We start from the raw sequence: 113270 nt of genomic DNA on the forward strand, positions 1-113270 counted from the left end.
TGTTCTTCTCAATGCCGTTGGAAGAATCCAATGTGCCAGTGGCCATCGAAGTTGAGCATTTACCCACTGAGGTCAGTTACGGCACCAAACTGCAGTTTGATCAAGACCCTGGTGAGGATGACGAGCACGCAGATGAGCTTCCCTGATATGGTTTTTGACAGTTTGTGCAGAAATTATTTGGTTGTGCAAACCCACAGTTTCATCAGCTGTCCTGGTGGCTGGTCTCAGACGACACCTCAGGTGAAGAAGACAGATGTTGAGGTTCTGGGCTGACGTGGTTACACGTGGTCTACGGTTGTGAGGCCGGTTGGACATGTGCTAAATTCTCTAAGATGACATTGGAGGCGGCTTATGGTAGAGAAATTAACATTAAATTATCTGTCTACAACTGGTGGATATTCCTGCAAGTCACCATGTCAATTGCCATGCCACCATGCACGCTCCCTCAACCTAACACCGTACCCAAACCGGTCATGCGCAAATTTATTTTGTCCCCCCACATCAAACGCGATCACAACACGCAGGTTGAAATATCAAAACAAACTCTAAACCAATTATATTACTTTGGGGACAAGTCAAAAATCATTAAACATTTATGGCAATTTAGCTAGCTAGCTTGCAGTTACTAGCTAATTTGTCCTATTTAGCTAGCTTGCTGTTGCTAGCTAATTTGTCCTGGGATGTAAACGTTGAGTTGTTGTTTTACCTGAAATGCACAAGGTACTCTACTCCGACAATTAATCCACACATAAAACGGTGGAATTAATCGTTTCTAGTCATCTCTCCTCCTTCCAGGCTTTTTCCTCTTTGGTCTTTATATGGCGATTGGCATATAAAATAGTATTACCATGACGACGCCCGACCTCAGTTTGTCTTTCAATCACCCACTTGGGTATAACCAATGAGGAGATGGCACGTGGGTATCTGCTTCTATAAACCAATGAGGAGATGGGAGAGGCAGGACTTGCAGCGTGTTCTGTGCCACAATTAGAAGCAACTTATATTTTAGCGCCTGGCAACGCAGACGCTCGTTGGCTCGCGCGAGCTGTGTGGGTGCAATGATTGAATAGCGATGTGGTCAGCATGTAAGGCATCTGTGGCATTGTGTTGTGTGACAAAACTGCACATTTTAGAGTGGCCTTTTATTGTCCCCAGCACAAGGTGAATCTGTGTAATGATCATGCTGTTTAATCAGCTTTTTTATATGCCACACCTGTCAGGTGGATGGATTATCATGGCAAATGAGAAATTCTCAGTAACAGGGATGTAAATAAATGTGTGTACAAAATATGAGAGAAATAAGCTTTTTGTGCATATGGAAAATGTTGGGGTCTTTTATTTCAGTTCATGAAATATGGGACCAACACTTTACATATGCACATATATTTGTGTATAATGTGTGAAATTATGTTCTATTATACAGGGCAGATTTGAAAAATAGACCTAGGTCTCAATGTCTTCTCTATTAAAATTAAGGCAAAATAAAACGTAGCAAATAAGCCATTCATTTTCTTGTTGACCAAATTCCATACTCATTGAACACCATACAAAAATGCCTTGCTATAGGGGGCGAAACCACCCAGAAAAAGCGACCTGCTGGAGGGAGACAGATTTTCTACTGAGTTGGGCCTCTCTTCCTCTCAGACTAGGCATACAGCACTACATAGAGCCTTGACTACATTGAACTCTATTCCACATCAACTAACACATGCAAGCATAAAAATTAGATAATAAAAACAGATAAAAAATGTATATTAAGGAACAGCGGGGACTGAAGCAACACAAACATATGCACTAAACACACACGTACACATGGATTTTGTGTTGTAGATATGTGGTAGAGTAGAGCCTTGAGTGCACACACTTAATATGTTGTGAAATCTGTTGTGAATGTATTGTAATGTTTTAAAAAATGTATAACTGTAACGGCTGATTTCCTCCTCTTTGTCTGAAGAGGAGGTGTAGCTGGGATCGGACCAAAACGCAGCGTGGTAAGTGTCCATATCGTTTATTATAAAACATAAACTGAACACTAAGAAATACAAAACAATAAATGTGACCATGAACGAAAACCAAACCGAAACAGTCCCGTGTGGTGACAGACACGGAAACAAACACCCACCACCCACAGTGAAACCCAGGCTACCTAAGTATGATTCTCAATCAGAGACAACTAAGAACACCTGCCTCTGATTGAGAACCATACTAGGCCAAAACAGAAACCTAAACATAGAAACACAAAACATAGACTGCCCACCCCAACTCACGCCCTGACCATACTAAATAAAGACAAAACAAAGGAAAATAAAGGTCAGAACGTGACAATAACTGCCTTAATTTTGCTGGACCCAAAGAAAGAGCAGTTGCTGCCTCGGCAGCAGCTAATGGGGATCCATAATGAATACAAATATAAAACCTGTTGTAGAAAAGGCCCATGGAGTTGGTGGAATAATCCTTTAATTAATTGCCATTTACTCAGCTGGGCCAGGGGAGCTTTAATTAGGTCAGGTGGAAATGTCCGACAGATCTCAACTCCATAAAAGGAGGAAATTGCCATCGCCTGATCTCGCTGCTTTCTCTTCCTTAACTCCATCTGATCCAGAAGATCTGTGCGTCCATGAATCCACACTACTCAGTAAATATACCACTTTATGGTTAAAGGAATTCCTGCCTCAGTCTCATCCATTCCTCTGTCACCTGACACGTGACCACCTGTTCACCTTCACTGTCAGTCATCCTACCTGTCCAGCTACCCACACAGATTCCACTAATCTTTCACCTGTAGTGTGCTAGGGGAGTGATTCGTGCCAAAATTAAGCCTAGGCAATAGCACCACCATGTGGCTGTCTCTACCTTTGAACATCTGACTGACATGAAGTGATATCAACGCCTTACTAACATCTGTGGGACGTCTGCATGTTAATAAAAGTCATAAGGTGCATTGTTTATATTTCTATGAATTAAATATCAACCACAAAAGTTAGAAATGTTGTCACGTTCTGACCTTAATTTCCTTTGTTTTGTCATTATTTAGTATGGTCAGGGCGTGAGTTGGGGTGGCCAGTCTGTTTGTTTTTCTATGATTTGGGTATTTCTACGTTTCGGCCTAGTATGGTTCTCAATCAGAGGCAGGTGTCATTAGTTGTCTCTGATTGAGAATCATACTTAGGTAGCCTGGGTTTCACTGTGTCTTTGTGGGTGATTGTTCCTGTCTCTGTGTTTTCACCAGATAGGACTGTTTAGGTTTTCACACAGTTATTGTTTTGTTAGTTATTTCATGTCTAGTTCCTTAAAGAACATGAATAACCACCACGCTGCATTTTGGTCTGCTTTTTCACCACAGGAAAACCCTTACAAATGTACAGTTTTTCCTGACATTCCAATATAGCTTGCCACATTGAGCTAACGTAAACTCATGTAAAAAAAAGTACATCGACTTGGTCCGTACAATTGCCCTTATTTTAGCGCACCGAAAACATAATACTTCCAGATCAACTGTAATGTCAATACCATTGTAAAGCACAATTTATCCCCTTTCCAACATAAAACGCTGCCCGTTTCTGCATAATTCAAGCAATGAGCCCCGTCGGGTCTTTTTTTAAATGGCGGGTGGGGAAGCAAAACTAATTCGTGATAGTGAGAAGGAGAGATGTTGTGTGGGAAAATTGCTTTTTTTCACTCGATCTGTCCAACTTATCACCTTAAAAATGTAAATAAAACACTATAAAGTGTTTATATAATGTGTTATTACATACCTATTTGAAGGTTTGTGTCAAATTTGAATCAGGTTTTTAGGACGGTGCTAAAGTGATCTTAGAAGTAAACAGCGGCTTTGAGAATGATGATCGCATGCAATGATGACGCAAAAAAATGACTAGATATCCCCCCCTTACCCCCGTCACTGTCCATTTCTTGTTTTTGAAAGGATGAGAGTAGTGCTACACCTGGTTGAGAGAGATTGTAAGACAGAAATAGTTGCTTTATGCGTGCTGTACGTTACGACATGACACGTCAAAGTGTAACGGTTGCCCTTAGGTGGAGATGTAATCCGGAGACAGGGGTTTTCTCCATCTCTTTCGCTATCATACTCTATTTCCACTGATTTCAAAACTTGATCCTCCAGAAAGTGCAAGAAGAATATTACGTTCAAAGTCGTGTCTTGCGGCATACACCTAGTTTCCTGAATCGGGTCACATTTCTGGTTATTATGGCCTAGAAAAGATGACGTCCAATCTATAGGTAATCTTGCTTTCCCTCAACACCTCATGGGATGATACGTTATCCTATCTCGCTGTATATAGATCTAAACATTGTTAGCCAATCACAGACTGTGTTGTTACAAGTTCCCAGTATGTCAATAGGAGTTGTGTCCATGACTTTCAGCAGAGTAGAGGAGTTTAGGATAGGATTTCCCAGAGGGTGCATGCTATCTGGGATCCTTATATGTCCCTACCTCAATCAAGTAGAAATGTAAAATGGTTAAGGTAAGGGTTAAGTTTAGTGTTTGTCGCGGTTCTTATGTCACCCGTTTAACAGGTGACTTTTGGCCTATTAGATCCTGCCCTTTTATTCAGAGATTAGCCTTTGTGGTGCCTTTAGGCGTTTTCGATCTTAGATGATGTTTCGGGATCTTAGATAATATCATACAAGACTTAGAGTACCTCTGTTTTACTTTCACTTTCCCCTTGTATGCTCTTATATCTAGACTCACCAAGCTATACCTTAGTTTAATTGACAGTATATGTCCCGTCGACTAATAGGGCCCTACACCCAAACAAGGGCACTGGTTCATCCATCCCTGCCCGCCTCCCTTGAGGAAGTTCCCGCTCAGCCCAGTCAAAACTGTTGTGCCCTGGCCCCCCAATGGTGGAACAAACTCCCTCACGGCCAGGACAGCGGGAATCTTAGATAAACCCCACCTCTTTAATACCTAGGATATTAAGTAATCCTCTGGGTTTTAGATGCACTATTGTTAAGTGACTGTCCCACTGGATGTCATAAGGTGATTGCTCACACAAGCTATACCTTAGTTACGATTGACAAATATTAAATGTAAATGTAAACTAATACTACTTGATTATTAATATAGAGGATACATGTTGCAATAAAATGATTATTCTGTCCAAACCATCATATTGTCTTTAGTGTAGAAACTGGACTTGTTCCCCTAGAACTGGAGTGTCAGAGGCGTTCTCTCCCCTAGGGTTTTGGGTCTAGTTTCTACTTTTTATTCAATGTTTGCAAGTCACACAGTTGTACACATTATTACAGTTTCCTCTTTGTCCTTAATCTATAACATCAACAATCATCAAAACACTTACTAGTATTAATGCCTTATATATGTATTACAACAAGCGGTTAATTATCTTAGGTTGACCTGGTTGGTCACCAAGGAGTATGTTCTTCCACTCACAATTTCTCCAGATGCTTATCCAATCACTTAGTATCTGTTTCTCCTACTAGAAGTTTGTACTATGATTTACTGATTAGTGAAGAGAACGGTTTGAGACAAAAACAAAACGTATAACACCACCTTTGCTACTCACCCACCTCGGTTAGGAGGTGGATTTATTCAGCACGAGGAGTGTGGAGGGTAGTTGTCTCAGTATGCCTCGTTCAGAAATCAGAAGTCAAGAGATACACTTGTTCTCGAGTATGAAAGTCAGATATGTATCCGTTTCTCCTACTAGAAGTTGTACTATGATTTACTGATTAGTGAAGAGAACGGTTCGAGATCAAGCCCCTTAGTAACACCACTGATGCTATTTATCCACTCCGGTTAGGAAGTGGATGTATTCAGCACAAGGAGCGTAGAGGGTATTTGTCTCAGCATGTCTCGTTCAGAAATCAGAAGTCAAGAGATACAATTGTTCTAGAGTATGAAAGGCAGATATGACCTTTTAGGTTTATTATAGTTGAAGTATCATGCTCTGTCTGTCGGTGATAAGTCAAGTAGCACTATTATGCCCTCTTAAGGAAGTGTTGATAAAAGGATATGTAGAAGGATGAGCCGGTTAAGGATCGATTCAGACAAGGTGGTAGATTGTACGACAAGCGACAGGTTTATTCAGAGTAAAGATATCTGGTACAGCGTATATACGGGCCCCTCTGTTAGCTCATCAGAGACTAGCAGAAAAAAGCACCTTGCTAACAGTGAGTACAAGCTTCATATACACAACAGAAAGTAGGTTGATTTCTAGGAGATCGGATCTTCGGATTGGATCAGGCTGGGATGTAGTCGTCCGGCATTGGCTCTGTTGTCTGTCCTTCATCGTAGAATCCTGCCATGCCTGTTCTTGGTCGTCACACCATGTTCAGCTGAAAAGGGGATCTGGTGTGTGCGCTATCTTCAGTCACACAATGTTCGGCTGGGAGGGAGATTATGTGTGTGTGCTAGTTTGTCTGCAAGTCAAGGCTGTGTCTCTTCCTCCCAATGTGTGGGTGTATGTCTTATCTGTGTGTCCTCGGCAGTTAGTGTGTATTGTATGTGCGTCGTCCCTGTCTTCAGAGGAGTCAGTGTGTAATGTGTGTGCGTCGTCCCTGTCTTCAGAGGAGTCATGGCCGAACTCCCGGCCAGCACCTGTAGCTAGGAGTATCCTGTATGGGGCCCAACCTGTTTTACTATGAAAATACGTTGTCCCAGCTATAGTAGTGTAATGTCACCTACATAAGGAATTAGCAGTCCTCTACAGAAGGCACTCTCCTTATATACTATTTTCTGGACCAGGTCAGCTTTAGCGCTGAGTCATATTCTAACCTTGTGGCAAGCTATTTCTGTAAAGGGTTAGTTTGACATGTTACTGTGAAACATTTCTAATGACAGATGCATCCTCTATCCCCAACTCTTGCATCAGTTTAACCCATTCAATTTCTACTGCTAGTCTAGCTCTTCGACAATAATATTATATTATTATTTATCTAATTGATTAAAATGTGGATGGATACCCTACTTCAATGATTACAGTATTGTACAAGGTAGATGCAGGAGTAGCCTATAGTCTACAATAATAATCATGAGTCATTGAATGTCTTGCTGTCTTTGGGAGCATGTTAATGAAGGCTTTAAGCTGTTGCCCCTTGGCAATGCTGAACTAATTCCTAAATCTGTGCCGCTCTCCCGCCACAAGAAATCACATCCTCTTCTCCCTTTCAACTAATTTTCCACCACACAGAAAATAACTGTACATACATCTGAGCCCATGTCAGTGGATGCCTAATTTTGAGAAATGTAACAAGATGCTACGTGTGTGCGCGCATGAGTGTGATGTTCCCAAAGGAGATAGTGATGTGAGTGAGAGCATATGGCAGTGCTTATTTTGTAAATTGGGAGGTGCTGGAACAAAAAGTGAGCCAGATAGGGGGGTGACCCGTGGTACACTGAGGTACCAGAACAGGAGAAAAAAAACGTTATAATAAAACACTGCATGCATTATAATTTATTTTGCAAACCGACATAGCTCAGTAAGAAGTTGCTTACAGAAGTTGCACACATGGGGAGTTTTTTGTAGCCTAGGGTTCTGGAAAAAAATGTGACCTTCATAAATGCATTTCATGCAATTTTATATAATTTTAGATGACTGGAGACTTTTACTACCTCACAAATGATCGAAATGACAAAGCTACTTTGACACTGACAAACAGAATCTGAGATCAATAAAAACGACCTTGTCCTCAATCCATCAATAGCCTAGCCCTAGACCTACTGTAGGTGTGTGGACACACACATATTGTACAGTATGAGGAGGAAATTATACCCATTGATGCTCAGTTTACTTACCGGCGATGGCCAATGTGCTCGTGCCAAAAGCTTATCTCTCTTGTTTTACTTGGTAAAAGCCTGTTTTAGCTGCATGCTGTTCACTGACAGACTTGCCGCGCGTGTTCCCGACTATAGGCATGCCTCATGGAGTGAGCTACCCACAATCCACAGCTAGGCAATAAAAAAAATAAAAAAGATAATCTGTGGCTAAATTATATGCCTAATCCTGGTGCACTATTCTAATGCATTTAATTTGTTTCTGAACAGACAGCAGTAATTATATAACTTGTATGTATTATTTTTTTTATGGTAGGGTCTACACCTGTTGTATTCGGCGCATATGACAAATAACATGTGATTTGATTTAAATTTATCAAGAGTGCTGCTGGATCCTGTGTTTTACATTATAGCCATTACCATATATATGATTAAATATTATCTGATGTTGGTTGTGTGAGGTGTCTGCATTTGTGCACTGGAGCATCATTATGAGATTAAACAACTGCTTGCTCCTTGCCTGTTTGTGTGTGACAAGAACTGAGTAACATGCATGTTGCAAAACTGTAGATAACAGCCCAGCAGATGCTTTGTCCTTGTGTTTGTATGTAACAATATTGAGCACATGGTGTGACTTGCTGTATCTTACAAAGTTGTGATAGGGAGGGGTGGTCATCACGAGGTTTAACTGAGATGGAAAAATACAGAAGACGCAATGAGTTGGGGGGGCACATTCAGAGCAGGGTGTTGCGAGAACAAGCGGTCTTTTGTTAGATAACAGGAGCCAGGTGCGATATATCGGTATGGCGCATGAGAGCCTGGATGTTCTTCACAAGCAACAGTTACATCTATCAACAGAAGCGCCAAGAGGCAGGGACCCGCCTGAGCACCTGCAATAGGCTGAGCAAGTTTAAACCACGCCCAGTCTCTACTGTGATAGGCCAACAGACGGGTTGGAACTGTCTATCACAGTATAAAGAATACTGTTTTACATACGTCTTGTCAATTCCCTGTTCTGCCCTGCGTGGTATTACAGTGAGCCCGTATATACGAAAGTTGCATTTGCCATTTATTACTTAGCTAATAAAAAATACATAGTATAAAATCGGTGGCTCATTGTTATATTTATCCTGATACCAGATTCGAATTTACGCAACTCTAACAAACCCTTTGCGCGGCTATGATCATATTAGGAAATAAATGATGAGAGTTGCAGGCTCATGTCTATCAGAGTAGAGAGGGAGAAATATAGAAAGTGAATCTCATTCTAGTTCTGTGCGAGATACAGGCGCGCTTCTTTCTCAACACAGCAATGGCCATGCGTTGGTCTATACAGGCAACAATGTTGGGCAAAACATTAAACGGTCCAGCCCAACACGAATCAATTATTCACATTATGTTTTTTTAGGGGGCAACCATGAGAATTACAAAGCAGTCAACTTGAATTAGCCTAACGCTGATTGCTTTTATTTTTTACATTGCAAACAGTAAAACGTATTTTTCATGCCGCGAGAGGTACCGGATCTTGGCAAATGGGTTCCGCAACGAAACAAGTCCAAAACTGAGAGGTGCCGGACGGATCCTGTTCCGGCAGGATCTGGCTGAAATCAAGCACTGCTCCTTGGTATCTAAAGTTCGTGTCGGGCTGACTCCCGTGTCTCCTTTTTGTTTGTTTGAGGATGCTAGTCTCCCCTAGTGGAGGTTCTTGGAACTGCTATTTAAGCAGAGGTTGACGAAAACCTTCAAAGGTGGTGGCGCTATGTTGTGTCCCAGGCAGAGAGAGTATTCATCCACCTGAGTCAATACATGTTAGAATCAACTTTGGCAGCGAGTACAGCAGTGAGTCTTTGTGGTGAACCTCCCTGGCAGTGAACCTCCCTGGTCTTTGTGGTGAATCTGTGTTTGAAATGCACTGCTCGACTCAGGGACCTTACAGATGTGTGTGTGTGTGTAGTCATTCAAAAATCACGTTAAACACTATTATATCACACAGAGGGAGTCCATGCAACATGTGATTTGTTAAGCACATGTTTACTCCTGAACTTATTTTGGCTTGCAATAACAAAGGGGTTGAATACTTATTGACTCAAGACATGACAGTTTATTTTATTTTATTTGAATTAATTTGTAAAAATATCTAAAAACCTAATTCCACTTTGAAATTATGGGGTATTGTATGTAGACCAGTGACACAAAATCTAAATAGAATCCATTTTAAATTCAAGCTGTAACACAACATGTGGAAAAAGTCAAGAGGTATGAATATTTTCTGAAGGCACTATACTTATCAAAGTAGGTCTACTTTTATGGCCACTGATCATACCCACTCACCCTCTTCACAGACACTTAAAAGCACACACTGATACAAAATCGCTTTGCGGCTTTCTGTCGCAGGCAGCTGTACTGTAGGTGATAGGAGTGATGTTGCTGCTTTGATTAAATATTTATTGAATGAATGAATGACAACGCACATCTTCTCTGCTACAGTTACTTACACAAGATGACATTGGGATTAAATTGCAAGGTGCAAGATTCACAGCGAGTTAACCTAAAGATTGAACTCACACTGCAAGAAGAATCCTTGTACTGTAGGTTCTTTAGTATTATATCTGCTGCTGCTCTCTGTATGTACTGGATGGTCATAGATGTAGGATGCAATTGTGCTCTCTCTGAAACTTAGCAATAACCCCTGACAAAGAGAGAAAGGCGAACATAGGACACATTTCTCTAATCTCATGAATGAATTGGGATTTATTTTGTTTTAACCTGAAGGCACACATTCACAGTTCGGTCAGTGTAGTTATTTAATTCATTTGAGCAATTTTAAAATATGTCGTCTGTAACATAACACCTCTTGGTTTTTGAAGAATATGTCTTAAAATGCATGAGGCTGTGTACTGCTTTCTTACCTCATCATAATCCAAAAACACTCTTCAACTTCCAAGGAGAACCAACAGTGAAGAAGGAAGGCGCTGCAGTTTGTAAACACTGAATGTGGTTGGACAGCCAGCTTCAAATAAATTTGGATGAATTTGCATTTATTTTATTTTTTTCTCAATGAATTTCATTCCTTTATTTTTACAGGTATATCATAGGCATTAAGGGTGGTTGTATGTGTGATAGACTTTGTACTGTACTCAATGCACCTTTAACCAGGATATAAAATGTAACGTAATGTCCGCTGTGCAACATGAACGTCTATAGTACCTAAAGTTGACAGGGTATGATCCAAATCAAATTGAGCTGACTCTTCCGAATCTGAACCACTGTCCCTGTTACTTAAAGTGGGTTTGGTTTTACAGGATGCCATTTCATACATTCTTTATATACCTTCAATTCAATCCGTATTGTGGAAGTTCCGCACTACAGCAGGATTTAAATTTAAAGGCAATGTTCCCGCATTAGTGGAGATTGCATTCACAGTAAACGCTGCATACTGTATGTTGGCTCAATCGGAAATTACCTTTAAATTTCAATCACACAATCTATGATACAGATTAAATCGAGTCCTTAATCCGATCACATTTTGTCGGCTATGCATCTTTTAAAGGTAATGTTTGCGGAGACCGGATTCACGGCAAACGCCAATCGGAAATTACCTTTAAATGGGGCATATGTTGGCCTTGAAATCAGATTGAATCCTGGTCCTAATTCAAAAAATGAAAAAGTAAATAAATAAATAAAAACACTAAAAAAGGTTGAAAATAAGTCAACCAACAGAGAAGAGAACGACAGACAACATGGCCTCTGGTTTTCAGCGCACACTAGGTTTAATAATTAATCCACAAAGATAAAGAGATATGAGTTACATACTGAACAAGAGGGGGAGGGGCCTTGGGCATGGCTCGAGAGTTACAGAATCCTTAATGACAGCTGTCACTCAAAACAGGCGACCAAGCAAACCTCACTGTCCAACTGTCATTCTGGGAACAGCGAATTAGAGCAGTGGGTGGTTGGTGAATCAGTTATGAACCAATCAGCTCACAGCTCGAGGATATGCCTGGCTCTCTCTCTCTCTCTCCTTCCACTATTTGGCACACTTACATTTCGGCACGGTTACTTTCCCATACGTCCTTACCCATTTGGTGTTCACAGACCTGAGAGGATTTAGGTTTTTACAAAGGCCGAAATAGAACTGAGACTCTTTATCTATCCATTTTCTCTACAGGAGAGTTTGGGTTTGATCGACAGTGCAGCCGACTGACTGATCTACAAATCACCTTGCATCATAAATAAATACTCATTATTATTTGTAGATCAATAAGTCAGTCCCAACTTACCCACAATGCATCACATATTTGATGTGCGTAAACACAGACAATCTATGTCCATAAGGCTGTCTGGAAACTTGCTTCTAACATGGAACAATTACAATCCCTGTTCATCCTCTGATGCCAAATCAAGAGATTCTCTTTACTCCACTACACCTGTTTTTCTGGATCAGTCATCCCCCATGAATTTTACTACATCTGTATCCCAAATGGCACCCTATTCCCTATATAGTACACTACTTTTGACAAAGAACTAGTCAAAAATAGTGCATTATAAAGGGAGGGTGTAGGGTGCCATCCTGAGTCTGCACACCTCCTGATCAAATTTCACTGTATTTACAGGCCAATGCATTCAAGACTGATCTGTTTTTTTCCACGTACATTTAACAACGTCTCCTCACCTTCTAACAGCTGGCTGAGGTAAAATCACCCTGAACCAACCAATCAACTGTCAGTCTCTCTCTCTCTACATTCAACTCAGCAATGAGTGACTAGTGATTGTGTTACTCACTCCGACCAATAGCTGCCTGTCCCTGAATCCCTCTTGACCAATCAGCTGTCTCTATTTCGATCGTGGTTCAGTGAGCTGAGAGCTGATTGGAGGTGGGGGTTTTAGTAAGTCATACCATAAATAGTTTTTGGATTACTGGTTGGCTGTTGCTGCAAATCTTGGGTAATTCCTGGAGAGGCGTTATATACGCAGTAGTCTTTAATGTTCCTGTACTTGTGATGTTGGTAAGAGGTGGGCAAAGCGAGAAAGGGAGGAGTTAGGGGTGATTGTAGGTATCAGGGAGTAGCTTGGGGGCAGATGCAGGCCATTACAAGTCAAAGGTCAATACAGGAGAGATACAGATGTCCTTCCAGGGGAAATAAATACAAGTATGTCTGAAACGGCACCCTATTCCCTATATAGTGCATTAGTTTTGTCCAGCACCATATGTTCCCTAATCAAAAGTAATGCACCATATATGGACTAGGGTGCCATTTAAGACACACTCCAGGCTTTAGGGAGTAGATACAGGGTAGCGGAGGTAGTTAGGAGGCAGGGTTAATTACAAGGCTCATGGTGGGGGGAAATAATTACATTGGTAGAAGCAGCAAAAAAACAGGGCGAGGGAGGGGAAGGGGGTAGTCATAGTCAAGCTATTTGGAAAGTTACTGGACTGGGGGAGTGATACTTACAAGGCAATGGGTAGTTACAAGGTTTTTGGGGGGATATCAATAGTTAAAATGGGTGTAATAGTACATACAGGGGCTGAGGGGTCATTTTCAAGCCTAGGGATAGTTACATCATGACCAGGGGTAGATACAGGGGCAGGGAGGAGTGGGTTAGTTTTAGGATGGGGGAAGGGGGTGATAATCTTGGCGCAAGAAGGGGGACAGGGGGATGCAAGGTAACCCTTGAGGGTGGGAGTGTCACACAGGGATGTAGGACACCTGCCATACGATGATATGGCTCCGCTCGGCTTTGCACACAGCAGGCTTCATCTGCGGGGCACCCCCCGGCACCTCCCCTTCCTCTGTCTCGTCGTCCTCGCCATCACCTGACACACAGATGAAGTGAGAGAGCCAGTTAGCATGAACAGACACGCCCGGTGTCAGTCACCTTTGTACTGAAGTGTTTCTGCACATCCACACATATAAAAGCATTGGATTGGTATTTTAAATCCATAAAGTGAAATGAACAAGTGCACAACTAGAGCAGAAGGGTAGAGAATCTGGAGACAAATTCGATTAGGAATTCAAAAGAGCACCACATGAACTTGGATGTATGGCAGTGTGTGTGTGCATGCGTGAGTGAGTGTGTGATTTTCCTCACCGATGCGGAAGTCGATGTAGCCCTCCCCTCCACTCAGCACCAGAACGTTCTGTATGCTCTGAGCCTCTGCCTCCGGCTGTGCCGAGGACCCCTGACCCTCTGATGGGCTGTCCAGCACACTACCATTTAGGGTGGCCAACACGTTGCCTGACAGAAAAACAGAAGAATGTAATATTATATATATACACATATATATATATATACACACACATATATATGTATATATACACACACACATATATATGTATATATACACACACACACATATATGTATACACACACACACACACACACACACACACACACACACACACACACACACACACACACACACACACACACACACACACACACACACACACACACACACACACACACACACACACACACACACACACACACACACACACACACACACACACACACACACACACACACACACACACACACACACACACACATATATATATATACACATATATATATACACATATATATACATATATATATACACACATACATATACACACATACACATACACACATATATACACATATATATATACATATACACATATATATACACATACACATATGTATAAACATACACATATATATACACATACACACACGTATACATATACACATACATACATTGTTGTGGCCAAAAGTTTTGAGAACGACACAAATATTAATTTTCGCAATGTCTGCTGCCTCAGTTTGTATGATGGTAATTTGCATATACTCCAGAATGTTATGAAGAGTGATCAGATGAATTGCAATTAATTACAAAGTCCCTCTTTACCATGCAAATGGATTGAATCCCCCAAAAACACTTCCACTGCATTTCAGCCCTGCCACAAAAGGACCAGCTGACATCATGTCAGTGATTCTCTTGTTAACACAGGTGTGAGTGTTGACGAGGACAAGGCTGGAGATCACTCTGTCATGCTGATTGAGTTCGAACAACAGACTGGAGGTTTCAAAAGGAGGGTGGTGCTTGGAATCATTGTTTTTCCTGATCATGATTACCTGCAAGGAAACACGTGCCACCATCATTGCTTTGCACAAAAAAGGTTTCACAGGCAAGGATATTGCTGCCAGTAAGATTGCACCTAAATCAACCATTTATCAGATCATCAAGAACTTCAAGGAGAGCGGTTCAAATGTTGTGAAGAAGGTTTCAGGGTGCCCAAAAGTCCAGCAAGCTCCAGGACCATCTCCTAAACTTGATTCAGCTGCGGGATCGGGGCATCACCAGTACAGAGCTTGGTCAGGAATGGTAGCAGGCAGGTGAGTGCATCTGCACGCACAGTGAGGCAAAGACTTTTGGAGGATGGCCTGGTGTCAAGAAGGGCAGCAAAGAAGCCACTTCTCTCCAGGAAAAACATCAGGGACAGACTGATATTCTGCAAAAGGTACAGGGATTGGACTGCTGAGGACTGGGGTAAAGTCATTTTCTCTGATGAATCCCCTTTCCGATTGTTTGGAGAATCGGGAAAAAAGGTTGTCTGGAAAAGACAAGGTGAGTGCTACCCTCAGTCCTGTGCCATGCCAACAGTAAAGCATCCTGAGACCATTCATGAGTGGGGTTGCTTCTCAGCCAAGGGAGTGGGCTCACTCACAATTTTGCCTAAGAACACAGACATGAATAAAGAATGGTACCAACACATCCTCAGAGAGCATCTTCTCCCAACCATCCAGGAACAGTTTGGTGACGAACAATGCCGTTTCCAGCATGATGGAGCACCTTGCCATAAGGCAAAAGTGAAAACTAAGTGGCTCTGGGAACAAAACATCAATATTTTGGGTCCATGGCCAGGAAACTCCCCAGACCTTAATCCCATTGAGAACTTGTGGTCAATCCTCAAAAGGCGGGTGGACAAACAAAACCCCACAAATTCTGACAATCTCCAAGCGTTGATTATGCAAGAATGGGCTGCCATCAGTCAGGATGTGGCCCAGAAATTAATTGACAGCATGCCAGGGAGGATTGCAGAGGTCTTGAAAAAAAAAGGGTCAACACTGCAAATATTGACTCTTTGCATCAACTTCATGTCATTTTCAATAAAAGCCTTTGACACTTATGATATGCTTGTAATTATACTTCAGTGTCCCATAGTAACATCTGACAAAAATATCTAAAGACACTAAAGCAGCTAACTTTGTGAAAATTAATATTTGTGTCATTCTCAAAACTTTTGGCCACTACCGTACACAGTACCAGTCAAACATTTGGACACACCTACTCATTCAAGGATTTGTTTTTACAATTTTCTACACGTACAATAATAGTGAAGACATCAAATATATGAAATAGCACATATGGAATCATGCAGTAACCGAAAAAGTGTTAAACAAATTATAAAAATATTTAGAAGATAAATGCACAATGCACAATAGAGTACTGATGGTCAATAGGGAAGTGTTAATGTAAATAGGAGTTGTTTTTCAGTTCAGCAGCTGTTTAGAATCTGTGGAATGTCAGTTCTTAACTCAGAGCTACATGTGCTTTGTGTGCTACGTTCTGTATATTGAGTCTGGAGCAGGATACTTGTTATTTGGCCATTGTCCCAGTTGTACTGCAAGGACTTCTAATTGGTCAACCCCAGGCTACGGTGGGGGGTGATAAATTACATCATGTTTCTTTATTATGTGAAGAAAAGCTGAGGACAGGGGAGTCTGAACATCTACCTCCCAGCATAAAATCAATGATTTGTCCTTTGCTTTGGGGTTTGTGTTATTGAAGAATAACATCAACTGCTAACAAAATCAAAATATTTTTTTATATTTGAGATTCTTCAAAGTAGCCACCATTTGCCTTGATGACAGCTTTGCACACTCTTGGCATTCTCCCAACCAGCTTCATGAGCTAGTCACTTGGAAAGCATTTCAATTAGCAGGTGTGCCTTGTTAAAAGTTCATTTGTGGAATTTCTTTCCTTTCCTTCTTAATGCGTTTGAGACAATCAGTTGCGCTGTGACAAGGTAGGGGTGGTAAAAAAAGAAAGAAGATAACCCTATTGAATAAAAGACCAAGTCTATATTATGGTAAGAACAGCTCAAATAAGCAAAAAGAAATGACAGTCCATCATTACATTAAGACATGAAGGTCAGTCAATCCGGAATATTTCAAGAACTTTGAAAGTTTCTAGAAGTGCAGTCGCAAAAAAACATCAAGTGCTATGATGAAACTGGCTCTCATGAGGACCGCCACAGGAAAGGAAGACCCAGAGGATAAGTTCATTAGAGTTAACTGCACCTCAGATTGCAGCCCAAATAAATGCTTCACAGATTTAAAGTAACAGACACATCACAACAGCAACTGTTCAAAGGAGACTGCGGGAATCAAGCCTTCATGGTCGAATTGCTGCAAAGAAACCACTACTAAAGGACACCAATAAGAATAAGATACTTGCTTGGGCCAAGAAACATGAGCAATGGATATTAAATTGATGGAAATCTGTCCTTTGGTTTGATGAGTCCAAATGTTATATTTTTGGTTCCAACCGCTGTGTCTTTCTGAGACGCAGAGTAGATGAACGGATGATCTCCGCATGTGTGGTTCCCACCGTGAAGCATGGAGGAGGAGGTGTGATGGTGCTTTGCTGGTGACACTGTCAGTGATTTATTTAGAATTCAAGGCACATTTAACCAGCATGGCTACCACAGCATTCTGCAGCGATATACCATCCCATCTGGTTTGCGCTTAGTGGAACTATCATTTGTTTTCAAAAGGACAATGACCCAAAACACACCTCCAGGCTGTGTAAGGGCTATTTGACCAAGGAGAGTGATGGAGTGATGCATCAGATGACCTGGCCTCCACAATCCCTCAACCTCAAGCCAATTAAGATGGTTTGGGATGAGTTGGACCGCAGAGTGAAGGAAAAGCAGCCAACAATTGCTCAACATATGTGGGAACTCTTTCAAGACTGTTGGAAAAGCATTCCTCTTACACTTTTTTGGTTACTACATTAATCCATGTGTTATTTCATAGTTTTGCTGTCTTCACTATTATTCTACAATGTAGAAAATAGTAATAAATAAAGAAAAACACTTGAATGTGTAGGTGTATCCAAACTTTTGACTGGTACTGTATATATATATTGTATATATATATATATTTGTTAAACAGGCAACGAGAAACAGATCAGTCAAACAATTGCATTTACAATTCCCTTTTTACAGCTGTTGTCACATAGTACTAAAGAACCTTACCAATAGATACCCACAAATTAAACACTGTGAACCACTTTTGCATTTTAGTGCCCAGTTGAAAATCTGGTCCATCCTCACAGAGTATTGACAGTAGGTATAATACTTTTTTAGTTAGTCAAGAATTACACATTTGATTTAATGCATTTAAGGGGATAATTAACTTTATCAAATCAAATTATGATTACTAACTGACCTGGAACAGAGACAAAGAACTTGACGGCATCTCGGTGTCCATGGAAACAGAGCTGAGCCTGGGCCATGGAGCAGTATGGAATGAAGCTGCCGCTGCTTTTCTCTGGGTTGTCGTCCGCATACACATGAATCACACCCCCGGCCACGCCGCCGGACGATGTTGGAGACACCTTATTGGCTATCGGGATGGGAGTGGAATCAATAGCCAATCAGAACAGCTGACATCTGACAGACCAGCGTATAGGACAAGGGACATTGATGCATGAGACCATCCAATCACAATAGTACACACAGAGCAGGCTTGCCAATAAGACTCATCAATTGGGCAGGCTACATCGTTACAGAGCATTTAAAATAGAAATGTGCAAAATAGTACAGACATCCCTCTCAGTCATGCAGAATAGGAAACTGTGGCTCTATACATAACATTTCTACCTGCAATTCTCTGTACTTGGCAATCCATTGAATAAGCCTGTGGTCATTCACTTGTGAATTTGCAGATGGTGAAAAAAAAAAAATCTGAATACTGAAATAGGAGCAATACTAAAACATGCCATCAACATGCAATAATGAAGAGACAAGGCATCTCCAAAACCCCATACCTAATATATTGACTATGTCACTGAAATGATCAATATTCATCACAACAATAGCATACAGATATGACTCATACATATTAGAGGTCGACCGATTATGATTTTTCAACGCCGATACTGATACCGATTATTGGAGGACCAAAAAAGAGCCGATACTGATTAACCGGCCAATTTAAAAAAATGAATATGTAATATTGACAATTACAACAATACTGAATGAACACTTATTTTAACTTAATATAATACATAAATAAAATAAATTTAGCCTCAAATAAAATGAAACATGTAAAATTTGGTTTAAATAATGCAAAAACAAAGTGTTGGAGAAGAAAGTAAAAGTGCAATATGTGCCATGTAAAAAAAGCTAACGTTTAAGTTCAAATCAAATGAAATTTATTTGTCACATACACATGGTTAGCAGATGTTAATGCGAGTGTAGCGAAATGCTTGTGCTTCTAGTTCCGACAATGCAGTAATAACCAACGAGTAATCTAACTAACAATTCCAAAACTACTACCTTATACACACAAGTGTAAAGGGATAAAGAATATGTACATAAATATATATGAATGAGTGATGGTACAGAGCGGCATAGGCAAGATGCAGTAGATGGTATCGAGTACAGTATATACATATGAGATGAGTAATGTAGGGTATGTAAACAAAGTGGCATAGTTTAAAGTGGCTAGTGATACATGTATTACATAAAGATGCAGTAGATGACATAGAGTACAGTATATACGTATACATATGAGATGAATAATGTAGGGTATGTAAACATTATATTAAGTAGCATTGTTTAAAGTGGCTAGTGATATATTTTACAGGTAGTTTGCCCCCGGTGATGCGTTGTGCAGACCTCACTACCCTCTGGAGAGCCTTACGGTTGTGGGCGGAGCAGTTGCCGTACCAGGCGGTGATACAGCCCGATAGGATGCTCTCGATTGTGCATCTGTAGAAGTTTGTGAGTGCTTTTGGTGACAAGCCGAATTTCTTCAGCCTCCTGAGGTTGAAGAGGCGCTGCTGTGCCTTCTTCACGATGCTGTCTGTGTGGGTTGACCAATTCAGTTTGTCTGTGATGTGTACGCCGAGGAACTTAAAACGTACTACCCTCTCCACTACTGTCCCATCGATGTGGATAGGGGGGTGTTCCCTCTGCTGTTTCCTGAAGTCCACAATCATCTCCTTAGTTTTGTTGACGTTGAGTGTGAGGTTATTTTCCCGACACCACACTCCGAGGGCCCTCACCTCCTCCCTGTAGGCCGTTTCGTCGTTGTTGGTAATCAAGCCTACCACTGTAGTGTCATCCGCAAACTTGATGATTGAGTTGGAGTCGTGGGTCAACAGGGAGTACAGGAGAGGGCTCAGAACGCACCCTTGTGGGGCCCCAGTGTTGAGGATCAGCGGGGTGGAGATGTTGTTACCTACCCTCACCACCTGGGGGCGGCCCGTCAGGAAGTCCAGTACCCAGTTGCACAGGGCGGGTCGAGACCCAGGGTCTCAAGCTTGATGACGAGTTTGGAGGGTACTATGGTGTAAGTTCCTTGCTCAGAACATATGAAAGCTGGTGGTTCCTTTTAAATTGAGTCTTCAATATTCCCAGGTAAGAAGTTTTAGGTTGTAGTTATTATAGGAATTATAGGACAATTTCTCTCTATACGATTTGTATTTCATATACCTTTGACTATTGGATGTTCTTATAGGTACTTTAGTATTGCCAGTGTAACAGTATAGCTTTCGTCCCTCTCCTCACCCCTACCTGGGCTCGAACCAGGAACAGTCACCCTCGAAGCAGCGTTACCCATCGCTCCACAAAAGCTGCGGCCCTTGCAGAGCAAGGAGAACAACCACTCCAAGTCTTAGAGCGAGTGACGTTTGAAACGCTATTAGTGCGCACTCCGCTAACTAGCTAATCTCGGGAGTTGATAGGCTTGAAGTCATAAAAAGCTCAATGCTTTAGCACAGCAATGAACTGCTGGAAAAACGCACTAAAGTGCTGTTTGAATGAATGCTTACGAGCCTGCTGGTGCCTACCATCACTCAGTCAGACTTACAGGCTGATCCAACTTTGATGTAATGTCCTTAAAACAAGTCAAAATAAGGCTCAGTAGTATGTGTGGCCTCCACGTGCCTGTATGACCTCCCTACAACGCCTGGGCATCCTCCTGATGAGGTGGCGGATGAGGGATCTTCTCCCAGACCTGGACTAAAGTATCCGCCAACTCGTGGCGTTGGTGGATGGAGCAAGACATGATGTCCCAGATGTGCTCAATTGGATTCAGGTCTGGGGAACGGGCCAGCCAGTCCATAGCATCCATGCCTTCCTGCTGATACACTACAGCCACATGAGGTCTAGCATTGTCTTGCATTAGGAGGAACCCAGGGCCAACCACACCAGCATATGGTCTCACAAGGGGTCTGAGGATCTCATCTCGGTACCTAATGGCAGTCAGGCTACCTCTGGTGAGCACATGGTGGGCTGTGCAGCCCCCCAAAGAAATGCCACACCACACCATGACTGACCCACCGCCAAACCGGTCATGCTGGAGGATGTTACAGGCAGCAGAACGTTCTCCACGGCGTCTCCAGACTCTGTCACGTCTGTCACATGTGCTCAGTGTGAACCTGCTTTCATCAGTGAAGAGCACAGAGCGCCAGTGGCAAATTTGCCAATCTTGGTGGTCTCTGGCAAATGCCAAACGTCCTGCACGGTGTTGGGCTGTAAGCACAACCCCCACCTGTGGACGTCGGGCCCTCATACCACCCTCATGGAGTCTGTTTCTGACCGTTTGAGCAGACACATGCACATTTGTGGCCTGCTGGAGGTCATTTTGCAGGGCTCTGACAGTGCTCCTCCTGCTCCTCGTTGCACAAAGGCGGAGGTAGCGGTCCTGCTGCAGGGTTGTTGCCCTCCTACAGCCTCCTCCATGTCTCCTGATGTACTGGCCTGTCTCCTGGTAGCGCCTCCATGCTCTGGACACTACGCTGACAGACACAGCAAACCTTCTTGCCACAGCTCGCATTGATGTGCCATCCTGGATGAGCTGCACTACCTGAGCCACTTGTGTGGGTTGTAGACTCCGTCTCATGCTACCACTAGAGTGAAAGCACCGCCAGCATTCAAAAGTGACCAAAACATCAGCCAAGAAGCATAGGAACTGAGAAGTGGTCTGTGGTCACCACCTGCAGAACCACTCCTTTATTGGGGTTGTCTTGCTAATTGCCTATAATTTGCCTATAATTTCCACCTGTATTCCATTTGCACAACATCATGTGAAATTTATTGTCAATCAGTGTTGCTTCCTAAGTGGACAGTTTGATTTTACTGAAGTGTGATTGACTTGGAGTTACATTGTGTTGTTTAAGTGGTCCCTTTATTTTTTTGAGCAGTGTACTTGTGTATTGATTTTAAGAAAGGCATTGATGTTTATGGTTAGGTACACATTGGACCAAGACAGTCCTTTTTTGCGAATACGCACAGCATCGATTATATGCAACGCAGGACACGCTAGATAAACTAGTAATATTATCAACCATGTGCAGTTAACTAGTGATTAGGATTGATTGATTTTTATAAGATAAGTTTAATGCTAGCTAGCAACTTACCTTGGCTTCTTACTGCATTCGCTTAACAGGCAGTCTCCTTGAGGAGTGCAATGTAATCAGGTGGTTAGAGCGTTGGACTAGTTAACGGTAAGGTTGCAAGATTGAATCCCCGAGCTGACAAGGTAAAAATCTGTCATTCTTCCCTGAACAAGGCAGTCAACCCACCGTACCTAGGCCGTCATTAAAAATATGATTGTGTTCTTAACTGACTTGCCTAGTTAAATAAAGGATATATAAAGGTGTAAACAAAAAAAATAATAATAATAATTGGCCAAATTGGTGTCCAAAAATACAGATTTCCGATTCTTATGAAAACTTGAAATCGGCCCTAATTAATCCGCCATTCTGATTAATCGGTCGACCTCTAATACATATACAGTACATACATTAACACCATACTCTACATATATGTGTGCCAATGGATTATGTACAGTACTTTACAACACCTGAAGATAGCATGCAGTTACACATGAACAAAAGTGATTTCCCTGAATCAAATCCAGACCACCGGACCACTGTTTCTGTCTCTGTTCCATTTCGATCCCTAGCCCCTCGTCCCCTTTGTGGTTGACACATCTGAAAAGACTGGATAGGTCTCAGGGACCTTTCTGAACTTGTCCTGTTGCTTATCCTGTTGGTGGGCTATCTAATCCTCTCAGATCTCCACAAGTACTATATACTGTAACTTACTCCAGTCCAATCACTACATTGCTCACACCTATCCAGTCTATCAAATATGTGAACATCAGGGGAATAAGGGTGCTTAAGACTGAAACTGAACCAGGCTTATGTTGGAGACCGATAAAGGGGAGATGGAGGTAAGACAGGCAGAGAGCGGTATGTGACATCATCCCTGTGGGACAGAGGGAGTCCTAACTTACCCCTCAGACCTAGGAGCTGTCCCCGATGAAGGACTACCGCTAAGGAAGGGAAGGAGGGAGGAGAAGGAGGAGTGGAGAGAGTGATGGGAGAGGGAGGGAGGAGAGGAGAGAGTGGACAAGAGTGATATCAGGACAGGGAGGACAAGTACAGGGATGCCAGCCATAAAATAGAGAGACAGCAAGAGAGAAAGAGAAAAAACAAAAGAGAAACCATTAAGGAATAAGAGAAGACAGAAAAATAGACTGATATACACTGAACAAAAATATTAACGCAACATGTAAAGTGTTGGTCCCATGTTTCATGAGCTGAAAAAAAGATCCCAGAAATGTCCATATGCACAAAAAGTTTATTTCTCTCAAATGTTATATCCCTGTTAGTGAGCAGGGTAGCCTAGTGGTTAGAGCGTTAGGCTAGTAACCGAAAGGTTGCAAGTTCGAATCCCCGAGCTGACAAGGTACAAATCTGTCGTTCTGCCCCTGAACAGGCAGTTAACCCACTGTTCCTAGGCCGTCATTGAAAATAAGAATTTGTTCTTAACTGACTTGCCTAGTAAAATAAAGGTAAAAAATATATATATATATATCCTTTGCCAAGATAATCCATCCACCTGACAGGTGTGTCATATCAAGAAACGAATTAAACAGCATAATCATTACACAAGTGCATCTTGTGCTCGGGACAATAAAAGCCCACTCTAAAATGAGCAGTTTTGTCACAGAACATAATGCCACAGATGTCACAAGTTTTGAGGGAGCGTGCAATTGGCATGCCACAATCAACAGCCTGATCAACTCTATGAGAAGGAGATGTGTCGCGCTGCATGAGGCAAATGTTGGTCACACCAGATAGTGACTGGTTTTCTGACCCACAGCCCCAACTTATTTTTTAAGGTATCTGTGACCAACAGATGCATATCTGTATTACCAGTCATGTGAAATCCATAGATTAGGGCCTAACGAATTCATTTAAATTGACTGATTTCCTAATTTGAACTGTAACTCAGTAAAAACATTGAAATTGTTGCATGTTGCGAAATATTTTTGTTCAGTATAGAAAGGGAAAGTAAAAGACAGAAGCACAGAATAGTGAAATCAAAGAGGTAGGGTTAAAGCGTGTGTGCGCGCCACTCAAACTCACTCTCTGTCAGTGGTATGGAGATGACCACACCATTCCCAGTCCCCACCCACAGGCGGTTTCCACCAATAAGAAGGGCTGTTATTCGCACAAAGGAGAAGCCCAGCTTGCCAGTACCTGTCAATCAGAGCGAGAGAGAAGAGAGAGAACACAGGTCAATCCATACATTGGATGCATCTCAATAGACTAAAGAGGGGTCAAATAATATGGTCCTATCAATGAGTCGGCCGAAGCTTAGCTTGCTGGTCCCCAGATCTGTCTTGCCAACTCCTACAGTCATGGTCTTGATATGACAAGAAACATACAAATTGTCTATAAAACAAACAGATCTTGGACAATCAGCCTCGCCAGAGCTGGATAGCATGATTGGGGTCAATTCCATTTCAATTCAGTCAATTCAGGAAGTAAACTGCAATTCCATTTCCACATCTTTCTCTTCGAGGATAACGCTAAGAATGTTTCATTTCTAAATTGACTGAATTTAAATGGAAATAGACTCCATTCCTGCTGTTTAGCTTAGGTTTTTCCTACCCAGCATCTTGCTGACGTATGGTTCGATGTCGACGTCCTGTAGGTGCTGGTGTGTGAGGGCGTGGTAGAGACGCAGCGTGGAGTCCAGACGGATTGACACCCACACCCCATCCCCGATCCACGCCAGCTGCCTCACCTGGCTCTCCCTGCGAGGGTGGGCGTCAAAGGACTTCTGATGTGGGAGAAGGGGTAGGGGGGGGGGTGAAGGGTGGAAAAGGGAGGATTGGTTGATTGATAATATTCTGAAATAAATTAAAGTAAATCAATGTGGCGCGACATTACATGACCTCTCCCCAACCCATCTCAATCAATCGACATAACTGGGGATAGACTCAAGACTGCTAGTCCACTGAGCTAATGTCTTGACATTATGTCTGGAAGCTAACGTGAGTCTCCAGGTCTGAGAAAAGGTTACTTTGCAACTTCCTCTAGTATACAAACAGTCCCTTCCCTCCTGTGACCAACCTCTATCTGCATGCTCTTGGGCTGGATGACATGGATCTTGTTCTTGTAGCCACACCAAACTTTGTCATGGACCATGGCCATGCAGCGGATAGAGTGGTGCGGTCTACCCAGGTCCATCAGGTGGTAGTTTGACAGGTCCCACTGCCCATCTGGAGATAAAGAGAGACCCACACACACACGCACGCACGCACACGCACGCACAAACAATTTATGTAAAGCTTTAAATCATGATTAGAAAAAGTAATGTTGCTCATGAAATGTCATTTTTTGAGCACAACAGACAGTTAATGGTTAAGGCTCATAGGTGAGAGCTCAGAATAATTAGGTAGGTTAGGGAAGTTTACGTTACCGTCAGATCTGTGGAAGATAGCCAATGTCCCGTCTGCCAGAGCCACCAGCACACGACCCTTCACATGCCTGAAACAGAAACAGTCAAGCCAACAATTTGATCATATTACTCCAGTGCTAGCCTCCCTACACTGGCTTCCTGTAAAAGCAAGGGCTGATTTAAAGGTTTTACAGCTAACCTACAAAGCATTACATGGGCTTGCTCCTACCTATCTCTCTGATTTGGTCCTGCCGTACATACCTACACGTACGCTACGGTCACAAGACGCAGGCCTCCAAATTGTCCCTAGAATTTCTAAGCAAACAGCTGGAGGCATGGCTTTCTCCTATAGAGCTCCATTTTTATGGAACGGTCTGCCTACCCATGTCAGAGACGCAAACTCGGTCTCAACCTTTAAGTCTTTACTGAAGACTCATCTCTTCAGTGGGTCATATGATTGAGTGTAGTCTGGCCCAGGAGTGGGAAGGTGAACGGAAAGGGTCTGGAGCAACGAACCGCCCTTGCTGTCTCAGCCTGGCCGGTTCCCCTCTTTCCACTGGGATTCTCTGCCTGAGTCACTGGCTTACTGGGGCTCTCTCATGCCGTCCCTGGAAGGGGTGTGTCACCTGAGTGGGTTGATTCACTGATGTGGTCATCCTGTCTGGGTTGGCGCCCCCCCTTGGGTTGTGCCATGGCGGAGCTCTTTGTGGGCTATACTCAGCCTTGTCTCAGGATGGTAAGTTGGTGGTTGAAAATATCCCTCTAGTGGTGTGGGGGCTGTGCTTTGGCAAAGTGGGTGGGGTTATATCCTTCCTGTTTGGCCCTGTCCGGGGGTGTCCTCGGATGGGGCCACAGTGTCTCCTGACCCCTCCTGTCTCAGCCTCCAGTATTTATGCTGCAGTAGTTTATGTGTCGGTGGGTTGGAGTCAGTTTGTTATATCTGGAGTACTTCTCCTGTCCTATTCGGTGTCCTGTGTGAATCTAAGTGTGCTCTCTCTAATTCTCTCTTTCTTTCTCTCTCCCGGAGGACCTGAGCCCTAGAACCATGCCCCAGGACTACCTGACATGATGACTCCTTGCTGTCCCCAGTCCACCTGGCCGTGCTGCTGCTCCAGTTTCAACTGTTCTGCCTTGTTATTATTCAACCATGCTGGTCATTTATGAACATTTGAACATCTTGGCCATGTTCTGTTATAATCTCCACCCGGCACAGCCAGAAGAGGACTGGCCACCCCACATAGCCTGGTTCCTCTCTAGGTTTCTTCCTAGGTTTTGGTCTTTCTAGGGAGTTTTTCCTAGCCACCGTGCTTCTAGACCTGCATTGCTTGCTGTTTGGGGTTTTAGGCTGGGTTTCTGTACAGCACTTTGAGATATCAGCTGATGTTCTAAGGTCTATATAAATAAATTTGATTTGAACATACACCCATTTACTACAACATAAATCAAGGACTGGTAAAAATGGCCATTCTAAAAGCAGACAGTGGTCAGTAGTGGGGGACTTACACTAGACTGAGCACAGAGTCCTTCAGTTTGATGGAGTGGAGACACTTCTTCCAGTTGGCCACTGCAGAATGGACGTAAAGCCTCAAGAAAGGATGTAAAGCTTATTTAGGACATAGACATATATAGGGTTTTATGGGTTAGGGTTATGGGTTGGGAGACATATGCAGGCAAAACTGGTTGGCAAAAAAATTATGACGTTTTTTGTGACATCATGGTCAATTAAATGCTTTGCACCTTTTTAGAAAACCAGAAAACAACCAGAAAACAACATCACTATGATACATTCCTGCCACTAGCTAGGCATATAGTGATTAGTTACCCACCAGCCATTTTGTGCTCCCAGCCACATGGTGGGGACAACGCTGGTGCCAGCTTTGGGGTCGTCGTTTCCATCCTCCGTCTCCTGGGGTGGGGAGTTAGACTCCTCTTTTAACTGACCTGCACACCTGACAGGGGACACAGAGAGTAGTCTTGAAGTCCACTATAGACTACAACAGTCCACACGGTGGCAAATCCAACTACTGTAGCATGTTAGTAGTATTGTCTCTGCAGAAATTTTTAGACTAAAACTAACTTAAATCAAACTAAAGTGTATGTAAATACACTTTCAGTAACATTTTGAAAACTGAACATTTTTTAACATTTCAATGACGACTTTTCAAACATGTCCTGGCAATACTTCCTCTCTTTACAACTACTAGCAATTCAAATCTGGGCAAATCGTGTGTCTTTACCGGTCGTATTTGCCAGCATCAACCACCGGAGGCTGGGGGTCTGTGAAGACGTGCTCCATGAAGGGCCCTGGAGGTCCCAAGGTGCCTTCTGTCTCGCTGGCGGCCGGCTCAGCTACCTCTGTAGCCTCTGTGGCCTCCTCTGCTGACTGGGCCAGGTGCAGCTTCCCACTGAGTGGTGGAGCCATGGGGGCTGAGGTGACAGGGACACAAGGAGAGACATTATACACTATTTACTACTATAACTATACCAACTATACCTATTAACTTGAGATGGGCACTAATATAAAAAGTCCCTATCAATATCAGTTGAAATGTATTTGATTTGCTATTTGATTTGTATTTATTTGCTGTCGTTCTCAACTAACATCAAGGCGGTGGCCCGTTCCTGTAGGTTCATGCTCTACAACATCCGCAGAGTACGACCTTGCCTCACACAGGAAGCGGCGCAGGTCCTAATCCAGGCACTTGTCATCTCCCGTCTGGATTACTGCAACTCGCTGTTGGCTGGGCTCCCTGCCTGTGCCATTAAACCCCTACAACTCATCCAGAACGCCGCAGCCCGTCTAGTGTTCAACCTTCCCAAGTTCTCTCACGTCACCCCGCTCCTCCGCTCTCTCCACTGGCTTCCAGTTGAAGCTCGCATCCGCTACAAGACCATGGTGCTTGCCTACGGAGCTGTGAGGGGAACGGCACCTCAGTACCTCCAGGCTCTGATCAGGCCCTACACCCAAATAAGGGCACTGCGTTCATCCACCTCTGGCCTGCTCGTCTCCCTACCACTGAGGAAGTCCCAACTAGAGCTCAGCCTCCCACAGAGAGAACCAGGTTCTGGATTCGCTAGCCATAGCTATCAGTTCCCGCTCAGCCCAGTCAAAACTGTTCGCTGCTCTGGCTCCCCAATGGTGGAACAAACTTCCTCACGACGCCAGGACAGCGGAGTCAATCACCACCTTCCGGAGACACCTGAAACCCCACCTCTTTAAGGAATACTTAGGATAGGATAAAGAAATCCTTCTCACCCCCCCCCCCCTTAAAATATTTAGATGCACTATTGTAAAGTGGCTGTTCCACTGGATGTCATAAGGTGAATGCACCAATTTGTAAGTCGCTCTGGATAAGAGCGTCTGCTAAATGACTTAAATGTAAATGTAAATGATATCATATCGTTATTTTAAAAACATGTGATGGCCTATTAACTATACTTATAACTCTTCAACTGACTGGGCTGGGTGCAGCTTCCCAATGAGAAGGGTAGCTTCCAGGGCTGGGGGGGACAGGGACACAGGGAGAGACATATCAGCACTTTGTGTCATCTTCGAAACAACGCTTAGTAGTGGTAATATGTTTGCTGGGATATATACACCAACATATATAGCAGAGGTCCCCAACTAGATTCAGCTGAAATCAGCCTCCCACAGAGAGGGGGAGCCAGGTCAGCGACAAAGGGATGAGGGACAAGAAGAAGAATTGTGCCGTAGTTAAAGCCTATTATTTTTACGAGTCCGATGATACATATACAGTTTAATGTACAGTGCCAGAAAGTATTCACACCCCTTTGTTAAGGCAAGCCTAAATAAGTTCATAAGTAATTTGCTTAACAAGTCACACAATGAGTCGCATGGACTCACTCTATGTGCAATAATAGTTTAACATGATTTTTGAATGACTACCTCATCTCTGTACCCCACACATATAATTACAATATGTGAGGTCCCTCAGGTGAGCATTGAATTTCAAACACAGATTCAACCACAAAGACCAGGGAGGTTTTCCCATGCCTCACAAAGAAGGGCACGTATTGGTAGATAAAACATTTTTTTAAAGCAGACATTGAATATCCCTTTGAGCATGGTGAAGCTATTAGTTACAACACACCCAGTCACTACAAAGGACTTCCTAACTCAGTTGCTGGAGACAAAGGAAATCGCTCAGGGATTTCACAATGAAGCCAATGTTGACCTTAAAACAGTTAAATGGCTATGATAGGAGAAAACTGAGGATGGATCAACAACATTGTGAAAAAGATGTAAGCCTGTACAGCAGGGATCATCAACTAGATTTAGCCGCGAGCCAATTTATTCTTGAGTGGATGGTCAAGGGGCCAGAACATAATTATGAATAATTTGTAGACTACAAATTGACTGCAAAAAGACCAAACAGATATAATATTTGATTCTTGCTTACATTTTTACAGTGACAATAAAAAGTATGTGAACTTTTTGGAATTACCTGTATTTCTGCATGAATTGGTCATCAAATTTAATCTGCTCTTCATCTAAGTTACAACAATAGACAAAAATAACATGCTTCAACTAACAACACACAAATTATTGTATTTTTCGTGTCTATACTGAATACATAATTTAAACATGGAAATGCATGTGAACCCCTAGGCTATTGACTTCTCCAAACACTAATTGGAGTCAGGAGTCAGCTAACCTGGAGTCCAATCAATGAGACGAGATTGGAGATGTTGGTTAGAGGTGCCTTGCCCTATTAAAAAAACACTGACAAAATTTGAGTTTGCTATTCACAAGAAGCATTGCCTGATGTGAACCATGCCTTGAACAAAATATATCTCATAAAATAAATTAAGAACTGTAGACTTGCATAAAACTGGAAAGAGTTACAAAAGTATCTCTAAAAGCCTTGATGTTCATCAGTCCACGGTAAGACAAATTGTCTATAAATGAAGAAAGTTCAGCACTGTTTCTACTCTCCCTAGGAGTGGCTGTCCTGCAAAAATGACTGCAAGAGCACAGCGCAGAATGCTCAATGAGGTTAAGAAGAATCCTAGAGTGTCAGCTAAAGACTTACAGAAATCTCTGGAACATGCTAACATCTCTGTTGACGAGTCTACAATACGTAAAACACTAAACAAGAGTGGTGTTCATAGGAGGACACCACGGAATAAGTCACTGCTGTCCAAAAAAAAAACATTGCTGCATGTCTGAAGTTTGCAAAAGCGCACCTGGATGTTCCACAGCGCAACTGGCAAAATATTCTGTGGACAGATGAAACTACAGTTGAGTTGTTTGGAAGGAATACACAACACTACGTGTGGAGAGAAAAAAAGGCACAGTACACCGACATAAAATCCTCATCCCAACTGTAAAGTATGGTGGAGGGAGCATTATGGTTTAGGGCTGATTTGCTACCTCAGGGCCTGGACAGCTTGCTATCATCGACGGAAAAATGAATTCCCAAGTTTATCAAAACATTTTGCAGGAGAATGTTAGGCTCTCTGTCCGCCATTTGAAGCTCAACAGAAGTTGGGTGATGCAACAGGACAACGATCCAAAACACAGTAGTAAATCACCAACAGAATGGCTTCAACAGAAGAAAATCCACCTTCTGGAGTGGCCCAGTCAGAGTCCTGACCTAAACCCAATTTGAGATGCTGTGGCATGACCTTAAGAGCGTTTCACACCAGACAGCCCTAGAATATTGCTGAACAGAAAAAGTTTTAAAAAGAGGAATTGTCCAAAATTCCTCCTGAACGTAGTGCAGCTCTGATCCGCAACTACAGAAAACATTTGGTTGAGGTTATTGCTGCCAAAGGAGGGTCAACCAGTTATTACATTTACATTTACATTTAAGTCATTTAGCAGACGCTCTTATCCAGAGCGACTTACAAATTGGTGCATTCACCTTATGACATCCAGTGGAACAACCACTTTACAATAGTGCATCTAAATATTTTAAGGGGGGGGGGTGAGAAGGATTACTTTATCCTATCCTAGGTATTCCTTAAAGAGGTGGGGTTTCAGGTGTCTCCGGAAGGTGGTGATTGACTCCGCTGTCCTGGCGTCGTGAGGGAGTTTGTTCCACCATTGGGGAGTCAGAGCAGCGAACAGTTTTGACTGGGCTGAGCGGGAACTGTACTTCCTCAGTGGTAGGGAGGCGAGCAGGCCAGAGGTGGATGAACGCAGTGCGCTTATTTGGGTGTAGGGCCTGATCAGAGCCTGGAGGTACTGAGGTGCCGTTCCCCTCACAGCTCCGTAGGCAAGCACCATGGTCTTGTAGCGGATGCGAGCTTCAACTGGAAGCCAGTGGAGAGAGCGGAGGAGCGGGATGACGTGAGAGAACTTGGGAAGGTTGAACACTAGACGGGCTGCGGCGTTCTGGATGAGTTGTAGGGGTTTAAAGGCACAGGCAGGGAGCCCAGCCAACAGCGAGTTGCAGTAATCCAGACGGGAGATGACAAGTGCCTGGATTAGGACCTGCGCCGCTTCCTGTGTGAGGCAGGGTCGTACTCTGCGGATGTTGTAGAGCATGAACCTACAGGAACGGGCCACCGCCTTGATGTTAGTTGAGAACGACAGGGTGTTGTCCAGGATCACACCAAGGTTCTTAGCGCTCTGGGAGGAGGACACAATGGAGTTGTCAACCGTGATGGCGAGATCATGGAACGGGCAGTCCTTCCCCGGGAGGAAGAGCAGCTCCGTCTTGCCGAGGTTCAGCTTGAGGTGGTGATCCGTCATCCACACTGATATGTCTGCCAGACATGCAGAGATGCGATTCGCCACCTGGTCATCAGAAGGGGAAAGGAGAAGATTAATTGTGTGTCGTCTGCATAGCAATGATAGGAGAGACCATGTGAGGTTATGACAGAGCCAAGTGACTTGGTGTATAGCGAGAATAGGAGAGGGCCTAGAACAGAGCCCTGGGGGACACCAGTGGTGAGAGCGCGTGGTGAGGAGACAGATTCTCGCCACGCCACCTGGTAGGAGCGACCTGTCAGGTAGGACGCAATCCAAGCATGGGCCGCGCCGGAGATGCCCAACTCGGAGAGGGTGGAGAGGAGGATCTGATGGTTCACAGTATCGAAGGCAGCCGATAGGTCTAGAAGGATGAGAGCAGAGGAGAGTTAGCTTTAGCAGTGCGGAGCGCCTCCGTGATACAGAGAAGAGCAGTCTCAGTTGAATGACTAGTCTTGAAACCTGACTGATTTGGATCAAGAAGGTCATTCTGAGAGAGATAGCGGGAGAGCTGACCAAGGACGGCACGTTCAAGAGTTTTGGAGAGAAAAGAAAGAAGGGATACTGGTCTGTAGTTGTTGACATCGGAGGGATCGAGTGTAGGTTTTTTCAGAAGGGGTGCAACTCTCGCTCTCTTGAAGACGGAAGGGACGTAGCCAGCGGTCAGGGATAAGTTGATGCGCTAGGTGAGGTAAGGGAGAAGGTCTCCGGAAATGGTCTGGATAAGAGAGGAGGGGATAGGGTCGAGCGGGCAGGTTGTTGGGCGGCCGGCCGTCACAAGACGCGAGATTTCATCTGGAGAGAGAGGGGAGAAAGAGGTCAGAGCACAGGGTAGGGCAGTGTGAGCAGAACCAGCGGTGTCGTTTGACTTAGCAAACGAGGATCGGATGTCGTCGACCTTCTTTTCAAAATGGTTGACGAAGTCATCTGCAGAGAGGGGGGGTAGGATTCAGGAGGGAGGAGAAGGTGGCAAAGAGCTTCCTAGGGTTAGAGGCAGATGCTTGGAATTTAGAGTGGTAGAAAGTGGCTTTAGCAGCAGAGACAGAGGAGGAAAATGTAGAGAGGAGGGAGTGAAAGGATGCCAGGTCCGCAGGGAGGCGAGTTTTCCTCCATTTCCGCTCGGCAGCCCGGAGCCCTGTTCTGTGAGCTCGGAATGAGTCATCAAGCCACGGAGCGGGAGGGGAGGACCGAGCCGGCCTGGAAGATAGGGGACATAGAGAGTCAAAGGATGCAGAAAGGGAGGAGAGGAGGGTTGAGGAGGCAGAATCAGGAGATAGGTTGGAGAAGGTTTGAGCGGAGGGAAGAGATGATAGGATGGAAGAGGAGAGAGTAGCGGGGGAGAGAGAGCGAAGGTTGGGACGGCGTGATACCATCCGAGTAGGGGCAGTGTGGGAAGTGTTGGATGAGAGCGAGAGGGAAAAGGATACAAGGTAGTGGTCGGAGACTTGGAGGGGAGTTGCAATGAGGTTAGTGGAAGAACAGCATCTAGTAAAGATGAGGTCGAGCGTATTGCCTGCCTTGTGAGTAGGGGGGGAAGGTGAGAGGGTGAGGTCAAAAGAGGAGAGGAGTGGAAAGAAGGAGGCAGAGAGGAATGAGTCAAAGGTAGATGTGGGGAGGTTAAAGTCGAACTGTGAGCCCAGAACTGTGAGAGGTGAGCCGTCCTCAGGAAAGGAGCTTATCAAGGCATCAAGCTCATTGATGAACTCTCCGAGGGGACCTGGAGGGCGATAAATGATAAGGATGTTAAGCTTGAAAGGGCTGGTAACTGTGACAGCATGAAATTCAAAGGAGGCGATAGACAGATGGGTAAGGGGAGAAAGAGAGAATGACCACTTGGGAGAGATAAGGATCCCGATGCCACCACCCCGCTGACCAGAAGCACTCGGGGTGTGCGAGAACACGTGGGCGGACGAAGAGAGAGCAGTAGGAGTAGCAGTGTTATCTGTGGTGATCCATGTTTCTGTCAGTGCCAAGAAGTCGAGGGACTGGAGGGAGGCATAGGCTGAGATGAACTCTGCCTTGTTGGCTGCAGATCGGCAGTTCCAGAGGCTACCGGAGACCTGGAACTCCACGTGGGTCGTGCGCGCTGGGACCACCAGATTAGGGTGGCAGCGGCCACGCGGTGTGGAGCGTTTGTATGGTCTGTGCAGAGAGGAGAGAACAGGGATAGACAGACACATAGTTGACAGGCTACAGAAGAGGCTACGCTAATGCAAGGAGATTGGAATGACAAGTGGACTACACGTCTCGAATGTTCAGAAAGTTAAGCTTACGTAGCAAGAATCTTATTGACTAAAATGATTAAAATGATACAGTACTGCTGAAGTAGGCTAGCTGGCAGTGGCTGCGTTGTTGACTTTGTAGGCTAGCTGGCAGTGGCTGCGTTGTTGACACTACACTAATCAAGTCGTTCCGTTGAGTGTAATAGTTTCTACAGTGCTGCTATTCGGGGCTAGCTGGCTAGCTAGCAGTGTTGATTACGTTACGTTGCGTTAAAAGAACGACAATAGCTGGCTAGCTAACCTAGAAAATCACTCTAGACTACACAATTATCTTTGATACACAGACGGCTATGTAGCTAGCTATGTAGCTAGCTACGAACAAACAAATCAAACCGTTGTGCTGTAATGAAATTAAATGAAAAATGTGATACTACCTGTGGAGCGAAGCGGAATGCGACCGGGTTGTTGAGTGCGGAAGTTCTATTCAGTAGACGTTGGCTAGCTGTTGGCTAGCTAGCAGTGTCTCCTACGTTAAGGACGACAAATAGCTGGCTAGCTAACCTCGGTAAATTAAGATAATCACTCTAAGACTACACGCTCTAAACTACACAATTATCTTGGATACGAAGACAGCAAAGACAACTATGTAGCTAGCTAACACTACACTAATCAAGTCGTTCAGTTGAGTGTAATAGTTTCTACAGTGCTGCTATTCGGTAGACGGTGGACGTTTGCTAGCTGGCTAGCTGCTGGGCAGATAGCAGTGTAGACTACGTTAGGACGACGAAATACGAAGTTGCAATAGAAGTGCTGACTGTTTCACTTTGTTGTCCTCTTTCTTTTCCTTTTTCTTCTGTCCTTCTTTTGTCCTTATTTTGTCTTCCTTTCTTCTGTTAACTAGATATTTTTTGTTGTTATTCTTTGTAAGCTAGCTAGCTTCTTCCAGGAGAGTCCCTAGCAACTGCTTAGCAACAAGTAAACAATTCTGCTAGCAATTCAGCTAGCTAAGATAACTGTACAATTTTATGAAATTTTCGAGTGGCCTGACTGCCAAATTTTCACTCAAAAAAAACATTTAAATCTCAATATATACAGGAGCTCATTTTTCAGCAGCTGCTCAATTTAGAACTCCGGAACAGTTATGAATCCAAGGGGTCACATACTTTTCCCACCCTGCACTGTGAATGTTTACGTGGTGATTTCAATAAAGAAATGAAAATGTATTTTGTATGTTATTAGTTTAAGCAGACTGTGTTTGTCTATTGTTGTGACCTATATGAAGATCAGACACAATTTTATGACCAATTTTTGCAGAAATCCAGATATTTCCAAAGGGTTCACACATACTTGTTCTTGCCACTGTATACGATCACATATACTGATTTGATTGATTTGATTTGACAAAGTCACGAAAACAATGTGAACGCTTCCATGGAGCAGAAGTCAGCGTGTTGTTGTGATTCTGGATGGCCAGATTGCTAGCAAGAATGACAAGAAACTGCCATGTGGGAAATCATAAGTGGCTCGTTTAATCTTGTTCTTGATATACCAGGTCTTGTTGAGGTGTTTTAACTGATTTTATGTCAATGCTTATATGGCAAAAAAAATGCTAGCTAGCTAACCAACAACTGTAACTATGTATTTGAGAGACAACAAGTGCTCATTCTACAAATGTTTTTATGTTTTCAATAAACATTGGAGATGAAATATAGTTTACATGTTATCAACAATCTAAGCCAACCCCATCTGTTTTGCCCCAAAGATGCGCATGCGTCGGGTTTTGCTGCCGTTTTAACAGTCTTACGTCCAACAAAAAAAAGACAAAATTAAATGCTCAGAAAACTTGGGGGGCCAAATAAAATCACCCGTGGGTCAAAATCAGCCCATGGGCCACCAGTTGGGGAACCCTGCTGTACAGAATAAAAATACTTAAAAACTTGCATCCTGTTTGCAACAAGGCACTAAAGTAATACTGCAAAAAATGTGGCAATGTAATTAACTTTTTGTCCAGAAAACAAAGTGTTACATGTTTGGGGCAAATCCAATACAACCCATTCTGAATACCACTCTCCATAAGCATAGTGGTGGCTGCATCATGTTATGGATATGCTTGTAATAGTTCATAAGGACTGGGAAGTTTTTCAGGTTAAAAAGAAACAGAATGGAGCTAAGCACAGGCAAAATCCTACTTGAAAATCTGGTTCAGTCTGCTTTCCACCAGACACTGGGAGATAAATGAATCTTTCAGCAGGAAAATAACCTAAAACACAAGGACAATCTACACTGGAGTTCCTAACCAAGAAGACAGTGAATTGTCCTGAGAGGCCAAGTTACAGTTTTGACTTAAATGCTAATGAAAATCTATGGCAAGACCTGAAAAAAGTTGTCTAGCAACAATCAACAACTAATTTGACAGAGCTTTAAGAATTTTGAATGGGCAAATGTTGCACAAACCAGATGTGGAAAGCTCATAGAGACTTACCCAGAAAGACTCACAGCTGTTATAGCTGCCAAAGGATCTTCTACCAAGTATTGACCCAGGGGTGTGAATACTTATGTAAAGGAGACATTTCTGTAAAACTGCTAACATTTCTAAAAACATGTTTTCACTTTCTCATTTTGGGTTATTGTGTGGGTGAGAAAAAATATATATATTTAATCAATTTTGAAATTAGGATGTAACAACAAAATCACGGGGTATGAATACTTTTTGAAGGCACTGTAGATAAATCTCTGGGGTTCTCACCTTGTCCCCGGTCCAGTACGGGTGTGTCGGTGCGCGAGGAGCAGTTGCTGCGGGCCACGCTACAGTTGGTGGCACAGCCCACCAGGGTGATGCCTGCTAGCATGCCCTCCATCCCGCCTGTCTCCTCACCACCACCCTCCCCAGGGTCCAGCATGATCTCACCCGCCGGGTAGTCACTCTCACTGGCCGCTGCAGACAGACACACAGAAACGCACACACAGACAAGCACATATGTAAACACAGAAACAAGCACGTACACACAGAAATACACACCCATACACACAGAGACACATGTACACGCACACACAGAAAAATCACAAACAGAGGTGATTCTAGTTCAGTAGACGTGGAATAACAGTGCATCAGGAAAGTATTCAGACCCTTTCCCTTTTCCCACATTTTGTTACGCTACAGCCTTATTCTAAAATGTATGGAATTACCCCCCCCCCCCCCCATTGATCTATACACAAAATTCTCCATAATGACAAAGCAAAAAAAGTCTTTTAGAAATGATTGCAAATTTCTATTTAAAAAAACAACAGAAATACCTTATTTATGTAAGTATTCAGACCCTTTGCTATGAGATACGAAATTGAGCTCAGATGCATCCTTTTTCAATTGATCATCCTTGAGATGTTTTTACAACTTGATTGGAGTCCACTTGTGGAAAATTCAGTTGATTGGACATGATTTGGAAAGGCACACACCTGCCTATATAAGGTCCCACAGTTGACAGTGCATGTCAGAGCAAAAACCAAGCCATGAGGTCAAAGGAATTGTCCGTAGAGCTCCGAGACAGGATTGTGTAGAGGCACAGATCTGGGGAAGGGCACTAAAACATTTCTGCAGCATTGAAGGTCCCAAGAGCACAGTGAACTCCATCAGTCTTAACTGGAAGAAGTTTGGAACCACCAAGAAAGACTTTTCCTAGAGCTGGCCGCCCTGCCAAACTGAGCAATCAAAGGAGAAGGGCCTTGGTCAGGAAGGTGCCCAAGAACCGGATGGTCACTCTGACAGAGCTCCAGAGTTCCTCTGTGGAGATGGGAGAACCTTCCAGGAGGAAGGACTTTATGGTAGAGTAGCCAGATGGAAGACACTCCTATTGCCAACTACTTTAATTACTTTTTCATTGGCAAGATTAGCAAACTTAGGGATGACATGCAAGCAACAAATGCTGACACAACACATCCAAGCTTATCGGCCCAAATTATGAAAGACAAGAATTATACTTTTGAATTATGTAATGTCCGTGTGGGAGAGGTGAAAAAAATATTGTTGTCGATCAACAACGACAAACCACTGGGGTCTGACAATCTGGATGGAAAATTACTGAGGATAATAGCGGATGATATTGCCACATCTTCAATTTAAGCTCAATAGAAATTGTGCCCTCAAGCCTGGAGGGAATTTAAAGTCCCAAGAATAGTAAAGCCCCCTTTGCTGGCTCAAATAGCTGACCAATCAGCCTGTTACCAACCCTTAGTAAACTTCTGGAAAAAGTTGTGTTCGACCAGATACAATGCTATTTCACAATAAACAAATTGACAACAGACTTTCAGCACGCACATAGAGAAGGACACTCAACAACCACAGCACTTACACAAATGACTGATAATTGGCTGAGAGAAATGTATGATAAAATGATTGCAGGGGCTGTCTTGTTTGACATCAGTGCAGCTTTTGACATTATCGATCATATTCTGCTGCTGGAAAAACTGATGTGTTATGTATGGCTTTACACCCCCTGCTATAATGTGGATAAAGAGTTACTTGTCTAACAGAACACAGAGGTTGTACTTTAATGGAAGCCTCTCAAACATAATCCAGGTAGATGCAGAAATTCCCCAGGGTAGCTATTTTGGCCCCTTGCTTTTTTCAATCTTTACTAACGACATGCCACTGGCTTTGAGTAAGGCCAGTGTGTCTATGCATGCGGATGACTAAAAAACTAAACACATCAGCTACTACAGCGACTGAAATGACTGCAACACTTTAACAAATAGCTGCAGTTAGTTTTGGAATGGATAGCAATGAATAAGTTTGTCCTAAATATATCCAAAACTAAAAGCATTGTATTTGGGACAAATCATTCACTAAACCCTAAACCTCAACTACATCTCGTAATTATTAATGTGGAAATTGAGCAAGTTGAGGTGACTAAACTGATTGGAGTAATCCTGGATTGTAAACTGCCATGGTCAAAACATATTTATACAACAGTAGCTAAGATGGGGAGAAGTCTGTCCATAATAAAGCGCTGCTCTGCATTCTTAACAACACTATCAACAAGGCAGGTCCTTCAGGCCCTGGTTTTGTCGCACCTGGACTACTGTTCAGTAGTGTGGTCAGGTGCCACAAAGAGGGACTTGGGAAAATGCAGTTGGCTCAGAACAGATCAGCACCGCTGGCCCTTGAAAATACACGGAGAGCTCACATTAATGACATGCATGTCAATCTCTCATGGCTCAAAATTGGAAGAGAGGTGTTGACAAGCTGACGGTACATGCATACACACACATGATAACATACGCACTATACACATCACACGTACACATGGATTTTGTGTTGTAGATATGTGGTAGTGGAGAATGGGCCCGAGGGTACACACTTACTGTGTTGTGAATTCTGTAATAAATGTGTTATAACGTTTTTTAAATTGTGTAACTGCCTTAATTTTGCTGAACCCCAGCAAGAGTAGTTGCTGCCTTACTCCTCGGTAAAAGGCACATGACAGCCCCCTTTGAGTTTGCCAAAAGGCACTTAAAGAACTCTCAGGCCATGAGGAACAAGATTCTCTGGTCTGATGAAACCAAGATTGAGCTCTTTGGCCTGACTGCCAAGCGTCACATCTGGAGGAAACCAGGCACTGCTCATCACCTGGCCAATACCATCTCTAAGGTGAAGCATGGTGGTGGCAGCATCATGCTGTGGGGATTTTTCAGCAGTAGGGACTGGGAGACTAGTCAGGCTCGAAGGAAAGAGGAACGGAGCATAGTACAAAGGAATCCTTGACGAAAACCTGCTTCAGAGCGCTCAGGACTTCAGAGTGGAGCGAAGGTTCACCTTCCAACAGGACAACGACCCCAAGCACACAGCCAAGACAACGCAGGAGTGTCTTAGGAACAAGTCTCTTAATGTCCTTGAGTGGCCCAGCCCAAGCCCGGACTTGACCCCGATCGAACACCTCTGGAGAGACTTGCAAATAGCTGTGCAGCGACACCCCCCATCTAACATGACAAAGCTTGAAAGAATCTGCAGAGAAGAATGGGAGAAACTCCCCAAATACAGGTGTGCCAAGCTTGTAGAATCATACCAAAGAAGACTCGAAGCTGTAATTGCTGCCAAAGGTGCTTCAACAAAGTACCAAGAAAAGGGTCTGAATACTTATGTAAATGTCATATAGATTGATGAGGGAAAAAAACTATTGAATCAATTTTAGAATAAGGCTGTAACATACTTTCCAAATGTTGCTTTGATCTGAATACTATGGTCATGTTATGGTAGTCGATTTGGTTCAGGTGGAGGGTGCTATATGGTCGTGTTGCATTAATAGATAGGGTGTAGGATAGGTGGTCGGTAGTCATGTTATTATGGCAGTAGATTCCTTAGTGGTGAAGTTGCAGTATATTTGGTCCAGATGGTGAGTGCTACTGTATGTGGTCATGTTGTGGTAGTAGATCTGGTTGTGTTAATTTAGTAGTAGGGTGCTAAGTCGTCAAGTTACGGTAGAGTTGGTCTAGTAGGTGAGTACTATGTGTTTGTGATATGGTTTGACCCCTAACCTGGCACACTGGAGATGCAGAGCACGTGAGCATTGCAAACGTTGAACTGGTCGACCAACGAGCCGGGCTGGTTGGCATCAATGATGACCACCTTGATGATGATAAAGATAATGGTTTTTCATTATTTGACAAATTGTACAAATGGCAGCAACAAACTGAATTACAAGTACAACTTACAATGAAATGACTTGATACAAAAAACTACTATTTAACACCTTGCTGGCCGAGTGGGTACTGGTCAGGATCCAGACTCTGCTACTCATAGTGTCTGTTTCATGGAGCTCCTTAGACTAGGGGAGGGAAAGGGGGGGGGCGTGGAAATGGAGGGAGAGGTGGGGGTGAGAAAAGGAAGAAGGGACAAAATAAGTATGTTTTCAAATTAAAACAAATAGCTTAATTAACTAACAAATTAACCCAGATCAAGAGACAGTACCTTTCTCTTCTCTGGTGAGCTGTGGTTGCTCTTGCAGTCTCCTCCCTCTCCCTCCTCTATGGCTAGAGGATTCGTAACGCTGTTGCCGGGGCCAGCCTTAACTGTCATCACTTCCTGAGTGCACGTCTTCCATCCCGTCAGGTCCACGCCCGCCGCACACCACAACTACACAGAGTTCGTTTACACACATCGTTCACACCACTCTCGAGCGACTAGATGTTCTTTCCCATTCGGCCATTAGATTTGAAACCAGTGTTCCTTATAGGACACATCACTGCAGTCTATACTACTCTGTAAACTGGTCATCTCTGAATACCTGCTGCAAAACCCACTGGTTGATACTTATTTCTAAAACCCTCTTTAGCCTCACTCCCCCCTATCTGAGATACCTACTGCAGCCCTCATCCTCCACATACAACACCCGGTCTGCCAGTCACATTCTGTTAAAGGTCCCCAAAGCGACTGAAACGAGCTAAAAAAAAACACTCAAACTGGACTGTTTTATCTCAATCTCTTCATTCAAAGACCCAAATCATGGACACTCTTACTGACAGTTGTGGCTGCTTCGTGTGATGTATTGTTGTCTACCTTCTTGCCCTTGTGCTGTTGTCTGTGCCCAATAATGTTTGTACCATGTTTTGTGCTGTTGTGCTGCTGCCATGTTGTGTTGCTGTCTTGGGTCACTCTTTATATAGTGTTGTGGTGTCTTTCTTGTCGTGATGTGTGTTTTGTCCTATATTTGTATTTAATTTTTTAAATCCCAGCCCCCGTCCCCACAGGAGGCCTTTTGCCTTTTGGTAGGCCGTCATTGTAAATACAAATGTGTTCTTAACTGACTTGCCTAGTTAAATAAAGGTTAAAAAAATAATTTTAAAAACATTGGAGTAAAACAACGTTTTGGTTATGATGGGCTAAGTTCTTGAAGCAGTTATAAGTAATATTCTTCAATAATCAATGGGTATATATAATTAATTAACATGACGATTGATTGAACAGCGGTACAAATAGCAGATTGTGGCTTTAACCAAGTACATATTTGTTTGTTTACCTTCCTGTTGGGGTCCTTCTCTACTAGGGGGCGACAGTAGACAGGAACAGGGACATTCTTCATGCGGTTGTCCTCCTTCTCAGTGGCCTGGGAGAAGACGGACAGACAAACCCTCCCATCACAAAACTGCTCTAAGACCTCCAACAGAAGATACTACAACTAAATTCAATCAAACCACCATTGCTATATGCATATAGCCGTATAACCACACTTTAATAATAATAATAATATATGCCATTTAGCAGACGCTTTTATCCAAAGCGACTTACAGTCATGTGTGCATACATTCTACGTATGGGTGGTCCCTTTCAACATATCTGATGTGTCAAGGGGAAGAGCTTTGAGATTGGAGGAAAGTTGATATAGCAGTGAAAGTGTCAGCAGGTTGTGGGGTGTCTGTTAACATGACTGAGGGACAGGGGCATTGTGTCAATAGATATGTCAGATTGTGTGGCATCTAGTGATGTGTGTTGGGTTAGAGGTAAGTGTTGTGTGTATTGTGGGGGCAGAGCGTTTGGGTTTTAGGTAGATGTTGTATCAGTAGGTTGAGTGGCGTCATTGACAGGATCATTGAGTCAGTTAGCTGTGTCAGACCGTGTGGTGTCTGTTGATGTGTGTCTTGGGGACAAGGCTTAGGGGCTGAAAGACGCACTCAAGCTAGACCATTTAAGAAGTTGGCCTGATGGTGCCCTCAGATGTCATTGGCCTCCCCCTTTCTTGCGGGAACAATGAAATTCCACCATACCCAACGTCATTATTTAACTTTCAATGTAGGAATGACCAAACCCTGTCTCAGGGATGGCTAACTCTGGAGATCCCTTCGGTCTCCACAGAGTTGGGTTAAATCTGCTTTTAGTTTCTTTGCACCTCATGTATGGAACAAATCTAAAGAGCTCCCTGCAACTAGATGTACTGGTGCCTCTCAGGCAGTTGAAATTGTTGATTAGGGACCTCTATGCTGAGGAATGTGAACGTTCCTCTTGAGTATGTTTTGTAATTTTGTATTATGTTGTATTTATAAATTGTGTATATACAAGTGTCGTGGAATTATTCTAATCAAAGGAGTGACTTAGATTTCCTCAAAACAATCCCACTATATTAGTAATTACTGCATTAGTAATGGAAGATGTATTAGTAATGGAACATTTAACAATCACCCAATGGTGTAGAGTTAAAAGCCCAAATAAACAGGATTCGGACTCTTTATATTCTTCCTGAGACCTTGTGATGAAGAATAGATATGTTGAAATTATACAAAAATTGTGCTCTCATGCAACAGACATCAAGATTTACATGGCGGCAGGATAACCTAGTGGTTAGAGCGTTGGACTAGTAACCGGCAGGTTGCAAGTTCAAACTCCCAAGCTGACATGGTACAAATCTGTCGTTCTGCCCCTGAACAGCCAGTTAACCCACTGTTCCTAGGCCGTCATTGAAAATAAGAATTTGTTCTTAACTGACTTGCCTAGTTAAATAAAGGTTAAAAAAAAAATATATATATATATGTCTCTAGTTCATTTACTGCTTGCTTATAAAAAAAATACTAATGTAATTTAGAATACTAAATCCTTTCCTTACATAAACTGGTGGTTGGTTCTCCCTGTTGCCGTCAGACACTAATCATGGATTGGAATGCAATGCAGTCTTTAGGTTATCACCAGGCCATCATAAATCTACTCGTCAGCGTTGAATCTCAGGCTTCTCTCTCTTCACACAGACACATGAAAGTTCTAACAATCCTATTCTGTTGCCTCTAAGAAAAACAGACAGTGTGAGTACTAATATAGGATTACATTCTAATTTAAAGAGTCATGTGATTAACATAATGTTGTGATTCTACGACACAAGGCTCCCTTGTAAGAGAGATCTAAATCTCAATGGGACTCTGGCTACAAAATAAAGGTGAAATAAAAATAGAGAACAAAAGAGGAAAGCCCCCTGTGCCTCGACACAATCTTGTCTTGGGAGCTCTATGGACAATTCCTTCGACCTCATGGCTTAGTTTTTAATTTTTTTTCTAAATTTGCTAAAATGGGGTATTGTGTGTAGATTGATGAGGAAGGATATTTTCTTTAATCCATTTTAGAATAAGGCTGTAATGTAACAACATGTGGAAAAAGTGAAGGGGTCTGAATACTTTCCGAATGCACTGTAGGTGTTGTGTCAGACTGTGGTTGGCTAATGCTAGGTTAGGGAAGGACTCTGTGGGTGTCATTTACCTGTTGTTTCTTCAGTGGGCCTTCCAGTGCACTGTCCAGCTGAGCACCAGTCTATGGGAGAAATAGAGAGACACCACCCTATATGCTGTATTTTCACTGCTAAATGGATGGCATTTTTATTTATATATCTTTTTATTTATTTGGGGGTAGATCCTCTTTAATATTGCAGATAGATTGTAGATTCCATCAATGTAATTGCATTATTTCCAATCTACTCCCGCTCCTCCTCTCTGGCGCTCATTGTCGCGAGTTTATTCATTATAACGCACATGCGCACACCTGCGCCTCATGAGACTCACCTGGACTACATCACCTTCCTGATTACCTCCACTATATATGTCACTCCCTTTGGTTCTTCCCCCAGGCGCTATTGTTTCTGTTTATACATTTCATGTCTGTGCGCTACTCGTGTTTCTTGTTTTGTTCCATGTAAGTTTATTTATTGAATTCACTCCCTTGTACATGCTTCCTGACTATTCGAGTACATGTTACAATCCCACATATATTTTTTGTAAATATGATATTTAAAAAATAAATAATCCTTTATTATTTCCCCTAAACCTACCACCCCTCCCCTAACTGGAGAAAACTAATAGACAACAAGATTTAGGCTTCTACTTCCAGCGCATTCGGAAAGTATTCAGACCCCTTCACTTTTTCCACATTTTGTTATGTTACAGCTAAAATGGTTTTTTGATTTTTGGGGGGCAAATATATAAAAAAACACAGAAACATCACATTTACATAAGTGTTCAGACACTTTACTCAGTACTTTACTGAAGCACCGTTGGCAGCGATTACAGCCTTGAGTCTTCTCGGTTGTGACGCAACAAGATAGGCACACCTGTATTTGGGCACACCTGTATTTGGGGAGTTTTTCCCATTCTATGCGGATCAGGTTGGATGCACAGCTATTATCAGGTCTTTCCAGAGGTGTTCGATCGGGTTCAATTCCGGGCTCTGGCTTGGCTACTCAAGGACATTCAGAGACTTGTTCCGAAGCCACTCCTGCTTCTCTTGGCTGTATGCTTAGAGTTTTTGTCCTTTTGCAAGGTGAACCTTCACCCCAGTCTGAGGTCCTGAGCGCTCTGGAGCAGGTTTTCATCAAGGATCTCTCTGTACTTTGCTCCGTTCATCTTTGCCTCGATCCTGACTAATCTCTCAGTCCCTGCTGCTGAAAAACATCCCCAGAGCATGATGCTGCCACCACCATATATCACCGTAGGGATGGTATTGGCCAGGTGATGATCGGTGCATAGTTTCCTCCAGTTCAATCAGTTCAACAGACCAGATAATCTTGTTTCCCATATTCTGAGAGTCCTTTAGGTGCCTTTTGGAAAACCAAGCTGGCTGTCATGTGCCTTTTACTGAGGAGTGGCTTCCGTCTGGCCACTTTACCATTTAAGGCCTGATTGGTGGAGTGCTGCAGAGATAGTTGTCCTTCTGAAAGGTTCTCCCATTTCCACAGAAGAACTCTGGAGCTCTGTCAGAGTGACCATCAGGTTCTTGGTCACCTCGTTGACCAAGGCCCTTCCTCTCCCGATTGCTCAGTTTGGCTGGGAAGCCAGCTCTAGGAAGAGTCTTGGTTGTTCCAAACATCTTCCATTTATGAATGATGGAGGCCACTGTGTTTTTGGGGACCTTCAATGCTACAGAAACGTTTTGGTACCCTTCCACAGATCTGTGCCTCAACACAATCCTGATCAATGGAAACAGGATGCATCTGAGCTCAATTTAGAGTCTCATAGCAAAGGGCCTGCATACTTATGTACAGTTGAAGTCAGAAGGTTACATACACTTAGGTTGTAGTCATTAAAACTCATTTTTCAACCACTCCACACATTCCTTGTTAATTAACAAACCATCGTTTTGGCAAGTGGTTTAGGACATCTACTTTGTGCATGACACAAGTAATTTTTCCACAAATTGTTTACAGACAGATTATTTCACTTACTTCACTGTATCACAATTCCAGTGGGTCAGAAGTTTACATACACTAAGTTGACTGTGCCTTTAAACAGCTTGGAAAATTCCAGAAAATGATGTCATGGCTTTAGAAGCTTCTGATAGGCTAATTGACATCATTTGAGTCAATTGGAGTTGTACCTGTGGATGTATTTCAAAACATACCTTCAAACTCAGTGTATCTTTGTTTGACATCATGGGAAAATCAAAAGAAATCAGCCAAGACCTTGGAAAAATAATTGTAGACCTCCACAAGTCTGGTTCATCCTTGGCAGCAATTTCCAAACGCCTGAAGGTACCATGTTCATCTGTACAAACACCATGGGACCACGCAGCCGTCTCGCTCAGGAAGGAGACACGTTCTGTCTCCTAGAGATTAGTGTACTTTGGAGCGAAAAGTGCAAATCAATCCCAGAACAACAGCAAAGGACCTTGTGAAGATGCTGGAGAAAACAGGTACAAAAGTAACTATATTCACAGTAAAAGCGAGTCCTATATCGACAAACTGAAAGGCCGCTCAGCAAGGAAGAAGCCACTGCTCCAAAACCGCCATAAAAAAGCCAGACTACGGTTTGCAACTGCACATGGGGACAAAGATCATACTTTTTGGAGAAATGTCCTCTGGTCTGATGAAACAAAAATATAACTGTTTGGCCATAATGACAATCGTTATGTTTGGAGGAAAAAGGCGGAGGCTTGCATACCGAAGAACACCATCACAACTGTGAAGCACGGGGGTGGCAGCATCATGTTGTGGGGTTGCATTGCTGCAGGAGGAACTGGTGCTTCACAAAATAGATGGCTATATGAGGAAGGAAAATTATGTGGATATATTGAAGCAACATCTCAAGACATCAGTCAGGAAGTTAAAGCTTGGTCGCAAATGGGTCTTCCAAATGGACAATGACCCCAAGCATACTTCCAAAGTTGTGGCAAAATGGCTTAAGGACAACAAAGTCAAGGTATTGGAGGGGCCATCACAAAGCCCTGACCTCAATCCTACAGAAAATTTGTGAGCAGAACTGAAAAAGCGTGTGTGAGCAAGGAGGCATACAAACCTGACTCGGTTACACCAGCTCTGTCAGGGGGAATGGGCCACAATTCACCCAATTTATTGTGGGAAGCTTGCGGAAGGCTACCCAAAAGGTTTGACCCAAGTTAAACAATTTAAAGGCAATGCTACCAAATACTAATTGAGTGTATGTAAACTTCTGACCCACTGGGAATGTGATGAAAGAAATAAAAGCTGAAATAAATCATTCTCTCTACTATTATTCTGACATTTCACATTCTTAAAATAAAGTGGTGATCCTAACTGACCTAAGACAGGGATTTTTTGTCAGGAATTGGGAAAAACTGAGTTTAAATGTATTTGGCTAAGGTGTATGTAAACTTCCATCTTCAACTGTAGATTGAGGGGAAAAAAATATTTTATCCATTTTAGAATAAGGCTGTAACATAAAATGTGGAAAAAGTGAAGGGGTCTGAATACTTTCCGAATGCACTGTATACATACTATATACATTTTACAGACCAAATGTATTTTACAAATAGTTATTTATTTGTTTTTAATCCCATCCTTCAGCTATGAGAGACGGTACCTGTTTGAAGCGCGGTGGTACGCTCCAGCCGCAGGCCTGCATAATGCCGTCATCGCGGCGCATGTGCTCTCGGACTTGCCGGTACTGTTCCCGGCGCTGCTCACGGCGAGCTGACAGTGCAGAGTCGCTAATGAGAGACGCAACACCATTACTGGCCAGTCTAGAACAGAGGGTGGAGAGAAAGAAAGAAATGCGCAGAGAGAGAGGCAGAGAGAGAAGCGAAGCGTTAGCAAGCACAGCCAGGCTGCTGCAAAGAAAGAGAGAAGCTACAGCAGCATTGTGTGTTTTTAAGCAGTTAAGCTATAGCCAGCTCAACAGCCATGAGAAAATGAATGGAAAACAAAAGAACAGGAGCGCAAAATAAGAAGCAATCACAATATGTGATCTGCACTTAACACTAATCATTAAGAACAATGCACAAAGCAGTAATATGAACGAGCAACCATACATCCTTTTGCACTTTAACATGAAAGCACATGCAAAAATGTTTGTTTTTCTGCTTATTATCATTTCACTCAAAAATATGAGGAAAAAAATGACATCACACGTACACATACTGTAGGATTACGCTTACGACAGTGCAACCCCAACCTCTCCCCTACACGTGCATAAACAACTAACTCTACAATGTTAGAGGGTGGACAAGGGAGGGATGGAGGGAGGAAGGGAAAGAGGGATGGAGAGATAAGATGGATGGATGGAGGGAGAGGGATGGGAAGGAGGGAGGGACCGAGATGGAGGACGATCAGAGAGATAGAGGGATGAAGGTATGGACGGAGACAGAGTGCGGGAAGAATGTAAATAAAAAGGTTGGTGTGTGTTTTTCTCTCACTCTTCTGGGAAAAACTCCAGGGTTCGGTTTGAGGTGGAGATCTGACACATGGTGTGGTTGCGTCTCTGGGGGAAGCCCGCAGGGGACGGGGACTTGTAGTGGATGTTGACGCTGTAGTACGGACGCTTGACTGGCGGAGGACTGGCCGAGGAACTGAACAGACGGGCGAAACTGGAAGGAGAGAAGAGAGAGGGACGTACAGTCAAAGTTTAGTAACAATTTCAATAACTGAACATTACAAAGCATACTGTACACAGCCTTAAGGTGTCCGCATGCTTCCCAGCCGAAACAGTTCGGAAGAGTTTGTGCATATATTTTGACAACATTTTGTGACGTTTTTGTTTGTTTTGGACTTCGGGAAACGGTTTTTCTAAGATCTCCTCTGCAAAAACGTCAAAATAAATGACAGATTTCTTGAGTTATCTTAGATGAATTTGGACTATTTTGAGTAGTCTCAAAATTTACAAACAGTATTATTGCTGCTTTTTTCTCGTTTTTCAAGCGAACATCTTTTAAGGGAGTAAGCGAGCACACTCATTCGGTTCCACCGAAATAGGTACTAGCAGAACTGAAGCATAATAACACCTTTATGCTACATGGCGCTGATAACAACTCACAACTGCCAGATGGTGGATTTCTTCTTCTCCTGCATCTGAGGACTCTCCCTGGATGCCCTGAGGAGACAGAGATTTAGATTTAAATTGATTTGGATCTCTTTTAGTCCTCATTTGGTCTAATCTTCCAAAAGTCCTTAAATAGAGAGAGGCATGTTTGAGCCTGGTCGCAAATCTGTCTGTCTTGCCAATTTCTATGGTCATTGTCATGCTTAACATAGGAGATAAGGCCTGACTCTCCTGATCATCTCTGTCCACCAGACGGCCTACAGCATCTCCATCAGCCTCTCCTTGTACTGGTTCCTCTCCCCTTCACCCCTTCCTCCCCCAAATCCTCTTGTCACCTGATCATCTCTGTCCACCGGACGGCCTCCTGTAGTTCCATTAGTCTCTCCTTGTACTGGTTCCTCTCCATCAGGACCCTGGCCATCTCCACCCGTGTGAAACGCCGACGCTGCGTCATGGTCACATCCCCATCCACCATCGGAGACGAGTACTGAGAAAGAAAAGGAGGAGGCGAGAAGGGAGGGGAGGAGGAGAGAAGAAGAAGAGAAAGGGAAGGATGAGAAAGGAAGAAGAGAGAAGGGGGGTAAGAGAGAGGGCACAAGTTGTATTCATACCCTTTTACACTGTCGTGCCTGCTGACCCCAAACTGTTCTTTGCTGGCTATCAGATATTTTATTTTTCACAACATTTACAAATGTCTTTTCAACTATTTAAATGACAAAATATTTTGACCCCATCACTTAAAGATAAGACTAAGGAACACATACAGTGCATTCGGAAAGTATTCAGACCCTTATTCTAAATTTGATGAAGTTATATTTTTTGTGGTCACTGACAGAGCTCCAGAGTTCCTCTGTGGAGATGAGGGAACCTTCCAGAAGGGCAACTATCTCTGCAGCACTCCGCCAATCAGGCCTTTATGGTATTGTGGCCAGATGGAAGCCAATCCTCAGTAAAAGGCAAAATGACAGCCAGCTTGGAGTTTGCCAAAATGTACTTAAAGGACTCTCAGATCATGACAAACAAGATTCCCTGGTCTGATGAAACCAAGATTGAAATCTTTGTCCTGAAGGCCAAGAGTCACGTCTGGAGGAAACCATGCACAGCTCATCACCTGGCCAATACCTTCCCTACGGTGAAGCATGGTTGTGGAAAGCATCATGCTGTGGGGATATTTTTCAACGGCAGGGACTGGGAGATTAGTCAGGATCGAGGGAAAGATGAACAGAGAAAAGTACAGTGAGATCCTTGATGAAAACCTGCTCCAGAGCGTTCAGGTAGGTAGCCTAGTGGTTAGAGCGTTGGGACAGTAACCGAAAGATTGCTAGATTGAATCCCCGAGCTGACAAGGTAAAAATCTGTCCTACTGCCCCTGAACAAGGCAGTTAACCCACCGTTTCCTGGCTGTCATTGTAAATAAGAATTTGATCTTAACTGACTAATAAAAAAATATAAAATAACAGGAAAACGGGACAATGACCCTAAACACACAGCCAAGTCAACACAGGAGTGGCTTCGGGACAAGTCTCTGAATGTCCTTGAGTGGCCCAGCCAGAGCCCGGACCTAACTCGATTGAACATTTCTGGAGAGACCTAAAAATAGCTGTGCAGTGACGCTCCCCATCCAACATGACAGAACTTGAGAAGTTCTGCAATAAGAACTCCCCAAATACAGGTCTGCTAAGCTTATAGCATCATATCCAAGAAGGCTTTAATTGCTGCCAAATATGCTTCAACAAAGTACTGAGTAAAGGATCTGAATACTTGTGTAAATGTGATATAATTATTTTCATTTTTTTTATATATTTGCAAAATATTCTGAAATCCTGTTTTTACTTTGTCATTATAGAAATAAAAACATGCCCTGTTAAGAACTCTTTTTTTTAAATGAAATGTTTTATATATATTGACTTTGACTGATCTATCCCTCTCAGCACTGCCTGGACTGCGCAAAAATGCAAATGCTTTCCGTTTGAGTTATATTAGGTTTTATTTTCATCGTTGATGAGGGGGAAAAAAACTGTTGAATCCATTTTAGAATAAGGCTGTAACATAAGTAGGGCTGTTACAGTGACCGTATTACCGCCACACTGGCGGTCACGAGTTGTGATGGCAGTCAAATTCCATGTGACAGTTTAGTCATGGTAGAATGTATGCACACATGACTGCAGTCAAATTCCATGTGACAGTTTAGTCATGGTTATTAGGCTTCTCCAAGCTCTGTTGCTGCTGATGGTAGCCTACCAAACGTACTAACTGAGCTCAGGCCTTTCCTGCAACTTTTTTCAAATCATCATCCGAGTTGCATCATGCAGCCTTAGGATGTATTAAAAATCAAAACCTATAGTCCAACATTTCTATCACAACTAAAGTTACATAAATAACTCTAAATTAAGCATACCTTTTTCTTTGTTAACCGCTCAACACAGAATAGCAGCATGTGCGTACTCCCTCAAATCGTTTGGAGAAATTATTCTGTCTATTTTATTCAGCTATGTTCAATTGTAATTCATCATACTATAAAATAATATAAATAATGCTTTGGAATTCTAAGCAAAACTTGTCTGTTAAAAATGAACTAGTGTAGCCCACAGCCATACGGCATAGCCAGATCAGGGCCTAACATAAGGAAAATGCAGAGTATGCTAGCTACTCTGTTCTTCTGAAACAGACTACATTTTCTTAATATCATGTTTCTTTAGACCTGTCTAAAATAAATAATGGATTTATTGTGATGGTGTATATTACATGTTCCAAAGGTCTGCATCAGTGACTTGTAGGCTCTGCGTGGAAAAAGGAGATGCTAAATGTGTTTATGTCAATTAACGTGAAACCGGCAGTAATTTGCCTGACAATCACTGGCTGACAAAGTGTCATGACCACCACACCCCTAAACGTAACAAAATGTGGAAAAAGTGAAGGGGTCTGAATACTTTCCGAATGCACTGTATGTGTCTTCTGTTTCCTTCTACAATGGTCAGAAACCACATAGGACCCATCAGAACAGAGTGGATAAGACCAGGCACTAAATCAGACTGGGGGAAAAAGAACAATCAAGATCATACAAAATTATAGCCTGATGATCGTCTGAACTTCCCAATACCTTTCTGATGCATTTCAGTCACTTCAAACCATACTTTCTTCAGATTTAAATACTGTCAAATGTATAATCAGACTGAGTTGTAATAGACTGTCATAACCCCAATTAAAAAAGTAAACTGACTGTTAATTACATGACTTTGTTTACATGGTGGGGTCGCAAAACATTTTTTATATCAAAATGAGGTCGTGGGCCAAAAAAGTTTGGGAACCCCTGACCTAGCCAATTTTAATTGATTAGGTATGTGAAATGCAGTTGTGAATTGCACATGATCTCAATTAGGATTGAGGGCTCCTGCAAAGGCATTTCTGTCAAACTAGCAAGAAAGCTGGAGAAAGCTGGCACAAGAATCTCAATAGTAATTTGGCAGGTGGCATTCTCCCAGGATTAACCCATATACAACAAATCTACCAATTACAACAAATTACAACAAATCTAATTCGACATTTGAAAAAAAAAACTTTTGTACTTGCCTTTATTGCACTACCAGTTGCACTTTTTCCGTCTGTAAAATTAATTATGCAATAAAAGGTGCCTTTAAGCGCAAATATTGATATATAGTGAACAAAAATATACAGTGGGGAGAACAAGTATTTGATACACTGCTGATTTTACAGGTTTTCCTACTTACAAAGCATGTAGAGGTCTGTCATTTTTTTAAATCATAGGTACACTTCAACTGTGAGACAGAATCAAAAACAAAGATCCAGAAAATCAAATTGTATGATTTTTAAGTAATTAATTAGCATGACATAAGTATTTGATACATCAGAAAAGCAGAACTTAATATTTGGTACAGAAACCTTTGTTTGCAATTAGAGATCATACGTTTCCTGTAGTTCTTGACCAGGTTTGCACACACTGCAGCAGGGATTTTGGCCCACTCCTCCATACAGACCTTCTCCAGATGCTTCAGGTTTCGGGGTTGTCGCTGGGCAATATGGACTTTCAGTTCCCTCCAAAGATTTTCTATTGGGTTCAGGTCCTGAGACTGGCTAGGCCACTCCAGGACCTTGAGATGCTTCTTACTGGAGCCACTCCTTAGTTGCCCTGGCTGTGTGTTTTGGCTCGTTGTCATGCTGGAAGACCCAGCCACGACCCATCTTCAATGCTCTTACTGAGGGAAGGAAGTTGTTGGCCAAGATCTCGCGATACATGGCCCCATCCATCCTCCCCTCAATATGGTGTAGTCGTCCTGTCCCCTTTGCAGAAAAGCATCCCCAAAGAATGATGTTTCCACCTCCACGCTTCACGGTCAGAATGGTGTTCTTGGGGTTGTACTCATCCATCTTCTTCCTCCAAACACAGCGAGTGGAGTTTAGACCAAAAAGCTCTATTTTTGTCTCATCAGACCACCTGACCTTCTCCCATTCCTCCTCTGGATCATCCAGATGGTCATTGGCAAACTTCAGACGGGCCTGGACATGCGCTGGCTTGAGCAGGGGGACCTTGCGTGCGCTGCAGGATTTTAATCCATGACGGCCAAGTGTGTTACTAATGGTTTTCTTTGAGACTGTGGTCCCAGCTCTCTTCAGGTCATTCAGGTGTGGTCCTGTCGTGTAGTTCTGGGCTGATCCCTCACCTTCCTCATGATCATTGATGCCCCACGAGGTGAGATCTTGCATGGAGCCCCAGACCGAGGGTGATTGACCGTCATCTTGAACTTCTTCCATTTTCTAATAATTGCTCCAACAGTTGTTGCCTTCTCACCAAGCTGTTTGCCTATTGTCCTGTAGCCCATCCCAACCTTGTGCAGGTCTACAATTTCATCCCTGATGTCCTCACACAGCTCTCTGGTATTGGCCATTGTGGAGAGGTTGGAGTCTGTTTGATTGAGTGTGTGGACAGGTGTCTTTTGTACAGGTAACAAGTTCAAACAGGTGCAGTTAATACAGGTAATGAGTGGAGAACAGGAGGGATTCTTAAAGAAAAACTAACAGGTCTGTGAGAGCTGGAATTCTTACTGGTTGGTAGGTGATCAAATACTTATGTCATGCAATAAAATGCTAATTAATTACTTAAAAATCATACAATGTGATTTTCTGGATTTTTGTTTCAGATTCCGTCTCTCACAGTTGAAGTGTACCTATGATAAAAATGGCAGACCTCTACATGCTTTGTAAGTAGGAAAACCTGCAAAATCAGCAGTGTATCAAATACTTGTTCTCCCCAACTGCAACATGTAAAGCTTATTTCTCTCAAGTTCTATGCAAAAAATGTGGTTATATCCCTGTTAGTTAGCATTTCTCCTTTGCCAAAATAATCCATCCAACTGACAGGTGTGGAATATCAAAAAGCTGATAAAACAGCATGATCATTACACAGGTGCACCTTGTACTGAGGACAATAAAAGGCCAATCTAAAATGTGCAGTTTTGTCACACAACACAATGCCACAGATGTCTCAAGTTTTGAGGGAGCGTGCAATTGGCATGCTGACTGCAGGAATGTCCACTAGAGCTGTTGCCAGAGGATTGAATGTTCATTTCTCTATCATAAGCTGCCTCCAAAGTTGTTTGCTGATGTCAATGCTGTGAACAGAGTGCCCCATGGTGTCAGTGGGGTTATGGTATGGGCAGGCATAAACTAAGGACAATGAACACAATTGCATTTTATCGTTTGCAATTTGAATGCAGAGATACCGTTCCGAGATCCTGAGGCCCATTGTCATGCCATTCATCCGCCGACATCACCTCGTGTTTCAGCATGACAATGCATGTCGCAAGGATCTGTACACAATTTCTGGAAGCTAAAAAGGTCCCAGTTCTTCCATGGCCTGCATACTCACCAGACGTGTCACTCATTTAGCATGTTTGGGACAGCGTGTTCCAGCTCCCGTCAATATCCAGCCACTTTGCACAGACATTAAAGAGGAGGCGAAGAACATTCCACAAGCCACAATCAACAGCCTGATCAACTCTATGCGAAGAAGATGTGTCACGCTGCATGAGGCAAATGGTGGTCACACCAGATTCTGACTGGTTTTCTGATCCACACCCCTACTTTTTTTTAAGGTATCTGTGACCAACATATGCATATCTGTATTCCCAGTCATGTGAAATCCATAGATTAGGGCCTAATGAATTTATTTCAATCGACTGATTTCCTTATATGAACTGTAACTCAGTAAAATCTTTGAAATTGTTGCATTTTGCATTTATATTTGTTCAGTATATTAACCATCATATCAAAGTAAACTTGGAGTCCCACGGTGACTCCAAGTTTGGCCCTCCCACTACGACTTGGTTAAGCATGCAGTTTGTTAGAATACAAATGAAATAAATTATGAACTTCAGAGTGGTGAAAGTCCACAGTGATGAGCTTAATGCTCCGTTCCAATAAATATCTCATCTTATTCTGGTGACATGATGATCAATGCTTGGCTGCTGTTTGACAAGTAAAAATAATCTCACTATTTTGTCCATAATGATCTCATCATGTAGTAGGCTATTCCCGAACTGTGTCTGTGAGGTATTGGCCAGACTGCATATGCCAAGACCAGAGTGGGCACATTAGCTATATAACAGAAAATGTTTCGTGACAAAACCATCAGTCGAGTTGAAAATGCGATGGAAACCCATTTATATTGTATTTTTATTCATTACATAGAAATTTAACCGCAAACATTTTTTTAAATGTGCACTAAGTCACCAAGCGCAGCCTTTTATCAGAAACAAGTCAATTTGATGGAAACAAATCTCCGATGGAAATACATTTTAGAATATTTGCATGAAAATCTGTTGTCAATTGGATGGAAACCTAGATTATGACTCTATGACTGTGATATGTGGTTGTTGTATCTAGTTACTAATGCACTAACTGTAAGTCGTTCTGGATAAGAGTGTCTGCTATATATGACTCAATGTAAATGTAAAATGTTTGTTTGTTTGACTCACATCTTCCCCTCCTTCATCCTTGGAGTCCTGAGATGCTCCCAGAGTCAGAGCCTCTGCTCTCAACCTGAGGAGGCAAAGAGTCATAAGAGTCACAAGTCACAGACACTATGCACGCACGCATACCCTCCCACAACCCCTCACCTCTTCAGCTCTTCTTCCAGTTCTTTAACCTTTATGTGCACTTTGTTCTTGGCGGTCCTAAGGGCCTCCAGTTCCTCTCTCAGCACCTCATGCTCCCCAGAGAGCTCGTCCACTTTGGCTATCAGGTCGTTCTTCACAATGTTCAGAGCATTTCTGCATGGGGAGAAATGGGAATCAATAATTGTACTGCTTTACTCAATAATCCTTAAACAGGCCTTTGGGTGCCAACCAAAAGGCATTTACACTGGAAAAGGAAAACCTGTTGTGGGGGAGAGGACTGATGGGGGTAATGGGTTGGGGTTATCTTGGATTCATTTCTTTGATTGTTTTTTTTTGTACCTGTCACCTGGCCTCAAAAGAAAACTGACAAAACTAAATTAAAAACACAATAAAAAAAACACTTTCTCTCTGTCTTATACCATCACTCTCAACACACACACTCACACAAACGCATGTTTGTGTGCTCTCTCTATTAAGAAAAACATTTTTTTTTTACTCAACCCTTGCAAAAGAACAGCCCCCGCTAGTAAATCTATCTTGTACCAAAACCATCTTTAATGTGGAGCAGCACAACAAACAAGTGTAAGTTTACAACACACACACTTACTTGGTCTCCAGAAGATGTTTGTTCTCTGTCAGCAGATTCTCCACCTCCTTGCCCATCCCTGTGACATATTAACATTAGTGTTAGCATTGATTAGCACTAACAACACTCCTTCTAGCCTGGTCCCAGATCTGTCTGAGAGCACAAACAGACCTGGGACCAGGTTCCATTCCCGCTTCTTCCGAAGTTCACTCCCACTATCTATAGCTCTATAAACACTTCATGAACTCTACAACTGTTCATTAACTATACATTTAGTTTACATTTTTTCATGAACAGATTAATCGTCTTTGAATGTGAATTCTGGGGCTATTCATGGGTTAATTCTATGCATGAACATTTGGAGGTTTTGGGGAGAATCATGGTGTTTAAGCCAACTCCCGCAAGCTGAAATGAAACCAAGAAAAGACCAAAAGATTTCCGAAAATAAATACATATACAATAATGATGTGTTTGCTGTGACATGCTCAAATAAAAGGGGAATGGATCTCTGAAATTAAGTCATTCAACTGAAGGTTTTTTTCATCCGCTTTGTGACGGAGGTGAATTTGTCTGAAGTGTATCCGTGATTCTCCTGCTAATAGGGCGTTTTCCCTTTAATTCTCTATTAAATAGCCAGGATTAGCTGCCCAAAAAGTAGGTTGTGACAGTGAGAGAGGAAGTGTTCTACCCTCAGTTTGGAAGCTCGTTGAGACCCAGTTTGTTTTGTTCAGGATCAATCAGTATTGGCTCTACTTAGGTCTATTGTTCGACTACCGATCTATGTTGGTCTCCGCTGTTTCTTCGTGGCCTTTCCATGCCGGAGATCTGTTGGCGGATTGGATTGTCTGACTGACCGATTGACTACAACTTTTTGCATTCGGTATTTCATTTGTTTTGGTGTGATGTGATGATTTATGTGTTCAGTTCAGGGCCGGCCCTCCCATTAGGCACGATTAGGCCGCCGCCTATGGCGGCATTTTGACAATTGGCTGGCACCCTCCATCACCCCTAATCGGCTACTACACCGCCCGCGGCACCCCAGCCATCAGCTCATAGTTTTGTTGCAATCCATTCCCGCTTCTTCCGAAGTTCACTCCCACTATCATTGGTAGCTATGGTGATGCGTGTGTTTATATGCGATTTTCCAATTGTGAAACATTAATAAAAATGTATCTGCCAATTAAATTATTGTATTTTTTTATGTTGGTGTGTGACGAAGACGATTAGTGACTAAAGTAATTAGTGAAAAACTATTAGGATGAGATTTTTTTTTTAAACAATGAGAAAATAGGCACAATCTTTGAACCAAAGTAATTATCTGGTGAAATGTATCAGCATGCAGCACTGTCCATCAGCTGGTGTGGAGAATGACAAGCCTACTTGGACAGGTCACTCATTCGCCGACAACGACGAGCCCCCGTTCGCTGAGCGAAGAAGGCAAACCAGAGGAGCCCAAACCATGCAATTCCACCGATGATAAAAGCTCTCTGGCTGGACAAGAACAGGTGTTCGCACCAGGCCTAGCCACACCTCCAAACAATGCCAGAGAAGACCCTACTATCTTGGACCCAGACTCAGAATCGTAGCTCCCCGTCCCGGATGACAGTGGTGCTGCTGATTAAATCCGACTCCCACACAAAAAACATAAAATATCCTGGTGAGTGGCCAAAATATAGGAATGGGATCTTTACGAGTTATGTTAAGTGCAGCCTGGGCCACATCATGATAAGGATGGGAATTTCCCAAGAGATGAGGGGCAACGAAACAGTTCGGTGACCCACGGGGAAAGAGTAAAGAGACCAATTTTTTTGCTGCAAATATTTATCACACAAGTGCAAATCTGTGCTGGTCAGGGATGGAACCAGGGACTGGAAGAATCTGTGCCACCTCATTAGCTCACACGAGAAGTCGCATGACCACCAAGATAGTTCCCAAAGGTGGAAGGAGCTGGAGATCAGACTGGTGTCCAAGCAAACTCAGATTATTTGATTTCAGGACCATGGACAGCTTCGAGAGAAGACATCGCTGACTGCAATGCAGCACCACAGCAGAGGAAAGAGGCCACTCTAGGTGGAGACAAAAATCAATAAATTGTTTAAACTGATGTTAGACAATCAAATTATTTTACCCTGCTCCAAGCGAAACAGGGCCCACCATGTATTTATGACAGCAGTTGTTTCCAAAGCTCAAATGATCTTACTCTGTTTTACAGTTCTACAGAAATATTAAAATATATGTTAAATATGTTATCAGTGTTATTTTTATTGTAATTATAACAATTATGGGGTCGTGCCATGTGTGATAACAGGTGGGATATTATTAATAAGTAACTTGTTTTCCTACTATAGGTAGCTGGTTGCATAGTGATAGCAACATTGTAACTCTCCAAAGCAGGGGTAAAATATAATTGGAGCTTATTTCTTCATCCTACAAAAACTAAGTGGTAAGCCTACCTGTTTGACAGACACAATTATCCTATTCATTGATGACGGTATAGTCAAATACTCCAACACTGTCGCATGCACTGATTAAATACCTCCATGTCTGAGAAGGGCTTGATATGTTTGATTAAAACAAAGGCTTGAATTGAGTGATGGTATCACATGCCATTTGTTAAAATGAGGGCGCAAATTAGATCTATTGTTTGCTTTATATTTTGAAATAAATACAATACATAAAACGTATCCAGATTATATCAAGATTATAACAATGCTTAACTCAGTGACGCCTTATGGTAGAAACAAGCTCTAAAATGTTCGCGAAAGACGTGACTCCGATGCATATGGGGATATATTAATTCCTGTATATGACAATCTGAAGCTAAACTTCAGCCTATAATATTTGAGGAGATAAAAAAAATACTGCTATTCTGTCCCTATTAATTGAGCTTTTATCTTTCTGAAAAGAGAAGATGTTTGTTTAAACCCAGGCAGCTTTTAGGGAAGCACGTCTGTTGTTGGGTTATACCACGGACTAGTAGCCAGCAGTTGAAGCTTACAGTTTTCTGTGTCAGTAGAGCCTCTGTCTGGGTGGAAAGGTAACTTTTGAAAGTGCCATGCTTAGATTCATGACTAAGATGTAATTATTTTTATCTCACCTAGGGCAGCAAAATGTCCCGGGCATTGGTGATTTTATCAATGTAATCAGATTGAAAATATTAGGCTATGTTATTGACATTTAACTGATTATATAGCCTACTAACCAGATGTGTTAAAAATGGTGTTTAATTTGCAGCATAGGCCTTTTAATTGGGCTGCTATTATGTTCTGTTCCTCTGATTTTTGTCTTGCCTAGGGCAGCAGAACGTCCAGGACCGGCCCTGATTCAGTTGTAGTGAAGACTACAGAGATGTGACACTTTATAGTTGTGTGGTAAAACTGTTTCTTGCAATCTGAGTGTATTAATGAGACAGCATTTATGCATCACTTTATGAAAAGACAATTGCGTGACTGAGGTCACTTGGGTTAACTGAACACATTTACTGGGCTGGACCCTTTTAGGCCCGAGGTACAGGACTTTTCTTGAGGAACCAGAGCTCATTGTTTGTTATATTTATAACGTGTGTAATATGTGTGTAATCATTTATTTTGGTAATACAACCAACACAAAAGAACACCATTGTTTTGAAGTTATTTCCAATGTTTTAAAGGTTTATGAAAAGTGTATGTCTTGACGGACAGGACGGGACTCATTCACTCTCAACCAAAAAGGAGAAATCAATATTTTCTCTGGTAGGCACAACCTACCTGGCAACCCTACAAACAATAACCTCATGTCAAAACCGTTAGAGCTTTCGCAGTGTCAAACATGAGGACGAAGCAATGAATTAAAAATCTAAATAAAAGGTGAAAAACAAATACAAAAAGAAATGGCTTGCCAGACTCAAATAACAGCCAACAGGAAACGGGTGGAAGTGACATCACAGCAGGGGAACAGGTAGGAAATGGCATCACAACATGGAACGCAGAAAAGACAAGACATCACAGACAGACACAATGACATGGAGGATGAGCAACAGCTAGAGATGCTGAATAAGGCTAAAGGAAGCCTTACCGAAAAAATAATCACGGACTGGGGGAGAGGAAGAGAAACGGGGAGAGAGAAAGGAGAGGGAGGGGGGCACACACCAGAGAGAAAGAGAGAAGGAGGGATGGGGTGAGACAAAAAAGAGAGAGAATGCTGATAAGCACTTGTTATATACAAAAGCTTCAGAGAGTAAAAAGAGAGCTTGGATCTGTCCAAGACCAGACCAGAGAACACTGTCAGTTTAGACTCAGAGAGATTCACCTTCATTGACCACAGGGTTCAGTTGAGCTTTGTAACGTTATGACCAACCAATCAAAGAAAGCATTATCTGGACAATATCTGGACTAGATCAACATTTAAAACAACTGTTGTAGCATGTAATGCCAGCATCATGTCATTGGGAGGTGTGTGTGTGTGTGTGTGTGTGTGTGTGTGTGTGTGTGTGTGTGTGTGTGTGTGTGTGTGTGTGTGTGTGTGTGTGTGTGTGTGTGTGTGTGTGTGTGTGTGTGTGTGTGTGTGTGTGTGTGTGTGTGTGTGTGTGTGTGTGTGTGTGTGTGTGTGTGAGGAGAGAAAGAGGGTTCAGATACACACCTGAGAACTCCCCTAGAGGTGTATCCAGCATACACAGGAAGGGAGAGAGGAAGCACAGAGAAGGGTCATGGGTCAATAAACTAATATGATCGCAATTAAATAAACCACTCATAAAGCTCTGTCAACTATACCTGGTAAAAGGAAGTAAACCAAGACTAAATCAAGAATAATTTAGCTTGCCCTGTAAAATCAACCACTCAAATATATCAAATAAATGGGGACTGCAGCCATGGCGCGAGTGATATCCTCGGGTGCTTTGCGGTGCAGTGGAGGATGGGGGAGCTGCCGGGAATGTGAGGTGGTGATGAACATTTCGCTGTGTGCATGGCCAAAGTTCAGAGCTAGCCAGTGCTATGGCAATGATGACACAGCAGGTGACACAGCTGGTGCACTAAGCACCGCAGCTTATATTCCCAATGACTCTTTGCTTAGTGCAGACAGAGGTCGCGTTCCAGGGTGACCACATTTCAGACGCATGCCAGAACTCACAATGCTCGATAGGTGTTTAACATATCAGGTAAACACATTATTTGAAATAGCAATCTGATACCCGACTGTGCAGTCGATGACATGACACACAACCATTGGTTAATGCAATGCAACGTTTGCAATGTAGACAGCCTGGAACATGACCAGACACTTGCCTAGGCTGCCTTCCAATAGCTAATTTGCATATATCCCACCCAATAGTCCTCTGATTGGCTTACCTAAAAGCTCAGCCCCGGCGTCAACATCCCCGATGATGTCAGACTTGGCATCCTTGATCTCATGGTAGAGAGAGTCAGTGTTGATACCGAACGCCTCATTCACAATGCCCTGGGAAGGACTGACACACACACTGATATTTAATCATTGCTCTGTGTGTGTGTCTGTGTGTCTGTGTGTCTGTGTGTGTGTGTGTGTGTGTGTGTGTGTGTGTGTGTGTGTGTGTGTGTGTGTGTGTGTGTGTGTGTGTGTGTGTGTGTGTGTGTGTGTGTGTGTGTGTGTGTGTGTGTGTGTGTGTGTGTGTGTGTGTGTGTGTGTGTTACCTGTTTCCTCCACCATAGAGACGAGGGTCCACACACATATCCAGCTCTGGTGTAGAATCGATGATCTCTTGGAATTCTGACCCCTCGTCACTGCTACCCATACCTGAGTATAGATAGAATATCAAACACACTCAAAACCATACTCACAAAGCATCTCAGAATAGGAGTGATGATCTAGGATCAGTTTTGCATTTTAGATCATAATGAATAAGATTACATGGACAGGGGGGGACCTGATCCTAGATCAGTACTCCTTCTCTGAGGGACCTTATCAATACATGCATGGGTGTGTGTGTAACAACACGTTACACTCACCGATGCTGACATTCCTGGTTTCCTGGGAGACCTGCACCTCCATATTTTTGCTGAGGTGTTTAGCACTCTTCATGCCGCGGCTTACAGCATGCATTGGGTCGAACTCGCCGGGTGGGAGGAAGCCCTCGTTGAGGGGCGTGACGGTGGCGGAAGGGACGGAGGAAGTGGGCGTGTTGGACTTACTTCCTGTGCTACTGGGCGTGGCCGCCACCGAGTCCGACTCGGAACCATCCTCCTGGGGCATCAGAGGTCAGTGGTTAAAGAGGTTAAGGGGCTGTATTGTTCAAGAGGGGCTGCATCCCGATTATCCACCCTTCTCCCAAAGTGTCCACGTGCACACTTCCCTTCATGGATTTAACAATGTTGGAAACTCCCTCCAGACAATGTTTGCATCAAGCCAATGCTTTTAAATTAATGACGGAGAGTGTGCAATGCACATTTAGGCTGAAGGGTGGAGAATAGGGAAGCCAGGGTTCTTCTCTTGCAAGGCTCGTTGGAATGTTCACAATCTTGCGCGTACACATAGTAACAAAGCATCACACTTACATGTGAAACGTGATGTAAAGACAGGTCCAAACGGGACGATAGAATCTATGTTATGTTCTATTATTGTAGAAAAAAGTACTTAAATGAAAAGAAATTACACCAATTTAATGTAATATTTTTATCCTAATATTAATGTATTCATCATATCTGTTTATACACTGTCATGTCTTCATTACACTCACTGCCATAAAAAAAAACTATCGACAAGCACCACAAAGAAAAGCTCTTGGAAGACGAGGGACAGATGCAGGCGTGAGGGATGCGTCTGGATGATTCTGATTGATGGTGGTAGTGGTGGGGGTGTGGCATGACGTGTTTTGCAGACGTGAGGTCCAGGGGGAGTGTCTGGGTGCATCCCAAATGTCATCCTATATAGTGCACTACTTTTAACCAGGGCCCATAGTGCTCTGGTCAAAAGTAGTGCACTATAAAAAGAATAGGGTGCCATTTGGGATGGAGCCACTATCACACCTGGTAGCCAGAGGTGTAGCAGGATTGGCTGAGCTCGTTGACCTGCCAGAAGTCAGTCCCAGACACAGGCATTATCATCCTAGCCCCCCCCAAGACCCCCACGTACCATCCCCATTCCCTCTCCACTGGGGTACAGGCTCAACGACGGGGGACGCTCCACTTTGCTGCTGGGGGAAAAAGAGAGGGGGCGGGAGGAGAGAGGAGGACAGGAGAGTGGAGCACGAAACAAAGGGGGAAGAGTAAAGGTTTGAGAGAAGAAAAAGGAAACGGGGATGGGGAGATAGAGGGAGGGGCAGAGAGAGGGGTAGAGAGGGGAGAGAGAGAGGGGGAGAGAGGAGGGGTAGAGAGGGGTGGAGAGAGAGGGGTAGAGAGGGGTGAGAGAGAGAGAGAGAGAGAGAGAACTGAAAATCACAATTCCAGAGAGAGAGAGAGAGAGAGAGAGAGAGAGAGAGAGAGAGAGAGAGAGAGAGAGAGAGAGAGAGGGGCAGAGAGAGCAGGAGATAATGTACTGTACATTAGGTATCTGGAGAGAGGTGAAAGCTAACTTTGGGGTTGCATAACATAAAACTGAAAATCCCCTGAATTAAGTACAACACACAAAGCCAGCTACTGGACAGACTGACACTAAACCAGACCGACATAATATGACACGAGATATCCATGTTATGGAGAAACGGGAGAGGCTATAAGGACACGCCTGTTGCCCAAATTGATGACGTACTGTATGTCGCGTAGCTGAGAGTAAAAGTGGAGGCGAGCGGATTGGTTGGGTTCAGTCAAGCGGTGCGAATGACCAATGCAACTGTGTTGTATCGAGGCTTGTCGACTGGAGTTGCTTCCCACTGCGCAGCTGTATTACATGGTCAATTTCTTCCATCCCAATTTATTTGTTTTTAAGTACGATAACAGCCTACACGAAAAATAATGTGTCAAATTGATAGTAACCATATGGATGTCACCATGATACAGTCTACTGCTCAATGGGGAGAGTTTGCCAGCAATGACGTTCATTCAAAAAAAAAAAAAATTGCACCAAAGAAAACTCTGTATACATCAATGATGTCGCTCTTGAGCCTCCCGGGTGGCGCAGTGGTTAAGGGCGATGTACTGGAGCGCTAGCTGTGCCATCAGAATCCTTGGGTTTGCGCCCAGGCTCTGTCGTAACCGGCCGCGACCGGGAGGTCCGTGGGGGCTGCACACAATTGGCCTAGCGTCGTCCGGGTTAGGGAGGGCTTGGTCAGGGAATCCTTGTCTCATGCGCCCAGCTCCTGTGGTGGGCCGGGCGCAGTGCGCGCTAACCAAGGTTGCCAGGTGCACGGTGTTTCCTCTGACACATTGGTGCGGCTGGCTTCCGGGTTGGATGCGCGCTGTGTGCTTTCGTCCGGGTTCTGCCGAGCATGGCTCATGCGGCAGGTAAGAAGCAGTACGGCTGGTTGGGTTGTGTATCGGAGGACGCATGACTTTCAACCTTTGTCTCTCCCGAGCCCGTACGGGAGTTGTAGTGATGAGACAAGATAGTAGCTACTACAACTGTTGGATACCACGAAATTGGGGAGAAAAAGGGGTAAAATTCACAGAAAAAAAGAAAAAAAAAGAAAAAAATGGTCGCTCTTGCTGCTGGTGATTCTCTGATCCACCTCTACGCAGACGACACCATTCTGTATACTTCTGGCCCTTCTTTGGACGCTGTGCTAACTAACCTCCAGACGAGCTTCATGGCCATACAACTCTCCTCCCGTGGCCTCCAACTGCTCTTAAATGCAAGTAAAACTAAATGCATGCTATTCAACCGATCGCTGCCTGCACCCGCCAATGACTGGAACGAACGGCAAAAATCACTGAAGCTGGAGACTCATATCTCCCTAACTAACTTTAAGCACCAGCTGTCAGAGTAGCAGATCATTAAATAGGCCATCCAACTACCTCATCCCCATACTGTATTTATTTATTTTGCTCCTTCGCACCCCATTCGCATTCATCTTCTGCACATCAATCACTCCAGTGTTTAATTGCTATATCGTAATTACCTCGCCACTATGGCGAATTTATTGCCTTTACCTCCCTTATCTTACCTCATTTGCACACATTGTATATATACTTTTTTTCCCTACTGTATGTTTGTTTATTCCATGTGTAACTCTGTGTTGTTGTATGTGTCGAACTGCTTTGCTTTATCTTGGCCAGGTCGCAGTTGTAAATGAGAACTTGTTCTCAGCTAGCCTACCTGGTTAAATAAAGGTGAAATAAATAAAAAATAACTTTAAAAAATAATAAAATGATAGACAACAATACAGATTAAAAACAAAACAACAAAAAAAGGTGTGCAGGTGTAGTTGGAAGCCTAAGGGCTTATATGAAAACCACACCACAAAAAAAAACTATATGCAATACATAAGTACAAAAATAAAAAAGGTTTGTTAAAACAGATAACAAAACCTACTAAATATAAATGACTTGAACATGGAGCACAGTGTCCTTTGCTTCTGCTTGCCGAGCACTGCTGTCCCGCAGTAAGGAGTGGGAAGTAGCTAGCTAGTGTAGCCAATATCAAGCCTGGGTGACAGCGAAAGCACATTTATTGTAGTGAATTTCACATAAAATACTCTGATAAAAACGTAATTATTCTGAATACTCTACCAAGTCCTGACTTCGGCAGACAAGTTTCAAATCCTCGCTGGAGTTTCTAGCCACAAGCATAAACTAGCTAGCTCGGAAGGGCTCATCAGGACGACTGCATGAACAAACTGAACCGAATCCATTCGTCTCCACTCGACTCAGCTGTGCTGAGACACAGTGGAGACCATAAACAGTGGGTGGTATAGGAGAAGGTAAAGGACAAAGGCACAAACTCTGGGCCCATTCCATATTGGGACATACTGGGGGCAGGGGAACTTCTAGTCCAAGGAGAGGCTGGTTGGTCAATGGAGCCAGGGCAGTGATTGTCAGTCCTTGTCCTGGGAACCACAGGGTCTGCAGGCCTGATTCAACTAATCAACAAGCCCCCCATTAGTTGAATCAGGTGTGTTAGTGTTGGGCTGGAGCAAAAGCCTGTATACTCAGCAGACCTGGGCTTTTAAATACCTGAACATTTGTGCTGAGGGATTAAACAAAGTTTAGTTTTTTGTTGTTGTTATTATAATCAACTAATTGACCTGCTTCAATTACTTGAATTCCACTTAGTTTTGAGTTTTTTTGGTAGCCCAACACCCCGTTGATTAGAGAAATCTAATCATGCACGAGAGAAATTAAGTCCAGCGCTATATGGGATGCTGAGCTGACGGGAGTTGTAGTTTTCACTAAGCAAATATTCAAGTTCAGCTCAGAAACATGGTAATTACCTACAATGGCCATAATCCATTGTGCCTGTTCTTTTCTGGTTTTGATATATTTTTACACCTGCTATGCTAGGTTAGATACACACAGACCGCATACGCCACAGCATGAGAGAGAAGATAGTAGACAACACAATAACGAGAGAGGGGGATCGAGTTTGTGAAAGTATGCCTTATCTACTTCAAAGAACTAGTAAAAAGATTTTGTCAGACAGCTCTGCAGCATACTTAGGCATGCTAGCCTAGCTAGATAGGATGACTAAACACAGTACAGTATGGGGAGAACAGAGATAACGGTAGATGGTTGTCTGGCTGGCTGTTACTGCCTGAGCAGTAATATACACAACTTAAATATTTTAATATTTAATAGCAATTATCTATTTTTCTATGCGGACCTGACAGAGACAATGGAATATTTCCAATGTTTTGACAATTGAATGTTCACTATTTTTGAAAAAGCTCTAATCATTTTAATGTCATAATAATCGTTCAGCACTACTGAAATAAATACTGTATCTGAGCCTGGTTCAGCTTGCCTGGCTTAATAAACCAATAGAAAAGTCCCAAAAAGACTCGGCAAAAAGCTCTGAATATTTAAAATGATTTTCCAAGTATTTGAACCCGGGTCCTATACTCAGGACCAAGACTGACAAACACTGAATGAGATTGAGGGGACAGGGATGGAGGGGAAGAGGTTTTGGGGGTAGTGATTTACCTTTTCCTCCACATGTGGCGTTGACTGTGCAACACAGCAGCACGAGCACAGAGTGAGACAACGAGACAGACATATATTGATTAGAGTGAAGCCAAACCATGATACAACAGGTCACAAGTGGTGTAGTGGAGGGTAAAACACACAGAAATGTTGTTTACTGACATATTTTATTTTGCACAAGCTTTTACCCACCTTTTGTGGAAAAAAGGCATTGAAAGTATAGGGAGCGTTACTTTACTCACCACAAACAGCGATCAGCTTTTACCCACCTGTTTTTTAACCACTACATCACTGGTCACAAGACAAGCTACCACAGGCTAACACACAGCAGCACAACAGAAGGCATTACACACAACACAACTACAGCACACTAAACACAGAACACTAAACCCTAGCACACTTATTCCAAGCACAACAAAGCACAGACCATTACCTCAGCATAGTTGCTACTACTAAGCTATTCCAGGATCCATTTCTATACTCTTCCCCCTGCACACACACACACACACACACAACACACCCACCTACCCACACTTTCCAGAAAGGTCACAACTAACTATATTATTTTATGTCTATGTTGTTATATGAATTGTAGAGCTTTGTCTGTATGCTGCTCAACGGATTTCCTCACTTGGGGATAATAACATTTTATGATGAAAATGTTTTTAAGAAGTCGGTCACTCACGTTCGTCCACTGCCTGGCCCTTCTGACTGGCTGTTGTTCCCTGCCTGTTGCATCTTGGACCTCTCAATATGCTCCACATATGTTTGAATCATCTGACAGGAAGAGAGAGGATGAGTGAGGAAGATGGACGTAATTCCACTGACTTGGTTCTATTGCACCAGGCGAACAACATCATGATACAAACCTAGCAGCTTGTATGGAGTCAGATACTAAACTCTCTCATGCACGCACACACACACGGCAGTTCCTACCTCCGTGTGTCGCTGGTGCAATGCATTGTACTCCTTCTTCATGTCTGACTCACGCTCCTCCAGACGAGTGACTGAAACCCAGATAAACAGAATCAGAGTCAACCAGCCACCCATTGTAACAGCACTGTTGGTTATACACTTTGGGCTGGTGAGATTCTCCATTGAAAGTGACTATTAGTCCAGGACTTTCTGGAAATGGCTCCATATTGAACAGTGGATAGTGTGATGGTGCTCTCCATTTAAAGCTGGTCTGCTTTGAAACACTAAATGGTTGCAGGCCCGTTTTCTCATTGACGTGAGTCTTTTTGCTGTCAGAGGCACTTAAAACCCTATTAAGCCATATTAACCACAGAACATGCACTGGCTCATCCGGACATGGTGGGTTAGTGTAAAACGGGCTATATTGTGTCCTTGAATACTACATGCAAAGCTCTTCATGGTGCAAAACCAATGTGTGCTAGTAGGCTATGTTTAGTCCTCCACATCGTAGGTAGACAATCACTATGTGCTAGGCTATACACTTTGTGCTTGGCTGTCAATAGTGTATCATTACATTGTGCTAGTTATGAGTAATGCAGACTCACGGGGTAGTTCTGATTAGTGCACACTTGCAGTGTGCTAGTTTTGAGAAGTACACACTCACTCTGGTCGAAGCAGTTCTAGCTCTGAGTAATATTACACAGTGTTTTAGTACTGAGGTACTACTCACTCTGGTTGGAGTAGTTCAAGTTATTATAGTTCTATACTCACTCTGGTTGGAGTAGTTCAGGTTATTATAGTTCTATACTCACTCTGGTTGGAGTAGTTCAGGTTATTATAGTTCTATACTCACTCTGGTTGGAGTAGTTCAGGTTATTATAGTTCTATACTCACTCTGGTTGGAGTAGTTCAGGTTATTATAGTTCTATACTCACTCTGGTTGGAGTAGTTCAGGTTATTATAGTTCTATACTCACTCTGGTCAGAGTAGTTCTAGTTTTTAAACATTGATGAGCAACAGAAAAACACATACAGAATCGATGTGTTGTCTTATGTAAACAAAGTCTGATGCATCGCACTGCTGGGCATGTCTGTCTCACTGTAAATGCCATGAGATACAGTGCAATCACCTGCAGCTGTTTATCCCATGTAATGGGCAAATGGCATTGTCAACATCAAATTGTCAGAGTACTTCTAGTTATTAAGTTTATACTCACTCTTGATGAAGTAATTCTAGTTATTAATAGTCTATACTCACTCTGGTCGGAGAAGTTCTAGTTATTATAGTTCTATACTCACTGTGGTCGGCGTCGTTCTTGTTATTATAGTTCTATACTCACTCTGATCGAAGTAGTTCCGGTTATTATAATTTTATACTCACTCTATTTGGAGTAGTTCTAGTTATTAAGTTTAAGGGTGTTTTCACAAATAGTCCTCTTTAAAATAACTGATCTCAGTCCTCTTTAGTGAACTCTGGGGTAAAAAAAAAAAAGCTAAAGAACTCAGTTCCCTTTGTATTCACACTGCCTGTCACGCCTGCTCCCGCTTCCCCTCTCTGGCGCTCGATGGTGCCAGGCTGCCCTTCATTACCCCACACCTGTCACCATCATTACTTGCATCAGCGCTCATTGGACTCACCTGGACTCCTTTACTTTGTTGATTACCCCTCTATATCTGTCTGCTCTTCAGTTTGTTCCCTGTGTCATCATTGATGTTGTTACGTTTTCCCCTGTCCAGACGATGTCCTTGTTTGTTTCTTGTATATTATCCATTAAATGTACCCTCCCTGTACTTGCTTCTCATCTCCCAGCGTCGGTCCTTACACTGCCATTAACTTCGAATGAGGACTCAACTATTTTGCCTGTTCACTTAACCTATGTTGTGGTCCGAGTCTTCTTTGATTTCACATTGCAATGTTTTAAAAGGAACCAAGGTCTTTTTCCAACATTTAATCAATGTACTCTGCGTTTTTACAAAGTGCAGGACAAGCCATTCCATCAGAACTTGTTATCATACTACAGATATGTATTAATACTTATATTTTGGAAGATAATAGATTGCATTTAGTTAAAAGATGAGACATAATAATTCTAATTTCTATGAACATGTAAATATTATTGGTAACAGAATAAATAGCAGAAGAATAACTGCAGACAAATAATGCTATAATTGAAAATTCTACACCCAATGTAGTCTACTGCCCCTTTAAGAGCTAAAATAGATTTTGTACCCTATGTCGTGATTCTCATCAAGGATATTGTTGTCATCACACACTATTAAAACCCCACATGGAGATAAACAGGTTAGAATATCTCTTTATAGATCACATATTGCAAACAAATAATATTTTTCTGCGAACCGGCAGATAATCATCTTCTCCCTTTTGTGGCACCAACGTGAGGGGTTATGGGAGGGGAAACAGTGTTGCAGTATTCTAGTATGTGGTGTGGGAATAATAACAAGCGAACCTGTGTAGCTTTGTGTTCACATTGCCCTAAAAAAGTGAACCGGACCGAGGAATTCAAGGGAACCGAACTGACCACCTCTCAAGTTCGGTTCGCTTCGGGTCCCTTTTGAGGGGTCTGAGTTCCTTTGGAGTGTTCACACTGGACAAAAAAATTAAGCAAACCACGCTGAGTTCACAAAAATTGTCAGAAAGGGACCAAGTGTGAAAACACAATAATACTCACTCTGGTCAGAGTAGTTCTTGGTCTTGAGCTCCAGTTGTTTCCCCTGCAGTTCCAAGCTCTCCACATGAGTCTGCAAGTCCTTCTTCTCCCCCTCCAATGCATCCTCAAACTCTATGAATTTCTGTGGGAGAGAACAACCATACACAGTCAGTCAAAACGCTATGGGCTGGTTTCCCAGACACAGATTAAGCCTAGTCCTAGACTAAAACGCTGACTCAAGGGAGAATCTCCACTGAAATGTTTTTTTTTAGCACAAGACTAGATTTACTCTGTGTCCGGGAAACCAGCCCTAAACATTTTTATGGGAGAGAACATCCACACAGTCCTCAAACTCTAGGAATTTCTTTGGGATAAAACAACCAATAATTAATTCAGGAAGTGAACTGAAATTGCAAATCAAGAATGGAAAAATCTTAATCAAAAATAAAATAGATAGGAATTACAGCGTACTCGGAAAGTATTCAGACCCAGTGACTTCTTCCACAATTTGTTACAGCATTATTCTAAAAATGGATTACATTTTTTTTTAATCTTCATCCATGTCCACACAATAATGACAAAGCGAAAACAGGTTTTTAGAAATGTTATTCAAAATTTAAAAAACAGAAATATTTTATTTACATAAGTATTCAGACCCTTTGCTATGAGACTCGAAATTGAGCTCAAATGCATCCTGTTTCCATTGATAATCCTTGAGATGTTTCTACAACTTGATTGGAGTCCACCTGTGGTAAATTCAATTGATTAGACATGACTTTGAAAGGCACACGCCTGTCTATATAAGGTCCCACAGTTGACAGTGCATGTCAGAGCCATGGGGTCGAAGGAATTGTCCTTAGAGCACCTAGACAGGATTGTGTCGTGTCGAGGGGAAGGGTACCAAAACAGCTCTTCAGAATTGAAGGTCCCCAAGAACACAGTGGCCTCCATCATTCTTAATTGGAAGAAATTTGGAACCACCAAGACTCTTCCTAGAGCTGGCCGCCCGGCCAAACTGAGCAATCGGGGGAAAAGGGCCTTGGTCAGGGAGGTGACCAAGAACCCGATGTTCACTCTGATAGATCTACGGAGTTCCTCTGTGGAGATCTGAGAACCTTCCAGAAGAACAACCATTTCTGCAGCAACATCTGAAGTTCGTGAAAGAGCACCTGGATGTTCCACAGCAAAATATTCAGAGTTTATTGGAAAGAACACACAACACTATGTGTGGAGAAAAAATGCACAGAACACCAACATAAAAACCTCATCCCAACTGTAAAGTATGGTGGAGGGAGCATCATGGTTTGGGGCTGCTTTACTGCCTCAGGGCCTGGACATGCTATCATCAATGGAAAAAATGAATTCCCAAGCTTATCAAGACATTTTGCAGGAGAATGTAAGGCTCTCTGCCCTCCAATTGAAGAAGCAAATCAACAGCAGAATGGCTTCAACAGAAGAAAATACACCTTCTGGAGTGGCCCAGTCAGAGTCCTCACCTAAACCCGATATGAGATGCTGTGGCATGACCTTGAGAGCGGTTCACACCAGACAGCCCTAGAATATTGGATGAACAGAAACCGTTTAGTAAAGAGGAATTGTCCAAAATTCCTCCTGACTGTTGTGCAGCTCTGATCCGCAACTACACAAAACATTTGGTTGAGGTTATTGCTGCCAAAGGAGGGTCAACCAGTTATGAATCCAAGGGTTCACATACTTCTCCCACCCTGCACTGTGACCTGTTTATGCAGAAATCCAGGTAATTCCAAAGGGTTCACATACTTTTTCTTGCCACTGTATGTAAATGGGATATCAATTTTAAATTTGCATAAATATCCAAAAACCTGTTTTTGCTTTGTCATTATGGGGTATTATGTGCATATTGATGACTTTTTAATTTTTTACATTTTAAATCAATTTTAGAATAAGGCTGAAACATAACAAAATGTGGAAAAAGTCAAGGGGTCTGAATACTTTCCGAATGCACTGTACATAGGAAAAAGTAAATTATTTTCAACCCTATTGTATGCAGCATAACAATTTATCAATTACATGAATGCATGGTGTGTGGTAAACGGCTCACATTGTAAAATATATTATATTGATACACTCTTAGAAAAAGGGGTTCCAAAAGTTTTAAAAAATCTAGATTAGAATCTAAAAAGGTTATTCTACTGCCGTCCCCAGGTAAGAACCATTTGAATAACCGTTTTGAGTTCCAGATAGAACCCTGTATGAAAAGTGTATGAAATGTGTGGACAACAGGGGGACAACAGTAGAATAACCCTTTTAGATCAAAATGTTAAACGTTCATGTATCAGCATATCTCCTCCATTTCAAAGTGTTTTGTCCCATGTCATACTAACTGAACCAGACCCTGCTCTCCTGTCTCTCTGTGTACAGGAATCAGAAAACAAACAGAAACTAACACAGCTGTCTGGCCTGTCTGCCTTCCTTCCAAGGGCTCTCTCTGCAGTCTGCAGTTTTATAAAGCCTTGCACAATGGGCCGGCCGGGCTGCAGTCTTACGACTGTAATCCCCCGACTGTAGCGAGACCCTGCCTGCTGCTAGAGATATGCTCTACCATCGTCTGGCTGACCTCAAATAACAGGAACCGGGAACATAGGGAGGCAAAACTGACAAAGTTAGGGACAGGGACATATGTCCATTTTCTCACCCAGTACGCCCCTAAAAATGCTCCTGTTAAAAGTCTATGGCACTTCTATTCATGGGGCCTGTGAATTGCCATTTTCCTACAAATGCCCGGCGTTGCTCCCTGACCTCAACGAATAGACAACCCCACCCCATCTCACCTCATCTCCCTATTCCCTACACATTGCGCTACTTTTGACCGGGGCCCATGGTGCACTATAGGGTACATGGGTCAACTCCAGTCTCACCAGTTGCCCAAAGCAAGGCAGGACCATGAGAAAACAATAGCAACACGCTGCAGTCTCTCACTTACTCACTCACCCCCCCCCTCACCTTGCCACAATATACTATTACACCAAGGGCAACTCTCCTTCTGACCCCCCTGCCCTTCAAATCCCCTCCCCAGGACACTGCTTGCCCCTGGGCCCCCCCTCCTCCCCAGCCAGACCCAGCAACCCAGCGAGCTCCCAGCAGCATCCACAATAGGCGGTGGTCTGGTGAGAAGATAGCCTAACGCTAAATGCAGCCAAAACAATAATAGGCTCTCTTTTTAATCACAGGAAATGAATTGAGGCGCCACGCAGTGGAATGTGGCATTTCTATTCTGATAGTACATACTGTATTTCAATCAATAAATCAGATTGCATATTGCTATTTAATAACATCATATGTCACAAAGTGCTTTATAGCATATAGGGATCAACATGTTGAGGTCTCAAACCTTCAGGAATCAAACATTATTCATTAATGGTCCTTTGAACAAATGTATCTACATTTCAGCCTTAGCGTGACTGTGGTTGTCAATTACTCTGTTTCGTGGATAAAATAGAGACTTAGGGAGGAATCATAGAACATGTTGTTGCATTTATGTACCAGTGGGTACCCTAACCTCTATATAGTGCACTACCTTTGACTACCTATGGGCCCTGGTCAAAACTAGTGCACTATAAAGGGAACAGGGCACCATTTAGGTCTGTCAAAAAGCCTTGTAATCTGAGCCTTGACAATTACTCCCAAAGGAAGCACATGGCACAGGGAGGAGATTCCAGCCAGGGTGTGGGCTGTCTTCTCTCTGGACTTGGGAAGATGTTCCCTCTGTCTCTCTCTCCATCTCGGTCTCTCGTTCTTTCACTCTGTCTGCCTCTTTCTCTCTCACTGGGAAGAATTTCTCTCTCCCTCCCTTTGTATCTCTCCATCTCTGTCTTGTTCTTTCGTCCTTTGTCTACCTTTCTCTAACTCCCTCTGCGTTTCATACTTAGGCTAACTGGCTCTCACTCAGGCAAATGAGAAAAAAGTGCACTCAGAATATCCGGAAGACCAAAGGTAGTTACTTTAAGGAGCAGCTCTCTCTCTGTGGGTGAAACCCCAAGATGTTCTGGAAAACAGTTAAAGACCTGGAGAATAAATAATATAATATATAATATATGCCATTTAGCAGACACTTTTATCCAAAGCGACTTACAGTCATGTGTGCATACATTCTACGTATGGGTGGTCCCGGGGATCGAACCCACTACCCTGGCGTTACAAGCGCCATGCTCTACCAACTGAGCTACAGAAGGACCCTCCTCCTCACAGCTGCCCATGTCCCTTAAAGATGATGTGGTTGTTACTGACAAGAAGCACATGGCTGAGCTTTTTAATCACCACTTCATTAAGTCTGGATTCCTATTTGACTCAGCCATACCTCCTTGCCCGTCCAACATTTCCTCATCTCCCACCGCTTCTAATGTGTCTAGCCAGAATGCTCCTCCCTCTTTTTTCCCCTGCCCCACTAAAGTTTCTCCTTGCGGGCGGTCACTGAGTCCGAGGTGCTAAAGGAGCTCCTTAAACTTGACCCCCAAAAACCATGGTTTAGACCCTTTCTTCTTTAAGGTTGCTGCCCCTACAATCACCAAGCCTATATCTGACCTTTTTAACCTGTCTCTCCTCTCTGGGGAGGTTCCCATTGCTTGAAAAGGCAGCCACAATTCATCCTTTATTTAAAGGGGGAGATCAAGCTGATCCGAACTGTGATAGGCCTATTTCTATTTGCCCTGTCTATCAAAAGTGTTGGAAAAACTTCTCAACAATCAACTGACTGGCTTTCTTGATGTCTATAGTATTCTCTCAGGTATACAATCTGGTTTCCACTCAGGTTATGGATGTCACTTGCCCTTGATTCTAAGCAATATTGTGCTGCTATTTTTATTGACTTGGCAAAAGCTTTTGATACGGTAGACCATTCCATTCTTGTGGGCCGGCTAAGGGGTATTGGTGTCTCTGAGTGGTCTTTGGCCTGGTTTGATAACTACCTCTCTCAAAGAGTGTAGTGTATAAAGTCAGAACAGATGCTGTCTCAGCCACTGCCTATCAACAAGGGTGTATCACAAGGCTCGATCCTAGGCCCCAAGCTCTTCTCAATTTACATCAACAACATAGCTCAGGCAGTAGGAAACTCTCTCATCCATGTATATGCAGATGATACAATCTTATACTCAGCTGGCCCCTCCCTGGAGTTTGTGTTAAACGCTCTACAACAAAGCAGTCTTAATGTCCAACAAGCTTTCTCTGCCCTTAACCTTGTTCTGAATACCTCCAAAACAAAGGTAATTTGGTTTGGTAAGAAGAATGCCCCACTCCCCACAGGTGTGATTACTACCTCTGAGGGTTTAGAGCTTGAGGTATTTAACCTCATGCAAGTACTTGGGAGTATAGCTAGATGGTACACTGTCCTCTCAACACATATCAAAGCTGCAGGCTAAAGTTACATCTAGACTTGGTTTACTCTGTCGCAATCGCTCCTCTTTCACCCCAGCTGCCAAACTAACCCTCTTAGGCCTCACTCCCCCCTATCTGAGATATCTACTGCATCCTCCACATACATCACCCGTTCTGCCAGACACATTCTGTTAAAGGTTCCCAAAGCACACACATCCCTAGGTCGCTCACCTTTTCAGTTCACTGCAGCTAACAACTGGAACAAGCTGCAACAAACACTCAAACTGGACAGTTTTATCTCCATCTCTTCATTCAAAGACTCAATCATGGACACTTTTACTGACAGTTGTGGCTACTTTGCGCGATGCATTGTCGTCTCTACCTTCTTGCCCTTTGTGCTGTTGTCTGTGCCCAATAATGTCCGTACCCGGTTTTGTGCTGCTGCCATGCGGTGTTAGCATGGCAGCAACACGACATGTTGTCTTAGGTCTCTTTATGTTGTGTTGTCTCTCTTGTCGTGATGTGTGTTTTGTCCTATATTTGTATTTAATTTATTTGTATTTTTAACCCCAGCCCCCGTAGGAGGCCTTTTGGTAGGCCATCATTGTAAATAAGAGTTTAACTGACTTGTCTAGTTAAATTCATACATTCTCCTCTATATCCCCATTTTATGGCGTGTAGTATTCCTGCTCAGAATTCCATCTCTCTCTTTTCCTCTGTATCGCTCTCTCCATTCCCTCTCACATATTGCCCCCTCCCTCTCTCTCTCTCTTTCTGTCATAAGCACAAAATCAGGTTACAGTGCCAACCTCCCTCAGTGTACTATTGATTTCCCATAATGCACCCTGCCCCATCCCCCCACAACTCACCATGTCACTGTCTCAGGCAGTGCCTTAAACCAATCCCTGGGTCGCATCTAAAACATTTATGTTTGAAATGGCATCTGTGCACTCGTATGTTCACTGCTGCATTCAAAGTTCGAAACCACCACAGCAAATATAGTGCACTATGGTCTCATTGTAAAGGTTATAACTCTGACCCCAACTCTTACCTTTATAACATTACCTGCACAATGTAATGTGATAATTACTGTTACTTTAATGTATAGTACACTATTCTTCAGTTCATCATGAAGTCTTTAATTCATATAATACAGTTATAAAACAGTACCTGAGTTACTCCAAAGGACTTTCACTATATCTTTACAGGTTGTCATTATCATTATTTATGTTTGTTGGAACAAGCACTATTTCATCCAAATACTTATCACATTTTCTGACCAGCACACTTACTAATGTAATGAATACGATAGGAGACAGAGAGCTGGTTTCAAGCGCAGGGTGCAGCAGGTGTTTATTTGTAAAGGACCACAGGAGGAGGCAGGTAGCTGGGTCCAGGGGCAGGCAGAAGGTCATACACAGGGGTCCAAAAAGGCAACAGTACAGGCAGGGAGAAGGCTAATGACACAGTCCGTGATATCAGGCAAGAGGTTGATGACAGGAAATTCGATAGGCAAAAAGCCATCGTTAGTGAGGATAGCCAAAACTACGGTGCACAGGAGGATTAATACAGGACAAAACAGAACTCCGAATAGAAGTGTATCAAAACAAACAATACCTCACAATGATTGTGTGCCAAGAACTGAACTAATTAGTGTGTGTAAATGACATACAGGTGTGTGAACAGGTGATCAGAATTCAGATGATTGGGATCTGGAGAGTGAGCTATGTTCAGGTGATCTTCGTGCTTGAGAGAGTGAGTTGGAAGCAGACCTTACAACTAATTCTTGCACATGCTATTTTTGTATCACTTGCTTCAAAAAGCATTTAAAACATATCCTCTTTACACTTTCATGATAATCTATTTTAAATGTATGCATTTAATGATGTTCTCTTCCCTCAAACGTAGCAAACAATGAGACAGAGAAAACCATTCTGTCCCAAATGGCACCTTATTCCCTATATAGCCCCATGGGCCCTAATAAAAAGTAGTGCACTAGGCCAGGAATAGGGTGCTAATTGGGACGCAGTCGATGTGACATGGTATATAACTTTACACACACGTGACTAAGCATCATGTGGCATTGGACCTTTATTTTGGGTAAAACCCTGCACAGCTGTCTGCTTATACTATACTAGAATGTGTCTAGGAGAACACTAGCAACGGTCATTTAAATTGTTAAAAGGTTTTAAAAACAATTCTAATAAATTCAAACAGTTGGACAATGGATGAAGATACCCTAAACGTTTTGAATTTATAGCACATAAAACATTTTACTGGAATGGAAACATAATGGAGTTCAGGGATTTGGGTGGGATATTCAATTTATTGTCAAATGTCACTTTTTTTCTTAGAATCCACTTATGTTCTAATGGTATCAGGTATTTATTTTATTTTGTGTTAAAAGTATGTGCCTCATTTCCATAAATGTCCATACAGTGTCTTTGGAAAGTATTCAGACCCCTTGACTTTTTCCACATTTTGTTACGTTCCAGCCTTATTCTAAACTGTAAAACAAAATCCTCAGCATTCTACACCCAATACTCCATAATGACAAATCGTAAACAGGTTTTTATAAATGTTTGCAAATGTATTAAATATAAAAAACAGAAATACCTTATTTACATACGTATTCAGACCTTTTGCTATGAGATCAAATCAAATCAAATTTTATTTGTCACATACACATGGTTAGCAGATGTTAAATGCGAGTGTAGCGAAATGCTTGTGCTTCTAGTTCCGACAATGCAGTGATAACCAACAAGTAATCTAACTAACAATTCCAAAACTACTGTCTTATACACCGTGTAAGGGGATAAGGAACATGTACATAAGGATATATGAATGAGTGATGGTACAGAGCAGCATACAGTAGATGGTATCGAGTACAGTATATACATATGAGATGAGTGTGTAGACAAAGTAAACAAAGTGGCATAGTTAGTGGCTAGTGATACATGTGTTACATAAGGATGCAGTCGATGATGTAGAGTACAGTATATACATATGCATATGAGATGAATAATGTAGGGTAAGTAACATTACCATTTACATTTACATTTAAGTCATTTAGCAGACGCTCTTATCCAGAGCGACTTACATTATATAAGGTAGCATTGTTTAAAGTGGCTAGTGATATATTTACATCATTTCCCATCAATTCCCATTATTAAAATGGCTGGAGTTGGGTCAGTGTCAATGACAGTGTGTTGGCAGCAGCCACTCAATGTTAGTGGTGGCTGTTTAACAGTCTGATGACCTTGAGATAGAAGCTGTTTTTCTGTCTCTCGGTCCCAGCTTTGATGCACCTGTACTGACCTCGCCTTCTGGATGATAGCGGGGTGAACAGGCAGTGGTTCGGGTGGTTGATGTCCTTGATGATCTTTATGGCCTTCCTGTAACAACGGGTGGTATAGGTGTCCTGGAGGGCAGGTAGTTTGCCCCCCGGTGATGCGTTGTGCAGTCCTCACTACCCTCTGGAGAGCCTTACGGTTGAGGGCGGAGCAGTTGCCGTACCAGGCGGTGATACAGCCCGCCAGGATGCTCTCGATTGTGCATCTGTAGAAGTTTGTGAGTGTTTTTGGTGACAAGCCGAATTTCTTCAGCCTCCTGAGGTTGAATAGGCGCTGCTGCGCCTTCTTCACGACGCTGTCAGTGTGAGTGGACCAATTCAGTTTGTCTGTGATGTGTATGCCGAGGAACTTAAAACTAGCTACCCTCTCCACTACTGTTCCATCGATGTGGATAGGGGGGTGTTCCCTCTGCTGTTTCCTGAAGTCCACAATCATCTCCTTAGTTTTGTTGACGTTGAGTGTGAGGTTATTTTCCTGACACCACACTCCGAGGGCCCTCACCTCCTCCCTGTAGGCCGTCTCGTCGTTGTTGGTAATCAAGACTACCACTGTTGTGTCGTCCGCAAACTTGATGATTGAGTTGGAGGCGTGCGTGGCCACGCAGTCGTGGGTGAACAGGGAGTACAGGAGAGGGCTCAGAACGCACCCTTGTGGGGCCCCCGTGTTGAGGATCAGCGGGGAGATGTTGTTGCCTACCCTCACCACCTGGGGGCGGCCCATCAGGAAGTCCAGTACCCAGTTGCACAGGGCGGGGTCGAGACCCAGGGTCTCGAGCTTGATGACGAGCTTGGAGGGTACTATGGTGTTGAATGCCGAGCTGTAGTCGATGAACAGCATTCTCACATAGGTATTCCTCTTGTCCAGGTGGGTTAGGGCAGTGTGCAGTGTGGTTGAGATTGCATCGTCTGTGGACCTATTTGGGCGGTAAGCAAATTGGAGTGGGTCTAGGGTGTCAGGTAGGGTGGAGGTGATATGGTCCTTGACTAGTCTCTCAAAGCACTTCATGATGACGGAAGTGAGTGCTACGGGGCGGTAGTCGTTTAGCTCAGTTACCTTAGCTTTCTTGGGAACAGGAACAATGGTGGCCCTCTTGAAGCATGTGGGAACAGCAGACTGGTATAGGGATTGATTGAATATGTCCGTAAACACACCGGCCAGCTGGTCTGCGCATGCTCTGAGGGCGCGGCTGGGGATGTCGTCTGGGCCTGCAGCCTTGCGAGGGTTAACACCTTTAAATGTCTTACTCACCTCGGCTGCAGTGAAGGAGAGACCGCATGTTTCCGTTGCAGGCCGTGTCAGTGGCACTGTATTGTCCTCAAAGCGGGCAAAAAAGTTATTTAGTCTGCCTGGGAGCAAGACATCCTGGTACGTGACTGGGCTGGATTTCATCTTGTAGTCCGTGATTGACTGTAGACCCTGCCACATGCCTCTTGTGTCTGAGCCATTGAATTGAGATTCCACTTTGTCTCTGTACTGACGCTTAGCTTGTTTAATAGCCTTGCGGAGGGAATAGCTGCACTGTTTGTATTCAGTCATGTTGCCAGACACCTTGCCCTGATTAAAAGCAGTGGTTCGCGCTTTCAGTTTCACGCGAATGCTGCCATCAATCCACGGTTTCTGGTTTGGGAATGTTTTTATCGTTGCTATGGGAACGACATCTTCGACGCACGTTCTAATGAACTCGCACACCGAATCAGCATATTCGTCAATATTTCCATCTGACGCAATACGAAACATGTCCCAGTCCACGTGATGGAAGCAGTCTTGGAGTGTAGAGTCAGCTTGGTCTGACCAGCGTTGGACAGACCTCAGCGTGGGAGCCTCTTGTTTTAATTTCTGCCTGTAGGCAGGGATCAGCAAAATGGAGTCATGGTCAGCTTTTCCGAAAGGGGGGCGATTCGAAATTGCGCTCATGTGCATCCTGTTTCAATTAATAATCCTTGAGATATTTCTACAGCTTGATTGGAGAACCCGATGGTCACTCTGACAGAGCTACAGAGTTCCTCTGTGGAGATGGGAGAACCTTCCAGAAGGACAACCATCTCCGCAGCACTCCACCAATCAGGCCTTTAATGACCCGACAGACGTAAGCCACTCGTCAGTAAAAGGCACGAGAGCCCGTTTGGATTTTGCAAAAAGGCACGTAAAGACTCTTAGACCACGAAACAAGATTCTCTTGTCTGATGAAGCCAAAATTGAACTTTCTGTACGGTGAAGCATGGTGGTGGCAGCATCATGCTGTGGGGAGGTTTTTCAGGGACTGGGAGACTAGTCAGGATCGAGGCAAAGATGAACGGAGAAAAGTACAGGAGAGATACTTGATGAAAACCTGCTCCAGAGCGCTCAGGACCTCAGACTGGGGTGAAGGTTCACCTTCCAACAGGACAACGACCTTAAGCAAGATGGCGCTAATAGAGATGACAGCATCGCTTTTAGTCCTTAGGAAACTGTGCTGTATTTTTTTTTAATGTATTATTTCTTACATCGTTACCCAGAAAAAGTATTATTACATACAACCGGGAAGAACTATTGGATATCAGAGAGACGTCTACGACCAGGAATACGACTTTCCAAAAAGCAGATCCTTTGTCTGCACCTCCAAGGCTGTTTGAATTGGTTCCAGAGGTTGACCCAAAACGACGCCGCCGGAGGAGAGGGTGCCAGAGTGGTCTTCTAGGGAGGCTTCGGATGTGCACACACCACCCACCGCTTCAGAGTATATTACTCGCTAATGTCCAGTCCCTAGTTGACAAAATCAGGGCAAGAGTTGCTTTCCAAAGAGATATCCGGGATTGTAACGTTCTCTGTTTCAGGGAAATATTGCTAGCTGGGGATATGCTGTCGGAGTCCACACAGCCAACGAGATTCAGTGCATCACGCCGACAGGAATAAACCTCTCTCCGGTAAGAAGAAGTGTGGGGGTGTATGTTTCATGATTAACGACTCATGGTGTAATTGTAACAACATACAGGAACTCAAGTCCTTTTGTTCACCTGACCTAGAATACCTCACAATCAAATGCCAACCGGATTATCTCCCAAGAGAACTCCCCTCGGTTATCATCACAGCCGTGTATATCCTCCGCAAGCAGATACCAAGACGACCATCAAGGAACTTCACTGGACTTTATGCAAACTGGAAACCATATATACTGATGCTGCATTTATTGTAGCTGGAGATTTTAAACAAAGCTAATTTGAGAACAAGGCTACCTAAATTCTATCAGCATATCAATTGCTGTACACGAGCGAGTAACACGCTCGACCATTGCTACTCTAACTTCTGCGATGCATACAGGGCCCTCCCCCGCCCTTCTTTTGTCATATCTGACCATGACTCCATCTTGTTGCTGGCCTCCTATAGGCAGAAACCAAAACAGGAAGCGCCCGTGCTTAGGTCTATCCAACGCTGATCTGACCAATCCGATTCCACGCTTCAAGATTGTTTCGATCACATGGACTGGGATATGTTCTGGGTAGCCTCAGATAATAACATTGACAAATACGCTGACTCAGTGGGTGAGTTTATAAGGAAGTGTATAGGAGATGTTGTACCCGCTGTGACTATTAAAACCTTCCCTAACCAGAAAACGTGGATTGATTGCAGCATTTGCGCAAAACTGAAAGCACGTACCAACGCGTTTAATAATGGCAAGGCGACTGGAAATATGTCTGAATACAAAAAGTGTAGTTATTCCCTCCGTAAGGCAATCAAACAAGCAAAGTGTCAGTATAGAGACATAGTGGAGTCGCAATTCAACGGCTCAAACATGAGACGTATGTGGCAGAGTCTAAATTACAACAATACTGAATGAACACTTATTTTAACTTAATATAATACATCAATCAAATCAATTTAGCCTCAAATAAATAATGAAACATGTTCAATTTAGTTTAAATAATGCAAAAAAAAATTGTTGGAGAAGAAAAAAAAAAGTAAAAGTGCAATATGTGCCATGTAAAAAAGCTAACGTTTAAGTTCCTTGCTCAGAACATGAGAACATATGAAAGCTGGTGGTTCCTTTTAACATGAGTCTTCAATATTCCCAGGTAAGAAGTTTTAGGTTGAGGTTATTATCGGACTATTTCTCTCTATACCATTTGTATTTCAAATACCTTTGACTATTGGATGTTCTTATAGGCACTTTAGTATTGCCAGTAACAGAATAGCTTCCATCCCTCTCCTCGCCCCTACCTGGGCTCGAACCAGGAACACATCGACAAAAGCCACCCCCGAAGCAGCGTTACCCATCACTCCACAAAAGCCGCAGCCCTTGCAGGGCAAGGGGAACAACTACTCCAAATCTAAAAGCGAGTCCAAATCTAAAAGCGAGTGACGTTTGAAATGCTATTAGCGCGCACCCCGCTAACTAGCTAGCCATTTCACATCGGTTACACCAGCCTAATCTCGGGAGTTGATAGGCTGCTGGCAAACACACGAAAGTGCTGTTTGAATGAATGCTTATGAGTCTGCTGCTGCCTACCACCGCTCAGTCAGACTGCTCTATCAAATATCAAATCATAGACTTAATTCTAACATAATACACATAATAGGTCATTAATATGGTCAAATCCGGAAACTATCATTTTGAAAGTAAAACGTTTATTCTTTCAGTGAAATACAGAAACGTTCCGTATTTTATCTAACGGGTGGCATCCATAACTCTAAATATTCCTGTTACATTGCACAACCTTCAATGTTATGTCATAATTCTGGCAAATTAGTTCGCAACGAGCCAGGCGGCCCAAACTGTTGCAATGAACGCAAGAGAAGTGACACAATTTTCCTAGTTTAATATTGCCTGCTAACATGAATTTCTTTTAACCCGTTTGGCGAAGTAGGCTATGATTCAATGATAAATTAGCAGGCACCGCATTGATTATATGCAACGCAGGACAAGCTAGATAATATCAACAACCAACTAGTGATTATGTTAAGATTGATTGTTTTTTTATAAGATATATTTAATGCTCGCTAGCACCTTACCGTGGCTCCCTTGCTGCACTCGCATAACAGGTAGTCAGGTGGCTGCAGGTAGTCAAAGTGTACCTATGATGAAAATTACAGGCCTCTCATCTTTTTAAGTGGGAGAACTTGCACAATTGGTGGCTGACTAAATATTTTTTTCCCCACTGTAGGTATTACAGACTCGGTCAGGGAGAAGTTGAAAATGTCAGTTAAGACTCTTGCCAGTTGGTCCGCGCATGCTCTGAGTACATGTCCTGGTAATCCGTCTGGCCCCGTGGCCTGGTGAATGTTGACCTGTTTAAAGGTCTTGCTCATATCAGCTACGGAGAGTATGATCTCACAGTTGTCTGAAACAGCTGGTGCTCTCATGCATGCTTCAGTGTTGCTTGCCTCAAAGCCAGCAAAAAAAGACATTTAGCCCATCTGGCAGACTCACGTCACTGGGCAGCTCGTGGGATTTCCCTTTGTAGTCCATAATAGTTTACAAGACAACTTGTAATTGTGAAAAGGCTGGTTTCATTGTAGGCATATTTTTGTCCATAAAAGTCTGTGTCAAATACAATTATTGTATTGAATAAAATGTAATGAAATACAGTACATTCACATCAGAATCACAACTTTGGCAGAATCCTTCTGCAAACACACAAGCACACTGAACTGATCACCAACCTGGCCCAGGCACAATTCAGGCAGGCCCCTATACTCATTGAACCACCACTGATGATGTTACATAGATAGGCCTTTCCACGGTCTCTGATCTGCTGTGTTGATAGGGATAGGCCATTAGGCCAGATATGAGTACTCACTGCATGCAATCGAAGGTGACAGACTGACCAGGTGAATACAGGTGTAAGCTATAATCCCTTACTGACGTGACTTGTTAAATCTACTTCAATCAGTATAGATGAAGGGGAGGAGAAAGGTTTAAATATTATTTTGTAGCCTTAATACAATTGAGACATCAAATCAAATGTATTTATAAAGCCCTTCTTACATCAGCTGATCTCAAAGTGCTGTACAGAAACCCTGCCTAAAACCCCAAACAGCAAGCAATGCAGGTGTAGAAGCATGGATTATGTGGACATGGATTGTGTATGTGTAAATGTCACATTCAGAGCATGGGCAAGACTAAATATTTAAGTTCCTTTGAATGGGGTATGTGCCAGGCGCACCGGTTTGTGTCATGAACTGCAATGCTGCTGGGTTTTTCCACAATCAACAGTTTGTATCAAGAATGGTCCACCACCCAAAGGACATCCATATATATGTGGCCATCCAGTCAACTTGACACAACTGTGGAAAGCATTTAGAGTCAACATGGGCCAGCATCCCTGTGGAATGTTTCTGACACCTTGTCGAGTGGAAGCCCTGACAAATTGAGGCTGTTCTGAGGGTAAAAAGGGGAGGGGGGGCTGCGCAACTCAATATTAGGAAGGTGTTCTTGATGTTTGGTATACTCAGTGTGTATTACATTAGGCCCTATGAGCTCTGGTCAAAAGTAGTGCGCTATATAGGGTATAGGGTGCCATTTGAGACGTAACCCTTGTTACTTAAGCCTAAAAATAAATGGCCTACAGAAGGAATGTGAATGGGATGTGGGTATGTGGTTATAGCTTATAAATGGTTCGTTTTGGGGATTATTTTTTGTAAAACTGTGCAATGAAAACTGAACTGCTATTGAAGGTGAATGTATGTGCTGTGATTATTAGTAATGGATATGGCTAGTGATAAAGACACTGCTCGAGTCTTTATAAACAAAACAGCCATGGATGGAGTAAATGCACCCTCACCTCCTCTGCCTGCTTGCGCAGCGCCTTCTCGCGCTCGTACTGGGTGATGAGCTGCTCGTTGTCCTCCTTCAGCAGCTCGAGCTCCACCTCGTGCTCCTGGTTCTCCGTTAAAACTGAATCCAGATTCTCCAGAACGTTCACCACCAGCGGCATGAGCTCCTTGACCACTTCCTCGTCGTAGCTGCTGATGAGGCGCTCAAACTCCCGGTAGATGCTGTTGGCCAGGCCCGACACCCGCTCCGACATAACAGACACCGAGCCATAGTCGTCCTGATAGACAACCTCATCGATTTCCATCATCTTGGCAAAATGAGGCCTGGGTCCGATACCAGATGTGAGATGATGTTGCTTAGATAGGCCTACCGTTATAAAACACGCTTACCAAGACGAAAGAGAAAATACTAATCATTGAAATTATAATCCATTCGGATTAATCATCAATAAAACACCACCTGTGTCATTCCATATCCCGAACGATTTCAAAGATTGCTATCATTTGGGTGGTATCCATGTTTTGCAGTTAGGATTTCTAACCTTGAACTACTAAATTATACTGAGACATGTTGATTCACAAAAAAATATATAGGCTATTTACAGGGAGTTAGAGACACCGCCCTCCTCGAGCCAACAACCACTGCTGCACCGCAGCCTCGAGGACGGAACGACGCACCCAGCTACAGCCTTCCTCGCGACAGCAACATCCAATTCCGGTAGCAGTCGGTTCCGTCCTTACCTACCAGTGTATCGACCGTGGTTGAATACATAACGATTGAGAAATATGTCCTCAACAATACACCTGCCGCTCAGCAGCCGGAGCCATGGACCCCAGCCATTACTGAGAGGATTCGAAATCGGTAAAAAAAAAAAAAAAAAGAGAATAACGGTATTCCCTTTTGCCGCCAACACCCAAGCCGCCCCTTAAATCATATTTGACCCGTTTTTTGCTACTGTTGTTGTTCTCGGCTCTGGACGATGCTGTTCGGTGTCGGTGGCGCTGTCGGCTCTGGACTAAGTATTCTGACAGCAGCACAAACGAAGACGTCACTTTCGTATGGTAATGTCAAGACCTTCTAAATAAAAGCCCGTGAATAACTCATTCAAATTATATTCCATTTTAATGAATGGACACTTGTATTGTGCCAACAACAAAATGCAAAAAGCTATTTATAAAAACAAAAAATATGGTAAAAACATACACATTTTGACCAAAAATGTTGATAAAACGTCTCGGTGCTCATAGGCCATTAGACATAAACATTACACAACAAGTTGGAAATCGCAAATTCAACAATGAGTGGTTTGTAATAAATAGTGTCTAACTACAAGCATTGCAACAATCACTAGCCTGCTATTCAGTGGATTGGCTGTGTGGTCCAAAGTCTGGATTTAAGGGGCTATTTTCCAAGTTTAAAAGGATAAACATTCAACATTGACCATGGTGTCAATCCAGCATGATTTCTGCAGCACTCAAAACAACTGGAATCTCAGAAATGGGAAATCTGATTTCATTGAGTTCAAGCAAACTGGGAACACTGACTGAAAAAATAAATTTTCAACTGCCATCCAAGTCGGAATTGCAAGTCAGGAACTCTGGCCTCTTTCTAGAGCTCCAACCTGAAGATCACTGAAGTCATAATTTTTCAACCTTGTTCCCAGTTGTCTTGAAAGCACCATAAATCCAGAGAATGGCAGACTTTGATGTTATTTTATTTATTTAACGAGGCAAGTCAGTTAAGAACAAATGATTGTTTACAATGACGGTCTACCCCGGCTGAACCCTAACCAGGACGACGCTGGGCCAATTGGGAGTCCCATGGGGCGGCGCACAATCACAGCTGGTTGCGATACGCCTCTAGCACTGTTAGGATCACCACTTTATTTTAAAATTGTGAAATTTCAGAATAGTAGTAGAGTGGTTTATTTCAGCTTTTTTCTTTCATCACATTCCCAGTGGGTCAGAAGTTTACATACACTCAATTTGTATTTGGTAGCATTGCCTTTAAATTGTTTAACTTGGGTCAAACTGTTATATAGGGTTGAGGTCAGGGCTTTGTGATGGCCACTCTAATACCTTGACTTTGTTGTCCTTAAGCCATTTTGCCACAACTTTGCAAGTGTGCTTTGGGGTCATTGTCCATTTGGAAGACCCATTTGCGACCAAGCTTAAACTTCCTGACTGATGTCTTGAGATGTTGCTTCAATATATCCACATAACTTTTATTCCTCACGAAGCCATCTATTTTGTGAAATGCACCAGTCCCTCCTGCAGCAAATCACCCCCACAACATGATGCTGCCACCCCCGTGCTTCACAGTTGGGATGGAGTTCTTCGGCTTGCAAGCCTCCCCCTTGGCCAAACAGTTCTCCTTGTTTCATCAGACCAGAGGACATTTCTCCAAAAAGTGTGATCTTTGTCCCCATGTGCAGTTGCAAACCGTAGTCTGGCTTTTTTTTAATGGCGGTTTTGGAGCAGTGGCTTCTTCCATGCTAAGCGGCCTTTCAGGTTATGTCGATATAGGACTCATTTTACAATGGATATAAAATATTTTATACCTGTTTCCTCCAGCATCTTCACAAGGTCCTTTGCTGTTGTTCTGGGATTGATTTGCACTTTTCGCACCTAAGTACGTTCATCTCTAGGAGACAGAACGTGTCTCTTCCTGAGTGGTATGAAGGCTACGTGGTCCCATGGTGTTTATACTTGCGTACTGTTGTTTTTACAAATGGAAGTGGTACCTTCAGGCGTTTGGAAATTGCTCCCAATTATGAACCAGACTTGTGGTGGTCTACAATTGTTTTCTGAGGTCTTGGCTGATTTTATTTTTATTTTCCCATGATGTCAAGCAAAGAGGCACTGAGTTTGAAGGTAGGCCTTGAAATACATCCACATGTACACCTCCAATTGACTCAAATGATGTCAATTAGCTTATCAGAATCTTCTAAAGCCATGACATCATTTTCTGGAATTTTCCAAGCTGTTTAAAGGCACAGTCAACGAAGTGCATGTAAACTTCTGACCCACTGGAATTGTGATAAGTGAAATAATCTGTCTGTAAACAATTGTTGGAAAAATGACTTGTGTCATGCACAAAGTAGATGTCCTAACCGACTTGCCAAAACTATAGTTTGTGAACAAGAAATTTGTGGAGTGGTTGAAAAACAAGTTTTAATGACTCCAACCTAAGTGTATGTAAACTTCTGACTTCAACTGCATAACGAGATTTTTTTATTAGCTAGAGAAGAATGGATGAATATTTTCAATAATAGCTAAGGCCTAGTTATCACGTTTCACATTGGATTTATTAACTACAAAGGTAAGGCGTATTTTTAATTCTGGTGCCGCTCTGCACACACAAGCTTGTTAGCTTGCGAGCTCAAGCTTGTTAGATAGCTCAAAGTTCCTTCATAGAACCAATCCTCCTAGGTATAACTCTGTGGACTTAATTCAGATAATGCATGTCATAACAAGATCAGTAGCTCTTCAAGCCTGCTCCTCAACTCGCACTAGCTTTCTACACCCATAAAATGTTGTACCATAGGCTACACTTGTCTGTCCATCATGCATGTAAAGAACTAGCTTACCTGCCTTTCCTGCCTTTCTTAATACCTTTTATTTAACTAGGCAAGTCAGTTAACACATTCTTATTTTCAATGACTGCCTAGCAACTGTGGGTTAACTGCTTTTTTCAGGGGCAGAACGACAGATTTTCACCTTGTCAGCTCAGGCGTTTCAATCTTGCAACCGCACAGTTAACTAGTCCAAAGCTCTAACCATTGCACTCCACGAGTAGCCTGCCTGTTACGCGAATAGAGTAGAAGCCAAGGTAAATTGCTAGCTAGCATTAAACTTATCTTGTAAAAAACAATCAATCATAATCACTAGTTATAACTACTAATCCAGTTTAGCAGGCAATATTAACCAGGTGAAATTGTGTCATTTCTCTTGCGTTCATTGCAAGTGCCAACACCCCATTCATTGTTCTGAGCAAGGAACTTAAACGTTAGCTTTTTTACATGGCACACATTTTTACATGGCACATATTACTTTCTTCTCCAACACTTTGTTTTTGCATTATTTAAACCAAATTGAACATGTTTCATTATTTATTTGAGGCTAAATTGATTGATGTTTTACATTAAGTTAAAATAAGTGTTAATTCAGTATTGTTGTAATTGTCATTATTACAACAACAACAAAAAATTGTCTGATTAATCGGCATTGGCTTTTTTGGTCCTCCAATAATCGGTATCGCCATTGAAAAATCATAATCGGTCGACCTCTACTCCTGACCCCCTTTATCCAGGTCAGGTGCTTCTTTTCATTATTCTACACATTTCACCAATACTCAGCAGCTTGTGGTGGTGTTGAATTTGGAGTCATGTTATGGATTGGCCATCTGGCAGAATGGGGTTCCCTCCCTCTGGGAGTTTCTGCCCAGGATCATAAGTCATCGCAACTGCACGTGTACGAACCGGGCATCTATGATCCAATCCGGGACTAACATTTCTGGATTGATGATACCTCCCTCTGCTGCCTCTCTCAACCCATGACACTCTTTTTCCTCTATATGAGAGGGATATAGCGGGGACATGACCTGTTTAGCCTGGGATACATGATATGCCGGGGCGAACCGTGGGGAAGTGGCAAGACTATATACCCCCAATTGTGTTCTGATACTGTTGGAGGACAGCCGTAAATTGTTGGACTTTATTTAGATTATTATTCCAGAGCCCTTGCGAGGTCCTGGTGCTTTTCATCTAACTCATGAGCCTGCTATTTCACATTTTTTTTGTAGTTGCATCATACTTGTCAGTCCCCCGGACAAGATGAGCCTGCAAAGTTCATTCACCCACTGGATCACAGAGCTGCATAAGACAAATAAGGTGGAGTCTCCTCCTTTTCTCTAAACATTACATCTTTGTTGCTAGGCAGGAAGTTAAGGGATGTGGGTAATAAACAGTTCCTTCTCCCTTCGTGTGACCTGACCTCAGCCTCCACTGCTCACTAATGCACAGCTATCCACCCTTATCAGTGACCTCAACCATGCGATTACCTTTTCCCTAACTTAGTAACTCTCCAAGCCCAAGGCTCATATCCACCCTACCATATTCTTTCCTCCTATATATAAACATGAACTTCTGGTGTAGCAACTATTTGAAATTACAATACAACATGTTTTTCCAACAGAATTGGCAGAATGAACACACCCCTGATCACACGCAAGCAGTTCACTTTCATAGCAACCATATAAAAACAGCATGATCATGATTACTTTGCTTCTTCAAGTCCTTCTTGCAAATATATATGCACTCTCTTCCTCTCACCTTTTCCCGCCACTTGTGGACTTCAGTGCACAACACCTCGGCTGTCTGTGACCAGGCGAAAAAAATCTTTCCATGTCAAACCTTCATATCAAGACTGCTAACTGCTACACACAACCTACACCGTTGTCAACTCATAGTCAACATAGCTACTAGAACTAACGTGTTAGTAAAGATGCTACAATCATGCAGTACAGTGTACAGTCAGCAAGCAGTTTAGCAGTTACACTGACGGACACCGGTGGCAACAACTTAATAAAACCAAAAGCCTACCTTGACTTCTCTCTGTTTGAGACAGGTGTTTGAGTAGGCTACACTAGCTAGCTGCATTCAGCTAGCTAAGGGAAAGTAAAAGTAAAAAAATAAATGATATATATATACACTGCTCCAAAAAATAAAGGGAACACTTAAACAGCACAATGTAACTCCAAGTCAATCACACTTCTGTGAAATCAAACTGTCCACTTAGGAAGCAACACTGTTTGACAATCAATTTCACATGCTGTTGTGCAAATGGACCGTTACCTCCGCCTTTGTGCAAGGAGGAGCCCTGCCAGAACCCTGCAAAATGACCTCCAGCAGGCCACAAATGTGCATGTGTCTGCTCAAACGGTCAGAAACAGACTGAGGGTGGTATGAAGGCCCGACGTCCACAGGTGGAGGTTGTGCTTTTATACAGCCCAACACCGTGCAGGACGTTTGGCATTTGCCAGAGAACACCAAGATTGGCAAATTCGCCATGGGCGCCCTGTGCTCTTCACAGATGAAAGCAGGTTCACAATGAGCACGTGACAGAGTCTGGAGATGCCGTGGAGAACGTTCTGCTGCCTGCAACATCCTCCAGCATGACCGGTTTGGCGGTGGGTCAGTCATGGTGTGGCATTTCTTTCGGGGGCGGCACAGCCCTCCATGTGCTCGCCAGAGGTAGCCTGACTGCCATTAGGTACCGAGATGAGATCCTCAGACCCCTTGTGAGACCATATGCTGGTGCGGTTGGCCCTGGGATCCTCCTAATGCAAGACAATGCTAGACCTCATTAGCTGGAATGTGTCAGCAGTTCCTGCAAGAAGAAGGCATTGATGCTATGGACTGGCCCGCCCGTTCCCCAGACCTGAATCCAATTGAGCACATCTGGGACATCATGTCTCGCCCCATCCACCACAGACTGTCCAAGAGTTGGCGGATGCTTTAGTCCAGGTCTGGGAGGAGATCCCTCAGGAGACCATCCGCCATCATATCAGGAGCATGCCCAGGCGTTGTAGGGAGGTCATACAGGCACGTGGAGGCCACACACACTACTGAGCCTCATTTTGACTTGTTTTAAGGACATCACATCGAAGTTGGATCAGCCTGTAGTGTGGTTTTCCACTTTCATTTTGAGTGTGACTCCAAATCCAGACCTCCATGGGTTGATAAATTTGATTTCCATTGATCATTTTTGTGTGATTTTGTTGTCAGCACATTCAATTATGTAAAGAAAAAAGTATTTAATAAGAATATATTTATAGATTTCTCTCTATTTCTCTCGCTCGCACTTCTCCTTAAAGCCAACACCTCATTTGGCTGCCCTTCTTTCCAGTTCTCTGCTGCCAAGGACTGGAACGAATTGCAAAAATTGCTGAAGTTGACTTATATTTCCCTCACTAACTTTAAACATCAGCTATCTGAGCAGCTAACCGATCGCTGCAGCTGTACATAGCCCATCCAATCTACCTCTCATATCACCATATTGTTTTTATTTACTTTTCTGCTCTTTTGCACACCAGTATTTCTACTTGCACATCATCCCCTGCACATCTATCATTTGTGTTAATTTGCTAAATTGTAATTACTTCGGCCTACTATGGCCTATTTATTTCCTTACCTCATGCCATTTGCACACACTGTATATAGACTGTTTTTTATTATTGTATTGTATTCTATACACTTGTTTATTCCGTGTGTACTAGTTTCATTCTGATGTTTTGATTGGGTCCCCAACATGTCAGTTCATACTGCAAGAGCTCTGATAGGTTAGAGGACGTCCTCCAGAAGTTGTCATACTTACTGTGTAAGTCTGTGGAAGGGGGTGAGAACCAAGAGCGTCCTAGGTTTTGTATTGAAGTCAATGTACTCAGAGGAAGACAGGAGCTAGCTGTCCGCCAGCTACACCATGGTGCTACCCTACAGATTGCTATTGTAGACTATTGCAAAACAGTGTGTTTTAATCAATTATTTGGTGACGTGATTATAGTTTTATTTAAAAAGGATAACTTTTAATGTTTCACTTGTCATGCCTCTCCTGGGTGAGGATCAAAGGACTTGGTAAATCAATTACCTTGGTAAATAGCTGACCAACCAGACCTGGTTTTGACACCTTAACACTCGGTCGTAAATTAGGCAGGAGGGGAAATCTTTCCCTTTGCTCCTCTGTATTGGGAAAGAAAAGTGCTTTGTCTCCAGCAGACTTTTGCTGCCAAAACCTTTTGTCCAAAAAGTGAACATTGGAACATTATTTCTAACATCCGATTGTTTGGAATGGTCAGTGGGGATCTAATGAATAATAATGTCATATGGCTTTTCATTTTGTGATGTTATTAAAAACTGTATGAACCAATGCTGTAAATTAGGAAGGAAACCCCCTTCAGCTGTTAAGAGATTATAGTTTGTGTCCCTTGCACAAGCCACGCCACGAATTAGGTCAGAAGAATGTGTCAGTGTGATGGAACCACCCTTCTCGACCAGAGTGCTAAAAATAACTCGCTAAAAATTAACACGCAAACGTGAAGCATGAGCTAAATGTTACAAATGGTTGGAAACTCAAACTCAACGAGTTGAAGATGATGAACTCACGAGACCAAAACATTGACAGTCTGCATCTGTGCATGTAAAGGGATTAGAACTTTGACTATCTACCCGAGAAAGGAAGGAGAAGATCCCATCTCAGCCTACTCAAACACCTGTCTCAAACAGAGAGAAGTCAAGGTAGGCTTTTGGTTTTATTAAGTTGTTGCCACCGGTGTCCGTCAGTGTAACTGCTAAACTGCTTGCTGACTGTACACTGTACTGCATGATTGTAGCATCTTTACTAACACGTTAGTTCTAGTAGCTATGTTGACTATGAGTTGACAACGATGTAGGTTGTGTGTAGCAGTTAGCAGTCTTGATATGAAGGTTTGACATGGAAAGACAATCATGAAGATCTGTTCTGAAGAAACCACTCCAAAGCCAGGACAACTAAGGACCATGTGACCTCTGGTGGACAATCAGATCCATTCCCCATAGAAGGCTTGATGGTCATCTCTCTGTTGAAACAAACAAAAGACATCTACACGTAAATGTAGTAATTACATTTATCTAGACGGGCGGTGGTTCATGTGCAAGGTATATGATTAATGTGAGAATAGTTATAGAATGTATCCACGATAAATGTCCCTTTCTATCGCTCTTTCCCAACCCCTCTCCAATGTATAACAAGCCATCATATCTTATCAGTCCACTAAGGACTTTTGTCTCATGTAAGTATGTGTATTCTGTGTTATTTAGTTAGTAAATAAATAATTAAATGTGTGTAGAACTAAATGATCTGAAAAGGCTGGGGTTCTTGCAGATTCAAGAACAGGGATGCAAAACTGGTGAGGGCCCAAAAAGTTGCTTTTTTTTGCACTGAAACGGAACAAAAAAATCCCGCTGGGGGAAATGCAGGTTAACTAAATAAACACAGAATATGATCTACATGATCAGTCTCTGTGTGTAAAATAAAAAGTGGTTAATGTGAACCTAACTCACAACTAAAAAGATGTAAAGAAAGCAATCCAAATGTTATTTGTTGCCTAGACGTTACTGTAAATGACAAATCTTGAGAAAAAACAATACATTAATATTGCAGTTAGCCATGACAACCTTTATAATAGAACACTTGTGACCACACAGAATCTAAATATTGCACTTGGGGACAAAACTGCTTAAAGTAGAAATAGAATTAAACAAACAAGCTTTCTATTTTTGCTCTATTATAGTGGCCCCTATAGACGACATGGATCGAGCGCTACATGTGTGCAAAAATAACATTCACTGAGTAACATATTTTATAATCCTCCTCCTCTCACACACAAGTTACTGTCAAGTTCAACACAACAAAAACGATATATTTGGGCTACACTGCACATTTTACATTGTACACTTTCTGCCTGTGGACATCTGTTCTACAATGTGCCAGCAGAGAGGGATACCCTTTGTTGGCATAATTGATATCTTTCATGCAGAGAGTACACCTGGCATACCCCCTTTCATCTATTGTATTGAAAAAGTAAAAAGAGGGAAAGTGTGTAGTGTTCCTTTCAACTCTATAGTGGCTTCCAGCTTAGGCCAAAGCCAGGTCCAGCTACACTTGATCCATGAATCCACTTGTTTAAAAAGCAATGCCTCATTTTTCACCGAATTCTCTCATTCTAAAAATTAACCACAAACTGTAGAGGGAAAACATTAGTTAATTTCGTTAGCTAGTTAACATTTCACAGATTGCCAGGGTCCAGTAAGCAACTAACGCGTTATAACTTGAATGGCAAGGAGTCGTATACCAGTTAATACTATAGCGAATTGGTTAGATTACTAATGTTAGCTCATCTGATGTTATAACTTAAGCTACGTTAGCCAACTAATTCTCACACACCAAACTCAATTATTTGATCAGTTATTTTGGCTAATGTTCCTCACATTTCTCTGGTTAGCTAACGGAGAATTCGGTCCAGCTTGCAAGATACTTGACAATGCTAACAACACTTGTTCCACCAGTTTCTCCCCCACCTCAAACTTTCCAAGTGCCAGCTGTTTTTCCAGTTACAGCTCATAAAGTACGATTCATCTCCACAGTCTCCGTGGTCAGGCTTCTCACCTACCTCTTCGTTATCGTTCAAGGGACACGCTGCTAACTGACAAACTGCCTTTCCACTCTTTCCAGAGTGCACACTGATGCTTTAACGAGCAAAATTGTTGTCTCGTCAGTGCCGTGCTGCATTGTTATGTGAACGATTGACTGAGCCTTGGATACAGCCAGTATTGGTCCAATACGTGAATCACTCGTTCGCCAACCAAAGCCAGCCCCCCCCCCCCCCCACCCCCCCCCAAAAAACCTTTCTCAACGGACCTAGGTCACCTATTTTGGATTCAAAACGGCAAATTTCGCTGAAAGGTACTCGTTTGCATTCCTGCAAGAAGTCTGCAACCTTCTGAATGAGACTGATATGAGAACGGTTGATGTGACTTATTGATACAAGTTATATCATCAGATGAGCTAGTAATTTAACCAATTCCTATAGTAATTAACTGGTATACGACTCCTTGCAATTCAAGTGATATATGTAATCTTGAGTTTAATTCAGGAGATGGTAACTCATTAAAACAACTTATTCCATGGTGCCCCAAATTCCTCATGAGTTATGATAAATTTGATAACCATTAAACATAGTTGATTCGATAAATACGTCATCACATTAGTCACATCGACACTATTTTTTAAATTCACTGAGGATGGTCCTTCCCTTCCTCCACTGGTTCAGCCTTATTCGTCAAAGTCATTGTATTGTAAAGCAGCACCCTCTTGTGGTCCAAGTTGGAACTATATCCTCCTTGTGGCGAGTCTGGATACGAGTATGTTTGTGCCATCATGAAACTCCATGTCATGTCATAATGCCAAACATGTACAATGGTACTGACAGTGGATGGAAATAAGTTGTAAACTCTCAATTGATCTCAAAAGCAGCCTAAATTCCCAAGACCTAGCAGACGTGTTAGACTGCCTCTATTCACGTGAGGGTGGCCAGCGTAACTCCATGAGACATGTGTCATGTGAGAGGAACTGTCTTACTCCAACAGAAGTCAAAGGCCATGAGCAGAGCCACAAAGGCATCACTAAGTGTGGGGCAAAAATACATGTGATTATATTATAGTGATAAAGGCCTAGATTGTGTTTAGAATATTCAAGCATGCCTTGACATTACACAAGGGTAAATTAGCATACAGCAGCAATAAACGGCAATAAAAACGATCACATGTAAACTCAAAGTAATTTCATTTTATAGTTGTTCAAGGTTGATTGAACAGAAACTAAAGAATCAGTGAGTGGAATTTCCATCATGACATTTCTTGCATTCAGAATATTGACAACACCTACAATATATGGGGTGTGTCAGATTTGCCATTTCAAAAAGCTAACAGAGGATGAACCCTCCCAATGTATTCATCTGGTTTGTATTCACTAAACACTAAAATAAATACAAAATGGGCCAAAATGAAGGAACTGACTACCTGAACTAAAAATAACTAGTTTTTCGCTGCAAAACATTTGCTACAGTGTGCATGAATAAATACAACCCTTAGGCTGAAATTGCAAAGATTCCATTATTTAATCAATATATTGATACCACCAATACCTAAGCCCTGAAAACAGCAAAATAGACAAAAGATAGTCTCAAAATAAGTTTTATTGCAACACAGGTTATTTTTGCTTTTCCTCTGCTGTGAACTTTGCCTGCCAGGCACTCCAACACTCAGGGGTTAAGATGGCACCAGGAGACCTTGAACCGGGGTGCGTTCCAGACTGCCTACAAACCGGCCAGTTTGGGGAATTTATTGGCAAAATACATCTTTATTTACACTAAGTCATCACGCACCTTTAATATACGCTGAACTCAGATTTACACCAAAGTCTTAAAAGGTTTATACGTTGACGAGAAACTAGCCATACTGGTTACTGACATGCTAAAATGCTTCTCCAGGCATTGTAAGAAATGGTGCACAACAGGCAGTCTGGAACGTGGTGCGGTGTATGGGTGGCTAGGGGTTCCTTAGGGTCTCCCATGTCCCCATCCGTATTTTGACCAGTCATCTACGATTCCAAAGTTCAATTTTGTACAGCAGACGTTTTCATTTAAAACAGAGGCCTCCCCGAGTGGATACAAACCTCTGATAACAGCAAGCAATGGTAACAGAGCAGGGAACAACCACAACACATTCAGCCATTTGCATGAGAGATAAATCCTAGTGGAATTTCTTCCACAGAACAAGAACTTTGGGGGTGGGCAGTGCATCATGGGTACTGCCCATAACTCTTTGCTTTGCATTCATTAGTTAGTCGATTTTTTGCTCTTTTTTTTCCCCTGAACAGGAGTTTGTTTCTGGCTGCAGACAGAAACTCAAGATCGGTTTGATTATTAGTGGAGAGAAAAGTGTGTGATGAAATGGAAAACAGAATGAGTATGATAGGGATACCTGTTACTGTTAACAGAGTAAAGAGGGATTTTGATCACTTAAGGGCTTACTATGACAACCGTTTGCATGGGCAACAAACAGATCTCAATCCCAACAAAGATACACTGCTGAGTCACTCGGAATTACAAATAGATGCCAGTGATTCTGACTAAATTAACCTTTGTAATCAACACAATAACATATAAAACCATGTAATACAAAAAATAACATTTACAGCAAGAAATAGAACCCGTGCAATGAATCGGGAATTTTGAATGATTGGACAGGAATTTAGCCTGTAAAAATGATTGAGATTATTTTCTTCCTGCTTGATAGCAACATAATCTAAATAATCTAAAATGAACAGGGGGAGGTTAGGTCAAGAATGGGTTAGATTAGAAAGTGCAAAACATGGAAGGACAGAGTGAAAAGGGAAAATGAACAGAACAGAGAATAGTGGTGTGCATGGTTTGTATCCCAAATGGCTCCCTGTTTCCTATACAGTCAACTAATTTTGACCAGGGACTATAAACTTGTCCTGTCCAGGGGGTGTACTTGTACATCAAGCAGCCTCACGCTACAGAAACAAGAGATGGGCTCCTGCCCTACGTGCCATTCTGGCTCGGACAAGGATTACTTACTTATATTGGGAATAAGGTGCCATTTGGGATGCATACATGAATAGAGACGGGATGGAGGAGCTGGCTCAGTAGAACACCACACTAGACTTCCCTCCTGGGGGGTTAAGGACCTTGTTGTGGGAGCGGGGGCGGGGGCCGAGGTGGGGCTCGTGGTCCTTCAGTGAGAGCTCACTAAGGCAGGCCTCTGGCTTCTTGGCTGAGGGAGCAGGCACAGTCTCCACCGCTGCTTTGGTGGGAGTGGGGGGAGGAGAGGCAACATTTTCTTCCTTCACCTCCTTGGCCAGGCTCTCCTTCGGAAGAGGAGCTGAGATCGAAAGGGAGAGAGGGATAAGAGAAAAAAATATGAGAAACAGAGTTAGATTTACCTGGTACCAAATGGTACATAAGACTTGGTGTTGAAACCGATTAGTAATGAATAATTATGCAATTATTAAGTCATTATTATTATTATTATTATCTTGGTCAACAAGTCATTTCTAGTAACTGCCTGGCAGACAGCAGGCTGTAAAGTGGTAGCCAGAATCCATTATCCTTGTCAAACTCACCTGGGGGCTCAGTTATGGGCATGGGACTTTCACCCACAGAAATGTTGTCCTAGGAATAATAGGGAGAACACGTCAATATAGCCTATACATCATGCAAATTAGAAATCCATAACCATTAGTGATTTGGAATGGGAGAGACTGGGGGACAAGGATGGTCTGGGATACCTTTGGCTTGTTGGAATGGGCTTTGTCAGAGGGAGGGGCACTCTCTAGCCCCCAGATGATGTTGCTGGTGTTGCCGCCTGGGGGTACGGGTCTCCGTTGCTCGGCTGGGGCATCTGGAGAACCAAATATCCCACTGCTTTTACCCCCTACATTGAAGGACAGGGAATCAAATGTTTTTTTTTACATGCACCAGGAATTTGACCTGGTAAAATGGCGGTCAACGCCTTAGAATAGAATACAGAAATAACAAACTCATTTACACAAGGCATTAAAGGTAAACATTATTGAAGGCATTGAGGAAAAGACAGACAAGTCAAATCTCCACACCCTAACCACTTTTTTGTGATTAACATTTCTATAGAATTTTCACTTAAATTTTTTAACTGACCAATTACTGGCAACATGACTGTACCCACTCCAACCAAATTGAACCAGGCCACAAACCACACACAAAGCCCAGTCCTACCCTCATTATTCTATAGTTATGGTGAAGAGCTTGTTGCACAGCCTGGACTGACATGAGGCATTACATTTCAGTTAGATAACATTTCAATATCTGGGCGTGTGCCGTCATAATTCCTTCTAGAACATTCTACAGGAGGCAGAAGGGCTGAAAACTGGAAGACAAACCAGCTCGATGTGCAGAGAGACAATAGAAACTCATGATAACACATTTTCATTTAACCATCTGACCCTTGGCCTCAATATAGACATATTGATCCAGTCATGTGATGTCACTAGATTGTGGCCCAAACTTAATTTAACTAATGAAAATCTTGGTCACCATTAAGAAAATTTGGCTGCAGAGGTTTTAATTTACCGGACATCCATATGCATCGTGTGTGTACCGCATTAGGGCGTCCACCTACGGTACTCAAAATCCCATTTAGGTTATTGTAATTAATCTTAACAATAGAAATTAGCATGTACATTTGTAAAACAAAATATGACATTCTTATACCAACATCAATGTTTTGCTTTTCAGTAAAACCTGTGCCCGTTGCGTCTTCATCCCTGCTATAAATCATAAATGGAACAGTTGAAAAAAGAAAACATTTAGTCTAGAAGAACAAGTCACCTCCATAGTAATAAAACTTCAAAATATAATATCAGTATAATGTACATTGAACACAAATATAAAACACAAGCCTGCTTAAAGTTGAAAGCTTTGACTGAGTTATAGTTCATTAACTCAGCAAAAAAAGAAAGGCCCCTTTTCAGGACCCTGTCTTTCAAAGATAAAAATATTTATAAAAAAAAAAAAAAAAAAAAACTTCAGATATTAATTGTAAAGGGTTTAAACACGGTTTCCCATGCTTGTTCAATGAACCATAAACAATTACTGAACGTGCACCTGTGGAACAGTCATTAACACACTAACAGCTTACAGTAGGCAATTAAAGTCACAGTTATGAGAACTTAAGACACTAGAGGCATTTCTACTGACTCTGAAAAACACCAAAAGAAACCTGCCTGCTCATGTTCGTGCCTTAGGCATCTGCAAGGAGGCACGAGGACTGCAGATGTGGCCAGGGCAATAAATTACCATGTCCATACTGTGAGACGCCCAAGACCGCGCTACAGGGAGACAGGACGGACAGCTGATCGTCCTCGCAGTTGCAGACCACGTGTAACAACACCTCCTCACAGGATCGGTACACTTGAACATCACACCTGCAGGACAGGTACAGTATGGCAACAACTGTCCAAGTTACACCAGGAACACACAATCCCTCCATCGGTGCTCAGACTGTCCGCAATAGGCTGATAGAGGCTGGACTGAGGGCTTGTAGGCCTGTTGTAAGGCAGGTCCTCACCAGACATCACCGGCAACAACATCGCCTATGGGCATAAAGCCACCGTCGCTGGACCAGACAGGACTGGCAAAAAGTGCTCTTCACTGACTAGTTGCGATTAAGTCTCACCAGGGGTGATGGTCGGATTCGCTTTAATCGTTGAAGGAATGAGCGTTACACAGAGGCCTGTACTCTGGAGCGGGATCGATTTGGATTGGGAGGCCCAATCTATGGATTTCACAAGACTGGGAATACAGATACCGGTTGGTCACAGATTCAGATTCAATGGATAAAAAATACCAATCACATTTATTTATAAAAGCCGTTTTTACATCAGCTGATGTCACAAAGTGCTATACAGAAACCCAACCTAAAACCCGAAACGGCAAGCAATGTAGATGTAGAAGCACAATGGCTAGGAACACCTCCCAAGAAAGGCAGGAACATAGGAAGAAACCTGGAGAGGAATCAGGCTCTGAGGGGTGGCCAGTCCAGTTTCTGGCTGTGCCGGGTGAATATTATAACAGTACATGGCCAAGATGTTCAAACCTTCACAGATGACCAGCAGGGTCAAATAATAATAATCACAGTGGTTGTAGAGGGTGCAGCAGGTCAGTACCTCAGGAGTAAATGTCAGTTGGCTTTCAAAGCCGATCATTCAGAGTTAGACAGCAGGTGCGGTAGGTAGAGAGAGAGAGACGAAAACAGCAGGTTAGCACGTCTGGTGAACAGGTCAGGGTTCAATAGCCGCAGGCAGAACAGTTGAAACTGGAGCAGCAGCACGACCAGGTGGACTGGGGAAAGCAAGGGGTTATCAGGCCAGGTAGTCCTGAGGCATGGTCCTAGGGCTCAGGTCCTCCAAAAGAAGAACGAGAGAGAATTAGAGGGAGCACACTTAAATTCACACAGGACACTGGATAAGACAGGATAAATATTCCAGATATAACAGACTGACCCTAGCCCACAACACAAACTATTGCAGCATAATTACTGGAGACAGACAGGAGGGGTCGGGAGACACCATGGCTCCGTACGACTATACCCCTGGACAGGGCCAACCAGGCAGGATATAACCCTACCCACTTTGCCAAAGCACAGCACCCACACCACTAGAGGGATATCTTCAACCATCAACGTACTACCATGAGACAAAGCCAAGTATAGCCCACGAAGATCTCCCCCACGGCACGAACCCGAGGGGGGAGCCAACCCAGACAGGAAAATCACGTCAGAGACTCAACCCACTCAAGTGACGCACCCCTCCTAGGGACAGAATGGAAGAGCACCAGTAAGCCAGTGAGTGACTCAGCCCGCATAATAGGGTTAGAGGCAGAGAATGCCAGTGGCGAGAGGGAACCGGCCAGGCAGAGGGTGGATCGTCGCTCCAGTGCCTTTCCATTCATCTTCACACCCCTGGGCCAGACTACACTCAATCATGGGACCTACTGAAGAGATGAGTCTTCAATAAGGACTTAAATGTAGAGACCGAATCTGCGTGTCTCACGTGGATAGGCAGACCATTCCATAAAAATTGAGTTCTTTAGGAGAAATGAGGGTCCGATAGTCCAGGATTCTGAGGAAAAACATTAAGATCCACAATATTTATTCCACGGGACAAAACTAGTCAATATCTGGTGTTACCACCATTTGCCTCATGCAGCGTGACATCTTCACATAGAATTGATCAGGCTGTTGATTGTGGCCTGTGGAATGTTGTCCCATGTTGGGCGAGTATGTAGGCCAAGGAAGAACTGAGACATATTCAGCTTCCAGGAATTGTGAACAGATCCTTGATGCTGAAACATGAGGTGATGTCAGCGGATAAATGTCACAACAATGGGCCTCAAGATCTCGTTACAGAATCTGTGCATTCAAATTGCCATTGATAAAATGCAATTGTGTTTGTTGTCAGTAGCTTACACCTAACCATACCATAACCCCACCGCCACCATGGGGAACTCCCCTCAAAGTTGACATCAGCAGCGCACACGACTCCATAAAAATGCGGTCTGCCATCTGCCTGATACAGTTGAACCCGGGATTATTCAGTGAAAAGCACACTTCTCCAGCATGCCAGTGGATATCAAAGGTTAGCATTTGCCCACTGAAATAAGTTACAACAAACTGCATACCAGGTCAAGACCCTGGTGAGGACCACGAGCACACAGATGAGCTTCCCTGAGATGGTTTCCATTTGTGCAGAAATGCTGCATTTGTGCAAACCCAGTTTCATCAGCTGTCCAGGGGCTGGTGCCAGACGATCCTGCAGGTGAGGAAGCCGGATGTTGAGGTCCTGGGCTGGCGTGGTTACACGTGGTCTGCGGTTGAGAGGCCGGTTGAACGACAATGGAGTCGGCTTATGGTAGGAAAATGATTAAATTCTCTGGCAACAGCTCTGGTGGTCATTCCTGCGGTCAGCATGCCAATTGCATGCTACCTCAAAACATCTGTGGCAGTGTTGTGATAAAACTGCACATTTTAGAGCAGCCTTACATTGTCCCCAGAACAGAGTACACCGGTTTTATTTCACCTTTATTTAACCAGGTAGGCCAGTTGAGAACAAGTTCACATTTACAACTGCGACCTGCCCAAGATAAAGCAAAGCAGTGCGACAACTACAACAGAGTTACACATGGGATAACAACTCAATAGAAAAAAATCAATGTACAGTGTGTGGAAATGTAGTAAGATTAGAGAGGTATCAATATGGGGATGAGGTAATTGGGTGGGATATTTACAGATGGTCTGTGTGCAGGTACAGTGATCAGTAAGCTGCTCTGACAGCTGATGCTTCAAGTTAATGAGGGAGATATGAGTCTCCAGCTTCAGTGATTTTTGCCGTTCGTTCCAGTCATTGGCAGCAGAGAACTGGAAGGAAAGGCGGACAAAGGAGGTGTTGGCTTTGGGGATGACCAGTGATATATACCTGCTGGAGAGTGTGCTACGGATGGGCGATGCTATGGTGACCAGTGAGCTGAGATAAGGTAGGGCTTTACCTAGCAAAGACTTGTAGATGACCTGGAGCCAGTGGGTTTGGCGACAAATATGTAGCGAGGACCAGCCAACAAGAGCATACAGGTAGGCAGTGGTGGGTAGTATATGGGGCTTGGGTGACAAAACAGATGGCACAGTGATAGACTACATCCAATTTGTTGTAGTTGGGGGTAGACATTTTGGGTGGCCTTCCTAAGCCAGGATTCAGACACAGCTATGTAATGATCACACTGTTTAGTCAGCTTGTTGATATGCCACACCTGTCAGGTGGATGTATTATTTTAGCAAAGATTAAATGCTCACCGACAGGGATGGAAACAAATTTGTGCACCACATTTTAGAGAAAATCTTTGTGCATATGGAACATTTCTGGAATCTTATTTCAGCTCATGAAACATGGGACCAACACTTTACATGTTGCGTTTATATTTTTAATCAGTGTAATTTGCAAATTGCCTGTCCTATAGGTAAGAACACTTTAAAAAATAACAAAACTGCTGTTTTCAAATACAATTTGGGCCTCTTATTTGAATTTCCTTTATGCCCAATTTAAAATGTTCATGCCTAATAAATCATCGCTGTACATGAACATGGCTGTATATTTACAATGCTCCTGTGAAACAAGGCCTGCGCCAAGCATTTATGAAAGCACTTTTTCCAAAGCTCCAATGATATCGCACTCTTCACAGTTCTACTGGAAGATGTTAATAAATTGTGTGTTTATTGTAATTTGGGGGGGTATACAGCGCATTCGGAAGGAATTCAGACCAGCTGCCCTCTCCCACATTTTGTTATGTTAGTCTTATTCAAAAATGTAATCAATCCCCCCCAATACCCCATAAGGACAAAGCAAAGTTTTTTTAAATAAGTTTTTGCAAATGTATTTATGAAATAAAAAACAGAAATACCTTATTTACATAAGTATTCAGACTAGGGCTGGGCAGTATACTGTATTTTACTATATACACACACACACACACAGGCATTTATACACAAGTATTTATGCACGGACCGATTTGGGTTTTTACTTTACCTTCTCTAACGGTATTTGAATGTTTGTTTTGTTAAATATGATATGCCGTGTGTAACGTCCATTTTTATAGTTACCCTACTTGAGTCATTACTCTCCGCTATCCCCCTCTCCATGCCGCTTTCAACACTGACCTAGTCCCACCTCCTGTCACTCAAGGAGCACAATTGTTGTTGCTTGACCATGACACTTTCTTTCAATCTGCATGGTCAATGCAGCACATGCAAAAATGTTGATGACAACGATGTTGTTTCCACTTTGATCTTAATATAAATCCACAAGAGCTCTATAATTACTAAATTAGCCTGCTAGCTAAGTAAAAGTACTGAGTCAGAGCAAACGTAGCTAGCTAAAACAACCTGATACTAGTTAGTATTGGTGGAGGCTTAAATCAGCATCTTTGTGCAACAGTATCTCCGAAATCAAAGAGGCATAGGCAAAGCATGAATATGTTGGCTATATGAATAAAGACTTAATGTAGCCAAAGATAAGATCCCATATAAAAACACTGAACATCACTTTGGTTCCTACCCTGTCACAAGAACTAGTCCATGGCATTTTCATTCATTGTCATGGCAGACAATGTATTTAAAGTGCCCACTAGTATTTATATTCTAACTATAAAATTATTAAAAAACATTCAATTTCCACAATTCCAAAAGTTCACCGAGTGCTTTAATCTAAATAAATCTAAATAAACATTATTTCTAACCTAAGGCCAATTACTTTTGCCCATATCATGGCAGTGTGGAAATGATCTCAAATGAGTGCAGGAAATTATTTTGGGTTGAAGTTGAACAGTAATAAAACAATCTGAACGGAGAAAGAGCGATTGAAATGTATCTCTGTGTGTGTGGTATATATACAGTGAGGCAAAAAAGTATTTAGTCAGCCACCAATTGTGCAAGTTCTCCCACTTAAAAAGATGAGGCCTGTAATTTTCATCATAGGTACACTTCAATTATGACAGACAAAATTTGAAAAAAAAAAATCAAGAAAATCATATTGTAGGATTTTTAATGACTTCAAAAATTCCGGACAATTTGGCCGGCAACCAATTAATTTATCGGCTTGTCACTTATTTTTTTTGACAAAAGACAGCATTTACCGGCTAACGGAAAGCCTGGCCAGGGTGTAATCCTACACTGGACTCAACAATGAAGAGGCTGGGCTGTGGCTCTTGAGCACTCAGTTATTTCACTGCATGGAACGACAACGGCCTACTACTGATTGTTACTAGGCTAGTATAGAAGCTTCAAGTTCCTCTGCATACACATCACTGACAATCTGAAATGGTCCACCCAGACAGAGTGTGGTGAGAAAGGCGCAATTAGCGCCACTTCAACCCCAGGAGGCTGAAGAAATTTGGCTTGTCACCCAAAACCCTAACAAACTTTTACAGATGCACAATTGAGAGCATCCTGTCAGGCTGCATCACCGCCTGGTACAGCAACTGCAACGCCCACAACCGCAAGGCTCTCCAGAGGGTGGTGCGTTCTGCCAAACACATTACCGGGGGAAAACTACCCACTCTCCAGGACACCTACAGGATGTCACAGGAAGGCCAAAAAGATCAAGGATAACAACCAGCCAAGCCACTACATGTTCACCCTGCTATCATCCAGAAGGAGAGGTCAGTCTAGGTGCAACGCTGGGACCGAGAGACCACCAGACTGTTAAAAAGCGATCACTAGCACGTTAGAGGTTACTGCCCTATCTACAAAGACTTGAAATCACTAGTCACTTTAATAACATTTACATCAATTTGCTTTACTCATCTCATATGTATATACTCTATTATATTCTAATGTATTTTAATCAATGCCACTGACATTGCGCGTCCTAATATTTATATATTCCTTAATTCCATTATTTTACATTTAGGTTGTGTATATTGTGTTTTGTTGTGAATTGTTAGACATTACTGCACTGTTGGAGCTAGAAACACAAGCATTTCGACTACACCAGCAATAACATCTGCTAAACATGTGTATGTGACAAAATACATTTGATTTGGCTGGTTGAGTCTTGTGACACTTTAGTCAGCAGATAAAATAAGTGACCTGTTGCCCTTATCAAACACACACACACTGCAGCATGTCAACACAATCCAAACATGATTTGGGGAAGAAACGGTGAGTAAGTTAACACTTATCAATGGCTCATTTTTTTAACCTTAAATGCTAATGTAGCACCTTAGTGGCAGTTTTCACACCACAGACCTGAAAAAGCTGACAGCTCCAGAACCAGGGAGGGCAGCCTTTGCCTGTCCAGTCAGGGGCCCTCTCATCTTGTAGGAAGACATAGGAAGCATATTCCCTGTCCACACCAACCTGAACTTTCCTGGCTCTGATATTTTCCTTTCACAGTCTTTTCTATCATAGTTCCAACATCTATGGTGGATGCGTAACCTTTAATTCTGTATTAAGGACTAAAAGAACACAGACTGCCACCCAATGTTTGGATGCATAACCAGGCCAGAGCAAAAAAAGCTTTGATCAATTCAGCCCAGTAGTGTGAAAAGGGAATTTGTATGCCCAGTAAAGGTCCTTCTCTCTCTCACCTGGGGGGTTAGTTCGCCTGATGACACCCTGGGGCTCTGGTGGGGCGAAAAGGTTGGAGGCCATCTTGTGGGGCCGTCTCGAAGCAGCTGCTTCTCCCTCATAGCCACCGAACAGGTCGCTGGAGACACCTCCGGGGGGACGCAGGACTCTGAAAAGGAAGCATCAGAATCATGTTGGTTCACGTAGTGGTTGCCAACCTTTTTTGGTTACTGTACCACCAAATTAATTTTCTTCTGCCTGGAGTATTCCTGGAGTACCCCCTCATGTGCTTTACCAGCAGGCCTATGGTCTCATGAGTCTTCTCAAGTACCCCCTGTGGATAGGCAAAACACACCGTGGCTTCCTTGTACCCCTGTTTGGGAACCACTGATATAGCCTGTAGGCCAAACTCTACTGTCAGCATTCATCATACACAAAGGCAGGCAGCGCCTGTGATATGATTAGAGAATGTTCCATAATGAAAACATGTATATAGCAAAATCTAGGAATAGAATATGCATCATGCACAACTTCTTATATAAAGACAGGCCACAAATGGTGGCTGTGGCCACATTAACTGCTACATGTTCTACAGTATGACTGTAGGCTACATAGGCCTACTGACCTAAATAAACTGTTTAAAAGTCACATTTCGTTGTGTAACGTTAGCTGATCACAACTCAACACAGAACACATATTTAGCCAGTTAACGTTAGCTGGCTGTTCTTGGGATGTTCTCAGGGTGGTTAGACAACCATAGTTGACCGCGCAAAAAAAAGTTAAATATGCCAAATTACCCTTACTTTTTAGAAATAGGTTGTTGTAAACGGGGTGTGGGTGACTTTGTCTGTTTGGAAAATGCAATGAGCGTCAGTCATATCGCTGGCTACACCGTAAAAAAAAAATCCAAAAATAATTCCACGAGCTTCCATTTCCGCAGCGCAGAAAAACCCCAAAGACCATAGAAGCTACCTAGCTGTTACCAAAAAAAAAGTTTACTACTGACAAAAACGGAATAAACATTTTACCACTAAATTGTCTTATAACTAGTTAACGTTAGTATCACCAAAGTGCCATCTACCTAGCTAACTGCTTACAGGCCAATGAGCATAAGGGGTAGCTTTCAGGAACATAGCCAGCTAGTTGCTTGAATTTTGCCTGCTGCAAATAAAACCTGTGGATGAAATTTCGTGTTACCTTGAACTTGGCTTTGCGCCATTATCGAGTCCTGAAAACATGTTCGTCGAAGTCATTGTGATGACTGTCTTCGTGAGAGAGGAAATTAATGTCGAAGCTAGCTCAATCTTTTAAAAGTTTTGTTGGTTGGTTGCGTGTTGCCCTTCCGAAACCGGGAAAAGCCCCGCCCACTCGATAGGACGAGCCAGCAATGGGAAGAGCCTCAATGGTCAAAAGCGTTATCAGTCGAAAGGTGTGACTAATTTCATTGGTTAAATTACTAAAGATTAACGCCTTCTTTCCATTGTGATTTGGCTTTCCGCCTGTCTGTCATATTGGGTGCAGGCGGTTTACTCGCCCGGACTTTGAGCGGTATTTCCATAACTGGAAAATGAACTAACATTTTAACTTGAAACGGTTCCAGGTAATGTAGCAGTGTTTCATGGTAGTAAAGTTAAAATAGCGGGAACTTTTGCGAGTGTAAGGTTTACTGATCATTTTTTGTTTATTTCACTTTTGTTTTATCTCTTCCATTTGCTAAGGTAAACCTGCGTTTCCCATGCCAATAACGCCCCTTGTTTTGAATTGAGTACATTGGTGGCGCGTGTGATGTTGGTTCTAGGTGGGGAACATACCATAGAAATCGATTTAAACTAAATTATAATTATATGTCCCATTGCTATACCCAACTTTGCAGATGAAGGGGTTCGATTCATCTCATCCGGGCGCCCGTGTCGGCGTGTTTTTGGTACTGGCTAAAAGTTGATTGCAAGTTCCGGGCTCTGGGCGGCGAGGTCGCTCAAAACAAAAATTACATAATTAAACACACGTCTCAAAGTAGCGCTTTCAAACAACAAAACATTTCAGTGAGCCCATTGACATTTATGTCTGGACGATCTTCCATGGTCACCACAGAGCAGAGGCAGGTGGAAGTCCACCAGGTCACATCCTGTGTCCAATCCACTATCCATGCGCACCATCCTCACCCACTAGGTCCACGTCTCTTCTGACTGAGGCCCAGATAAAGGGTTGACCAGGGGGGAAACAAATCAGAAACCAGGACACCTCTTGCCATCCCCAGTCGTAGACTCCTTGGTAAATCCTCCAAAATTACACACCTGGGTGAAGCCATACAGCCACTAGTTTAGGGTGCTTGAAGCTCACTAGTTAGCTGGAATAGCCCTTGAAATAAACCATTGTGGGAACATTTTTGTGATCCTCTGCCCTATTCAACAGTCTACAGGCCTCTGCCATCTCTTTGTTTCAAATAAAGACACAAACAGCTATAGTAGCTAACTAGCTAAACAGCTAGCTTCTCAGTTCAGTTAGTAAAATAACTGACTTGACAGTCTTGCACTGCTGTGGGTCAATATATATAAAATCAAAACTTAATTAGCTAACAAAATAAAAGTTTATTTAAAAAGAGTGAAAAAAACACCTAAAACTATTCAATTATATATCATATTTAGAGCTTTCTGCCTGGGCGACCTCCACGGCAACCACGGATTCTAGGTTTTCCAATGCGAAAGTGATTGATTTTTATAAAAACAATTAATCTGCCTTCCCAATGGAAACGAGATAGAAAATTCAAACGTTTATTTTATATTTTTTTGTATTTCGACGAAGCACCATGCTGCATTGTTGTCAAAATGTTAGATTTGTGAGGGCACTCCTCCTTGCTTTCGCCCGATGATGTCACATATTTTGGCAGGGCCAATGTAAAATGACTCCCCGCGCACCCAATAACGTCTGTTGATTGAGATATCCAATTGGTTCATTTGCATCCTCTTTTATCATCAACAATTGGAGCTCTTGGATGTCAATCATATGTCTTTCTCCCTCAACTGACTAATCAGGAGATTTGTTTTTGAGTTGGAGTGGGCGTGCTTGTGCACGACAGGGCTGTCAATCGGAGTTGGTTTAGTTTGCACGTTTCCTCATGAAGTCGTGAACACATAAATCAAGACAAGGTAATTTTGTGAATTGCTTAATCTTTGTCACACTGCAACTGAATGCAATACTGTGCATAATTTCGTGTGAATTTGTGCTTCAGACT

The 113270-nt window shown here is 42.9% G+C and overlaps 2 protein-coding genes across 10 annotated transcripts; both read right to left on the bottom strand.

The window, feature by feature from the left end:
• Positions 1-11502: 11502 nt before the first annotated feature.
• Positions 11503-88812, bottom strand: LOC124037925 (C-Jun-amino-terminal kinase-interacting protein 3-like). Of its 9 annotated transcripts, none has more exons than XM_046353195.1 (34): positions 87776-88811; positions 72337-72457; positions 69669-69739; positions 69418-69509; positions 68733-68756; positions 64792-64849; positions 63669-63903; positions 63354-63456; positions 63033-63151; positions 62326-62337; positions 57730-57787; positions 57123-57275; positions 56982-57045; positions 50325-50476; positions 49984-50040; positions 49367-49537; positions 48535-48661; positions 44969-45019; positions 42750-42836; positions 41702-41866; positions 41484-41558; positions 41269-41359; positions 37487-37675; positions 28038-28227; positions 27627-27749; positions 27304-27384; positions 25822-25889; positions 25473-25621; positions 25008-25179; positions 24480-24593; positions 23342-23380; positions 18260-18436; positions 13847-13993; positions 11503-13571 (listed from the first exon to the last, which is right to left on the bottom strand). In XM_046353195.1, the coding sequence occupies exons 1-34, from the start codon at positions 88073-88075 to the stop codon at positions 13444-13446; spliced, it is 3963 nt and encodes a 1320-aa protein (XP_046209151.1). In that variant the 5' UTR covers positions 88076-88811; the 3' UTR covers positions 11503-13443. The 9 variants fall into 9 exon arrangements, with proteins under 9 accessions (XP_046209151.1, XP_046209144.1, XP_046209147.1 ...); XM_046353188.1 differs by having other exon boundaries at positions 48535-48694; XM_046353191.1 differs by having other exon boundaries at positions 64792-64852.
• Positions 88813-99540: 10728 nt separating this feature from the next.
• On the bottom strand, positions 99541-111408 carry LOC124037927 (jupiter microtubule associated homolog 2-like). The gene is made up of 5 exons (XM_046353197.1): positions 111236-111408; positions 110059-110207; positions 101676-101821; positions 101511-101559; positions 99541-101269 (listed from the first exon to the last, which is right to left on the bottom strand). The coding sequence occupies exons 1-5, from the start codon at positions 111289-111291 to the stop codon at positions 101031-101033; spliced, it is 639 nt and encodes a 212-aa protein (XP_046209153.1). The 5' UTR covers positions 111292-111408; the 3' UTR covers positions 99541-101030.
• Between the last annotated feature and the right edge of the window lie 1862 nt (positions 111409-113270).

This window comes from Oncorhynchus gorbuscha, linkage group LG06 (genome assembly GCF_021184085.1).
Source record: "Oncorhynchus gorbuscha isolate QuinsamMale2020 ecotype Even-year linkage group LG06, OgorEven_v1.0, whole genome shotgun sequence".
NCBI classification, from domain to species: domain Eukaryota; kingdom Metazoa; phylum Chordata; class Actinopteri; order Salmoniformes; family Salmonidae; genus Oncorhynchus; species Oncorhynchus gorbuscha.

What these genes read in the sequence shown, in the direction of transcription:
- LOC124037925 (XM_046353187.1), bottom strand. Translation starts at nt 88,075, where the DNA reads ATGATGGAAATCGATGAGGTTGTCTATCAGGACGACTATGGCTCGGTG. An exon ending in CCAAGAGCATGCAGATAGAG is followed by an intron (nt 25,180 to 25,472) that starts GTTGGTCACAGG and finishes CTCCCACATCAG; the next exon opens with AAGTCCTTTGACGCCCACCC. An exon ending in GTTCTTTGTCTCTGTTCCAG is followed by an intron (nt 13,994 to 18,259) that starts GTCAGTTAGTAA and finishes TTTTTCTGTCAG; the next exon opens with GCAACGTGTTGGCCACCCTA.
- LOC124037927 (XM_046353197.1), bottom strand. Translation starts at nt 111,291, where the DNA reads ATGACTTCGACGAACATGTTTTCAGGACTCGATAATGGCGCAAAGCCA. An exon ending in CAGGCGAACTAACCCCCCAG is followed by an intron (nt 101,822 to 110,058) that starts GTGAGAGAGAGA and finishes CCTTCAATGTAG; the next exon opens with GGGGTAAAAGCAGTGGGATA. An exon ending in GCCCATAACTGAGCCCCCAG is followed by an intron (nt 101,270 to 101,510) that starts GTGAGTTTGACA and finishes TTTCGATCTCAG; the next exon opens with CTCCTCTTCCGAAGGAGAGC.